Below are 142,936 nucleotides of genomic sequence, written 5' to 3' on the forward strand. Positions count from 1 at the left end.
CAAGCCAGATGATCGTAACGGTCTCTTCTGACCTCAGAAATCTATTAAATGTATTAGATAACAGCTGTTTCCATGCCAGGTGATGTCAAGACAACATCACTGCCCTGGGTCATTTGGATGGTGAAGAAAACTGCCTAAGGTCACCGTCTCTGCAGGAAGCCGCGCTCAGATGCTCGGCCACCTGAAGGCAGAAAAAAACATTTTCTCTTCCTCAGTTGGCACCGATGTTGTCTCAGAGCCCCAAGAAGTCTCCAGAATAGGTGTCTTCATCAGTGGTGTGTGCTTAAATATATAGTCATCCCTATATTCTATCCTATTCTCTATTCTATTCTATCTATTCCCTATATACATCGTTTACATGGCAGACTGAAATGAAGTTAGGGATAAATTCGACTACCTGAAAAATATTCTTACTGGTGGGTTATATTAATCTGTTCAGGCTACACAGAAGGAGGGGGCAGCGTCGTTAATCAAGTGCTTAAAATAGGTTCAGCACTGTACAAACATGCAGGGCTGAGCTAAAACTCCATCTGAGCCATTCTTACCAAAATGGGGTTGGGCTCAGCACAGCCTGCAAGGAAAAGTCTCAGAAAAGTGGCTTCAACAAAACCTGGTGGATTCGGGCTGAAAAATTAAAAGCTGCTTTTTTTTAAACACACACACACCCCCCCACACACCCCTTTTTAAGACAGAATTGTTCTGGAGATGGCTGAAACGTCATGGAAAAAGATATCTGTCTGTCCTCCTGACCCCCCTGTGCCCAGGCAGGCTACGTTAAGTGATGTGACTGTGGTTCTTTCACTTAAACACCAAATGCCCAGCCTGTGCATCTCCAGGACGTCAGTGGCCCAGCGACAAAAAACCTGCTTCTTTTCCTATCACGCCGAGGGTGAGAAAAGGAGAGCAAGGCATCGGAGCCCGCTGTCCCTGCAGAGAGCTGCCAGCCCGCGCGGCAGGGATGCAGGCAGTCATCACCCTGCGCTGCAGCAGCCTCCCATAGTCACCATAGTGCTGCTGCTTTCCTTTCTGGGCAATGGTTCACTTCAAAATATCTTTTTTATTCACCATTTTATGAGTGCTTGCAGGGATGCACATGTGTTTGCACATCTATCTGGAAAAGAGCTTTTTTTTTTTCACGGAAATACCTGCATTTGCAAACATTCAAACATGCTTATCACTTGCTACACCTTAATAAACCCTATAAAACCTTTAGCTGTCCAATACAGGAAAGGAAGCAATCCCAGGTGACAGAAATCACACCTACGTTGAATAATCAACCTTAATAATCCACACACTTCATCAACGGATATTAATCTGTATATAAATAGATCTTCAGGCAAAAAAATTAAGGACCCGCTGTTAATAAAAATATCAACCCTCTGCAGAGACACACGCACACAAAAACCTGGCAAAATTTTTCAACAGGTCCAAATGAGATGATGAGACTAAATGGTGCCAGCTGACTTACACAATATAAACATTTTATCCCTGTTTTTCCACTGAAATAAATTGCAGGCTCTGATGTTACACAATTTCTTTCCTTTTTATTTCTTTTATTGCTTGGCTCTTTTAATACAGTTTCAGTGCTACAGCCTTGCAGAAGCAAATCTGCAATCTGAAGAATATGAAGCTATTTCAGCTCTTTCTTTGCTACAAGAAACCATCTGCCTCCCAGGCATAATCCCAGTCTACACTTGGTAGGAAACCAGTTTGGTTGCTGGCCGTGTAACTGGATCCACACGGAGAGGTGTTTGGCCAAATGGTTTTCATGTTTACACCAACAGCCAGCCAGAATTACGCTTCTCTTTCCAGCGGAGCAGATCTGGCTTTCAACCAGGGTATTTTTAATCAGGTCACTCATTAGCATTTCCTAAGGTACCTGCTACCTGCAGCTTTGGTCTCAAGAATGCAGAAGCCACACTGAGTTTAAAGTCTTCCCAAATGCTCCAAAGAGCTCACCCCTCCTTGTACCCACATAAGGTCTCTGAGAAGGCAAAACCTCCCTGAAATTCTGCCTCTTTTCTGAAAGAAGTGAGTAGGAATAGTTTTATCACCCTACAGGCTTCACAGCTCCTTTAAGTTCATGCAGTCCATGAACCTTCATTGCCAAAAAGATGCTGGAAAAGGTCTGTAACCCTCATCCCTCCTCTGCTTTGCCCATAGGTACCAGGTAGAATCATTCAACCCCCAAATTTTCAGATGTGCTCCTTTGTGTTTCTTCCAATGCTGACTCCAAACAACTCCCTGGCTCCTCTGCACCACTATTCTGGGGTGCCTTGAAGGGGGGTGACGCTCAGAGCATCACGTGCTGGGGGCATCGCCTCTCACCCCAGAGGGCTCCCACTGACCCCCAGAGCTCCACCACCGTTCTGCGTATCCACATGGACAGAAACATGCACACACACAAAAAACAGCGCCAAGGGCCTCATCCTGTTCCCCTCTCTGGCTGAGCAAGATAAAGGCTCATTAGTGAGAAATATATACATGTATATACAATACAGGTATATCTTCACCGGCTAGGCTGGCTTCGTGTTTGCTAGTGATCCCACGCTGGCTGGTGTACCCACACTCACACCCCCGACCCATGGTCTCACTGCAGTCCTGGCACTCAGACCCCCGTACACACAGAAGAGAGTCCCTCACCCAGGAATAATTAGAAATGGATTTTAATGAGCACACAGGACAGACCGTGCTGCTTACGCACAGGGCACAGCCAACAGTACCAACCAGCAACCTGCTTACACACAACCAGCCCTTTTCATCCTATTTTTCCAGCCTTGTTCCCCCCCAAAACACCTTGATCCCTGCCTTTGTTTCCTCCTCTAAACATACTATAACAAGTCTCGTGCAATCCTAAAATGCTCTTCCCCCATGTGTCCCATACCCCTAGGCAGTGACACCCCCCTAGTCCAAAAGATGCTCTGGAGAGCAGTGTGCAGGGGAGGCTTTTATCCCATAACCCACCAGCAAGCCCCCGCGGGGCTATGGCTGCTGGGTGCGACAGTCACACCAAGTAGGAACTGCATTTTCATCCTGGATCTCCACACAATGGTGGCAGGAACAGCACAAGGTGACACCGGCTGTGACACCGGCTTTGTAGTCCTTCCAAGCCTTTGATGAGGATGTGATCAGCGTTGGGCTGCTCAAAGCACACCTGGCAGCCCTGAGCTGTTAGCTTCCCCTTCCTCTCCTGCGTCACAGAAATGTTTGTAGCCTCCGGCCATCTCCTCCTCCTGCTAGTGAGATCTTGCCCTTGGCAGCTGGTGGGACTGGGGCTTTCTAACCCGAGCGTCCTCCCGCTGCCGCCTGCCCGACATGCATGCTGCAGTGCTACCAAGAAAATAACCACCGGACTAGAGGAATGAAAGGGAAAAAATGGAGAAATCTGAAAAAAGCATCGAGAATTTGGGAGAAGGGAGCAGTGAACAGTTTGTGAAGAGCAGCTCCTGTCGCGACGTCAGGGCAGGAGGTAAGAAAGTTAATAAATCCAGTCGAAAAGCAAAGTTCAGCTACACAGACATGGGATGGATTTTGATGCTCCACAGAAATTGGAGAAGAAACCTCTTTTCCCCCAAGAGTCACTTCTTGGGTACCCTGAGCATTGGTTTCAGGGAGGCAAGTACAAGGTTAATGCTGAAAACAGCAAAATTCTTAGCAGGGCAAATAACATACCTCAGTAAGGAGATAAACGATATCTGGGCAGATGTCACCAAGGTTAACCTTTATCTTTGGGAAAGCAACATCCTGACTCAGGGGCTGGCACCAATGGATTTAGATCCAAGAGATTTTTTTGAAGTAAAAGCTTCGGGATGGGAATTAGTTTGGCGCTTGAAAAACTGGCAGGCCTTAATAGTGGAAGGGAAGGAAACGTTGCAGTGAGAGATCAAAGAGTACTTTGATGCCACTTCTACCTGGTGACTTAGGATGGACAGAAAGAAAATTACTACTTAGTAAACGGAAAGCAAACCATTGTGAAACAGCCTGACAGCCCAGCTCTAACATCTGGTACGCAATCTGGAAACAACACAAGAAAAACACTGTCTACAAGTCACCACGATATCCAGAGACATTTCCAGAGAACAGGAAATATGGCCACCCCAAAGCCTTCAGCCAGTCCAAAAAGCTCTAGGCAACACTAGTGCAAAGATTTGGCCAAAACACATGAGGGGCAGAGCGCAGAGGAGGGAAGGAGAGCAAGGAAATGGTCTGGAGAACATCCACTGCTGCGCAACCAATGCTCAGCCTAACAAGAGTCTTTGCTTATTCTTCGTCTGCTCCTCACTTGTTTCCCAACCAACAGCGATGGGCAGAACTGGATGAAATCGGAAAAAAGGACGTCAAATCTAATCGCAGAACTTCACTCAGTTACCACAGCTGTAACCTAGTAATTTGTGTACAAATATCTTATAGAGATCCATTATTCTTCATTTCAGGTCATCAAAAGTTGAAGACTCTACTGCTCGCCTTTAGTCTCATATTTAATTCTCTTCTCAATGTTTTTGCAAATGCTGCCAAAATAAATTTTCATCTATTTATCAGCTTTAGAGGGCTTCAAAAGCTATGACCGAATAGCAGAGGTTGTCTGCAGAAGACAACGTGACTGCCATTTACTCCACTTAAGAACAAGTCTTTAAAGTCACAAAGAAATACTATATATAATGTACAGTTACAGTCCAGTTTCACTTTTTCCAACACAAAAAAAGAGTTTCCTGCCTTGGAGGGGACTCACCGATGGATCAGAAGGAGGATGGGGAGAGTAGGGAGCAGGGGTGGGGGCTGAACAGGTTCCTCTGGCTCCCACCAAACCAGGGCACCCAGAGACACTCTCCAGCTCCTTGGCTTGGGTGAACACCCCAGCTGCCTTGTGATGTTATTTCGGAGCAAGACCTATGAATGCATCAACTACCTCTTTTTCCCTCCCCACTCCCCGCAGCGCTCCCCTTCCCACGGGAAGAAAACCTGGGGGAATAGGCCAAGGGGAGCTGCCGTGCACTGCAACGTGTCTGGACAACGCAGAAATCAGCACTGTCAGGCATATCATGGAAAAAACCCACCACGTAGAGGGAGCCTCTGGTTTCTCTTCCTCCCAGCCTCGTAAGGAAATTGTCCTGTCTTGCCCCACTTGTCCCCCCGCACTGTTGGACACCTCCCAAGCACCTGCAGGGAGTGTTTGAAAATGCAACGTGGAAACCCCAGAACCCTCCAGAAAAGGTCCCTGGCAGGTGTCCTTATTATCAGCGTGTTAATGCATGGGGCTGGAGGAAGAGGCATCCCTTTGATGCTCCGAGATCTGCAGCTCCAGGCAAGCTGAACTGCCGAGTTCTTCTGCTCACGTGTACCTGAAACCCCTGCCCTTCCCAGCCAGAGAAACATAAGAAAAACACATTTATTTCACCATCCCCATCCCCTTTCTTTCAGATTACCCCTCTGCTTCACAAATAATTTTTTGCAAAGCCACGCTGATTAAATCTGAAGCCACCTAGAGCAGACAACGCCAGGAACCGAGGATTTTACGTGGCACAGAAGAGGGGTTCTGGGTTCCATGCTCCAGCCACGAGGTCACCCTAGGACGGCAGGTCACCCAAGGCTGGGTGCACCCCAAACCCCACGCCTGTAAATACTTGTGCCTAAGTACAAGTGGGAGAGTTCCCACAGATCCTGACTTCAAATTTAAAAATGAATGCTACAGAACACCAAATTTAACCTATAATGAAATAGAAGAGGGAAGCATTTGAATTTGAGTGGGATTTATTAAGAAAAGCGTAAGTGGTGGCATTGCACAACATGTTCCACACAGTATAAAGGTCCAACTGAGCCTTTCTCTACATCTGATTTTATCAAGAAAGGGAAAATAAGCAGCGAGAACATAAAAGCCTGTGTGAGCCTTATCAACAGCCTGGGGAGGATTCATCCCTGCAGCAATCTCTTTATGCTCTCTCTTCCTCATCCCTACTTTCACCTCCCTCATAGCACAAGAACCCCTTCTTATCACAATTAACAATTTTAATGTATGGATTGTTTCAAGCCAATTACATCAGTCCGTTATAGGCGGTTTCACGAAGTTGCATCTATAATTCCAGTAATTTACGCTTGGAAACAAAGATATACAAAGGCAAAAGGTTACTGGAGGTTTTCAAAACAATTAAATGTTTTGGTTATTAGTGATGCTTTTGAAATACAACCTGAAGTCTAACAGTGGTGTTGGGAAAGTCTTTACTGAGTATTTGTGTAGGCTCATGGAGCAAATGTGAGCAGGGGGAGTAAAAGCCTCTCTCACTGCATCCAGGGGTTTTGGCTGTTACCTCCAACCCGAGATAGGAATGATGTTTTCAGCCCCCATTGCTCAAAAAATATTTCTGAGAACACTTTTTGTCTTGACTACGGGCTCCAGCAGGCAATCATCTAATTCCCATTTTTACCAGAATTTTCCACAAGTAGATATAGGGGCCATTGTGTTCATTTATCTATTTACTAGTTGAAAACGGGAAACGAAGGCCCCCGCTCGTCTGGAGCCCAGTGCGGGTGCTGTGCCCCCAGCACGGTGACCTAGAGAGCATCTCCACAAAGGTCCGGGAGCTCTGCTCGGCTCTGACCTGGAAAGAGGACCTCTGAGGACAAGTGTCGGCTCCCACTGATGGAGTGCTTGCAGCAAGGCAATTTGGACTTCGGCCTCGCTGCGAGCCAATTAACACCCCCGGTGATTGCAATGACGTGGACATCTGGCTGCTGAGAACAACGTGCACTGAGTCCAACTGCTGCTGTCTGGAGAGCTTTTCCTCTGGTTCAGACCTCGTTTCTTTTCAAAAGTCTTCCACCCCGGCACCCTACGGGCTTTGCCACGCTTGCCAGACCCATCCTCCTTCTCCTGGACCCATCAGCCGCCTGTGGCACAGTAAATCATGCTCCTTGCTTGGAAATCTCCCCTTCCCCTACCCACGGTGCACAGACTGATCCTTCTACTGCAGACCTCTGCCTTTCTACCCCAGCTGAAGATCTGCTGTCCCCCTCGCATCTCACGGTTGTCTGCCAGCTGACAGCTACAGGAGGAACACAGAACTTTTCATGTCTGCCAGCCCACGCTCCTACCCCGACATCTCCCTTTGCCAGCACTGGGAACGACGCTGGCATCTCTAACCTAGACTTGGACTTTTCCCCAGAACCTTTTCTCAGCATAACATCTTCAGGGAGCAGCTACACAACCCCAATTCTTGCTCTGACGTTCATATTTCAACCATTCGCACATGGCTCTCCTTGGCTACATCAAGAACAACCCTGCTCCACTCACACCGACCCTGAAGGCCGCTGTTGAAGACCATTTTCTTGTCTGTTTTTGTGGAGGACCACATCACCTTCTGCTTCCTGTTCCTCCCTGGGCTCTCCCCTCCAGCACGTGGAAGAGGAGCTAATGGTCTTCACCCCCTGCTCGTCATTTTACCTCAGAGACGAGAAGTCCTTTCTCGTTTCTGACTCTCCAGGGCAGCGTAATCACATTTTCAATGAAGTTTCTTCACGTTTTGCCTGAAAATTTTCACCTGTGACTTGAACGTACATACACTAAGGGGCTGACAGGAAAAATCGCACAGCGCTCGCTCGCGCCAGCTCCTGCATCAAAGAGCCTTCACCTCAGCGGGGAAGCAGGCGACAAAATAGGAGGGGAAGGAGGGCAAGCCATCAAAGGCTTCTGATTCTCTTTTTTTAATCTTTTTTTTGGCTCACGGCGTTTCAGCAGGCTGGGTGAATTTAAACCCGGCACAACCAGGCTGGCTTTTCCTCACAGCTCCCCTGCCAGGCCCAGGGGGCGGCGAGGCCCCGAGGCCGCAGGGCGGGAGGGCAGGGGAAGCGCTGCAGGCGGCTGCCCGCCCGCCCCCGCCTCGCTGCCGCCCAACACGCCCCGGCCCCACAGGCCCCGCCCACCCCCGGCCCCGCCCAGGAACCGGCTCCGCCGCCCAATGGCGCGGCGGCGAGCGCGGGGCGGGGCCCGCCGCCTCCTCCCCCCTCCTCCTCCTGGCCGCCCCCCCGCCTCCCCCCGCCGCCGCCGCCGCCGCCGCCGCCGCCGCCCGCGGCCGCCGCCGAGGGGAGCGCCATGGGACAAAAGGCGCGCTGAGGAGCGCGGCCCCAGCGCCCAGGCCGCGCCCGCCACGCTCGGTGCCCGCCGCGGCATGGCGGCCCCGCGCCGCTAGGCCCGGCCCGCAGCGCCTCCCCCGCCATGCCGAGCGGCAGCGCCGCCGCGGCCTCCCCCGCCGCCGAGCCCGCCGAGCCGCCGCGCCTCCCCCCGCACCCGCCGCCGCCGCTGCTGCTGCTCCAGCAGCGCCTCGCCGGCCTCGGCCTCCGCGACCGCGGCCTGCCCGCCGGCGGCGGAGGGGCGGGGGTGGCCCGCCGGCAAGCCCGGCGGCGGCGGGCGGGTTTGGCGCCGCCGCCCGACCCCCCCGGAGAGCCGGGGCCTGGCGGGGCGGAGGAGGAGGAGGCGGCGGCGGCGGGGGACGAGGGAGACCTGGAGCTGGAGGAGGAGGAGCTGCTGGCGGGGGAGGACGAGGAGGAGGAGGACGACCCGGCCGCGCTGCTGCTGCTCTCCTCGTCCTCCTCGCCCTCCCAGCCGCTCCCGCTGCTGCCGGCGCTGGGCTCCGTCCTGCTCTCGCCCTCCTTCGATGCGCAGGAGGCGGCGGCGGCGGGGGCGCTCTGCGGGGCGGACGATCCTCAGGGCATGATGGCGGCGATGCTGTCCCACGCCTACGGCGGCGGCCTGGGCGGCGGCGGCAGCGGCGGGGGGGCGGCGGGCCTCAACGGCGAGCAGGCGGCGCTGCTCCGCCGAAAGAGCGTCAACACCACCGAGTGCGTGCCCGTGCCCAGCTCCGAGCATGTGGCCGAGATCGTGGGCCGCCAGGGTGAGTGGGGGACGGGGGCGGGGGGGCACCCCCGGTCCCGGCGGGCGGAGGCGTGCCCGGGCCTGCTGCCCGTCCCGGGGGTTGGTGGCAGGCCTCTCCCCGCACCCCCCGGGACGAGCCCGTTCGGTGCCGGCTGGGGGAGCCCCGGGGTTGGTGGCAGGCCTCTCCCCGCACCCCCCGGGATGAGCCCGTTCGGTGCCGGCTGGAGGAGCCCCTCGCCTCGGTGGTAGCTTCGTGCCCCCGGGGCCTACCTCTCCTCTCCCGAAGCCCGGCCTCACCGGGGGGGACGGGGTGCCCCCGCTTGAGAAGCGGAGAGGTGGGACCGAGCACTGGCTTAGCGCAGGCTTTCGGTTACCGTTCCTGCGGGCTGTAACGCACAGTACGGGGTCTGGCCGGGTACCGGTAGGTGTTGGCACGGGCTTTGGTCCCCAGTGACACTCGGCCTGTGGTCTTCAGTACGAGGCTGCGTTTCACCGTAGGAGCTTTGGGCCATGTTCTACAAAGACCTTTGGGCGAAGGACCGTAACGTGCTTGCCTTGCAGAGCAGGGTGTGGGCTGACAGTGTGCCTCCAGCTTGCCACGGCGCTCACCGAGACAAAGTGGGGCCTCAGGAGCCAGCGAGATGGAGAAGGGAGCCACGTGCAGCCCTCTTCTGTGTGAAAGCCCTTGTCTTTCTGCTCGGGTTGTGGCTTCCTGTTGATCGCTGTTGCTACACTCCATGGGTCTCTATTACGCTGTTAGGATAAGGTCATATCGGTGATGTCACACTCGTTGTTGGCCTTTCATGTGGTCTCATGGGAGCAGCACTTGGAGGAGTTGGATGACGTTTCACTTCAGCTTCCTGGCGGTGAACCTGATTTTAAAGGTGCTTTTTATATATCAAGAGAAGCACTGAGCAGTGTCAGGTGTAGATGTGGAAATGCAGACAATGAAGTTGCCGCTCTCTTCCTCTTCCCTTTCTGTGTTATTCTTTATTGGTTTGGGGGTGGTGTGTCTCGTTTGCTGATGGGCTCTGATAATGAGCGGTTATGCTGTCTGGTCTCTACATCAATGTGGCTTTTGTTTCTTTATTTTTTCCTTGAGTACGGAAGAAATGGTAAAATCAGTCTAAACCAATGCGGTACTAAACAAATGCCCACTGAGCACCGATGCTTAGGCAGACTTTTGTTTTCTCTTTCTACATTTATTTTAGGCTTTTAGCAGTCAAGAGGGGGGTTTTTGCTGGGTGTGTCAAAGGAGAACCACAGGCCGTGCTGCAGAAATTGGCAGGTAGCTTCCTCTGATGCAGACAAGTCCGTTCTGTTTAAGCAGAAAATACCTTTTCCAAGAAATAGTGTTTGAATGTCTTAAGACTTTGCTCATGTGTCATTGGGGATGGCGGGCGGGGGGGGAGATGGAAAACAGAACTGAAAATGTTTGTTGCTACAGTCCTCTAAAAGAGAAATACAAACTGTTGGGCTTCAAAGACCAGTTAGGCTGCTGTGTTTGTTCTCCACCAGATCAGGATTGTTCTCTGTTGTATATTTTTCGGCACTTTGAGTCACTTAAAAACAAGATAATGGAGTTTGCCTAAAAACAGGATCATTGTTCCTGAAGAGTTCATCTTGCTGCTTCTGATTTTATTTCTTATCTGATGTCACACTGTTTGGCTTGTGATAAAATATTTAGCCTTGGTGGGGAGGGATTGTATCACGAAAACAATTAGGGCTACAAAAGAGGAAGGAGCAGAAGGAGTGGAGGGAGAGCTAAAAAAATTGTTACCAAATATACTTGCATGCAAGCTTTGCGTAAGGAGGTTCTTCACAATTCTCGTTCGAGGGAGACTTATGCTTAGGGACCAACTTACGTAAGTTGTATTAGTTCCACTAAATATTTGTCAAATTTCTTAGAAATACTGGCCCTTGCATCTCCTTTTATGGCCCAGAGCGGCTCATTGCATGGGCTGGAGGCTTTTGCTCTCTCATCCACCTGCTTTGCATGTGTCCGTGCTCTACCCCAAGCAAAGTGTCCTCAGCTGTAGTGCAGCTTGCTGTGCCTGGAGCAAGGCTGGCTGGAGCTGCATCCTTCGCCCGTCCTTCTGCTCTCTCTAGAAATAAAGATGCTGCATATTCTCTTCCTAGCACACACCATAACCAGCTGGTTGCATTATCTTGAACGAATTCAGCTTAAGTTTTATGCCAGACTCCTCTGTGCTGTAATACCTTAATTATGTAAGGGCGATGCAATTGGAATGTTACTTCCGATGGATTTTCACGAAGATTAAGTCTATATTCTTTCTATTGCTGTCTTCATGAGGTATAAAAAGAACTTGAAATGTCTGCAGCCCAAAAACATCAGCTCTGAAATACCAGGAATGCTGAGTTTGAGCTAGGCTTTGCTGGAGGCCTCGCTGCTGTGTCTGAAAGCATGTTTATTGTAAGTCCTAACTGTTCCCTAACTGAAAGAGTAATGATAACTGGAATTCCACGGTATTCTTTATCCAAATTTAATTTTTTGCACAGAGGAAGAGAATTTCCAGACGCTGTTTATCAGACCGAAGGAGCCCCTGATTCCTAAGAGAGCTGTAAACAAGCAAAAACCTTACGGTGCTTGAATTGAACATTTGTTTTTTCAAGTATGTGCAAGTTTCAGAAATAAATACAGCACTTTGGGCAGTGAAATGCGTTCCCACAGCCCCGCTCTCGGTCGTTGTATTGCAGGTTCCCACGTGGGTAGTTGCGCTTACCAAATCTGTGCTGGTGGCTGTGCACAGATGTGGGATGTCGCAGCTACGGAAGGTGTGGAGTGCCTGAAATGTACCTTGTGGTTGATGGTTTTCTTGTGAAACTACAGTGGAGGCTGTTGGGTTACTGTGACAGTAGTTTAATGTTTTGCTGCTGGAAGCATTTGCATCACTGGAAAAGGCTTAAGTAAGATTTTCTTTTAGTGAATAGTAGGTGTTCCGTCTTTAAAAAAAAAAGTCCTGTGTATTTCTGAAACCTGGCAGGTTCTTGTGCTTTTTGTTGTTGTTGTTGTTTTTTTAAATCTCAAACATTCTCAACCTTTTCTTATTCCCCTTGCCCCCCAAAAGTGAAGCTGGCAGACACTGGTTGGGGTAGTGTAATATTACTCTGTGTAGTCTTTGAAGTGGAAGAATCTCAAAGGTGAACAGCAGAGGAAAAGATACTTGTATCCTTTTATTCTTGTTAAGGCATGTGACTGGGAGCCAGGAAAACTAGATTCCATTCATGGCATTGTCCAGGCTTCCTGTATGAATTTGAACTAGCTGTTGAATCCAACCTTGGGTAAGTTGGCCAGTCATCATGCTGCTCAGAGAAGTGACTTCCTTTGCTGTCAGCAGCTAAAAATCCTGCGTGTGCAAAGTTGCACTGGTTTAAAAAAATAAAGTTGGAGAAAGTGCTCTTGAGAAGTGGTAGCAAGAGAGCTGCATTGCCAAGGAGGTGACCTTGTTTGCCTGAGAAAAGCTGGCATAGGGCGTATACCCAAAATTATATAAGCGTGTATCCAGACTTAAAAAAAAAACAACTTTTGGAGATGTAACTTGGAAGGTTTTGTTATAATCTCTAAATCGTGGGAAGGACTTGCAAAAGTCTGCTGTGGATCACCTGAAAACCATTGCCCATACGTAAAGTTGGCGATAGTGATTTTCTGTGGCAATCCTGCCATGACCTGGTGGGCCTTGAGAAGGATTTGACAGGTTTAACTGGAGTCTTCAGTGCCCCCCCCCCCCCACTGCTTTCTTTACACTAAAAAAAGATGTTTAAACGCTAAAAGCTCTTTTGAATAATGCAAAAAGAGGGGTGGTGTCTGAAGATGTGAACAGAGAACCTGAAAGATGCTGGAAGGGACAAAAGTCTGTGCTGTAGAGAGATGTTGCGTCCCTGAGCGTATTGACTGCCTTCAGATAGTGATTGCTGGACTATCTTTGCTAATGCATTCTGGTGTTGTGACTATCCAAGTAACATGATTTTCCAAGTGTTTATATCCTCGATAAAGCTGACAATAGTGTTTTTTCTCCCTAAGACATCACTTGAGCTGGAGATACTTAACTGTAAAGCCTGATGTGTCTTTCTTCAGTAAGAATAGTTCAGATGATGGCTGCAGAACTTGAAACGGGCAGGGCAGTCTCCAAACCCCAGATGAGTAAGAGGAGGAGGAATGATATCATCCCATTTCACTGATTAAATCGATAATGACAAATCTGCTTTGCATGAGACGGCCTTGCAACTAAAATAACATTATTATGCATATTTAATGAACTTGGGCTCCTTTTTGCTCTTTGCTTTTGACTGTGGGCTCTTGAGCAAAATAGTACTTTGCTTCAAATAATTCTGTAAGTTGAAACAAAAAATGAATTCTGATAAGTTGGTAGTTGATAACTATCTAGGGTAGCTGAACAGCCAAATAAAAACAAAAGCTATCGCTCTCAGAGAGTGGAAACAGTGCTAAAACAATCCTGGAGCAAATACTTGTGTTAACTGAGTACAGTATGTAGATGTCCTATGGTAGGATAATCAGAGTCCTTTCAAAAATAACTGTATGTCTGGTTTTATGTCTCGATGTGTTGTGATAATAAAGTTACTGAATTGCTGATGATACTTACGTAGCCTTGAGTGGTTATTAATTGCTGACCTGTAAGAAGTGGTCAGCATAAGCATAGTCTGAATTGCATATTGTTTTTTTTTTAAAAAAACTGGATGCTTAAGATTTCCACTCTCAAGAATAAGTTTAATTTGCATGACTGAAGTCATCCCCTATCTCTGTGTCAGTTGATTGCCACAGGCAACAAAGACCACAGGTTCAGGTAACTTATTTTAAGTGAAAGCTGGCAAGGCAGGTACACTCCAGATTTTTTTGTGTGTGTCTTCTATACCATGCAGGTTATTAAATGCTATATTAAATGGTTGGTTCTAAAGCCAGGAAGAAAACTTGAGCTATTTGTTGAAATCCAATATAAAAGCTATTTTTCTGAGAAGCTGAGGTCTCATCCTTTTTAGAGCCTGGAACTCCAGGAACTGAAACACGTGAGCATACCGTGGCCTGGCACAGTCTGAAGTGGCTGCTGAAGTTTCAGTGGCCTATTCCTCCAGTATTGTGTAACAAACATCATTTCAGTTCTGCTATTTGTCGTTTGCGCTACGCAAAGATCCAACTCAGGTTGCAGAGTGTCTCTGAAGGGTGCAGGTTCTCCAGCTGGGATCATAAATCCTCAGTCGTAAATGCGGCTCTTGTCTGGCTTGTTCGGTGGGAAGCACACCGAACACAGTGCACGCTCGAGAGATTTTTTCTCTTTGTGTAGTCTGCCAGAAATTCTGTAGATTTTAACGTGTGAATACCAGAAGTGAATACCTGCATAAATAAGATTTTTGGATGAAGCAGAAATTAAAATAATAAAAATCTTGCAACATAAAATGCTAATTTCTAATCCGCTGGTCCTTTTTTTCTTGTAAAATTGCTGTGTTCTTAAAGTGTAAGTTTTGTTAAGTTTATAACACACATACAAAAGAAATTCTGATTAGTGTGCTTCTGAACTGCACTGGATTAACCTGTCTGTGCTATGAGAAAACAGTGATGAATTTTTTTTTAAGCTGTTAGTGAAGTCAGCAGATGCCATGTGTTTCCCTGTCTTAGCCCCCGTTACCCTCTCTTCACACTGTGGTCTGAATTTCTGGAAGAGAAACTTTGTTCTAAACAAAGTGTTGGATGTCTCAAAGATCTTAAATTTGTTTTTGATGCAATACTTCTGCCACACAGGGCCAATTCCCCATTGCAGGCAAAAAATTTAACAGGGATAGGGTTGCAAACTTGCTGTAACAAAAAAAAAAAGGCTGCTGAGCACTAGGAACATTTTTATTTAATCAGAAGAAAAGGCCAAAAAGCTGTGAAACAAGCATTTGTTTCCAATTTCAGTTACTCCTTAAGAATGTCTTCCTTTTCTCTCTCTTTCAGGTATTCCTTTAAGTTCACGAGATCTTGCCAGTGTCTGAGATCTTGGTTTCCTTCACTGGTGTGAGTCAGTAGTTCTGCAGTCGGCACCAAGTTCTCTGCTGCTCCATTGAACAAAGACACAGTAGTATCTCTTACTTTTTACCTTCTAGTTCATTTAACGTTTGACAATAGGCTGTGGAATTCTGTCTTTAAAAACACAGCTCTAGCAGGATTTTTGAATCTGGGGTTTTGTGTAGGTGAAGATTTGCATATTATTTTGCAATCTTCCTTTTGTTGGCCGTCTTGGCATGCTGCATGCTTCTTGAATGGTGCTCCCTTTTAATATCCTCCTTGTGCAGGTCAGCTTTCCCACCACTGTTGTTCGCACCAATCTGTTTCATTCACTAGATCCATGTTCTTAATGAAAATCATCTTTTTCCTGTAGCTGTTTTATTTGTTGGACATAGTCCCTCTCTTAACTATTGCTTTTCTACTACTGTGTCTTTCTAACTTTGCTCAGCAGCTGGTACCTTAGTCCTGGTGTTGCAGTAGTGCGGGTAATTAGTAATACAAGTTGCTGGCCTCTGGCTCTTTTGCTGCATGTAACTTGTTTACTGAGTTGCCATCTGTCTTGGGAATTGGAGTATTCCTCTGCCTGTGAGATTGCTGATTTGATAGATTGTCCCAGCCTGATGTGTAGAAGGAAAGGGTGTGCAGGCTGACTGCTTCGTTCTGTACTGGATTGAGATACATCGATAGATAAATTGATAAGTACCTGAGAAATCTTTAACAAAGAGTTTGTACACGGTTCTTGAAGCAGGGCTTTTCTTTTCCCAAAGAGGGAAATGTCCCCGAGAGCCTGTGAACAGCCTTCTCTTGGGAAGCTTTCTCAGCATCGTCAGAGACTCTTAAAGCTCCCCTCTTTTCCCATCCGTTAGCTTGGCAGCAATAGGGCCAAACAAAGTCCTGCTGCCTGTGATCTGGCACAGCCGAGTGCTTGACCGTGATTCCTTGGCTCTTGGTTCAAGTACTTGAGATCTCCAGGTTGTCCTCCATCCTGGTGCCTCGACAAGGCTGAGCCCGTGCGGCTGCAGTGCCTGCTGCGCTCAGCTTGAAGTGCTGGTCTGGAAAGTATCTCGTCTAAAAACCCTTCTGCAGTTCCAGCTGGATGATGCCAAGTAGGAAAGTCATGTATCATCTTAGTGTTTGTACACGTAAAAAATACAAAGTGAAATAAGTGGTCGGTTGCTCCTCAGAAATGGGTAAGCATGATGGAATTATAATGGGAGCAGTCTCGGTCGCTATATATAGCGTGAGTCATATTGAAATGTTCCGCAGGCAGGCGCAGGGGTTTGGTAACTGCAGCGTAACTAAAAGCCTTTGATTGCAGTGGTAAGTTAATGAGGGGGTCAGGAGGCAGGGAAAAATGTCATTGGTAGAAAATGCTCTAATTTTTATTTTTCTTGAAAGACCTTGTATGTCACCTTTCCATCTCTTGAATAACTTTATCAGAGTGGCTGTCAGTTGAGGTTTTTCTTTCTCCTCTACGCTACTCACTAATTTACCTACTTGTAGCATTGCTTACTGTAGTGTCGTTACAGTTAGAAGTGAAAGATGGTTATTACCTGTGTACAGCACTTCTGAGGTACAGTTACTGTCTGAAACCATTAATACAGCCGCGCTGCGGAGCAGAGAGCCAGAACTTTGTTCCCGAGTTTTGGGTTGTAATGGTATCAGTATTGCATTTTGGATCGTAAATTTGAGAAGAAGCTCTGCTTGGTGGGTTCTCGTTATGAAGCATCCTTACTGTGATAAAAGGAAAATTTCATCTAAAAAATACAACGTGATAAAGGGCAGGAGCACATCCTAGCGCTTGGGTAGCCTGTGGGAAAAGCCTTTGCCCAGGGACATGAATCTTTCAACTCTACGTGTGTGTTTCAAGTGGCCGCCTCCAAGGAACCGCAGCTTGGGTACCACCAGGGAGGAGATTGCCTTGGTTTATGTGAAGGAAACAGCTGTTGCTTAAAATCTGTTTACATCCATGTCGCCGTTGAAGCAGTTAGCCTGCTCTCCTCTTCTTCGGGGACTGTCATCTTCTGCTTCCAAACCTGCCCGTGACCTGCCCCGTGAGCTTGAGCAAATCCCAGCTGTAAGCTGCGCACGGCTCTTGGTGTATTCATATTTGTTAGCTCCCTGGCATGTATCATGTTTAGTTGTCACACGGGAGCCCTAATCTTACCGGCTAATTAACCCAAATAGTGATCAGGCTATTATCTGTGCTATAGAATGCTAATGGGGAGCTGTTAAAGCTGTTGGTGGTTGGGCTAGTCCTGTGTTCAGGATGGATGCTGTGCTCTGTGGCGAGGTGTCTCTCAGCTTACCTCTGGCTGTAGAGAAGGCTGAATAACAGTAAGTGAAAACTTGCTTTCCAAAAATGCTATTTGATAATTATTATCCAAGTTTAAGCTGTCTCTTAAAATTGTTTAAAAATTTTAAAAGCAATATTTTTACAGTCTTCATTCCTGAAATCAGAATGCCGGAGGGGTGATAAATAGCTGCCTGAGTATGTGGATCTAGGGTTTTGTGCAGATCAGCATCTTTTGCAAGTGCAGAGAAATTACTTTCTTCATCTTCCTTGAATCAACTAACTCTATTCAACTGCCAGTTGAAAAAAAAAAAAAATAATTGTCAGGACTTGAAATTTTCCAGTCCATGAATTAAAACAGGGTGGGAGATGAATTAATTGATCTTAGGTGAAAGGTGATAGTAACCAGAGTCAGTCTATCAACTGACCAGACAACAGGTAGTATTTCATGACTTAATACCCCAGTGAAGTGCCAAAAATGTTTTGGTCTTAATTTTCTTGTGTAGCCAGCCTGCTTAAGGAGGTTTAACCATTAACCAATTTAGAATGGGATTTCATTTTCTGTCCCAATGCAGCTTCGTCTCTGCTTAATAAATGGGGCATGTATCAGTTTTCTACTGTATAATCACAAACTGGATAGATATTTTTAGCCATGTCACAACTGAGAGGAAGCATCCTTTGTTTAAGCAACAGAATGCAGCTTGTACCACCAGTGGGTATGAACAGCTCTTCTGAAAAATATGTAGAGCAGTCATTCTTAATGAAGTAGGTGAATTTTTCTTGGTTTATTAATCAGGTGGGCAGTGCTATGCTCTGCAGACCCAGCAGCCGTTGCCCTTACGGTACAGCCCGTGTTTCAGTCTCTGCAAATCCTTTGTTACCTTAGCTGAGGGAGTTCTCACTTTCTAATTAAAAGCTTATGGCAACCTAGTGATGAGGTAAGGGCTGTGGCAGCTTAACAGACTCTACCTTTAAGGCTGTGTCCACACATGATGGTTGCATGTTGATAGAAAACAAATCCCTGTGCAGTTCCCTCTCTCCCTGGCACGCGGGGTGATGCTGTGCCATCCCCCGGAGGTCTGCAGGGACTTCCCAGACCCTGCCCTTAATTTCTAGGCAAGGAATTAGCCATGGCTTTACTAGTATCTCATGGTTCCAGGTTGATGCCCCTAATTATTCTGTTGCTGCCTCCTTACTTGGTGTCAGCATATTACAAAATCAGTGGTCAGAGTGCTAGAGACCGCATTCAGAGTGGAGGCTGTACTACAGGATTGCCTTTCATCGGATAATGGCAAAGCTCCTGACAAACATATTCCTGTGAACTACAGCTTTCTCTTAGTGCTACCAAGCCGCGGAGGCCAACCTGCGAGATCTTTGCTTGCTCTGGGGCCGAGTTGGAGGATGCCGGCTACAGTCAGGGCTGCTCATCAGCCCTGCCTCCTGCGTAAGAGATGAGTTGGTGCTCGTGCAACTTCCCCCTGCTTGCTGCTCTTACAGCCCCGGCAGTACTGCTGTCTCCCCACACGATTTGTGTGTCTAAAGAGCTGCAGGAGGTTCTTGGTTTTTACCCCCTTAGCTAGGGACCCATCAGGAGCAGGGAAGGAGAACAAACTGGTATTGTCATTTGGTTGTGGCTCACAGGGGCTGTTCACTGAACTTTTGTCCACCATGACTTCCAGGCTTGTATTTAGATAATCTTCTTTTTTCAGGGTTTTTTTTCCCCAAAGTCCTATGTAATTGGGGAGGCAAGGTTAAACAGACATGATGGTAAGATGTAGGTTCCCATGTGTGCCTCAACCCCAGTTTCACAGCGCTTGGCGAGAGCTGCAGGAGGAACGCGGGTATGAGGTGCGTGACCCTGCTTTGACAGGCTGCATTTTGCTAACGTTGGTACTCGGAAGCGTGAAGGACTCCCTTCCCCTGCTGTAGCCGTTTGGAAGAGACTATGCAACGAAGGAATTCTCATCTGTAAATCCATCCGTGTTCCTTTCCAGTGTGTGGCTTTGAGGGGAATTCAGCAGCAGGAAGAAACCAGGGGGAAGGTTCTGTTTCTCCTGGGCTACCACCGTGGCTGTGCAGAGGAGTCGTCTGTGGGATGCTTTTTCGGGCGGTTCTTGGCTTACGGCAGCAGGTCGGCTGGCGCGGTGCGAGGCAGGCACACGCAGGGTTCCCGCTGTGGTCCCTTGGCTCTGCCAGCTCTGTTGGGGAGTTTCCCCTCCTGGAGTAAATGGCCTGAGACTGGGTTTGGTGTATCTCATCCTGTTAGTGATGATGAAAGGTGAAAGTCGGAGTGAAGGCTGAGCTGGCCGTCGCTGTGTGATGGGTGAGGACTGCGGGTGCTGTGGCTGCTATGTTTAACTCTCATTTCAAGGCGGGGGGAAGAAATCTGTCGTCCTGTCACCTTTTTTTAGTAAGGAATTATTTAAAATTGGTAGTGTATGAGGTAATCAATTCCTTCAGCGCTACCCTTAAGTTTCTTGGGGAGTATGACTTTCGTAGTGTGTTTAGGATGTTCGGTTAAATAATCCTCTTAAGGGAAGAACAGGGAGGAGGCTTGAAGAATGATGCAAATCAGCCAGCGCAGGATGAACACTGCCTGCAGGGCTTGGTACGGGCTCGGCTCCTTGTCCGGTGCCTGGGCAGGCAAGGACTAAATCTTTGCCTAAATGAAAGCAAAACTAAAGGGGTTTGCTTTAACTATGTCGGTATGTACGTATGGCTGAGTGTGCTGCTTAGGAATGCTTATACTGCTGAACCAAGTACGGTAACTTCTATTGAATAGACTTCCATTATCATACCAAAACTAAAATTTGGAAGTTTTGATTAAATTGAATTTCCAGTCTAGAAGTCCCCTCTTCAGGCTTTTTTCTCTTCTTCAAAATCTTGGATACATTGATCTGATGATTTATTGCGAAAGTGTGGGGCGGTGTATATTTGTTCTTTCCTTTGTCTTTCTGTGTCTAAGCTCAGGAGATTGGGAAACTTCTTGATTCATCCCTTGGCCACATGACTTCATAGCTGGCCGACCTCGTGTCATCGTGGCCGCAGCGCCTCTGGATGCCGTGAATTGTCGGAGAGGGGATAGGATCAGCCGTGCTTCCTGTCATCGCCTCTGTAGTGACTAATGGAGGAGGGTGGGAAACCAGAGCAGCTGAGTAAAAGCAAATAGAAAGATCATCCTGTTGGAGTGGTATAATGGGCTCCTGACCTTGTGTTTTGACATGACTGTCTGTTGTGGGGTTTTCCAGCATTCCTTGCAGACAAAACCCAGTGGGTATTGACTGACTCATTCCGAAATATCTGCTTTCGTCTAACTTTTCAGATAAAGTTTGAGAGTTGACCTTGGCGGTCTGCGGAGTCAGCTGTCCATTGAAGCCAGCTTTCCGATGTTTAAAAGTCTCGTTCTATCACTGCAGGGAGTTGAGGCAGTGTTTGGCTTCTGCTTTCTAGGTATGTGCCTCATACCTTAAAAGAAAAGCTCTGCCCACCTTGGTCGGTGCAGCCTGAGGAAGAAAGGCGAGAAGGCTTTTCTTCGCACCGGAGTGGTTTGGAAATGTGGCTCTGGCAAAGCAATCTCTGGGAGTTTGCAGCTGAAATGGGGAAGGAAGCTGAAGCTGCAGACTTCAAACTCGATTTGAGTTTCGAAAACATCAGGAAAATCTTGTCTAAAATGTAAACTATAAGAGTTGGTAAGGCACTTTGGAAACTAGAATTAAGTAGGCTCTGAATCATGGTATATAATAATGAATTGTATATATTTTTATATATATAAATCTTAAGCTAGATGCTCCTAGTATTCTCTTTTGAATGCTGCCTCTAATTTCTAGGAACTAAGAATATATACTTGGGTGCAACAGAGTAAATGAAAGTTATCTGTGTAAATTGGAGAATAATTGATACGCATCAGGAGGCTGACTTCAGTTTTAGGTGTTCCAGTGAAGAGGGCTCAATTGGTGTGAAAACTTCAGCGGCACCATTTTGGGGATCCTTGTGGGTTTAAGGTTTGGGCCCACCATCTTTTCTGAGTAACTGAAGGAATGGGAAGCAGAGCGGGCGAGCAGATTTACTTACAGGGAGACACGCAAACAGAGAGATGGAGGGAGTAAAGGCAAATTGCCAAAGTGAGGTGCTGCTGCCTGTTCCAAGCAGGGAAATGGCATGGCTTCAAAGGATGTGAGCTTTGCTACTTCCATAAGGCATCTCATGCCTGTGTTCTCCTAGTGTTTTTTATCTAGTAGGGCACTAGTGCCCTTCTCGGTGGGCGGTGGTGGGAGGTTGAGGCTTATGAGTTTGTTCTCTCCTGCAGATACTTGCTGCTCTTGCTGAACTGCTTGTTCAGCTCTCGGCTCTGCAGCCCCTCCTTTGTGCAGATCTGCCTGTCCCTCGCTCCTTCCCTTGCCGGAGCCCTCCCGTGCTCCTCCGTGCACGCGTTCTGGTGGAGGTAGGGCCTCCGAGAGCCCTCCCGACGAGCTGTTGAAGATAATGAACTTCCTCTCCAGCTGTGTCCTGGAAACAAAGGGCTGTTGTGTTCAGCTTTTGTCCTTACTGTGTGCAGGGGCCCTGCAAGAAGAGGCTCTTCCTTCCCTCTATTCCAACCAGCATCTCTGTATTTGCTGTTTTTTATATTAGTAGGTACTCCTGAATAGAGTGCATCTTTGAGTGGCTTTTGAACTATAAAATTGTTCTCGCTAGTGCTACCTCGGGTGCAAGGGACTGACAAAACACTATTTCGAGAGACCATTTTGTGTACCCAGACAGTTACGAGATACTTAAAATAAATGAGGAAAATGGGAGCAAATTTCACTCTGCAAGTGAAATGATGCTTAAAACACTTGGTCTGCAAATGTTGCTTATAGTTGTTTCAAGATGAGGTTCGCTATAAAATGATGTTGAGCATGACGTGCTTTTGAATTTGTTTTGATATAGGCTCAATTCAGTTAAGGCAGAATCCAGTAGACTGTTTAGCATGTCATGGACCTCCTTGTCTCTCTTAATTTTGCACCACCTGCTTTTCCGGCCCTGTGATGGGTGAAAGGTGCTTCTGTATGCACCATGCCAAAACGCCTTAAGCATCTTAGGAAAAAGAGCCTGCTGCCACTGTGACCTTTACAATTCAGTCCCCAAAAATCAGACAAATGTTCCATGAACTTTTTGCTTCTCTTTCAGACTGTATTTACCCAGTTAACGAGAGGAATTCCACGTAGGCACGTAATACTATATAGTAAGCCTTATTTGCATGCAACGAACTGCTTGAACTACTTGACAGTTCAAGGAGTGCCTCCTTCATCCCATAGGGAAGAGTAAGGTTTAAATAACACTTATTGATAACGGGAAACAAATGAAGAGTTCTCAGTAAATCAATGATCTTATCTGTATCCTACACAGGTTGTGATACGGAGCCTTCTCTCACTTGTAAATGTTTAATTTGCTTTTAGGTCATGCTTGTCGGTGAAAGGCTAGCGTATCAGCAGACTTACGTGCGTGTACGTGTGAGCCGTTGCTCCTTTTCCAGGATCTTGGAAATAACTGAAGGATACCAAACCAACGGAAAAAATACAAACCCAGCAGTATTTCTGGGATAACCATGAACGTGTCTGTCAGAGAAAAAAAGCCGTCCATGTTTATTCACCATCTAATAGCAATTGAGGAGATGGTGGGCTAAAACAGCCCAAGAAACGTTGCTAAAATAGTTTGTGGCTGTAAGTGCCAGAGGTCTGTTTGGAAATAATAGGTAGAAGTTGTTACCGCTTTCTCTAGTGTGGGTTGCAGAGATAAAAACAGCTGCTTCTGGTTTCACCCTACGGTTTCTTGAGATGCTGAAACAGCTTAAAATAGATGGCTTTCTTGTGGCTTTCTAAACTTAGATGTCTTGCTAAACTTGCATGTGTTTCCTTTAAACAGGTTGCAAAATAAAAGCACTAAGGGCCAAGACAAATACTTACATTAAGACCCCCGTTCGTGGAGAAGAACCCATCTTCGTTGTCACTGGACGAAAAGAGGACGTAGCCATGGCCAAAAGGGAAATTCTGTCAGCTGCTGAACACTTCTCCATGATCAGAGCGTCACGCAACAAGAACGGTCCTGCCCTGGGAGGCTTGCCATGTACCCCCAACCTGCCAGGTCAGACGACAGTCCAAGTCAGGGTGCCTTACCGGGTAGTTGGGCTAGTGGTTGGGCCGAAAGGAGCTACAATCAAAAGAATTCAGCAGCAGACCCATACCTACATAGTCACTCCCAGCAGAGACAAGGAGCCTGTCTTCGAAGTTACGGGAATGCCTGAAAACGTCGACCGCGCGCGCGAGGAGATCGAGATGCACATAGCCATGCGTACCGGGAACTACATTGAGCTGAACGAAGAGAACGATTTCCATTACAACGGTACGGATGTGAGCTTTGAAGGGGGCACTCTCGGATCTGCGTGGCTTGCTTCCAATCCTGTCCCTCCTAGCCGCACCAGAATGATTTCTAATTATAGAAATGACAGCTCCAGCTCCTTGGGAAGTGGCTCCACAGATTCCTATTTTGGAAGCAATAGATTGGCTGACTTCAGCCCAACGAGTCCGTTCAGCACAGGCAACTTCTGGTTTGGAGAAACGCTGCCTTCGGTGGGCACGGAAGACCTTGCGGTCGACTCTCCCGCGTATGACTCCTTACCAACGCCTTCCCAAACCATTTGGACTCCTTTTGAACCTGTAAACCCTCTCTCCGGCTTTGGTAGCGACCCTGCTAGTAATGCCAAGCCTCAGCGCCGAGGGAGCCAGCCATCTACGCCTCGCCTGTCGCCCACGTTTCCGGAAAGCCTGGATCACCCGCTGGCTAGGAGAGTGAGGAGCGACCCACCTAGCACCGGCCACCAAGCCGGCCTTCCCATCTACATCCCCGCTTTCTCCAACGGTACCAACAGCTATTCCTCTTCCAACGGCGGCTCCACGTCCAGCTCACCCCCCGAGTCGAGACGGAAGCACGACTGCGTGATCTGCTTCGAGAGCGAAGTCATTGCGGCCCTGGTCCCCTGCGGCCACAATCTCTTCTGCATGGAGTGTGCCAACAAAATCTGTGAAAAGGAAACGCCATCGTGTCCCGTTTGCCAGACAGCTGTTACTCAGGCAATCCAAATTCACTCTTAAATATATATAGATATTATTATATACGGACTTTTTAAAACTCTTAAAGGCATGGGTGTAATGGTACCCTCTAGTAAACTTCCTAATGAATTCTGACTGTTGGGCTTTCTTGGGATTAGGCTGAAGTTGTTAATAAATTTCTACTTTCTCAAAAGGCTGCTACGGTAACACTAAACCTAGGTGGTCTCTGTCCGGTTCAGTGTAAGCAGATGGCATGTTTAGCAGAGATACATCTGCTGTGATGTTGTGGCACAGCGAGGGGAAGTTTTCATCAATTACACAACTGAAAAAACAAATTTTACAGGCTTTCGAAAGGATCTCTGTTAAGCGTTTGACTTCTGTGTGATGGCAGCAAGGAACCTCGTCGCCGAAACGCAGAAGTACTCGTCTGCCATGGAGGGCTTGTGGCATTATCAATATATCAAACAACACTTCCAATGCTGCCTTCTTTACACTGCCAGTTCTGAAAAACAGGTTTGGGGAAATTATTTTTGCTTTGTGTGACAACTTATGCCTAATTCTTCAGCATTGCAGATACCTTTTTTTTTTAAAAGCATAGTTTGATTTATTGAAATGGATGATGTTATTGGCAGGTTCAAGGTAATAAATTACGGGGCGGGGGGGGTGGGGAGAGAAGCTGTCTGACGCACCTCCGTTTAGCCCGGCGTGTTACGGGCAGTATGTTCAGAGGATCAGGAACGTCTCGATTTGTGAATTCCTACCCACTGCTTTTCTTAATGTAATGTGGAAAAGTCTGGCTGGCTTCATCCCGTTTCAGTAAGGGCTTTGGGATGCACATACTTCGACTAATCGTGAGGATGCTGACATTCCGTTCATTAGTCCGATCAAGCTGTTCTTAAATTACATTTTTAGAGAGTATATAGTTCAAAATGTGAAGCATTTTTATGTTCAATCCATATTTGTCTTGCACATATATAAATATATATTTTATTTTTAGTAAGGAAAAGGAAAAAGGGGGGAGTTGCGTACGTGCCCTTGTATTATTCATGACAGCAGCTGTGACAGTGGCCCTGCAATCAGTTTACTTAATTTCAAAACTGTCTTTCCAATCAGAAGGAAAAAAAAACACCAACCCATCTTTTGAATGCGCTTCTTACATTTCAACCTGTGGATGTTTCTAGCTTTTTCATCCTCAGTACGTTCCCAAATCTGTGCTGGCATATGTTAAAACAACAAAAACAAAAAAAAAAGACACAAAGTGGAGTTCTGGTGGATTTTTCTATTTTTTTTGAAGCATTATTTTCCCAAGACAAGACAAAGCTTTTTTCTCAGTATAACAAAAAGAAATTATATGTGTATTGAACTAGTAAATATACAGAAAATTTTATTTTTTATTTCCACTTGAAGAGTTACATTTCGTATAAAAGTTTACAGATAACGGTTTTTATTTTATGATTTTCAGTATAAGAGTTGCCTTGACGGCATATTATGTACTGCATAACTTTAATGCTATAATTGCTTGTAGAATAGTTACATGTCAGTATTGAAACCTAATCTCTAGCTGCAGTCTTGTAGATACGAACAAACGTTCACCGAGCATGTATTTTGTATTTTATTGCATCGTACACCGCAACTAATAAGCCAAGGAATCGACAGACATTAGGTGCGTGTACCATTTCTATAAACCACAAACTAAGAATGATAAACTATCAATATAGTTTAGTATTTGCTAATTTTACTACACTTTTTGTTATGTATATGTAGGGAGGTCATAGGGATTATAAATTCAATTTGAGTAAAGTTTAAAAACCATATATTTTATGATAAAGGGCCTTTAACTTATGATGGCCAAAGCACTGATATTATATATTTGCTGTAAAGAGAATTATAAGAGTTTTATTTTTCTGATATTAAAAGTTACTTAATAAAGACTTGTTTCCATTAACTTGAATGTTTCACTGTCTTGATGGTTGTCACTTGGAGCAGCCCGTGGAGGCTGGGGCTGGCTGACACCCCCCTTCCCTCCCAGCCGCCCACCCAGGGGGTTTGTGAGCATCGACCGGCAGCGGAAACCCTAGAATCACCGAACGGTTTGGGCTGGAAGGGACCTTTAAAGGCCATCTAGTCCAACCCCCCTGCAATGAGCGGGGACATCTTCAACCAGATCAGGCTGCTCAGAGCCCCGTCCAACCTGACCTGGAAGGTTTCCAGGGATGGGGCATCTCCCACCTCTCTGGGCAACCTGTGCCAGTGTCTCACCACCTTCATCGTAAAGAATTCCTTCCTTCTATCTAGTCTGAATCTCCCCTCTTTTACTTTAAAACCATTCCCCCTTGTCCTATCACTACAGCCCTACTAAAAAGTCTGTCCCCATCTTCCTTCTAAGCCCCCTTTAAGTACTGAGAGGCTGCAAGAAGGTCTCCCCGGAGCCTTCTCTTCTCCCGGCTGAACAACCCCAACTCTCTCAGCCTGTCCTCACAGCAGAGGTGTTCCAGCCCTCGGATCATTTCTGTGGCCTCCTCTGGACCCGCTCCAAGGGTGTGTTGCAAAAGGACCTCTGGATGTCAACTTGCCTGGGTCTCCTGGTGCATCTCTTCACGGTCTGGTGGAGGTCTGCACCCCGTGCCTGGTGCAGAGAGCTTTAATGTTGCCTTCCAAAGTCATCGTGTCCTCTCTTTGCTGTGGGCCACCTTCTCTCTGCACCTCTTCCGACTGGGATTTTGCTGGTGGAAGGAGCCCTGCCGCGGTCTCCTTAGCCTGGCTAAGCGCCGGCTGGTGTCGCAGTGTGCCTGGATACTTCGGCGGCGTTCATACAGGTGTATCCTTGCTCCCTGTGGAAGCATCCGTCCCCATTTCTCACCAGCGGGGACCTGCGAGAGGGAGCAGTTCCCCTGCGGGAAGGAGGTTTGCAGCCAAGCAGAGCGCCTGGGCCGCGGGTGGGCTCTTCCCTGGGCTGAAGGAGAGCGACAGCAGTTCATAGAAAAAGGCATTTTAAGGCCATCGGGCTCCGAAGGTGTGTATTTATAAACACTGCTCGTACTGCTGCCCGGGGGCTGTTTCCCGCAGCCTGGTGTTGGAGGGGACCCTTGTTGGATCTCCAGGGATGCGATGGGGTGCTGCGAAGTTTTTTTTGCCAGAACCTATTTCTGATCATTCTTTGGGGGGGGGATAACAAATAGCTGCTCCTTCCTGGCAGTACACACAAATGCACCGACTTGGATTTCTCCTGCTTGGCCGAGGATTTGAGATGCCCGAGGGCCACTTTGCGGGGGGATGTTTCACCCCTCCTTCATCATCGGCTGTTCAAACATCCCTGGGGTGTGGGGAGGTGGTGGAGCCCGTGCATCTGCCCGCGGTCCTCAAAGCCGCCGCCCTGGAGCTCGTGTCCTCAAATCTAAACTTTCTGTTCGCTTTCTTCAGGAGGATGGAGAGGAGAATTATTTCTTTTTAACCACCTTCTTAACAGTAAGTCTGGGGGAGAGATCAAAGAGTATTGACATTTACTTCACTTGGGTCTTGGGGCGGTTTTAGTGTTGCAGCAAGAGACCTCAGACATAAAACCTCAGGCGGGGGGAGGTGGAACCTCGTTACGTCTAGATGTACATCAACCATCTGAAATCCCAACCCCTCCAACACGTTTCACTTAGCAGAGCAAGTAGCACCGCCGTTACTTCAGAGTTGCATAAGCCAGGCACGGGCTTAAAAAAAAACCACACAACCTTCCAGTTCTCAATTTGTTGTAGTGAATTTATTTTTCCATGCTCAGGAGCGCTTGTGATGGATGAGTAACCCGCCTGGAATTTTAACTCTTGGTCACGGTAAGGGAAGCACTCGCCACCGCGCATCGGCATGAGCCGGTCTGCCCCGCTGCCGGCCGGGCTGGGCAGGAGAGCGAAACAATTTTAATTTTATTTTATTTCGAGGTGAAGTTTTAAGGCAGCATTAAGCTTGAATTTTTCCTTTCAGCCCCTGAAGCTTTCCCAGCTGGGCTCTGTGCTGGCCCGGGAGCTCCTGCAGCGGCTCTCCCCAGGCACGGAGGGCTCCGGCGAGGCTGCTTCGGCATCGGTGGGCTGCTTCGGCACCAGGCAGAAGCCCCGCATGCCCTTCATCTGGCAGGGCATCTCCCAGCCCTGCCCTCCTGCAGCAGCATCTGGCTGGTCCGAAAGCCCAGTCCCTGGGGAAACCTCCTCTGGCTCCTTGTTGGGAAGCGAGGGGGAAACAGGGAAACCTTTCCCAGCTGCCGGGGAAGGAACTCGGGGTTGTTTTCTGCTTCATGTTGCAGATCCTGCTTGCTAGCAGTCGTATGAACCTCGGGGCGGGAAGCAGTGCCGGCTGTGCCGGGAACAGCACGTCCTCGTGCTCAGCATCTCCCGTTGAGTCCTGAAAATCAGCCAGGCTTAGGCTGTTCCTGCTCAGCTAGCCACCGGCTTCACACTTGCTGCTGGGGACGGTAGGTACGGCTCAGGAGGGGGCAACAAAATGCTTTAAGTTTAAAAAAAAAAAATTAAAAAAAAATCCCTTTTGTGCTTCTTGCCGTTCTTTCATCTCCGCAAGCAGTCCGGGTGGTGCACGGGGGCAGGGAGCCGCGCTCCTCTCCTTCCTTGGAACCAAAACTCCCTTCTCCATGTCAAGTGAGGATGCTTACGTCGCCTGCAGCCCTGGCAGAGGTAGAAGGGTGATGCTTCCCTCGGGATGAGGCTGCCAACGCATCAAGACTCAGGAGCCGAGCTGGTTTTTGGGGTTGGAATGGAGAGTTTGGGGAAAAAAACTTGTCTGGGGGTGAGTGAGCTCCTGCCTCGAGCTGCTCGGGTAAAATTTAAACTAAATAAACGTAAAAGGAGCTGACGGAGCTGGGGCCGGGGGGGCAGGTTGGTGCAAAGAAAACAAACGGGGTTTGGGCAAATGAGGTGCGCCAAGGGGCTGTCGGAGAGCCCACGCTCCGGGGCCGGCTGGCGACTGCTCCGTGGCATGAAATACAGCACAGGAGTGGGGGGGGCGAGGGGAGGAATGTGAAGCTGCAAAAGCAAAAGGCAAAGCTAAGGTGTGTTCCCTGAACGCAATGCTTTCCGGAGGAGCGATGGGCGGGTGGGGGCTGAGGCCGTGGTTCAGCGCAGCGGGGCGGGTCAGGCTGCCTGAAATCAGGGAAGGAGTGAAATCGGGTCATCAACCAACTGTGTGTCCATAATTCAAGGGAAAAAAATAAGTATATATGGATCAAGTTGATCGTGGTGGCTGCCCAGGAGCACGCAGGGATCATAGAATCATAGAATCGTTTAGGTTGGAAAAGACCTTTAAGATCATTGAGTCCAACCCTAAACCTAACCCTGCCCAGTCCACCACTAAACCATGTCCCTGAGCGCCTCATCCATGTGTCTTTTAAATACCTCCAGGGATGGTGACTCCACCACCTCCCTGGGCAGCCTCTTCCAACACTTCACCACTCTCTCAATAAAGAATTTTTTCCTAATCTCCAGCCTGAACCTCCCCTGGGGCAACTTGCAGCCATTTCCTCTTGTCCTATCACTTGTCACTTGGGATGCTCCACCACTCCGTGCTAACCCGAGGGTGGTGTTTGGGTGGCATGTCCCCTCCGCCTGCCGCTGCCACCAGCTGCCTGGGTGTCCCCACAGATCCCCACCCACAGCCGCTATTCCCACCTCTGCCACCGCCATGCCGGGTTGTCCTTGGTCACATCCCTGCGCCCGGGGGGGAGGGCAGCCTCACCCTGAGCGCTGCAGTGCCAGCTGCAGCACCCAAACCCATCACCTTGGGCCTGCTGTGCGGCTTGCCCGCCCCGAGCGGGGCTGTGCCACTTAATGCCGCTTTGTCTGCATTTACTGCGAGAAGGCGCTTCACCCTGGCTTTTCAAATCAACAAAAAACACCCCAAATCATCAGGCGCTGCCCTGGGGTGTCCCCTTGCCCTGCTAATGTCTGTGGCCGTGGAGAACATGACCGAAAGGGGATGTGGCCCTCACCGGCTGTGAGATGTCCCCTCTCTGGAAGCCATTAGGTCCCCATGCTGTCACCCCCCATGAGCCCCCTCGGCCGGAGCCTGAGGGGCTGCTGTGGCCCTGGGTGGGCTTGGGCCCCCTTCCCCGCACACGGCAGACGTTTCCCGTGGCGGCAGATGGAGCGCTACGGACATCTAGCGGCACCCGCCCCGGGGGGCCCCCGGGGGTCCGGCACCGCACAGCAGCCCCAGGACCCGCCCCGGGGCACGGCCGTGGCCCCGCAGCATCCCCCCGGCCTCGCTCCCCATGATGGCGGCCTTGTGCCCCTTGGGTCAGCCCAGGGCTCCCATGGGACTGCAAACGGCACTGGGGGGTCTGGCACGGGGACAGAGACATCCCCAGCCCCTCGGGGAGCACAGAGGACCTCTTGACCCAGAGGTGAGGCACAAATGTGAGGTGGGACAGTGCGGCGGCCTCGGGGACGTCACTGCGGAGCTGCCACGCTCAGGATGGCTTCGGTGGCTCCGGTCCCCCGCTCTTCCACAGCACCCCAGCCGCCACGGGACACACCAGCCCCACGTCCCTTAAAGGCTGCCGAGGGCACGCACGTGTGACACCGGCTCCGCTCACCCTTCTGCGGGAGCAGCTGTGGAGCAGCACACCCACAGCGCCGGCTCTGCTGCGTACAGCTGCCGGTGAAAAAGAAAAAAAACCACCAAAACCTCCAAACCCCCCCCCCAAACCCCCTGGGTTTTCAAGGCTTTTGAATTGCCGCAGCTCGGGGTGCCAGGCTGGCATCACCCTCCACCCCGGGGCGGGTTGGGGTCCCCACCGCCCGCAGCCGCGTAAGGACGAGGCCGGGTTGTGCTCGAGCGGCCGCTCAGGAGCTGTCGAACACCCCGGGAGGGCGCGGGGGCCTCGCAGCCGCCCCGGCCATCTGCTCCCTCCAATTGCCGGTGCAGCCGAGCACGAACATCACTAGGGTACAAGCCCATTTGGGAAGGGTCACAGTTCAAGCGCTGGTGACATCTGACAGTACAACCCCCCCCGTCCAGCTTTGCATGGCTCCGGGCTGCAGCTGGGGAGCGGGACCCGCAGGGCGTTAGCGGTGCCTCGCAACCGCATCGACCTACGACCTACGGACGAGGCTGAAAGAGGGATTTCGCCGTGGGCACACGCTGCACCAGCAGCTGGCAATGGGGCCGGGGCTCAGCCGGGAAAACCAGGATGCTTATCCCCCGTGCTGCGCCCCCCCCACCCTGTACAGCATCTCCCCCCACCCTGTACGGCGTCAGCGGGGGAAAAAACGCTGTGTTTCTACGATGTTTGTGTGTGCAGACCAAGGAAGGATGAAAAAATACAATCCAGACTCATGATCTTTTTCCCAAGGATGGGAAGCCCACACTTCACCTGCAGGATGATGGGTCTGGAGGAGCCGGTGCTCAGGCTAAGGCTTTTTTGGTCCTGTTTTAGCTTTGTGGCATGGATTTATCCTGAGCCTGCAGCCGCGCGGTCGTGTCAGGGCATTAAACATTCAGCATCATGTGCCGGCTCACAGAGGACAATACCAGTGTGAGATCCAATGGTTCTACATTGGCCACGACCAGCCAGCGGTTACAAAAGGGTTGCTAACAGTGCCAGGAGGGAGAGTCTGGAAAGCTTTCCGGAGAGGTAAGGAGGTAAAACTGGTTTAAGGTGGCGATTGATGAGCTTACGGGGGGACTGTGCAGCTGAACAGGAGAGTCTGGGCGACAGGAAAGTAATCTGTGGGGAGAACTTGAGTTATCTGATGTTTCTGTACATCCAGAAAGATGTTTTGGGGGGAAGTATCGCCGTTTGCATTACAGTTATTAGTCTGGCACCTCAGGACACGCGATGACTTGCGCATTGGTCCCCTCCATCCCGCGGCAGCTACCTGTGAAGCCCCAGCTGCCGACAGAGCGGCTGTGCACTGCAGTCGCTCCGCCGAACCCGTTCCTGCTCAGAGTTAAACAGGCCACCGGATCTGCGATTAAGGAGGAATATTCTCCCTGCCTCGTGCTCATGAATCATTGGGGTTCAGAGGGTTGTTTCGCCTTTTTTCTGTTTTTCTAACCTTGGGATGCGGCTGCTTACTGACATCAGCAGAGACCCAGAGCATTGCAAATGCAGCGCCTGTCTCCTGCTTTATTCCTAGATGCCATGACTTGTGGTGGTTGGTATTTTGCTCATGTATTGGGAGGAGTTTTGCAGCCTGGCGACTGCAGGGGTGGATGGAGTAGAGCTCCCGGGCCCCTTTTAGCACAGGATGGCAGTCACTCACCAGCATGTACGGCTGCGGAGACCCGGTACTTGCTCCGATCTCTGGTCCTTGCTCTGAGACCACGTTAATTCTCTCTCGCAACACACCAACACACACGGAAGGCTTGGCTGGAAGTTTTAAAGAAATAATTTCTATTAATATGAGCACCCACAAAACTGTTACGCCATACCAGCTTAAGACAGACGCCTTCAGGTGCACAGAGAGTCTACTGCACTGGATGCTGCACTTGGGTTTGGGTTCGATGCTGGTTGCACCCAAGTATCTGACACATGGGACTCCGAGAACAGGACCCTCCGAAACCGCAGTCCTGCCCCAGAGAGCTCTCCTAGCCCCACACAGTTCAAGACGGCAGCGAGCAGTTCTGACAGCCAGCCAGAAAGAGGGTTAAAGCTCTCCACTGAACGAAATAAAGAAGCCAAAGACTTGAATCTTTACCTTTTTTAATCAAAAACATACTCTGTTACAGAATTTCAGGAAAGTTTAACTACAGTATATTATCCACAAACTAGGTCTAATGAAAAACATACAGTAAGCTACAAAGGAACTACTGGGAATTCTGTTGACCGCTTATCAAAAGGCAATGGCTAAAAGAAGAAACGCTTAACTAGGCTTTCATGCTCAAAAAAACCCTCTCACGGTGAGTTTTGGGTTATGGATACTTCGCAGCCCTCAATCCAGCTGAATCACAACTTAGTAGTGCTACCAAGCTTCACCAAAAAGACACAGAAAAAGGTACCGGAGCAAGAAAGCACTAGGTGATTTTGGCGAGCTTGAAAGAATTAAGTCCTGTAAATTTAGGAGCGATGTATCACTCACAAGGCACAACAGCAGCCAGCAGTGTCAAAACCTCCGGAGATTTTGTCGACAGCAGTTCCACTTTCCACCAGGTCTCACCAAGTGAAACTTTCGCAGCGCTGAGAAGTCAAGTCAGTTCTTGGGGACCTCGGCAGCATCGTACACGGCAGCTTTGGCTCAGCACCGTCGCACCTCCCAGAGCGTTTTCAGAAACACACCATTGAGAATAGCGTTTTGAAGGTGGACGACACAACGATTCAGCACCCAGCTCCTGCATGACTGGCGGAGACGTGCTCTCCATTGGTTTCTTTTCGCTGTCCAGGACCAAAGTGCCGACTAGCCGCATGAGGGGTAGAAGCAATCAGCTTAGTGCTTGTGAGTAATACAAGTGCCCTATGACAGGCAAATCTCAGTCCCAAGAACAGCCCCGTGGTCCTCAAAAACCTGTTAGAAGTCATGGAAACACTCTTGTTCTCAGCAGGACCAGGCAAGACCATCGCTTTTAATGTTTAAGGCTTACTTTAAAAAACCAAAAAGAAAGTAACCTCTCAAAAACTGTGTCCTTAACAATACCTGACAACTAAGCATTTTGTAATTTTATAGAACAGATGTGAAGTAGCATGGGGCCTGACAAGGGAAGGGGGCGGAGGAAAGAGGATTTCTTAAACAAAGTCTGAATCCCACTTAGAGGAAGACCCATCTGGCTGTCTTTAACCGGTTGCATTAAAGAAGTGACCAGCGACCCCAGTCACTCTGTGTAGCAGCGTAAAAATGCAAAGCAAGGAGACAGTCCTTTCTAAAGCGCTTACTCTTCAAAGAAGAGATTAAAGATGTCTCAATAAAGACCACCATCAAGACGTAAACAACATTTGAAGGGTTCAGAGGCAGAAGCCCCCCCTATATACACTGGCATAGGAATTTTTTAATGGTTCCTAGTAAAATAACTGAGGCAGTCGTTCCTGAGCTACGCAGAGAGGACGCTGTCATCTTTAGAAGTGTCACAAGAAGTAAGATGGTCTCAAAGGTAAGGCACAGGAGTTGGACACAGGTTCAATGACTGCTGCTGCTACAGACCTGCTCCATGACTGGGGGAGACCCTTGTCTCCTTTCTACTTGAGGTTCCTCTCTGTAAAGCAGCCAGAGTACTTCCCAGCTCTTCAGCACGCTTGAGCTGTTAACGAAGTGATGTGTATCGCAGCCAGGGGCTCCAGGGCCCTGAACTCATCATTCTCATTAAGCCCCGAAAAGTGATGTAAGGAACAACTGTTTTTAGCCAGCACCACTTAGCAGTTATGGCTCCTTCCAAGGGATTCCTGTCGGAATTAAGTAATTTTTAAACCATTCCAGCGAAAAGGTTTCTTCTCCTACATCTCTGCCGTGTTAACTTTAAACACCCTCGCTTTCAAAACTAACACTAACACGGCTAAAGCCGTCAAAACCTTCCCGTGCTAATCCCAGCTCCCCAGTACATGAAGTGAAATTACAAAGTACTCCAGCACAATGCTTTTTTTCAGGAGCGTGTAATCGAGGGTGAGAAACACAGGGGTAATTACTTCATCGCAAGAACTAAGCAGAGCGGACACGCGAACAGGATCACAAGCAAGAGTGCACTAGCTGAAAAAATACTTGTTGAATTTACTGAATTTGAGACATTTGGAGCTGAAGACGATTCTGGCATTCTTGACATCCCTGCCTATAGTGCATGTGGGGATCGTCACGGCTGTCAAGCAGCTGTAGCTCTTTTTTGAATCTCAGAAAAAAAAGACATAAATGCAAGACTGTCAAAGATTCACTGTGCTGCTGCTGAAGGGTTTGCGATCCATTATGCACTGCCTTTTGTGCCTTGTCATTAAGATATGAAAGTACAAAAATTAAGTTAAAGGCATATTAAAAACTGAGAGTCTCTCATTTTACCCTTTTAACAGTTACGACTGCATCTTAGCAGTGACTGCCTGGTAGCTGAGTGCCATTTCAGTATTTTTACTGCCTCACACCGTGTTCAGATTTCTCCTGCTGTGGAGCCTGTGATTTCTTGGTTCTGATAAAACTCATCTGACATTATTTTGTTCTTCTATTCCGAACGTTTTTGGACATCTAAATACCATAGGTACCATTCACTGTAGGTAGAGACTTAAGGAGACTTGCAAAACATCTGCAGAAAAACCTAGTCTTAAGAGCTGAATTCTTGCAGACTGTGATACAGGCAAGAACACCGACAGGCAGAAGCAATCTTTCCCTATTTTATCAAAGCTCAGCACAACGAAAACGTAAGCAACTGGTACAGAGGGTTTTCTGTGAAGTAGCCATATACAGATCAGTCATCCACCACGATAAGCACCGTGCAAAAACGCGAAGTTAAATAGGGAGTAAGCTCACGGACTCCTAATCAAATGAACAGTCTGTTACAAGCAATTCATCGGTCAGAAGGCTAGACACTTCCCAAAAGCCAAGGCACCTCGAACCCAGCAGTAAAAGCAGGGCAGACAATTCAAAAGGGAGGCTGCAAGAAGAACATGTAGTCAGGCTTTTCATTTCTTCCCCCAAATCAAGTTTTCTGTTGTGGAGGAAGCGTAACCGAGCTGTTGGTTAATAAGCTTCTCTGAGGACGTAGTCAGAATCTTCTACCGAAAGCATTCCTCAAGAATCTGAAGCAGCTTGCTTTTCGGACAAACTAGATCATTAGGAGAGAAAAGAAAATGAAAAAGATTTTAAACTAAAGGCCTTGAGAAAAGCAAACGCTATTTTTCCAAACGTCAAGAAGTTGCCACGTAAGAGGGAAAAAAGTGATCTCGTTAGAAGTTAGTCTGAAGAGGGCAACGCTGTTAATGAAAACAGGGAGAAAACGCATCCGTTTCTGGCCATTGCTCCAAAGTCATCTGTCTTCTATGCTTCCACGCCTAAGACAGAAACAATGACTGCTGACTACTTCTGTAAGAATTTCAGTGCAGGGGGGAAGCAGTATCTAAACGCTGTGTGTCATAGCCCTCTACAGATCCCTGAAACTACGCCAGAAACTTGGCAAAAAGCTTCTGAATTATCTCTTCCAAGACTTCTACTTACGTTAACCACTACAACTGGGCTGCCAGGTGGGCTCAGTACACCACGGCAGGCAGACCGAACTGGCAGCGCTTGAAGGACTGAAGTTGCAGTCTACGTACTTCTAAGCCTGTTTAACTAAGCTCCAACTCCCTGCATGCATGCTGAAAAATAAGGAATTCCTGCTCCCTCTTCATACCCCATCAAATAGCCAAAAGAGATAGCGTCAGGACACGCTTTTATTGAGAAGCGGTGAAAGTAAGAAAAATTGGACTTGCTTCCTGGCAAGTTTAAACCAACAAGAATTCCTGCTACCGGTGGCTGCTGCTGCTGGTCTTGCAGAGGGAAGTAATCCATCACTCAAGGTCAATGGTTTCAAGGTGCAGAATTACATAATAGAAGCAAACTAAATTTATAAAAAAAAAAAAATCAGGGTTTTCATAATTTTATTTATACTATTAACTAGAGAGAAAGCATACATATTGTATCTGTGATACAGTAAATACATTTGCATTTTTTCTACTATAAATTCTCTATACAAAGTCATTGCCAATTGATACGGTCATTGATGGCATAGGGCTTAAAATAACCGAGAGGTATAAAAACAAGTTTGCCATCTTGCCCTGAGTGGAAATGGTGAACAGATACAAAAACTGGATCCTAAATATTGATGTAATATTATACATGATTTAATGGTAGATGCAAGTAAAAAGAGTCATGCAACTTTTTAAAATACCTGCCAAGTTTTACTTGAGTAAAATCATAGAAGTCAGTAGTAGTTATGAAAATATGTTCCTGCCATTAGGTACTCATTATGCAATTTCAGTGGCAACTTTGCAGACTGGGTATTTCATGTTATATTTAAATTGAGTGCCAGCACTGAAAGTATCCATTTCCTTTAGTGTTTTAAAACTCACATGTCTATATAAATAAAAATCTAAGATATCTTTTTTAAAAACTAGTGAAGGAAAAGCCACATTTCTTTTCCTCGCTATTTTTAATCAATGCCAACAATGTATGTCTCATCCCTCACTTTTTGGCAGCTTCTATGTTTTAATCTGGAAAAATCATAACAAGATAGTCAACAAAATAAAGGAGTCTTCCGTTAACTGTTGTTCCCTAAAAAGAACGTCACAAATCAGTTGGAATTTTAAAGTTGCTACAAGGTAAATGTTTATAACTATTAGAAGGAATTTTCAGATATAAATATATATATAATATATATTCTGCATACAAAAGGCTCCTGTGAGGCTTATCACCAAGATGCCACAATAGAGAAGGAAAGTTTCAAAGGGAACAAACCCAATACTGTAAAGTCTCTATAAGGCTTTTACCTTTCACTTTAAGCCCTGAGCCATGTATTACGACAATTAAGTTCTGAAAATAACTGAAATCCAAATTCTGCATGTTCAGTTTCTTTCTGCTAAGAGCAAGGCGGCAAACACATTTTTAAAACCTGGTTTTAGAAGATTAAGCAGAACAAAAGTAAAATATATCTTCAGGTTATAAACAGAATTGTATTTTACAATCCACCATCCTCACGATATAATGGCCCACAGCAGTGCAGCAGAGGGATCTCAGTCTAAAGGTTGTGGGTCTGCAATAGGCATGGTATGAAGTACTTCATCGAGAAGCTGGAGGGCACGGTGTAAGTGAATTTCAATCCAGCACGGTGTCTCTTTGATGCTCTGTCTTGGGTAATCAGGTCCCCAACCTTTTACAAAACTCATCCTGAGTATGCATAAGCGGCGAAGGTCATCTACACCAATTCCAGCAGCAGCTGACAAACCTAAACAGGAGAGGTTTCAAGTCAGTGTTTGCAGACACACTCTTATCATCTGTTCGTTCAGCCGTTCCTGTTTGCTTGGCTCTTTCTTCACGTACAATTCCCCCTTACCACAGCCAAGACCAAGCCATATTTCTACATCTTTGCTATAATGAACACAGCAATTATTTTGCATTTCTTCCAATTAAATTGGTTTTCATCACTCTGCAATCTTGAAAGGGTGTTGAAATCTAAAACTCCTTATAATAAAGCAGACATGATGAAACCTCATGTCTTATGTGATACAACGCATGTAAACCTTATTTAGGAAATACAGTTAAAAAAATACTTATTCTTGAGGTTTGCCAAATGCTGCGCTTTCAGCATAAGAACTCAAGACTGATCACCTGCAGGAAGCTGGTGAAAAATAAAAAGATGAATACAGCTGGCAAACTTCAAATCACAAGTATGGCTAAGACAGAAGTTAAATACATTCCCCAAAATGCCTTCAGCAATTTACAGGATAGCTGGAAAGAGCCGTTTGGCAACACAAGGAATCCAGAAAACACTATGGCACACAAAGCAGTCTGAGACATGTAAGTACTTGCACTTGTAAAAGTACTTAGGTATAATTTCAAGGATCTAGAATTTAGCAACTAAGAAAACTCTAGCCCAGAATAACTTAAGAAAAAAAAAGAAAGAAAAAACACCCTCACACTCTCTTCTTTCTCTTCAAGAATCTTTAGTTTCCCTCAACCTAGTCAAGGACTTTGTTGCTCCGTAACCCCCACTGTTTTGAGTAATGTTTCTATGAGGTTAGATCTCAAAGATCATTTTTCAAGCTTGGGTCTAAGCAGCCAAAAGTATCTCTGTTTAAAGTAATAGGATTATGCTATTTCACTTTGTATATACATGTTTTCTGTTGTACTACATATCCAACAGCCCCTGAAGATTACAGAGTGAAAACTGGTGTGTGGAGCAGGTACAAAGCGAATGAACACAGACCTACCACGAAGCCACCCCAGCCCTACCTCGCCCCAATCCTGCTACCTCATTCCAAGTTCATTTGTGCTTTTTCAGGGGCAGTGGGTGGATGGGTGGGAAGGGGGTGCTGTTATGAGGGAGAACAGTGTTATTTGTTTTCAGGTAAGGAAAAAAGGAGACCAAGCAGTTAATGTACTTACTAATGGCTGGGGCTATTCCACCTACTGATCCTGGTCCAGGGATGTTTCCGGCTACTGCTGCAGCTTGAGCAGCAGCAGCAGCTTGGGCAGTGGCCGCCTGCTGTTGCATCTGACGATGACATTGGCGTAAATCAAACACCTTTAAAAAAAAAAAAAAGATGTTGAACTATGTAGACTTACCAAAATCAATAAAGGAAAGAATTCCTCAACTCCCATCCCCAATAATCTGGACCTCTCTGCTCTCCCTACAGTTTCACAGAATCACTAAGGTTGGAAAAGACCTGTAAGATCATCAAGTCCACACACTTGGGTAAAAGCAAACCTTCCCTGACCAGTTTAATTTCTAACAGGAATAATCCATTAAAGCTGATTCTTAGAGACTCTTTCTCATAGGATGTTACCACCACTGGCAATACCAGAACCTGGCTGAGCTGAGCAGGCTAAAGCAGTACCCTGTGCGGACCTGACTGCAGGATGCTACAGGCTGACAAAAGCCCGACTTTTTCGTTAAATCCCAGGATTTCCAGAAAATAGGCACATAAATAAAAAAGGAAGCCAGCAAGTCCTGCTTAACTTTGTCAGACTTTATTCTTTTTCACTGCTTTACTGAAATGTGTTAGTCTATTTACAAGAAATACCAATAGCCTGATAGGCCTGAAGTTTCAGCAGCTAGGTTTCAAGTTGGTGGCATTTTTTATCTTTGTGATCAGGCTTGGCACTAATAGATACAGGAACTCTGTTCTCATACTAGAAAGCTTGTACATCGAGGCCGGTGGGGTTTCTTTCACCTTCATTACACAACCTGCCTGCAAAACTAAAACCAAAAATAAAAATCACTGCAAACTTCAAGCAGTTTATCTCTAATTCAAGAATGATTTTTTACAAGTGTGACTTGTCCTAAATAAAGTTTCAAGTCTGGCAGAGGCATGGCAAAGCAAGAATCTCCTGAAAATAACTTGTTTCCCTGCAACTTTCTGTGACCTCTGAATCACTTCACATTCATAACACTTTAACACACACTTTACACTTCTATGGCATTTATACGTACTTTCCCAACTTCTCTTGTTTTGGAGAGGAAAAAAGCAGATAACCTATGCTAAAAATTTTAGTAGCAGTTAATTTAAAACTCTAAGGGTAAAAATACACAAATCTGCTATCAAGATTGTTTGTGACAAAACACAAAATTAGTTACTTTCATAGTACCTAGATGATACTTTCAGTTTAGAGTCATTTAAAAAAAGTCATCTTAAGTGAATTGTCAGATGGAAAGTTCTAGGGTTTTTTAAAAGGATAATCAAAAGCAAAGTTACATTTATTTCAGTGTCTCGTAACTTCCCTTTCCAAGAAACAAACGCATGCTGTTTCCCCCACAATTTTCATCTAGGAACATCAAACCAACCTTTATATATGCACTTGGGTAAATCTTGTGAACAGCATCCCCTGGTGCACGCCCTGCTTCTCTGTCCAGGTAGTAACTCTGAACGAAGACCGCATGGTCACTGAGGCATCTAACCCACACGTCACCTTCTCCTTTGCACTCCAGCTGCACCCCTTTACCTATGTGCAACCTTGAAAAGAGAAACAGTTCCAATGCACCTGTGTATGCATACTATGTAAATCAGACCTTTACTAATTAAACCATAAATAATTCTCCAGCTCTCAGTCGTCTGGGATACCTTAATTTATACTCCACGCATACAAGGACTTGAAATCGTAGTTACTATCTTGGGTGTAAGTTAGTATACAGTTACACAAAATCTGTGAAGTAAAAAAACCATCTGTAATACCATGCAAAGATTTATGGGAAACACAAAATGTAGAAGCAATGATATTCGAGTAGCAACTACCACACTCGCTGACAATACAGAGCTGGGATACCAACGCATTCAGCTCTGTTCAGAAGTGCAAAATCGCACAAGTATTCTAGTATAGAAAGTCACTCAAGTACATACACAAAGCCACATTTTAATGCAGAACTGTATGTTCATTTGGATCACATTACAGCAATCTAGCATTTTGACTGTCATAATGCAACATTTCTGAAGACGCGGAATCATTTTATTCCTTTTCATTTCAAAGAAGAAAAAAAAAGTTGCAAGATTGCTTCGGTTCCCTATGCTTCCACATCAAAACCCTGTACATGCATGGTGAGAATGAATGAAAATCCAACTAGCTCTCTATCAACCTTCCTTTGCTCCTTTGACAAATCTATATATTGCAGTTATTCTCACATCACTCTGTGGTGTGAAGAGCTAATATTCAGCCTGCATACATAATGGCACGAGTTGCTAATTTTATCCCTGAAGGCACAGCCTTTGAAAGCAATGAAAAGCAACACGCTACTGCAAAGCACTGAAGGTCTTTGTCACACAGTTCACATTTTGAATGCGTTACAGTAGTGGCCTAGAAAGATAGACTCTGCTATAGTTAATTCAGTTAAAAGAAACATACCATACTTGTAATTTCAAAAGGGAGGCACACACTGAAAGCAAAACAAAATATTATCAAATACCACAGACAGCTGGAGCTTTTGGGATCTGCAGAATACCTTGCTCTCTCAATGGCTTCTGTTCTATGCACGTTGGAAAGCTGACCCAGGCAAAAACGGTCTCCTCCAGAAGGATCCACGTATCCATCAACAGTAACAATTGGACAGCTTGAAGGGACCTTAAACGTTTCCCCAACTTGCACATCCATTTCAAAATATGCGATTGAACACCAATATTCTGGAGCTGAAGGATACATACAATTAACTGACTGAAAGGCACAAAAACCCCCTTATAACCCCATTCCAGACAATCAGTTAAGCCTTCTGCAACTGCATTTGTCATTGAGTAAGAGCGCACATTCACAGAAATTCAGACTGACAAAGACATGTCTGCTAGAGCGCAGAGAAATACTACATACTACAACGAACACGGGCTTGTCATTTTTATTCGAGCACACAGCAATGCTAGCATTTTTTGTAGTTAAGAAGTTACAAGTCTTTGTAAGTTTATAATTCTAGTTAGATTTTTGTAAACTATGTGCATTCCTGCACCTTATGACTATAGCTTGATTTTGTCCTCCTTTGGCATAAAGTAGTAATACATATATGCCTATTCATGGCCAGGGGGATAGAAACTAACTCTCAAACAGATCTGGCTTAAGCTAGAAGAGTAACTACCTCGTAGGTGAAGTAAGTTTTCTCTATCCTCCCTGCAAAGCAAACCAGATTTGGAAAGCAGGGCAATGGGGGAAATACATCAAAGATCACGTACTGATCTTGTCTGCACACAAGAGTCAGGCATGGGCTAAAACAAGGAAGTATTAAGCAAGGGAGCAGAACAAAATGGCATGTTTTAACAGCAAAGAAGTGCCTTTTAACTCATACTATTTTAAAAAGAACAACTGGCTACAAAGGAAAGATGGTACTTGGAAGGAGCTGCCACATGAGGAAAGAAAACCCTGACTCCCTAGAGGATGCTACTGAAACCCAAACAACTCAAGTAAGCGAGGAAACCTGACAGCATACAAAGTCATTTGGTGTATGTGTATCTGCTGCTTGCGTGCTACCTGGGAGCAACTGGCTTGTTAAGTGTTCTGCAGCTTGTTGTGCGTGCTTTTAAGTGTTAAGAGTTTCTCTCTTCAGACACATTAAAACCTAAAGTTGCCATAAGCTTAAGTCACTGGGGATTTCAAGGACTCAGCACCTTTGCTGACTATAAGGGCCCATCTCCACAAAAGGGTGACGCAGCTGGCACTTGAGCAGCTTGTTGGGTAGGGCAAAGAAAATCAGCACTACAGTGCACTCAAAATAGGGGAAGCAGAAGAGCTAATGTGACAGGACCTAAGCACAGCAGCCTGATAAGCCAACAGGAATAAGAGCTCTCCCAGTGCCGTAAGTGGTACTTGTTCGTTACAAACCACAGCTCCCAACAGCACACCTACTCAAGAAACTGTTGTTCTGTTTTTAGTAGAAAAGAATAAACCAAGGTGCCTGAATTCCTTTAAATTTTTATTATCTTCAAATAAATACTCATGTCTCTGAGGACTGAATAGGGTGAAATCAATAGGTGAATCAATAGGGTGAAAAAGACATACTAAATAATATGAAATACAATTTAGCTACAGTTAAGTTCAGCCAGCAATTATCAACAGTTTTATTTCTGGTATTGATTTAGTCACTGGCCAATGAATAAATGAGTTAAACTTTTAGGCTTTTCAACTATGCAGCTCTCCCTGGGCAGGCAACAGCTTTGCTGCTGTTAAAAACAGAATACCACCTTGCACCTGCAACAGAGATAGCTTGTACAGCAAGATAAGACCTCTTTGGTTCCAAGAACTGCTACCATTAATGAAGACTCTTGGAAAGTGCAAGCTCGTATGCAAAGGTCCAAAGAGGAATTTCAGCACCAAAATGCTAAGAAGGGCAATACCTACCTTTCAGGGTATCTGGCTGTTATGATGGATCCATAGATCATGGATCCAAGAGAGCTTTGGCATGACCTAAACTCCATGATGTTTCTAAGCAGGCAAAAAGTACAACTTCAGGCACCCTGCAAAGTTTAGGATGGAGGACATTCCAAGTTCAGACACCTCCAGGGCAGGAATCAGCATAATGTGGGTTTGAGGACTGCAATTTTTGACTTGGGCATCTAAATTTAATTCAGTTCACAGAGTACATCCCTATTTCAAAACAAAGATCTGAATTCAAAAGAAGATTTGTCACAAAATGGTTCCTCTCCTTCTTTCCTCCCCTTTTGAATATGTATCTCACAAATTACAGAGTACTTGATTAAAAAAAAAAATCAGACTCAAACCAGAAAGTTATTAGCTTCCACAATACTTAGTATTACATGTTAGATTTTACTCACCAGGATGATTTGATATAGGAGGCTGGAATGCAAGTTCATTGTGAACTGGCCCTTTAAAAGAAAACATGCAATTTGTTTTACACGAGGAAAAATAAGGTTTTCTTTCTTAACTTGTTTTCCTATGAAAAAAGACTTGTAGGAATGCCAGATGTTATACATCCCAGTAATTTCTGAATCAATTGGACAAATCCGACAGGGGAGAAAAATGCCCACAGAAGAATTACACTCTTAGAGGTTTCCTAAAAATTCAGAGGTTGAGTTGAGCAAAGAGCTCCATTAGTAGGCCCCGGAGGAAAGGCTGCGTGTTGCTCAAGCCAGACCCAGCTCCAGGAGAGAGCAGAAACCAGATGTACCATGAAGATGTAATAAAAATAGGACTTGGGCTTCACATCTGACCCCAAGTTGGGCAAGGAGAGAATCACTATATAGAAGCATGTGATATAAATCTGTCAGAAACCACACTTCATTAGTTTCATCAATCACAGAACAAAGTTGCCTAGCATGCTGTGGACTTGACAGGAAGAAACATTCCCCTAAGATGGAAAAAAAGCCCTGGAGAACTCATTTGCTAAAGAAAAAAAATACTGAATACGGTCTTGCTATCAGTCAGTTTATTCTCTCCACTTTTATACACTAACTAGGTCCCTTACAAGCAGCAGAGAACAAGAAGGAAAGACTTAAACATCGTAGTATAAGTAACAGCAGCTTTTGCAACAAGATGTCAAAAGAGGCACAAGGTTGGTAGGTGTCAAACATGCAACTTTCTGAAGTAAGAAACAGCAGCAGCCAAGAAAAGCTCTATGTGGTATCACCAGCCAGTTACAAATACTAATTACGGAAAGATACATGCACTGAGAAACATTTATAGAGCATCTACACCACCATCTACACAGTTTTTACATTCTGGTATTTCTGACAGATAAGGTGATAAATGAAGTGGGATCCTAACAGAACAAAATAATGAAACTTAATAACCGTATCTAAACCACAATTTTCTTGATAGAGACAAGCTGAAAGTCATTCTAACATTAACTCACAGTAATATTCTCCCCTCCCCTAACAACAACTGCTGCAAACAGGTCATCTGGTTAAGTACTGTATTAGGAAATAAAGAACTTTTTGCCACAAAGTTTAGAAAAACTTTAGTTTGGGTGGGTTTTTTTTGCATTATACTCTTATACTGCATATACTGTGCTAAACACTTACACTAGAAGTTTGATCACTTTTTCTTTTCCTTCCCATCTCCTGTACCTTAAAACAAGAGGTTGTGGTCCTATTTCGTAGATGAAAAAGATTTTCAAGTTCGTGTACCAAATGTACTCATGAATCAGGCTGTGGCAACACCACTTTACGGACAAGTACTTTACTGCACGAGTTTTCACAAAGTTGTTCTTAGCTGGCTAGCGTACATGGACACACGTCTTCCAAAGCTTAATGCAGATTGTTACATCATTAAGACATGACTTCAAAATTTCTAGAAAATAAGAACAGCCAGGAACTTCCAACTTTTGAAAGAAAAATATCCAAACAACACATTCTGAATGAACTTCCTTTTCCGCAAAGGAAATACTTACTACAAGACTGCAAAGTTTTAAAAACAGAGGTTTAGAAAGGAAACACTAGTTTTGTTAGGTATAGTGAAACGTCTATAATATAGATGGTATCACTATAGCTATCCGAATTTCTAATCTGCTGCTTTAACGCAGGGAAGTCCATCAAGCTCTAATATTTAACTGTCAGAATATACTAAACACAGTAATGGTAGTTCTATAATGAAAAAAAAAGGACTTCAGGGTAAAGAATTATCACAAATGAGCCCCCACCATTCAACAAAATTTAAAACAAAGTCATTTGAAAATCTGCACTACTTACAGTAATGTCCAGGATGCATAGGTGGATGATGCTGAAGATGGCCATTCTGGTGGTGAGGTATGGTAGGTGTGTAGGCTGCTGTCCGACTTCCAGTCCAAGTTGTAGTACTGTCTAGAAAAAGAAAGGAGTGGTTGGTTTTTAAGGGAGTTTTTCTGCATCTCACTTCTAATCCTCTATTTCTCCTGAACATTTGGAAACCGGTTTAGAAAACTAAGAAGAGTGCACATATGTATATACTCACTGTGATGGTAAGTAGCTGGCTGAGCTGTAAACCCATTCTGCTGAGTTCCTGGCTGAGGCCCTGAAGCAATCTGTAAGAGTCCATCACTATGGCTACCTGTCAATATACTGGTAGGTTGACCTGGTAAAAGAACACACTACCTATTCATGAACGTTCCAAAATTTAATTAAGAAGAGCTCAGCACTACTGGGTAGGAAAATACACCCAACTAAGGGCACTGCAATACACAGTTCCTACAAGTTTGGTTTCAGTATTTTTTTCCACCCACCAGAGTGTCTTAGGAAACTTGAAGCAAGATGCTCTGCATCAGCTAATTTTGACTCTGACACCCTTAATATTTTAGGAGTAGAAGTATGCAGAGAACTCTGTTTATCAACCGCATCTTTGTTTTGCTCACATCTCATTTTTCAGTTTGAAAGGAAAGAAGAAGAGATGCCACAGGTTTTACTGAATAACATAGCTGGAGTAGATTTGGTATGCATCCAAACAGGCCAACAGTAGGTCCAATAAGTTGCTTATTTTCAGCATGTTATAACTACTGTTCCTAAGGAGGACACTCGCTTAAATTTACGTTCCTCCAAAACATACTGAACAGCATTGTATTCTTAAAAATAGTGCTTAAGTAGAACTGCATACATCACTGGACTCCTTCCTGAGAAAGCTGCTGGGTTTTTTTTCTCCCAAGTAAATATCTCAAGAATTGTCTAAGCTTTAAAGTAAAACTACAGATATTTCAGAACAGGTTAAGAGGATTTGATTTTAAAAGGCTTCAGCTCAGCTATTAACACTAAACTGATCAGCAGTTTCACAAGTACACTTGCACTCTCAAACTGGTGTGGCTAGCAGAATTTAACACGTTGAAAACTTGAACTAAAACCTAGAAGCTAGCTTTTTTTTCCTGTCCACTTGGCTCCAACATTTATAGCACTGATGAGAAAAAGTTATTGACTATAAACTGTTGTGCAAAGGCAATACAATTAAACTGCCTATCCTTTTTTCTCTGCTGGAGACAAATACAGACATTGTATCTCAGCTTGGCAAAACCATCATTAGTTTTAGCAAAAAAGTTGTCAGCTAAAATTAAAGAACATTATCAAAACACCATGCCAACAGAATTCAAATTTGGTAACATGAAATCCATTATATTCATACATCTTTGATATCAAAGCGACAAAGAGTATGTGAAACCCCTCCAAACTTCATGGTTTCCCTACATTAGGGCTGCAAGACACTGTGTACATAACTGCTTTACTGTCCCGCTGGAGAAAAGTGTGAGGTTTAATGTTGGTAAGCCAGACTCTTCCACTTGTAGCAAACACATGCAGAAAAGTAAGAAAAACTTCAACGCAGCACTCCAACGGACTCATGAAAATATTAATTAGGGCAGTCACTTTGGTAGTACAGTGGGCCATTATAAAAATAATCAAGTTAAAACAGGAAGAGTCATGTTGTCAGCTGTGGAACATTAGCGAAGTGTCTGAAAACCTCTCGATACTGCCACCTTACAGTATATCCGTTTGTTGTCCTGCTTGCTGTTGTAATAAAATGATAAAATTCTTCCATTCCTACAATAATTATTCCAATAACAGCCATAATGTTTTGTCAGTGGTCAACTGTTTTAACATTGTATCACTGAACCTCTGACATATCCAAAACAGTCTTGTAACACTCGTGTAGTGTCAGTCTCACTAAAAAAAGACTGGGTCACCTGGAAAAGTTACTCAAATTATGCTCCAAGTTAAAACCTTATGTTAACACTTACGAGACTGCCCAGATCGTACTGCCACATGCTTTATCAGAGTAGTGTGGCAGCAGCACAGTTCCAATCCAAGATCTACTTTGGCAAAAATCAGCGGTTATCTTTGCGCTTTCACATTTTCACAGTTTAGTATTTCATATAATCTCGATGATCTTACTTGTTGAAGCCACAGGAATGTTGGGAAAATTAGTGGTGCTGGTAGTGCTAGCCTCAGTAGGAGCTAACATGGCTGGGGTGCTATAAGGCTCTGTAGATGCCCTGTTACTTGGTGGATGCTGGATGGTTTGGACTGAATGGCCTTCGGCAGAAGACAATGATGGCTGCCCCTCGTAGTCATGAACGTATTCGTCCTTCACCAACATGCTCGATGGAGCTGTGAAGAAGCAAACAGTTAAACATGCAAAGCAAATCTCTTTTCAAGATTGAACTACAAATTGCACTACTACTTTCAAGCAATAACAATGCTATTAAAACTACTGGGGGGAGGATTTAACCTACATCAACATTGCCAAAGCACTCCTCTAAATTACAAATAAACACTTCAAGTCAACAACAGGAAATGTTGAAGCACAACTGGATGGAAAAGCAAACTGTTTAGTTTGCTCACTGCTATCAAACAAGCCGTTTAGTCCCACAGTAGCAGACCCCAATAGAATTTTGTTTTCTAGTCCATCATTGTGTGATTGGACATGGTTAATGAAAGGAAAAAACATGCTTTTTGTCAAGTACCTAAACACGTGTTAACGCAGTAGCTAACAAACCAATTCCTAGTATACAAGTAAGAACATACCTAAAGCTCCTATGAAAAACGTAATTCATGAACACAGCACATAAAAAGCTTCATGCGTCCCTTAAGAAATTTTAAGCAACTCCCATCCAAATTGACTAGAAGCATCAAATCCACATTCAAAGACAATATAACACTACTCTATATTTAACAATGTAGCCACTAATTCAGAATATTCCACATACAGCATAAGGAAATTACTGCCATCGCCACTACAGGAATTTATTTCTATATATCCTACCGAGCATGTTCAAGTGAAACTCTTACACCACATTAGCTCCCATGCTCATTTTTAAAGCAGCCTTAAATATATTAAAATCTGACAGTAATTTTCTGTTTCCTGCTGCAAAAACAGCAGCATGACAACGAAACACTTATTATGTATTTAACTGCTGGCTAGGAAGCTTTGATTCTGTACAAAAGGATCATTTTTCAGAAGACACAGATAATAATGCAAATTAGCAGAGATGAGTACACAAGTTAAAGCTTGTGAAGTTAATGGCTTGTTGGGTTGTTTGGGTTTTTTTAAGTCATTTTTGCTTGAATACTTCTAATAATGTGCTAAAAACACTGGATTACCCAAATTCCCTTCTCTATGAATTTCTTCTGGAAGGAAAAAAAAATATGGTTTGGAAATAAAGCAGTTACCAGCTGCACAGTCTCAGATTTCTGAATAATGTTCATTGGACTTGTAATGTCCCATTTCTCTCAAGTTTGAGGGAGAGCAAGAATATTAGACTGCTTCATTCAATTGCACATTAATTACAGAATTTCTATTATTTTCTTGTTAAACTACTTATTAAATCATAAGCATCTATTATGCTCAATTCAATTAATTAGTATATCATACAGGTGCACATGTTTTTGGGTGTTTGGTGTGTTTTTTTTTTTTAATTAGCAGCATTCAACAGTGAGGTTTTTGTTTTTCTTTTTTGTTGGGGTATATAAGTTGCAAGCAAAGAAAACACAACATACCTACAAGCTGAGCTGAAGCCTCAATTTAAAGAATTTATCAATACTTGCCTCTCATATACTACTTAGTCGGTTTTCCAAAATCGGAGAGACAAACGCATTTCCATCTGCTCTCTATACTCCCCCCAGGGAGATACACAGTAATAAACTGTGTCCCTACTGAAGAGTTTAACACAGTTTGTGCCCACAGGAATGCAACAGTAAACAGAACTACTTAACAGAACTACTTACCAGAACTCTGTAGTGTCAGTCCTGAGAGATCTTTAAAAAGAAGAAAAAGAAAAGGGGGTGTGGAGGATTATATACACAGAGGTCTTCAACAACGTTTGAACATTAAGTTTATAAGCCTTTACAAATTGGTACTAGAGACTCTACATATTATACCCCCTCCATCACAACACAAGTCTCAATGCTAAGTTATTCCTAGGATATGCATTAACTATAAGAACTGTGTGCAAAGCCAACAGAAAGGCTTAAACAAAAGCCACAAGCTGTTCTTTCAAATTTGGAATAAAGGTAAAAGAATAATTCCATTGAGAAGATGGACAGGAGCATATGAGAGTAATTTATAATTAGATCATTAAAAGTTAATGTTTCTAATTTAGGCCTGTATTTTCTGCACTCAAAAGGAAAAACATTTTACATTTTATTCCCACTGCTCCATTTTAAATCAAGAGTCTACTTACCGATGCCAGGCGATACTACACGCTCATAATGGTAAGGATTTACACAGACACTGTCACATTTTAAGTCAAAAGCATACTGACAATATTTAACATGCTTGAGTTCATTTTTATGAAGATCAGGCCACCTCCAAAGACGAGCGTAAATCACATGAGGGAATCCCTTGCGACCAGCCACCTAAAAAGTTAGACACAAAAGTTGATTGGGAAAGTAGCAAGACATTTCGCTTTACTTAGTGAGGAGCAAAGCTGGAAGAGGACAAACAACACCACAACCTCTCTCCATCATCAAAATATGAAAAAAAAAAAAAAAAGGTGGTGTACAGTTTACCCAAGTTCTGTACTCAACAGAAATAATTTTCTATTAGGGTTTTGCTACGGTTAAGTCAACGCTGTGATTCTTAAGAAAAAATACTAGATACAAAATGGCAGAAGCAGAATTTGTGCTTAATGTAGTATGTATGGTCACCTTCCCCACCATGGATGATGAAGGAGCTTTGCCCCAGAAGAAGAGGAACGAGGCACTAAGCTACACTATAAGGAATTTACAAGTAGAAGAATGCCAATCCATTATACTGAAAAAAAAAAAATGCTTCTAGGGTAGACAGAAAGCTAGCCAGCAAACATGACATCTGTCCTGGAACAAGGAAATCGCAACCCAAGCTATACAGGTACTGAGTACTGACAATATAAGGCTAACAAATCCTCAGTGCAGACTCCTTGGAGTACCTTAGCAAGGGATCATAGGTCTTTCTTACACTGCTGACCAACACACAGCTAACAGAAGCTTGTAGTGAAAATACCAGGATAAACAGCCGAATTTGTTACGTGACCCTGCTTTTTACTGCCACACACACACTCGTTTAGAACGGCTGATCCAACGCCTTCTGCTCCTTTTGAAAAAAAATAATCAACTACTGCAGCAGTCCAGAGCTCCAGCCACAAAACATGCCTACAAATGGGGGCGAGGGGGGATGCAAGAGAAGAGCTACTCTTCCTCAACACTCTAGGATCCTGCATCACTCACTTTTGCTCCAGCTTCACTAGGAGGAAAACATCTGATTTTCACTTGTACTAACCTGAAGCCTCCCATCCAGCGTTCTCTGTATTGTAACACACTTGCTAGGATGAGCTCCATTTGTGGTTATAGCTGTAATCAAAGAATCCAATTCATCTTTTTTCTCCTTTAGCTTTTTAACTAAACTTTCAATTGCGCGTTTTGCAAAAGTTTCACTCTCTCCACCTTGTCGATGGCACATCAAGCTGTGAACAATGCTCAGACAAGCATCATTACTTGTTGGCGTGTTAGTAATAGACATATTGTCCATTTGTCACAGCTTTTTCTTTCAGATCAAATGTCAGTTTTGGGGGCTGTTATGATTTTCAAGCTGATGAACAAGAGATGATCCAAGTTAAGTGTTAGATGTACTGTCTCTTGGTAAAACCTAGGAGGAAAAAATATCTACATTAGAATTGTTTTTAACAAATTGCAGATCATGTTTCTAAGGAAGTCTGTGGCTTTTTGCTTCTTTTATTTTCAAGCTAAGTGCAGGATATTAAAAGCACATGAAAAAACTGCATTGCTTGTCCCATGATAGCTAAAACATGCTTAAGACACTGCTTGCACAGTTTTAGATAGAAGATTTTTTTTCCCCTAGTAACAATATTTAAATAAAGATTATCGTTTATATACATGTACACATAGTATGTACATATAGAAAGGTAGGGATTATTACATGAACAGGCTCTAAATCAGGAAAAGGAGAACAGTGACAATGATTTCCTATGTCTTATACTGGTAGGATGAAACCAAGTGAAAATACTGACTGGGAATCAAGGGGCATTGATTTAAACAAAATTTGAATAGTGAAGAAGCATGAATGCACACCAGAATCGTCTGTCATCTTTATTTAATAATCCTGTTCAAATAGTTCAGCTACGTTCTGACCTCAGACTAACTCTATTTCTCTTTGCTAATCAGAAAGGCAAAAATTGTACCTGGCCATTAGCTTAATACACATTTATGTAAATTAGTATCGTGTGTATCTTTATGCATGAAAATCCCAACTGGCACATTTGTCTTTGCTTGTTTGGATCCAGCTTCTTCCGGATCAAGACGAATGAACTGAAGTCACTAAAAAAGCACTTCTAAATTCTCTCAAACAGAACTGCCTTAATGATACTAAATATAAGATAAGGAATAAGTCCGTCCTAACACATTTGGCCTTTCAACTCCATCTGTTAAGAACCTGCAGTGGTTTCTGGTAATGAAGTCATTCTTCTCAAAGCCAGCAGACCTCATCCTTTTAAAAAGTTTCCTTTAATTCACAAATTAGAAGAAGAGCTGGCCTGATTTTCTCAATTCTGAATGAGCTAATTACTACGCTTTATCTTGCTTTTTCCAGAAACATAGGACAGCAGGTTTTCTGCACTTACAGAAAAGGAGTCTACGGTTGTCAAAAAGCTGCTCTGGTTCTTCAAGCACCTCGGGCTTCAGGTAGTCATCCACTAAGACCATTCCACCAACTATGTGGTAGAATGTGATTTTACTACAGTTACATTTTCTGAGCAAGCTTAAAATACAAGCCTTTCTGAAACTAACGCGCTGTTCTCAGCAATGAAAATAAAATGTATTTGATTTCAATAGTTAAGGAAAAAAAGTTTCTTCACATTATCCAAGGAACACATCCAGTTAAAGACCTGTTACTGCACTAGAAGTTTCCACGTTATTAGAGGTATAGTAGTAGCAGCTATTTATTGGAAACAAATGCGTTGCGCAAAAGTAAGAGTGGGATGTTAATTTAGAAACTTAACGCACCACACAAATTACAGTGTGAATGCATGGCTTCCCTTCTTGTAAAAGGAAATTTGTAACACAAATCCAGCACAATTATAAAAGGAAACAAAGTCTTCCCTATTTAATATTTTCTCCAGTTTCAACTTGAATATAGCATGCTTTGGTATACTTGGAAAAAACACATCACAATTCCTTCCCCCCCCCCCCACGTTTTCAATAGTTTTCTTCTTTTGTAAGGATGCTTTTGGACCTAATTTCTCCCAAAGGAAAACAATTACCTAAAAGTTTGAGTAAGATCATTTTACCTAGCTATTAAAGTTTCTTCCTCAATGCTAGGTTTTTTTGTGCTTCAACTCAATAAGCCTCTTTTAAAAGTCAAGCTTAACCTGCCAGTCATTCTCCATGGCAACCCGCACTCGCATAAATCAGTAAAAGCTTGCCAGCTAAAACAGAACAGAACATCGTTTTCCTTAAATATAAACCAGCATCCCAGATAGATATGCATAAGCAATCATAAATAAGTGACTTTATAAAGCTATTAGCCAAAAGAGCTTTAAATAAGGAGATGTTTAAAATTAGACACGCAGCTCTACCTTCTACACCCCTAAAACTATGAATGAGAATTTTGCTTGCTGACTTTCAGAAGACTAAGATCAAGCAAATAAATCCTTATTTAAGTGGAATGATCTTCAGAAATGTTGAGTCACCCCTCAGCTGCCACTGTGCTCAATAGGAGCTTCTGACTATTCAGCACTTTTGAAAGCCGGGCCACTTGTATAGGATTTTGAATACTGCTGGTGCGTAATTGCATGGTAATTCAGGAGCCTTCCCTTAGAAGTCCCCTCCACAGAAATCCTGTATTTAATCTTGCAATTTTGATCCCCAGAAAAAAGGGTGAGGTCAGTAGCCATCAAACTGACACATATTGATATATGCTGTGACATATTTCTTCTGAAGCACCAGAAGCATTAGTGTATTTTGCTGGCAAGCCAAGTTTTTATGTTCCACAAATTAAGTTTCTCACGAAATAGCTCTACAAGCCTATCTTTGAGTCACACATTCAAGAGGTGCCTTAACACCTTCTTACTATATTACTTTCATGTGTGCAAATAAAAGCAAAACGCGATCTTAATGCGTTATATTTTTAGAAGATACCCTTTGAAGATAAGGTTCCAGCATGCCCTGAGACATGGAGTGCTAGATGTTCTGCAAAACAACAGTATGCTTGTGTGATTTAACGTTTATTTGATGCAAGCGTGAAACTTCAAAATCGTTCCTTAGCACTCCCCCTGCCCAAGTAGGTGATCCCACACTACAGCTCAAGCTTAGATTTACAGTGCAATAGGTAGGGCCAAATATGTTGAGCAAAGATCGCCTTGCTTCCCTCCACCCAGGAATTTCATGGAGAGTGTGTTTTGGGGGGAAAGTGGCAAAGAGAAGAGACAGGGAACACGAGAAAAGCAGCAGCAGGAGACAGCGCTTGTAGCGAAGCTCTCAGCTTCGCCTACCAAGGAACAAAAAGGTATTTCTCTCCCTTTCGCTACAGTGTGATAGGAGCAGAACACAGATAGAAGAAAAAAAAAATGGGACAAGCTAATGTAAAATGCTAACAAGTTACAAAGTTACAGAGAAGTACCTCATTACATTATAGAAAGTAATTTATTTCAACAATTAAGTATTAACAGGTATGTTACAAAACAAGTGAACAACAACTAGTGTTCTGCGATAGTCTAAGTATTGTAACAAGAATAAGATCCTTTGAATAGGAGCTAAATCTGAAAGACAAAAGAAGTTAAGATTGACAGGTAATTAAAACACCTTTGATGATCTGTCACAAACACATTACTATCTCAGAGAACTGGTAAGTAACCATTAACTGAAACTCTTCCTCCAAGACTGATGCAGACTTGAACAAATACCATAATTCTTCCGTACATCCTACCCTCCCACGGCTGCCTTGCTGAAGGGTGATGTATCTTTTTAGCCTGTGCAATGAAATTCAAAACATGGAGCAGCTGTCTAAAATTAAAAATGCAACACTGGTGCCACATGCCTCATTTTCACGTCTGTGGATAATTCTGCCAGAAATGGTTACCTGAACAATATAAATAGATTCTAAAAACATAGGCACCTATAATAGTATGCTACCTCATATAACTAAAATCAAATATATTATTGGACTTATCTACATGGAAGTAACATTACTGAGCATTCCTGTTTGTGGAAGCAAGGTATTCCCGATCAACTAGAATAAAACAGAGCAAAGTACAAAAAGCAGATGAGATCTCACCTAAGGGGATAATCAATGCATTTATGGAACAGAAAATTAATATTCCACCTTGTTTGCCAGTATCTCTTCAGCTGCACTAGCAAGATAATATTATAAGCTAGCACAGCTTAAGAACAAGTGCTTTTACATGCCAAAAACCAAGGGTAACAAAAACAGCGCGAGCCATGACTTCCAAATATTTGCAGCAACTCTTCAGGCAGCATACTAGGTATTTGAGAGATACGATCATTTGGAAGGCCTCAGGCGAGGTCCGAGAACTGCTGAGGTATATTTTAGTTTGATATTCTTCAAAGCGTGCAGACGCAGGCAGACACACACGCACAGTCTGAAGAAGGTACAAGGGTTTTAGAGAGAGAAAAAAAGTTTTTCTGCTTTTGACAGTTAGAAAAAACAGATGGACTTGATCGCCTTGCTTTTACAGAGGTATTAATACAGAAGCTAAACTGAGACATAAGGGCAGAGGCTGCTAAAAAATACAAAGACTTCACCTAAACACCTGTCAACGTGCCCCAGCCATTCAGCTAAGCAAATTTTGAAACTTATCTGAAAAACCCCTTCCTCCAAACAATTCCCATTTCCAATTCTCTAATGCGGTTGAAATTTGCTGAGAAGTTACAAATCCAGATTTCTTAAAGAGAACTCACATTCTTTTTGACATATTAACAACCTTAAATGAATACTCTTTTACACTTACAAGTAACTTATCTTCCCCCTCTCCTCCCACAAAAGCCACACTTTGCAATTTGGGGAGAACGATCAACCCCAAACAAGAAAAGGAAATCATATGCTTACGCAGACAAACCAGGCGGTTATGGATGGAGCTGGAAGTCAGGGACGTAACCCAAAGGAATACGATCCAGGCAATCAGCGATCCAACAGCTTGGGCAAGATGGTTAATCCAGGCCCGACGTTGATATGATACACTACCCTATTCATTTACAGTAGGGTTTAAGCCAATCGCAGCTGTGGGGGGATCAAATTCACCAAGAAACTCAGTCTAAAAATGTGACAGTCCAAATGCCACTGGATAATTACTTTAAGATATGGGCAAAAGGCCAAAACTCCCTCCGCATATATTTTATTTGTTAAGTTTCTACAGCAAACTAGGTATTTTCCAAACAAGAGACAACTTGAGACTCTTGGAGACTTCGTTGCTTGCAGGACAAATTACATGAGAAGTAGTGTGATTAGGAGTGATCAAGTAACACTTTGTTTTAAAAACTAAGATGCTAAGAATTATGAAGTGCTGTATTTAAAGAAAAAAAAGTTTAAAAATACAGCACAGCCTCGGCCCGGAAAAATAGTTCCTGCAGGTGTCAGGGCAGCAGTGGCCGTTTGAAAAGCTTTTGATGGAGAAAGGGAAGCAGTCTTGCACATCAGCTCAGAAAAGAGGTTCCGGATACAGACGCGGTGCTGAAGGACCAGAGACGCTAGCGGGGAAAGCTGATAAACATGGCAAACGGGGGAGGCAGGGGAACATGCAGCATACCCTGACAGATCAGAAGTGAAGGGAAAACACAAGATGGATATGAAACCGCATGGACAAGAAGCCTGAAATAAACAGTTGTGATGGAAATCCAACCAGTGTGCAAAGTTAAAATCAAAGAAAAAAAGATTTTACAGGTGCTAAGTATCAGGTGACACATTCAGGGCTCAAGAAGCCTTTGAACAGCAAGGCTGAGAGAGATTTGCCATCTTTTTGTACAAACTGATCAGACAAGAGTCCTGTGTCACCTCAAAGCATTTCAAATGATCATCAATAGATGATTGTTGTAGGTCCCTTCCAACTGAACTATTCTAGTCTAAATAATACGAACACAGATTTTCAGCAGCAGTTATGCAAAAATGTTCTATGATGCACATAAATATATAAGCCTGAGAATTTTTAGTACTGGTATATCCATGTAAGGGTTGGTGTTACAAACACGTACAGGTATGCTAAAGAGGATAACGTAAGGCAAGCAAGTGTGCCTAATGGCATTCACCAGGTACAATCCAGGATTTCTATCTACACTATGAATCTTAAGGTAACTTGGCTATTATTGTAAGGTATTGTAGAAGGGTCTAAGCAAGTCAGCAAATTTGCAGGCAGAATATCCTTTGAGATGAGCCTAGACTTAAATAAGTATTACTACTATGCTTTTTTAAAAAAAAAAAGCTCATACCATCTGAGCTTCCAAGGAGAAAAGAAAATAAAACGTGTATACTGCAGTAACAAAGAAAGACCCCAGCCAGATCAAGGCCTGTGGTGCCGTATGATATCGAAGGGAAAGATGTACTGCCTGCAATTCTGGGTAGTCATATACAGGGGGGAGGAGGGAAATTAATTAATGCAAAAAATATCTTAATGACCAAAAACGTATTTCCAAGTTGCAAATATGAAGGTAATTTTTGGAAAAAACATATCTAAGAAAAAATAAAAATTGTGTGCTTGAAGCTGCCACTGATGCTCTGGGAGCACGATTTACCAGTAACAGCCATCCCTGTCACAGATTTCCAGCATTTTGATACCAGGCAGCAATGCAATGCTAACAAACTGGCTAATTAGAATAGCGCACAAATTGACATCTTGCTAGAACATTTCACACGAATAAAGGACAAGAAAGGCTCTTGCATAAGCTGTTGCCTCCAAAATTAGACAAACACAAAAGATGTCAGAAAAGCAACATACACATTTGATAGCTTTTAACCACCAAAACATTACCACAGAGTTTTGCTGTTTAATAATGCAGTGGTAGAAGTTTTATGATAAACACGATAAAGAAAAAATCCATAAACCAATAAAACAAAAGGCAGCTCGTGATTTGATGAAGATATGAATAAGTGATTAAACTGCAGATACTTTCCAGCACATTAGACTATTATCTACTTGCCCAAAGGGTGAACAGGAACAAAATGTTTGTAGACATAAGAACAATTAGCATTAAAGAGCAAGAGAAAGAGTACTAAGAAGGTACTGCACTCGCACTGTTCTGTACAGTAAGAGCTAACATTCCCCAGAATACTATTTTTGTGCGTGTATCTGAATCATCAGTATCAATTCTGCTCATCTCACTGTCAGTAGCTACAAAAATTTAAGACACATGACAGCATAAAAGGAACTGGAGAAGAGTTTTAAGACAACTCTGAGTGGCAACTCTTCCATCTTGTCATAAATCCACGGTTAAAAAGTGCGAGCAGCCATTTCTTTGTGGAAGAAACGGATCTGATGCAGCTGCCCAACTGCAGCTCTCGGCATCTTTACTCCTCTCAGCTTCCACCTGTGCACTTCAACTGCTTTCAAAAGCACTTTACAAATGCAACAGACTGATCCTGTAAACGGAGCAAACGTTTCTGCTGCACAAGGTTCCAGGTTTTTTGATCTCATGCAAGAAACGAACACAACAGTAAAAAACACATCCAAATCCTTGTCTTCGAATGCATGGGGGACAGGACAGAATGAAAAAGGTAGCACTACTATGCTGACGTGACTACATACGCACACGTTTTAAATCCTAGAAAGTTGCATTTTTCATCTTGGTTCCCCTTCCCTCTCTCTACTTTTTATTTTTCAGAAAGCATACCGCTGAAAAAACTCCTCTTTTCAATACAGGCTTCTGTATGGTCAGAGAAGGAAGACCACCGCACATCACACCATGAGAGTGGGAAGGGCAGTAAACTCCTCTACAACTGGATTCATTTCTGCAACACAGACCTAGGCACCTCGCACCACCTCACCCCTGAGAGGGCACCCTTGGTGTCCCACCGAGCAAGAGGTGATCCTCTCCTCATCCTAGCACCCCTGGGTAAGGAAGAGATGAAAACCTGGGAACGGCAGGAGATACCACGTTCCGGAAGCAGAAGGTGGTGGAAGTCCTTGCCGCAGAATGACAGAACAAACCTGAACTAAACTCTTCCTCAGAGTATCCTGCAAGACCCATCTTCTTGCAGAACGCTTCCTTCAACAAGGACAAATAGCAATTTGTCAAAACCTCACAAACAGAGGAAACAATTGTCACTACACCAAGCAATAAAAGGAAGAGTCAAACCTTGCTCAGGCAGAAGTGGTGTGATTTTTCACTTGTACGTAATGTTTCGATGCCCTAGCAATAGGTGTATTAGATAACATCTGTTCTTTATTGTAATCTGCACAGGGATAATGTTCTCTGCATTTGTTCGAGCTTAAAAAAAAAAAAATCACCTCTGGGCAAAGCAAGCATGGAAAATTCCAGCCCCAACCAAAAGTAGAGTTTTTCACAAGGTTAACAACATAGAAAAACAGAGACCTAAAATTCCAGCAGGACCTTAACAACAGCACGGCAAAGGCTGCTCCTCACCAGGATCGACTGATCTGCTCTCAGCATGTTTGTTCTCCACTAAATCTGTTGATACCTCTCAAAACTCACATCCCTATTGTGCTAGCTGCGCTTGAATGCATTATGCAAAGAACCATCTACTTAAAAAAGGAATTCTAATCAGTTTGAGACACTTACTGCTTCTCTTTAGGCTTCAGCTCTTTGAAATAAAGTTTCTATATCAATATTAAACACATATGCTTATGCAACAAGCAAATCAAAAGAGGTTCATTAATGCAAAGTGAGAAGAAACTCCTTCCAGCAGCAATCTGGCCAAGATAAGAGGAGGGCCAGAAGGACAAGTTGCCTACTTACCATGATGTTGGAGTACGAAAACACGTTTAGTTTTATAGGGCAGTATTGCTATTTCAACAACCTAGCATGGAATTACCTACATTACTGAACGAAATAACAACATTGCGAGAGTCTTACAATTTAAAAGATGACAGCTATCGCAGAGTCCAAAATCACTCTCGCCTGTTGACAGTGGCACACCATTCTTAACCAAGATAATTTGAGAAGCGGTGGTAAAAGACACCACGATCTTACTCCGACCGTATGTTTGACAACGCTTGGTTTGCAGTAGTACAATTTGGGCTCTAAGTAATAACACATCTAACCCACAACTAGATTACCCCATAAATTAACCAGCCTTCCGTGGTAAAACCTATAAGACTCAACTCTGCAGTAAGTCACAAACCGCCCCAAAAACTGAACACCTCAGAAATAGGGATGGGAAGGAAAAACAATAAAGAAAGAATAATCTTTATTTAACACCCCTTGTGCTGAGCAGCCCCGCGCTGTCTGAAAATCAGCTAAAAGCACCGTTCGCTGCTACTGCAAATAAGATGGCAGATTTTTGAGAACTAAGCGCAAAGCGGCTCACACAAAACCATCCAGGGCATTTTCCAGCGTGCGGGAGAGAGCACGAAGAGAGCGGTCTGCACGAACGGCAGCGGAGGAAAGTTTAACTGGGGACAGGCCGGCTGGAGAGCCTTTACGAGAGGGCATCAAGATTTTAAAAAAATACTACTAAAAGTTTGGGGGCGAGGCAGGGGAGGGATCGTATTTTTTTCTCGCTCAGGGAAAGCGGGGGAAGTGGGGAAGGAGCCGGGGAGGGGAACCCAGCGCAGCGGGGCCGAGGAGAAGCCCCCGGGCGGCGGGTGAGGGGGGGGGACCGCTGCCCCGGCTCCCCGGAGCGGCAGCCGGCACGCCCCCGGCACGGCGCGGCCCGGCCCGGCCCGGCCCGAGGCGACGGGGGAGGCGGGAGGAGGGGGCGCGCTGCGGGCGGCCTCGGCGGGCGGGCGGGAGCCGAGAGCGGATGTTACCTGGGCCGCGGGCAGCGGCGGAGCGGCCGCTCTCCGGGCGCGGCCTGCGGCTGTGGTGAGGGGCGGCGGCGGTGGCGGGGAGGCGGGGGGGGCAGCCTTCCCTCGCCTCAGCCGGCCCCGGTGCGGCGGAGCGGGCCAGGCCTCCGCCCCCCCGCCCTCCCCTCCCCGGGCTGCGGCCGGGCCGGCGGGGCGGCGCTCACAGGCCCGCGGCGCGGGGGAGGGGGGGACCCGGCCGCCCTGTGACGGCCGCCCCCGTCGCCGCCGCCTTCTTCTTGTTGTTGTTGTTGTTGCCGCGGCTCCGGCCGCTCGCGCTCCGCGGCCGCCGCCGACACGTCCAGCCGCCACCGCGCATGCGCGACATCCGGGTAACACCCCCCCACCGTCGCCGCCGCCGCCACAGCCGAGCGCCTCCGCGCCGCCGCCACCCCCTCCCGCGCCGCCACCCGCCGCCACTGCGCCTGCGCGCCCGCCGCCCCGCGGTTGCCGCGCCGCCGGCAGCCGGAGAACAGAGCGGGCGGGCGCGTTCGGGGGTTTATTTGTGTGGTTGGCGTCCGGCGGCGGCGCGCCAGGCGGGGCAGGGCAGGCAGCGCTCCTGGGACCGCAAGCACGGCCCCAAAAAGGCACGGCTCCAGAAACGCAACCCCCCCAAATGCACAGGTCCGCGAACGCAACCCCTGTAAGTGCAAAAACCCGAAAATGCAATCGGGATAAAGGCAAAGCCCCGTAAATGCGACCCCCCTAAGTGTAAAACCCCATAGATGCGACCCCCGAAGTTGGAAGCCCTGCAGATGCAACCCCAACAAACGCACGGGGCCACAGATGCAACCCCCAGGAATGCACAGCCCCGCAACTGCCACCCCCATAAATGTATGGCCCCGGAAATCCAACCCCCGTAAGTGCAAAGCCCTGCAAACACAACCCCCACAAGTGCAAAGCCCTGCAAACAGAACCCCCACAAATGTACAGCCCCACAAATGCAACCCCCACAAGTGCAAAATGCCACAAATGCAACCCCCAGAAGCTGAAAGCCCTGCAGATGCAACCCCAGCAAACTCACAGCCCTGCAAATGCACAGCTCCACAAATGCAACCCCCGTAAATGCACAGCCCCACAAATGCAACCCCTGTAAATGCACAGCCCCACAAACGCAACCCCCAGAAGTGCACCGCCCCACAAATGCAACCCCCGTAAATGCACAGCTCCACAAACGCGACCCCCAGACATTGAAAGCCCCACGAATGCAACCCCCATAAATGCAAAGCCCCACAAACGCAACCTCCACAAATGCACAGCTCCATAAATGCAGCCCCCATAAACGCACAGCCCCACGAATGCAACCACCAGAAGTGCACAGCCCCGCAAATGCAACTCCCGTAAACGTACAGCCTCACAAATGCAACCCCCAGAAGTTGAAAGCCCCACAAATGCAACCTCCACAAATGCACAGCTCCACAAATGCAACCCCCATAAATGCACAGCCCCACAAACGCAAGCCCCAGAAGTGCAAAACCCCACAAATCCCACCCCAACAAATGCACAGGGCGGCAAATGCAACTGCTTTTCCCATTCCCGATCACCTCGTCCAGCAAAAGCAAACTCTCCAAAGGAATTCAGCCGAAAAAGGAAACGATTATTTTTTTTTAAACTATAAGGTTACATCTTGCTGCCTTTGTGGTGTTGGGCCACCCTTAGGGTACAAAACACAAGGGAAAAGGTGCACAAAATACCATATCCAGTGCAAAACGCAATGTATTTTTGCTAAGTAAGTTTGGCAAGGTGCTGGTGTGCTATCGCAGCTGCTCGGATAAGCACTAAGAATGATGGAAATTTTTAAAAATTGCTATATTGCCATACCAAAATTTCCTGCTCACGCTATTAAGTCATTTATAGTCACTTCCACACCCTTAAGAAGATCTTAGTGACGAAAAGCAACGTAAAATGCTGCTATATTTGTCAGCTTTTCCTGGGTAGATGTAATCGAAGCCTCTTCACACCAGGATTTGCTGAGCGCGTTGCAAATTATCTATTTCTAGAGTTTTTGAAGTGTTACGGATGGGAGATGAAAGCTCCAGTTCCAAGGGGGAGCACGTCCCGTGCAGGGCTCGTGGACCATGGCGCAGCAAATCCCTGTGCTCACAGGCTGCCTCCACCAGCCTCTGTGCTGGCAAGTTATGCACCAGCGCTTCCCCTCCCTCTCCAAGGTATATAATTAAAAAAAACCCCAAAAAATCATTAAATAATTTGCAATTTGTAAGCACGGTCTCTTCCCCCTTGCGCTTGCAGAACCAGCTGCAGCCTGCTCCTCCAGGGAGAGGGTTTGCTCAACTATGTGGATGAAAGCTGCAAAATGTTAACGCGGAGCACCAAGCAGTATAATTTTCCGATTTCACATTGGTTGTACGACAACAAATAACAAGTCTAAACGTAATACGTCAAATTTCCTTCCATCGGCAATAGCCCTGGTTTGCTTTCAAGGCATACCATGAACCAGAGCCCCATCGAGACGATTGGGATGCAGCGATTACTGACACGGTATATTAAACATCTTTTCAACAGGCAAAACTGTTGTTTTTAAGAGTGGAGATGAAAGGGTGTTGGGAAATTTGGTGCAATGTTTCACCATCTTTCAAAAGCAGGTGTGAACAAGCTGCAAATTCAACACGGAAATCCTCCGCGATGACACTGCAGCTGGGTTATGGGATAGTGTGATTAATTCACTTCTATAGCACGTACTAAATCTGAAAGGATCTGAATTAGGTATCTTAAAAGTACTGTGCACGGCGCGGTAACTCTGTGTGCTAATGCATACCTCTGTTTTGAGGTTCATAAAGCAATCGTCACGATGTCCTGCTCAACCGGATGGTGAAACGCGGAATTTGGGGGTGCACAAGCTGTTGAGTCAGTGCCACCGTCGGTCTCCGGTGTCCCAAGCTCGGCACGGTGTCCACGAGCACACGGCGGCTGTTGGGGACACGCGGTGAATCCCACCGCAGCCGGCACCGGCACACGAGGAAAGGACTGACCTGGAGCTGTAAAGGGACTGGGGTGACCACCAGGTAGGTGCTTCACCAGGGAAGGTGCTGAGCTGCTGCCCCGTATTTATCCAAACCCAAACAGCTCCAGCAACAGTTAGCCCTGGGAAGGACCTTCGTAGGCCACTAAGATGATTTTGAAAGGCTCCAGGGATACCGTGTCCAACAAAATGGTCCTTTTTCCAACCACCTAAACTCTTTTGAGCTCAAGCATTTTTCAAGTATCAAATGCTGGTACTAGCAGGATCGATTTAAAACGTTGTGGTTTAGCATCTGTCCCCGCCCCCCTCCCCAAAATGTTCCTTTAATGAAATTTCTGCGTCTTGTTCTACCTTAAGATCCCAATCAATATGTTTTTATTATTAATAAAAAAATACATTAAGTTGTTCTAGTGACTATGTGCCAAACCACCGATTTCAGTGAGACCTGGATCAGTCCTAGCACCTCGCCAGAAATTAGATTTCTAGAATGAAGCCATCCAAGGTAAATAATTAATACCCTTTTCCTTATAAATGAACATAATTCAGTAAAAGCAAATTATTTTAAAAGTCTGTTTAAAAAAAAAAAAATGCTCCCAAATGAAGATCGTGTTTCTTCTGCATGGACAGATGAAGAGTCCCACTGTGGGCCGTGGGGAGTGGTTGATACCAAAGGCTGAACAGCCGCTAGCATCAAGGATCCCTTTCCCAGCTGGATTTCGAGCCCAGACTCGGATCTCGAGCTCTCCATCCTCAACACAGCCCGCACCACACTCGGAGCAGCTAACCATTTGTGTGCTGTAGGTACCTTATTTCTCAACCCTTTTTGCAAGCTCATGCAGATCTCAGCAGAAGGAAGATTGACCCTTTGATCAGCGCTCTTCCATTCGGTTAGCAGCTGTACCTAAAATGCAGGAACATTTCTGCTGTTACAAAACTCTTCACATCTTATTTCCTTCCTCCTCCTCTTTCCCGTAACATAAAAAGCTTCTTTCGCAGTTTATCAAGTCCCTCTGCTAGTACCAGCTAAAAAAGGAACCAGACTTAGAGGAACTCTTCCAGGAAAGCAGAAGAATGTTCAAAATAAGTTATTCAAAGCTCAAAAAAATCTTAATTTACATACCCAGAACTTGTTAAAACACCCTCCCGGTCCCTACGGGACCAGACCAGAGTCCCTTACCTGCTGTCAGATGAAATGCTCTCAGGCAAATATATTTTAATGCAAAGGAATTTTGTTCTCTAGGAATTAACAAATGGTTAATGGAAAGATAAACTCATTGAGAAAATAGACAATTTAGGGTCCAAATTTTTCTGTCCTTACTGGCGCACATGTTCCCATTAATTTAATTCAAGTCTCACTAACAGTCAGATTTATGAAGTAATTTAGCGTCCAGACTTAGAGAACAGAGTAGACCATGGTAAGCAAAGACACGCGGGTCTGCTAAGAAAGAGACAACTATAACTTGATTACAAATACTAAACAATATTAAATTGAAAATATAGGAATTTCACATGACTCCAGCACTAAATGTACCCTCTTTCACCAACATACCAAAAAGAAACTGTTTTTAAAACTGACAGCCATATAGTTAATCCGGCCTTCAGTATAGACCAGGCAGCTTGCAGCTTTTCTTCTCAGCTTAGATGAAGCGAGCATTTCCCCCTTGATTGCCCATACCGAATAAATCGCCATCAAAAATGCACTAACACATCAACTCTGAGCAACAAAGTCCCCGGGACCTAATACTTGCGGAGGACCTGGCCTGCTGCTTCCATTTGATAACACTCTTCCCCTTGCTGTTCTTTATCCAAATTGACCCGTTTGTATTTAGGATTTAGATCTAAAACATATTTAGGGTGGAGCTATGTGGTAGGACTGATCCAATGTATCAGCTCACTGCTGCTAAAAGAGGGGGGTCCCAAGCAGCTCCCCATTTCTGGCCAAGCACTTCTGCACCTTCCTTCCTTCAGCCCTCGTACATGTCATGCAGCAAGACAGCTTCCCTCAGGAATTCAACTGAAAACTAGCCCAGCGGGCAGTTTTCTTCCGGGCTAGCAACAACCAGTGGTTGTTCAGCCAGGCAAGCACCGGACCGGCACGCTGCGCCAGACCGTGGGGGCACCGGGACCGCAGGGCACGGAGGAGCGAGGCTCCCTCCACGCTGGGAGCCTGCGCCATCGATTCATCTCACCCATCTACCCACGCCCTCCGTCATTTGAATGGGAACTGAGGCTATTCCTGAATTCACAGCCAATTAACTAACCACACGAATGCAAAAATGTATTTACCACTGGGACGGATAACCCGGCTCTGGAGCAGCACGATCCAGCACCGTGGGGAGATGAGCTGCAGCGGCAGGGGCACACATTTCAGGTTGCATAGGCTTTTGGATTGACCCTTGTTATTATTTCCATCCTTTGATATTGTCATTTGCAGGTGGTATCCAGTGAATTTCCACAGCCTCGAAATTGTTCCCTAAACTTCGTATCACAACCGTGAATGGCTTAGAAATAGGAATTTTTGGTTGTTCCAGTGTGGGAGCAGACGTAGGAGAGCAGGTCAGGACAACGACGAAAGTTATTCTTTCACGGTATGAAACATAGAATAGCTGGAGTCTGCTCAGCTTTTGACTACATAAAGCAGAGTGTGACATCAAGATCTCTGCGCCTGCCATTAATTTTTATCTTACAAAAGAAAAAACAATTCATGGGGCAAAGAGCGTGCCACTGGATGATCTGTAGCCTCTGCCCGCTTCACACCATTTTTAAGAGAGAAGTTGTAGAGATCAGTGAGTTTCTGCCCCAGAAGTCATGTTCTTCAAGTTTGCAACTCTTCCCAGTATTTTTTTTTTAAAGAAATCAAAGACTTCCTTTACATTTGAAGCATATTTGAAGCACTAAATATTACTGTTGGTGTAACTCAGTTCGGAGTAAAGAGTCTGTTTGAAGGGTGGGGATAAGACACTGAATTCAGTTCGATCCATTTAGTCAGACACTAGGAAATCACAGTTCTTTTTCTTTGAAGACTCGCTTAATTACAGCCAACTACGTTCTTAGTGAAGAAAACGTGAAAAGCATAGAAAAATTATCTGCAGGATTTACCTTCGTCATCTCACCAACTTAGTCTGGGTGAGGATTACCACTGTACACAAACCACCTTTGAGCGCTGCACCATTTACAAAGGAGAGATCTGTAATTAGCGACAGAACGAGAGGAAACGGCCTCAAGTTGTGCCAGGGGAGGTTCAGGCTGGATATTAGGAAAAATTTCTTAGCTGAGAGAGTGGTGAAGCACTGGAAGAGGCTGCCCAGGGAGGTGGTGGAGTCACCATCCCTGGAGGTGTTCAAGGAACGTGTGGATGTGGCACTGCGGGACATGGCTTAATGGGCATGGTGGGGTTGGGGTGATGGTTGGACTTGATGATCTTACAGGTCTTTTCCAACCATAGTGATTCTGTGATTCTACATTTAAAGCAGGGAGGAAAACGGTATATTAAAACCGATTCACTTTCCATCTGTATTACCATCAACTCAACCAAAGTACAAGCACCAACTCCAGCAGCTGTACTTAAACCTGCCAGAGTTTTCAGTGTTTATTAGAAAGCTACGAAGTGTTTCAGCTTTCAGGAAGCCATGCTAGGGGAAAGATATTTAGGGTCGATTTTTCAAAACCACTGATTTCACTTTTCACCAGAAAATTGAGCGAAAATTTGGGGAACTCCAACTTCTAGTTTGTTTTGAGGTGGGAAGAAAAGGAGATAAAGATGGTCTACACGTCCCTTAACTAAAAGAATAAAGTCATTGCAGAAACAGACTGAGCTATACATAGGTGAAGTTCCTCCCGTAGGGGTACTTCTACCGAGAGAAAAACGCTTTTATCAGGATAATTTGTCTTTGAAAATGCCCTTGGACAATCACTTTAGGAAAGACTACTTGTCATCTGCCTAAAGACTTCCAGAGCATACTTCTAAAACTTTACTGATGCAGGGAACAGGTATGCAAACTTAGGGCTCACGCTTCAGAGCTTTAAATGACTCAAATTGCTTCAGAGCTTTAAATGATTCAAATTGTTAAGAGGACAGGAAGCCTAAACTGTATTTATTTATGAGAAAACTTCATGTGCAAAGGGAGAATTACAAGAGCTCCTCAACGTAAGCACAGCAACACCCCCAGTTACAAACACTTGGCAGAGTTATAAATACTTTTATTAGTTTCAGTGTAATAGTCCTCTTACATAGAAATCGGATAACAGTTACAAAATACCGTACGCAAGTTTGAAATAGATGTTATTCTTGTAACAGGCAAGCTATCTTAAATTCTGGGCGAGAACCCAAACTTTCCTGAGGGTTGTATTAAGCCAAATGATCCAGCACTCTGCTCTAGGAATCTGTGGTCCAAGGAAAACCCCCGGGCTACGCAGGCTTGCGCCAGCCTACGCGCTCGGTCTCTGGGGAGGCTAAGTGTCCGAAACCATCACTTACAAATTTATTCCAAGTTCCAGATGTTTGCGTATCCTTTTTTCTTGCTTTACAAAAGCAACGCTAACTGTACCTGGTACTCTCTCCAGTTTGCAACAGTTTTCTGCGCGCCAGAGAAGAGAACTAATTTGGATACCAGAAACCCTACCATTATTTTTAAATGCTATCCAACACCATCCTACTTCATGTCTTCATACAGGGCTTGGTAACACTACTATTTCTATTTTTTCAGTGGAATTTCTATTGTCATAAAATCCTCAGCTAGTGTTACTTCTTGACCACCTAACACTGACTCTGCCTGTCTCTTCAGTTCGGTGACGTCCATATCTCCCTCACCTCCCTGAGCAGCTGGTTTATACCGCTGACTGAAGTGAGTCAAAACCAGTTTCTTAACTTTGCACAGTTTTGCAAAATCCGATGCCATTTTTGGAGTGCTATGACCATGCTCCCTGGCCTTTTCCTCTTGGGTATCGTCCAGCGTGGCTTCATGTATCAGTACATCCGCTTCGCAGCAAAGCTTCACGGCCGCGTCTCCAACCACCCCTGAACAATCCCCCAAAATGCAAATTTTTCTTCCAGGAATAGGGTCTTCTAAGACATCCGAAGGAGAAATTGTTACTCCGTTTTCTAGAACAATTGCTGTTCCATTCTTCAGTTTCCCATATAAAGGACCTGGTTGAACTCCTGGTAGATAAAGGCAAAAGAGTCCGTAAGTATTACGGGAGCGTCAGGTTTTAAAAACAAAAATCACTGAAGAAGAGGTAAGACTAGATAAAGAGCTGTCTCACTGAAAAAATACAACCTCAATATAAATAGCAATCGATATTTCACATACTTCATACAAATAGTGAGCTTGTAACGTTAGCAGGAAGTGTGTTTGAAGAAAAGCTGTATTCTTCATATTAAAGTCAATAAAGTCATGCAAATACCGTGGCCATATGTCTCCCTGAAAGCCACGTTGTGCTTTTTAAACTTTAACATCTGAACTTGTTTGCTCTTCCCAGTATGAGAACGGTCTGCAATATTAATTGGCACCAGTGTTACACACCAATTCAGACTGCTGCATTGGTATGAAGTATTAAAATGCCTTTAATAGAAAATGGAAAATTGAATTAAAATGGATTACGGAGAGATACAGCAGCTCTAATTTGCTAGAACCCCTAGAAAGGTGGTCATAAAAAGATTTCAGCTGCCTGTGAACCCAATTTTGTTACATTTGCTGAAAATCGGAGTTGCTACTCAGCTAGAACACAAGCATTTAGGCATTTGAAAAATTAAAAAGAGGAAAAATAAGTCAAAGTAGTTACCAAGGTCTTTCAGTTTCTGTACGTTGAGTTTTCCGGTCCGGGGCTTCTCTTCCACCATAAAGCCAAAGGAAGGAATGCGGTGAAATAGGCGAAATGCTTTCAGAACTAGCTGCTCATCCTCAACCAGCAAGTAAGAGTTTTCTACCGGATCCAGGTGGAGTATTCTCCCTCGTGCTCCCTGGGGAGATACCTCATCTCTGTCCAAGGAATAAAACTCTCTGAATTCTTCTGCGGGGCACTGGTCCCGTGTTGGTACCAGTTCATGAACAGTGTAGGGAAAGAGAAGCTGTGAGTGGGAGAGCTCCATACTCCTCCATATGAAGTTTCGCAGTCCTAATGGTCCATAAATATCAACAGGTGGTTTGTTTGAGTCAGGGCTGCTTTGGAGGCTAAGTGTACACAGCAGGCCAGGCAGTCCAAAAAAGTGGTCGCCGTGAAGGTGCGTTATGAAAATCTTGGTAATTCTGCCTATTGGTTATGATGACAGGAAAAGAAAAACCAACCAGGAAATGATAGGAAAATAAATGAACACCGTAACAACTCAGAAATAATCACTTTTTGGCAAGAAGTGGGAAATAAGGAAGGGGGGAAATTAAAATAAAACCAGTGTTTAAGAAATAAACCCCAAACCACAAAGTAATATTTTTTCCCACAGTAGCGATACGTTTCCACACAAGGTTTACTTTGGCTTGATTTGTCAAGACAAGACTGCCGAGACAGAAGTTTTAGTTGCTTCTAAGCAAAATGTGCTACAAGCCTGGCACAGAATCGACTAGTGACATCTGCCACATTAAAACACAAAGAAGTGCTGGAAAGTGGTTGCGCTTTGATAACGTTACATGGACACTGCAGACTCATGAGAAACATAAAGTGGGATTTGTGTTGTTCCTGGTTTTGAATCTAGCACATGAAATGATCATGATTAAAAAAAAAAAGAAGAAAAAGCAGCCAGTTTTGATTTCAAAGTGTTTTAAAAGGCAAGAACCCCATGGTTCCTGACTGGTTTGTTTTGAACAGATGAGAAATTGCACTTAAGATTTGAGCTTTGTTTCACGTCTTGAGTTTGTCTCACTCCGGCTCTCGGGCACTGGGCCCTGCCCTCGCTAGATTAAAAAAACACAAAATTTTCTCTCACTACAGACACGTGTACTTTCATCAGGCTGCCTCAGTCTCCTCTGCTAGCTGAGTTCCCACCTCCTCGCGGTAAGGCATTTTCTCCAGTATCTGTTAGGACCGAGCAACAGGAAGGACAGAATCTCTTTGTTCTGATTTAAGAACAATTTAGTAAAAATCAGTAAATTTAGTAAAAATGAGTCTATTCACTTGGTCATTAAATCCCCTGATAGCTTCAGATTTTGGAAGAGCAGGAGGTTGGTTTTCTGTTTACAATTGATAATTCCATCTTTACAACTTGAGAGTCAGAAGTCTGCTCTTGCCGCTGTAGACTGCAAAAGCACAGCGGCTGAAGGTAAGTCCGGTTTCTACTTTATTTGCCAACCTGTAAAAGTTACCACGAATACACGCAACTTTACTCGAGAACAAAAGCACGGTATTTATTGACAGGAAGACTCGCAGCAGGTATTGTCTAGAGCTGTCTTCAGACAAACTGTGCCTGTTTAAAACTGGTTCGTGGTCCACGTTTGAAATTACAAAGCCCAAGAAATTAATTCAGGAGAGTTTGGTTCTCGAACACAATTCTTTACCAAAGGGCAATCAAGGATTACCGCACAGCAGGTTCAGCAACTGCCACCCATACGCAGCACCTTCAGATGCTTATGCATGTTTAGTATGTATTCAAATACCATGAGCATGAGGACAAAGTGTTTTGTTTAGATCTCACGCAACTTTTCCCCTTCCCTCATCACAATACCTTTCAACAGCACAAACCTGCTTTGAGATGGCTCTTCATGAATTGTGTTTGAGTTCCCTCTCCGCAGTCGAAGAGCCAGCACTCTCCTTCCCTGCGAAGCACTAACGCCGATGCTCCTCTTGTCGGAGAGGGATATGCTGAGCCTGTGCCGAGGAAAGTTATATCCATCGACATTTTGAATATGACGGTATGCCACCTGAAAGAGAGATTTTGAGCCACTGAACATAGGCATTTATGCTGGGAAAGAAACATTTTTGCTTTAAATAAAGGCACATTCTGTACTTTAGTGTGAGGATCAAATTCCCTGTCCCTTAAAAAATAAAAATACCCTGCTCCCCGGAGTAGGGTATGACTTTCAGACAACACAGTATTTACAAGCAGCAGATTTCCTTTTTATGTCAGTGGAAGGTTGCAAACACGCAGCCCAAACGTAAGACCTTTGTTCATTACCTAAAGAAATAGCCCTAACCAGCTGGAAACGCTCTAATCTTTAAACCCACTATTATTTCTTTCTTCAATTTAAACTTTGAATTTTCCTGCATGCACTTTCCTCTAAAAGCCTTTTCAAAATGACTAACACCAAATTTACCAGATGTCAGGAGCAGGCAGCCCAGCACTGCAGAGGGGGAAGATTCCTTCCCCGCAGAACAACTTCAGAGATCACAAGAGGCAGGAGCGACCCGATTTACTTTGCCTTTGCAACGGCATCCTTGAAAGTGATTGAATTTTGACCTCTCCCCAGCATTAAGTGTTCCTTGAACACCTCCAGTGAGGGTGACTCCACCACCTCCCTGGGCAGCCTCTTCCAATGCTTCACCACTCTCTCAGTGAAGAAATTTTTCCTAATATCCAGCCTAAACCTCCTCTAGCGCAGCCTGAGGCCATTTCCTCTTGTCCTATCACTTGTCACTTGGGAGAAGAGGCCAACACCCACCTCACCACAACCCCCTTTCAGGCAGTTGTAGAGAGCGATGAGGTCTCCCCTCAGCCTCCTCTTCTCCAGACTGAACAACCCCAGCTCCCTCAGCCGCTCCTCATCAGACTTGTGCTCCAGACCCCTCACCAGCTCCGTCGCCCTTCTCTGGACACGCTCCAGCACCTCAATGTCCTTCTTGGAGCGAGGGGCCCAAAACTGAACACAGGATTCGAGGTGCGGCCTCACCAGGGCCGAGTACAGGGGCACAATCCCCTCCCTGCTCCTGCTGCCACACCATTTCTGATACAGGCCAGGATGGCGTTGGCCTTCTTGGCCACCTGGGCACACCACTGGCTCATATTCAGCCGGCTGTCGACCAACACCCCCAGGTCCTTTTCCGTGGGGCAGCTTTCCAGCCACTCGTCCCCAAGCCTGGAGCGTTGCATGGGGTTGTTGTGACCAAAGTGCAGGACCCGGTACTTGGCCTTGTTGAACCTAATAGAATGTTGATCTTATAGAAGGATGTATACAATCAGCTGCCATACCCGTTTATGTATCTGCTGTATGGTCCAGGTGAGGAGCCTGGCCGGTCTTGTAGGAGCAGGACAACCTTCGGAAAGCTGTGTTAGGAGCAGAACTTCCACGTGCACAACTCCGACGCTGTCTCGCCTTACGGGGTGTGCTTCCTCCAGCCTTCGTCTTCCCAGACTTAGCTCCTACCTCATTTTCAGATGTATTTCCACCTCATTGCAAACTCTAGGTGCCTCAACAGCTTCAGATACCTTTCAAGCAAAAGAATTACCATTTTCTCAGGTTTAGCTGCTTTTGGAGGAGCTGCCGCAGCTTTCCAAAGGAAAGCAGACCTCTTCCCTGCTGTGCTAGCGGGGCCCTCCCAAGCACACCAAGGTGCTACATGTAATTACCCGACCCTGGGGGGCAAGGAGGGGTATGATAAACGTCCGTCACACCCCCAAAAGGCAGAAATAAAAACGTTGCTTCCTTTTCCTCAGCGTAAAAGCAGATTTAACAGCTCCTCAGCTGAACCAGCCTCGGGCCTCACGCCGTGAACGTGTGTCCGTGGGCTGGGACCGGGACCCTCCCCGGGTCTAACCTCTCCCACAGCCACCTCACAACCGCCCGGCCACCCGCACCCACCGCGCGCTGGGCCTCGCCCGGCCGCCTCCCCCCCCTGGGCCGCGGCCCTCCGCCGCCCCCCGAGAGCGCTTGTGGGGAGCCGAGGCCGGGGGGGGTCGGCAGGACGAGGCCGCTACGCCGCGGCGAGGGGACGCGGTTCCCGGGAGGGCAGGGTTTAGTCAGAAAACGCGTAAGGCCCGGGCCCGGCCCGGCTCCCCGGCCTACCTCCCCCGGGCGGCGGCAGGCGGAGCCCGCGCTGCGCGGCCCGGCCCGGCCCCGCCGCCTCCGCGCCCTCCCAGGCGGCGCTGCGGGCCGCGAGGGGCGGGCGGCGGCCAACAGCGGGCCCGGCCCCCGCCCCGCCACCGCGGGGGAGCGGCGGCCGCAGCCTGGGCCTGTGGCGGGGCCGGGCCCTGCTCCGGGGGGGGGGTGAGCCCCACGCCGCCCTCAGCCGCCGGTGGTTTTGCTCTCCGTGAGGAGAGGGATGTGAATCCTCGAGTGCCTTTACAAACGGCCTCTTTAAAAGTGGCGGGGAACGAGCAGGTGGCCTAGAAACCCAGCGTTGAGATAAAAGTGCGATTGCTTCTACCGACAGCAGAAGCAGCCGTGGAGTTTGCCCATCGCTCGCAAGGGAACAAGGAAAAAAATAACGTGGGTGATTGAGGCAATTGCGTACCCATTCTGTACAGGTCGGGCGTTATTTTTTCCGAATGAACAAAAATCAGATGTAATTCAGGCAAAGGGAATGCATTTTACTAAGAAAATAGAAGACCAGAACACACATTTCAATAGCTACAACATTATAAAGGAGAAAAAAACCTCAGTCAGTTCACGTTTAAAGACGATTTTAGTTTCAGCTGAGCAATGACCCTCCCAGGTAACGTCAACCCGGGGGAGCTTAGGCTAGAACTGTTCTCACAAGCGCTCCAGTAGACTTACATTTATTTGTGTAAGGTAGATATGTTTAAGATAGAAAGAAATGTAAATGATTTTGACATTTTATTTCTCGTCAAACTGGCCATCTTACTTCATTGGTGTAGTCCTAAAAGTATTTTTATTTCCATTTTCATTAGAAAGCAACTACTTAAAGGCTGGGTAAGTCAAAATCAAAGGTACTCAGAGAGTTCAGTTCAACCCAGCGCCCACTTTGTGTGCGGGGAATATAAACGCACTCCACAGGGTTCCTGCACCGCAACCAAAACATCTGATGCGAGAGAGCTTTTTACGCGAGCCGTAGCCACGGTCCACCGTGCCACCAGGTACCGGCTTCCCCACGTACATGTTAGCGCGTTCCTGCGGAGAAGGCACAAGTAAGCTGCGTCCTCACCCAGCGCTGCGATGCGGGAAGCAATGGCAGGAAGCAGAGGTCTGAAGCGTGCTGAGATCTTCCTCGCGGTTCACCCAGAACATCTGCAGGCTTTCCGATACCATGGTAACGTGTATTTCGGGATTAGGTAGGTAGGTCAAGGTAGATCCGTACAGAATTAGATGTCCCTTCACCAGCGGCAAGTGAATTACGTGGCTCAAATTCAGCTGTCAAGTGGGTGCAATTAGAGCTTTGCTCTAGATTTTCTCCTTGCTCCAGTATTCAATGTAACACCAGTCCCTGCCTATTACGTATGGCTGTTATGAAATGGGATAGCAGTACGCATCATCTTATAAAGAGTCCAAAACCAGTGGTTTTCTTAAACTCAGGAATAGCACTTATAGCTGAGACAGAACGGGAGTCCAAACTGTTACTGTTCTTACAGTCCGATCTGAGAGTCTTGTAGATACCTTTATCCAAATGACACAAATCTAAACCTCTGAAGTTAAAAACACCCGGAGCAAATGAAAGACGACAACTTGGATTTACTTAGGCCCAGAGTCAGCTGAACTAAAATTCACAGTTGTAGCTGTACAATAGTGATCCCCACCCTCCTACAGGAGTAGTCACGAAATAGGGCCGCTAATGGAAAACTAAAAGGCGTATCACTTATCTTTACAGTTACCACCAGAGGAGTGTGACACAGGGTTACTTTACGCCCTCCTGCAAAACAGCGTGCTGGAAAAAAGCAGTACAAAGACACACACCTACCACAGGAAACCTGTTAAACACTGATCTGCATGTGAAGCGTCACTTCATTTTAGGCTTGGAAAACGAACACACCATCATGAAACATCACTGTTCACAAACATAACCGAGAACTTATGCGAGGAGTCACATTTGGGTTTTAAAATCTATCAGAGACAACATTTTGATAGTCTTCCTCTACATGCCAATTGTTGGCACATGGGCACACGCTTCAGGAACATACAAAGCTTTGTAACATCTTTGAACAAGAACACACATTTAATAAAAAAAGGCTGTGCTCCCTTAGCTACCTTTCTTCTCCTCCCCTAAACGTTTCTATACATTGCTGCCAAGAGGCTCAGTCCTGCTCCTGTTGATTTTAAGGAAGCAAGTCTTGGGCCAGTCCTGGAAAAAACTGAGCTACTGACCTTAGTGGGAGTTTCTGAGCCTCTCAGAAGTGTTCTGTACATCCAGAATACTATCCACACAGAAGAGACATGAAAGACAGACTTCTATACCATTCAGAGGGCAAAAGTCACCAGGGCTGTGTGAAGAGCTAGAACACTAGTCATCCTTTAGGCAATATATTTCTTTAAAGAACAGTATAAGCTTAACTTACACTATGTAGCATTACAAATGCATCCTGGTGACAACTTTTTCCCTTTGCATACTCTGTAAGAGAATTTTCTGTATAGATAAAGATCAGTAAATGCTTTTGAATAAGCCAGGAAACAGAGAAAAATCAGGTTAAGCAGAATATGAGAAAGGATACTGTGGTTCCTTACTCAGCAGCAAGAATAGCAGTTGTAATTAATTCAAAGATTAATTGGATCCGAAGAATACACAAAACAGAACATGAATCTATATATTTTATAAAAAAAACCCTGAAAAACATGAAAGTGAAATGCATTTAAAAGTTTGTGAGCTGACATGTTACCTGTTGCTAAGGGAGAACAATGGCTATACATTAAAGGTAAAATTCCGCCGTGTCTATATTGCAAGCTATAGATGATCCACAGAACGTGATTAAGCAATGTCCACAGGTGCATATGCACAGATGAAGTCTAACTGGTACCATTTAGCTGCCGTAACTGGGACACGTTAGAGTGACACAGTCAGGCATTCTCTACTCTAGAGCTCTGACACATCTGCAGCCCCATCAGGGCAGGGCTGTATTGTAACCGGAGCCTCCGAGTCAGTGAAAGACTGTTTTTTCCTCACCTGTGCAGTGGGATTTCCAGAAAAATTATGCAGGAACATTTGTACTTGGGGAAAATCCCACTGCTGACTACTTCTGAACAATCCCTCTTGGCATCTGCTTAAAGACAGCAGGGAGCCCATGCCAGGAAGGGAAAGGACTGCACTTCACGCAACAGGCGTGCTTGACAGCAGCCACTGCGAATTTCCCGTGCGGTAGCTCCCTTTGGGAACAGAGACCACTCTTGCCTAAAGCAAGAGTGCTGCACGCAGGTAATGCTATTTTCCCAAGCGCCAGGTTTTCCTGAGTACTATCAATGCCCACTGATTACATACCATGACTGCACTTCTTGCCTGAAAAAAAATATAATCAGACCGAACAGATGGATGCAGATCTTTATTTTGTAAGACAGAGTTATATTTACGGACCGATTGCCCTGCCTCTGTGATCATTCTCAGCCGGGACACAAGATCAGTGCATGGGATATTTTTGTAACTTGTCTGCCTAATTAGTGTGTTGGCAGAAGTGAGGAAGTGTGCGTTCCCAATATACTTGAATCCAATGATGCAGAACTCCACTGACACATTGCAACAGGCTTCAGCTAGAGTTGAGTTTTCAGAAGGTAAAAATAATTTGTACACTAAATAAATAATTTCTCAGTAAGATCACAAATTTAAATACAATAAAAACCAGGCATAGCAAAAATAGATGAAAAAAGCATTCTTTGTAAAAACATCATAGGTGTGTGTTGGTCTTTTTTGTACATATACTTACATATACAAGTTGCAAACCACATATGTCGCCCAACTTAGCAATGTAGCATTTCGAGCCCCACCAGACAGCACTTTACCACAGTTTGAATACACAGCCTTTTCCCTACATCACTATTTTCTGTGTTTATATAATCAGTCTTCTTTCCTCACTTAGGTATAGCCTTCCCAAAGTTTGCTGTTCTTTTTATCTAATACGGGAACATCATTTTGAAATCGGACACTAGGCAATAAGCGACAGAGACCATGTCCCAAGGGGGTACAGAGACTATTTTCCCTGTTCTATTTTGGACCTATTCTGTGGAGACTGCATTTTCCAATATAAATGAAGATATGAGTGAGGTGCTTGCCATGGGTAAATCCTAAGCAAGCTTTACTTCAACTCTTTGGATTCTGGCCTCAAGTTTGGCAGTATAGCCCTTTAACATCTATCTATTTACTTATTTTTGTCCTTTTTTGCCTTGATGCAGCGAACTATGGAACAGCACATTACCTTTATTTCTGTTCCTGACATACCATTGTTCTTGTTACAGAGACCAGATTTAGAGAAGTCACAGGCTGTAACTATCACTGTGTGTCCTCACCTGCTAATACAAAGTAACGGAGGGCACTCAAACCTGATATGAACAGAATGAAAAGGAATGCACATTGTGGTATCTGTGTCAAATGTGCAGTACTTCATTGCAAGTTAAAATTCAACTCGCAATTTTTGTTTTTACCTGACAAGTTAAACCTGTAAACGGAGTGAGGAAGATGAAGTGATCAACTTAGAGCTTCTAAGCATTAGATCTTTTGAGTCCTATATTCCAACAGAACTGGACATACTGGACTGAGACCACAGGAAACATTCGGTCAAACTTCTTTAAATGTGCGTGTCAGTAGCTGCCTGTAACACTTTCTGTTTCAGCTTCATCAGCTGCATGTGGGGGGTTTGTTCGAAGTGGCAAGTGAGTCCACTTAGGAGTTTTTGCATCAATGATGTCATGAAAACATCACACACAAGTCTTTTTGTGAGAACAAGGGTATGCAAAGGAGGAAACAATTTAGCTTAGAAGAAACAGAACCTTGAAAAAATTAACAGATGAAACAAAAATCCTTTGGTACATCACCTTGGGAGTCCACTGCAGAAAATCTCCTTGTAAAAATCTCTAAAAGATTTCTGTAGATTACTTCAGATCCTGCCTTTACATGATATAATTTATTATGCAACAGCGTAGCTTTGTTTTTAAAAGCTATTAAGTGATAAAAATATTATTTTCAGGCTTTCCAAAGATAATTTCAACTAGTTTACGTTTTTCCTGATAACAGATTTCACACAACGATGAAAACACGAAATACAAACATTGCTGCAGATTCCACACGTGCACACCATGCTGCTCCTCAAAGCACATTCAAAGAAACAGAGCAGCCAATGCCACAAGAAAGTCTGGACACGGGCATCTTTAAACATCGGACAAAACAGAAAGCCCATTAGACTGTTAAAATTGTCTTGTCTCTTTTTCGTTTTTTCGGACAAACGCTCGCTGGTGATGTCACAGATAATGCAGTGTGACAACACTAGGACGATTAGAAGACTGATTATTAAAAGCAGAAATAAATCATTCTGGAAATCAGCAGTGATGAGAGAGCTATAGTTCATCAAACACACATAGCTAAAATATCATTAATGGAATTCTTTAGTGAGGTGCGGGCTCTAAGCTGGAAATGCAATGTCATTATTTAAATTAATTTTGACGAGCTCTCTCATTCCTGTGACGGATGCCATCATCCATACACTTTATCAGTTACTTGGGAGAGATCAAAGTCAAGTGAAAAACAGGGTACAAGGGAAAAAAGACAACAAAATGAGCGAAAATAAATTACAGGACTCAAAGATCATGATTTAAATTGGTCTGAAAAAGGGATCCCTGCAGAGTAGAAGATACTGCCTGAGGAGTGAGATCTTCTGATGCATCAGTGAACCTTAGATTCAGGCCAGTCATACACATCTGGCATGAAGGATTCGTATTCGTAGGTCCAAACCTTTGATCGAATGTAACGGTTCTTGTCTGCGGGTTCAGGGTAATGGAAAGCCATGTTGTTTGCGTACAAAAATTCCATAACCTGCAAAGTTAAATCACCATGCAGTTTGTGCCTTTTACTACATTCACATAACATCCACGCTTCCACTGCAATACATTTAGGACTCACAAACCGGATAAAGGCAAACACCAAAGTCTTTTTACAGTTCCTGAATGCCTTACCAGGGATTTGAAAACTTAATTTCAGAAATCAAAGGAGCATAATTGTGGCCCGTCACCACTGCCAAACTGAAGCATCCAACAAGCACAAGATTTTTGTAAGTGTCTCTTATTAAAGGCACAAAGAACTGGGTATTTTGTGCCCAAGTACCCAGTGTTCAAGGGTCATACTGTGCAATTCAGCAAGTTAAGGTACACATAAAACACTTCTAGTACAGTCCATTTTTATGCTTCATACTCACCTTGACAGCAATATAGATAGAAACTTCCCTGATATTAGACAGTGGAGGATAAAGTCTTCCTTGTGCAAGTTCTTCATCAGTCAACTGTTCTGTCAATGCCTGAGTTAAAAAAACAAATGGGTTCTATTTACTGCATCCCAAATGGGATCAATAACATGCTAAAACACCTGAGAGAAACAAGTTGCTGTGTTCTTACTAGTAGCATGCTCCCAAAGCACTAGAATAAGGCAGCCAAAATCTCAACATTCTTAAAGATCAGCTCTGCAATCTGTGCCCATATCAGCAAAATTCTAGCAAAATAAGATCCTATTTTTTTGGAGGCTGAACTACCCATAACCATGGAAGTTATAGAAGTGCAACACGCCTGCAGGACTGCCCGTGTGTTTGGCCAGTTGATTCACTGGCTACTCCGATGTGGTAGGTGCTCCTGCTCCAGAGTGGAAAGGCAGGAGAGGATGGGAGCCCGGGCACCATGTGCATCCCTGACCACACAGCCAGCTGCAGAACCCAGAGCGGGGCGGGAGGAGGAGGCAGGCCTGCTGCCAGACCTGCGAGGCTGGGAGGCAATTTACACACGGACAGATTTCCTATTTGGGTGTTTGGTTTCTGGATGAAAATTAAAATTGCAATGGAAGCTGATATTTTTCACAATTTTGTTTGATCAAAACCCAGTTTTTCCCATTGGGGAGGGATAAAACCAACAGAAATCAAACAGGAAACCATAGAGTTTCAGCAAGATTTGAGAAATTGCCCGTCATGTCATCCACCATCATGTCAGAAGCCACGGCCTACTCTGCTTCCACACTTACCTTAGCAGCCTCTAGGAAAACCTTATCACTAATATGTCGAACACTGCTGAGGATCACAGCGAGAGCCACGCCTACAATAAAATTATTGCCAATTAGGGCCACATCATTTTAAGATATGCAGCCTGCTGCCGAGAAGCTGCGAGTCATCTAGAATGTTATTTCTAAAAATCTTCCCATAGCTTTCCACACACATTCGCAAAACTATTACCATGTGTGCTAGTCATTTACTGTAACAGGTGGCTTTTGACAAGGGGTTGGAGCTTAGCAGCTCAGGGAGGAAAGGGAGAGAAAGGGGAAGGCAGAGAAATATCCCTAGTGCTTCTTTTGTACCCTCGCTTGTGCAGACGTAACTTCAAGAGGAGCATATTGACACTTATTTTCTCCTTCCCCCCCAAAACAAGCAGAAGAACCCATAATGCAGCAGCTTTCAAAGCCTTTAATAACACCCTTTTGTTTTCTTAGAAGTATCCAGTTGGGTGAGCTCACCGTGTGCATGCCGCATATGTAGCTGCACATGTGTAACCTCCATCCTTAACTGATTTTCTTTCATTCATTCTTCTGATTGAGTTCTCAGCTTTAAATGCTGGTAACACCTCTTTCATGCTGCTTCACTAACTGTGTCTAGTGTAGCAAGGGAACCCAAGAAGAGGCGCCAATAGCCTAGTCTTAAAGATTAAAAGAAGACAATTTTATTTATTACCTGGAAAAATATAAGCATTGTTTCCTTGGCCTGGTTTGAAGGTTCTTCCATCTTTCAGAGTCACCAGCTCAAAGGGACTGCCACTGGCAAACAAGCAACGGCCCTGTTAAAACAGAGGAAAAATCACAGTCAGGCAGCTTCAAAAGAGCCAACAGTATGGAGCAATACAGTCATTATGAAATACAGGGACACCAGAGTCCTACAGCTCCCAGTCAGCTCTAGGGCTGAGTCAGGAAGGTACTCGAGCACACAGCCAAATGCAAAAAGGCAAACAGCTCTACTGAATGCAACTGGATTCAAGCACATACTTAAATCCCTTGCTGACTCAATTTCTACAATCCCAGAATGACAACAACCAAACCCACCCTTTCCAGTAGGGCCTGGAAGAGATACAAGAATCAGTAAGCATCTGCGTGCTTCTGCAGCTGCAGAACATGCAATGTTTCTGCAGCGAACATCTGGACAGCAGAAGAGGCGAGCATACACATTAAATTGTGCAGCTTTCTAAGGAATGGAAGCAATCTATTTGTTATATCATTCATTGTTCTTTAAGACAGCAATGACTTAGAGGAACTACTCACACACAAAATAAAGTACTGTCTGTTAACCGTTATTATAACCATAACCATAGATCAGGAACCATGGCCACAAGCCAGGACCCACCACTGTAGGGACTGTACAAAGACAGCTGAATAATGGCCACTTCCAAAAGCAAACTGAAATAGTACAGTAACAAAAGGTCACTTGTTTACTGATGGGTGGGAGGGTGAAGGGAGGGACTGCTGTATCGTACTTTTATTGCTGAGAGCTCTGAGAGGAGTCAAGAATCCAGTTTGCTTGTCCTTCCTTTGAAAAGGATTTTAATCAGCATGAAATATTAAAACAAATCCAGGGTTTGGAGTGTGAAATATACCCTCCAGATAAATGAGCCTTTCCTCAAGCAGTAAAACCCCTGTAAGCAAAAAATCTTGACTTTCTTTTGAGTAGCAGGTTTAATAACTTTACTTCAAAATATTTAAGCCTCCCCAGGACCACTACCTTTGAGAACAAATTACCAAAGAAGCTAAAGGCTCGGGAACTATGTTTGAACATGAGGGCATACCCATGACAATAGCCTTTTTGAGTAGGGAGCAAAACAGATGGATGCATTTGAGGACAGGACCAAAAGACAATGAAAATTAAAACACAACAAAAGCCCACACAATACATAGTGGCAGGGGTCAGGCTTTTACAGGTGCCATCTAGTGGAAAAAGAGTAAGGAATAAAAGGTTAGTGATGGTATCTTTGTTGCCTTCCTGACCTCCTAGGTTAGCCTAAGATTTCACACCAGCCAGGATTAGGCTATTCCTGAGGCCAGGAAACACATGGGGCTGACAGCTCTGATCCCTAACTGCCTGACAAACTTTGTAGTTAAAGAAAGAAAGTCAAGTCAGAGAGGATTTTCTAGGTAATTACTGTATCTTGAAGGGAAAAATATTACACATTTTGAAGGGCAAACTATGAGTAAACTGAGTATATTTCAGTGAACTAAAGAGCATTATGAAAACAAACACTAGATATGGAGAAAAGTCTAAAGAGCCAGAAACATTACAAAACCTATTCATAAGGACTGGACCAAAATGACACCTCTTCATTTACTGACTGGTAATATTTAATTGTCCAAATAACCCATGTCTAGAAATAATAACTTATGGAAAATAATGAATAAAAGGACATACGGATCCAATACAGGAAAAAACCAAAGATCCTCTCCCCCATTTGGCACAAACCTTTTAAATAGCACTATGCTCACACAGCTACTTCAGTGAGGATATGTTACCACACCTGAATCTAACCAGCACTGTCTTGCTTCTACATCCGACAGTGACAACTACCCTGAGGTCCAACTCCTTGGGACTCAACACACAGCCATGGGGAAAAAAGAGAGCCTCTTCCCTTAAAACATCTATTGCTCTGTTGATATTCTATAAAAAGTGCAAGAAAAAATTAGGCTGATTCTCCCTCTAATAGTGCTGCTGGCCTCCTTCAGCCGTCAGAGATGCTGGTTTCTACATTTATTTATGCTAGCTAAAGGCTTCACTGTGTAACTACCTCGTTTACTTTCTAGCCAAGATATTGGGATTTAATCTTATATACTGAAACACTGCTCAACTCACTATGCTGGTTTACACAAGATATCTGAGAGATATTAAACAATCTTCATTTAAAAGCATTCTCATTTACTGTTAAAAGCTAAGGTCTAGATTTTGTCCAGAGGCTGTTATTCCTGCCTTGGGCTCACTCTGGACCTGCAAATCTCTGTAGCAAGAGTTCCCTCTGAGCTGACGGGCCCAGTATCACAGAAGAGAATCTGGGTGCCAACTGGAGACCATGGAGTTCTACCTTTCCCGGCATGAAGCTAACACCACTGAGGTTGTAATGCTGGAAACTGAGCCACACTAACAGTGGAAGGAAGAAGTTCATAGTTCTGCATCAAGAAGCAAAGAAAGATCTCCACCCACTCATGTTCCCATGAGTCACTTGATTTGGGACTGTATTGAAAAAAAGAAAAGAAAAAAAAGTCTTTTCACGAGCCCCACCCCTGAAGTCTGCGGGCAGGCCCTGCAGATAGGGGAGAGATCACAGAGAGCTGGAGCCTACGATGCAAAGGCAAGGCATTACCAGCCAGTTCAAAGTGTTAAAGCTAGCGCTCTGTCTGCCTGATGCTGCTCCCTTACCCCACCTCCTTCCCCTCAGGCTCTCTTCCAAGATGATTAGTTTTATATAAATGTTGTGCAGAAGGATAAAAGACTTGCTTCATTAAAGGCAAAACCAAGGTCTGGATGCGCTGGTCATAGTGTTATTAAAAATCCACCCCAAAACCCCAACCTCCAAACCCCACAGTGTAATGGCTTTGAGGTAACGGTGCAGAACAAGGTGTGTTTATTCTTGGTTCACTCATTTCAACGTTTGGTGGTGCCAGTGTACGAGACACAGACGTTGGGAGAGGGGAACAGGAGGACAGAGGGCCACAACCAACTCCTGCACAAGTCCTCACGGGTCACTGTTAATGACATGAGTTCTAACCTGCAGGCACTAGGAAATGACTGAGCGCAAAGCAGAATTCCTGGATTGATGCAAGGACATCACCTGCTTTAAGGACTTTACTCAGCCATTACATTTTAAAGGTTTCACCGAGTCTCTATTACAATGTTAACATAAGATGTTTCTTTAAAACCCCAAATAATTAAAAAGTGTGGTGGGAAACAGTTAATTGATCAAAGCTATGAAAGAGTACCTAGAGGTCATTCTTTTAAAAAGTAGTAACAAGATTTAGGCTATTTTAAGCTTTGCAAAATGCTGTTATTTAAAAATCAAGACTTCTTTTCAAATCACCTCCATTTACTTTTGCCAGAAGGCAAGAAAGATCTGTATTATTATATCAGTAAGTCCAAGTAATAATAAAATAATTTGAGTTCTTGCATTCTCACACTCAGTGAACAGTTCTATCGCTAAGTGCCAACAGGTCAACATTTCTAAACATTACATACCTCTGTTAACGTATATGCTTCCTCTGCTGTGCATTCAGCTTTCACTGTAGGGTTACTTAGTGCAAATATTATAGGTCGCTCGTTGATAGAAGCCATTGCTTTGATCACATCCTGAGAGAAAAGCCGCCCAGCTCCTGCAACTCCTGAAGTAAATGGAAACACATATAAATAGAATCAATACTTAACTGCCTCAGGGCAGATGACAGTGACTGTAGATTAAGTTCATGTCACCCCTGAAGTCTCCCACTTGGAGCAAAGCATCACAGGCTTTTCTAGCAGCAGGAGACAGAAAACGGGCACTGCTCTGTTAGTGGCTGCTTAAAATCCACATTTTCACAGGAAAATCTAATTAATGTGTTCCAAAAGCCTGTTTTACATGCTTTTTTGTATTGATCTGTGTAAAGAACACTTATCACTGCCCTCGATAAGCAAGTGGGAGTTCTTCACAAACGATTCATCCCAGCTGGGTGTTAACTGTGCAATGCACATTCCCTTAATACTGGTATTTCTGACCACACCCAAACACATAAGTACAAATACATAAAAATGGTGGACATTTGTACACCAGCTACAAATGTCAGGGTAGCTACTCAGCCAAAAAACTTTTCTTTTCCAAATAAACCATGAGCAAAGGAAATTGCAGAGTTGTACCAGGAAACACCTGCAATCTCATCTGACCTCTGCAGCCAGCCACTATAAGAAATCAAAACCTACATATGTCAGTGACCTAACAGGTATTGGTGATCCGCAGTATGAAACAGCTCCTTCAAGCCATGCTGCTGGCAGATTCTAGCCAGAGGAGGTGACTGGGGGAAGGAAAGTCAGAAAAAAATAATTACTCAAATTAGGGAACTCCTGTAAAGCAGAAAATGTGGTGTTTGTGACTGCTCCCTCCCTTGCTGCTGGTGTAGGGAACGCGCCTGGGAAAAAGGTTACATTTTCGTCTTCCTGACTCTTAGTGCCCTTCATTACAGTTTCAGTTCATTGTGGCCATGCAGTCCCTGAGAACATGCTCAGAGTGTTCTAAGAAAGGTCCAACACCAGCTGGACAAGGACTAGAGGAAGCAGTTAGAAAAGGACACAAGATGGAGAAGGAGCACCACAGCTACAATGAAGGATGCACTGAGAGCTAACCTGCAGCTCAGTATATCTTCAAGCAGAAAACTGACCTCACGTTTTCATCTTATTTACACCAGCAGAAATGCAGATCACTGTCAGCAACCTCCTTGGAGCCACATTAGCAAATTAAATGCAGCAAATAACCAAATGATGGAAACACAGAAACAAAAATAAACTTACTTACCAATGATAGCTGAAGGCCGAAGTACATTCACTGCCTCTACAAATGTCTTTGGTATCTGCTCTGGAGCCTGATGCGTAAATGGTTCTTGATTGGAATCTACCTTTTGTTCTCGGCCCTACAGATAAAAAGTTGATTCTTTTTGTGAGAAGGACACGGGGAGCACTGGCCATCTGTACCGTGCTATTTCAAGGCATGGTGCACCCCTACCTGAACCAGTAAACCGTACTTGTCAAACATCCATATTCTCCTGTAGGCTTCCTCAGCAGAAACACCGCTTTCCATCATAGCCATAACAATGAGGTTTGCAATTCCCAGGGCGGCCTTGCAGATAAAAGGACTTTGATTTTTAACGAGTCACAAAAGAGGTCTGTCATCACAAACACCACCCTGTTCAAGATCCCCACAAAAATCATTTAGTAAGTCAACTCTGAAACACAAGCAACGTTTGCCTAGATGGGGGCAAACTCCTGGAATCAACAGCGTGCCGCCTTCAAGCAAAAGAGAGGCAGCTCTTCTGGGTACTGTGCCCCCGTGTCTGTACCAGTTCAGCAGCCACAATAAAGCAGCCCAACCAGACAGTAAGAACAAGTCAGTGCTGCAGCCCTCCTGCCAAGAAATCACAGCGTAGTGTTTCGTACCCAACTGCTTTCCAAACCTCTCTCTGCTCCTGCTGCCTGTGATAAAGGCCTTGCAGACAGAGGGAAGAAAGTAGATGCTGGCAGTGCTTCCCTCCACATCCCTTCTCTTGGCTCACTGCACATGCTGCTAAGTCTGGCAGGAGAAATAAGGTAGAGGGAAGTGCAGAGCAGGGCTCAGTGCTCAGGCAACAACACAACACTGGCCAATTACTCCAATTAGGACCTTCCCCAGCTGGAGAAATTTTCAGCTAATTAAGTTATTTTGTCAGCACCATAGAAGCAATTTTGCTGACATACCAAGAAGCATGGTGCTGGTCCTGACACTGCTGTCCCAGTAACTAACTAGTGTCTGCTGCAAACAGCCACTGATTTAACTTGCTAAGAAAACCACTGTGTACTTCTCTCCAATGCTATAAAAACATTACAAGATGGTCTTACCCTCTTTCTTACTAAATCATAATTTTATGGTAAATTCCCCTTCAACTATACACAAGTCCCGGATGCTTTTTTTCAAGTCCATGTAAGAAAGTGAAAAACTTGAGTCCTTGCAAATGTTAAACACCTTTCAAATAGTCATCTTTAAGCAGGTAGTCCCTTCTGTTAATGTATTTCAGCTGGCCTTATAGAAAAAGTTCTGCAATGGAATTCTGAGAATGTGAATCTCTACAAGTCCTATAGAACCAGAAAATATACAGTTAAGTCTCTTGTCGCTCTAAAGCCCTTAAGAGAACTCACCTCTCCTGCTCCAAGGAACAGCACTTTCTGCTCTGCAAGTGGTCTACCAGTGGCCTTCTGTGCTGCCAGCAGTCCTGCCAAGGCCACTGAAGCTGTCCCTGTAAAAGTGGTACAAACCTAAGGTGAGCTGAACAGATCTACATGGCAGATTACGGTTTTGGGCAAAGTTTCTGCATATACATTAAGGAACACAAACAAAGGGTATACCTTGAATATCGTCATTGAAGGTACAATATTTCTCTCTGTATTTTCTTAAAAACCGAAAAGCATTGTGGTTTCCAAAGTCTTCAAACTGGATAAGTGTGTTCTGGCCATACCTACAGAACATGGCAAATATTTCTATCACTGGACACGTAAAGAAATACAATCCTTTTAAAACAAATCCTGCACGTAATCAATTATCTTTGGAAAGAGGATGTCCTCAGGCCTTTCGCTGCTTAAAACAGTTCCATCTCCGTTCTCTGTGTATTTAACAGATAACTACAAGCAGCATGTTCCAGGTCACAGAGAAAATCACTACAGAGCCAGAAATACAGCCATGTCTCTTGACTTCTACTCCTGTCCTTATTCTTTAAATGACTGTTTCAAGGACAGTGTGTTATAGGGGGTTTTTTGCCAGCAGTTTTGGCCATACTTCCGTGCAGAATATTCAGTGTCATACCTGTCTGTAATGGCTTCCATAAATTCATCAATTAGGTCATCATAGACCTGTGAGCGATCCCTTTTTTGGTATAGGCCCATATAAAATGGATCTTTTAAGAGTGTCTGAAAAAGAATAAATCAAAGACAGCAGCAGGATGAATCACTTCCTCAATGTACACTTTCCAGAGTTCACAGTAACACATTTCACAGCAAAGATACTGCATTTACCTAGCCAGTCTATATCAACATTCAGTAATTTCAGCTGGCACTTGAGGTTGGTGATGGCTGCTTTTAAAATGGAACAAATCAATAGGGTGAACAATAAACTGCTTTAATAAATCTGATTCACATTTCCAGCTTCTTAAAGTCAGGTCAACTTGACTGCCTATTTTACAGCGTTCCGGCATTCAAATTACTTCCAAATGCACCATTTCACCAACAAATTAACTGGCATTTTTCAATCACTGATATGTAACTGTATAGTGAATTTCAAATCATTTACCCTTACATAAAATATTTGGGTTTATCTTAAATAAAAGTGCTCAAATAAAAATCTTCTCTTATAGTACTAAATACTCTGAAATAAATACTTTTCACAAGGATAACTTATGGCAGGCAAAGTTCAGTCAAACTCACTGTATTATCAGTTCCAACATCGATGCACACAGGCAAGCATTTATCTGGATGTATTCCTGCACAGGCTGTATACAAACACAGTTTTCCTACTGGAATTCCCATCCCATACACACCCAGGTCTCCAAGACCCAATATTCTTTCTCCATCAGTGACGACAACAGCCTGAAAACAAAAGCAGGTGAAATTATATATGACCACTGAAATTTATGAAGTTTAGAGCAATACCAGTTGTGTACTTTTCCAGGCAAACATTCAGGTATGTTTGCACAGCCAAACAAAGAATAAATTACAAGGAATATTTTACTTGAAACAGTAATGCTTAATGTTAGGATGTGCTATGCTCCTCGTTCTTTGCTGAAATCCACTGCCCAAATCCTTCAAAGCTAAGTGGGAAGGATCCAAGCTGCCGTGTGGAGATGCAGCTTGTAACTTGGGTTTATGATTTCCACCTGTAAATTCAGACTTCAAAAAGTTTGCATAAGTAGCATTCACCTCATCTCCCTTTGTGGTTCTCGACCCGACTGGGTCATACAGGATTTAATGGCAAAATCTGGGCCTCCCAACTACCAAGAGGACAAGATAACCTCTCCTACTGCTATGTAACTGTATTAGGTTTGCGTGGCAAGGTTTTGGTAGCAAGGGGGCTACAGGGGTGGCTTCTGTGAGAAGCTGCTAGAAGCTTCCCCTGTGTCCAATAACGCCATTGCCAGCCGGCTCCAAGACAGACCCGCCGCTGGCCAAGGCCGAGCCCATCAGCGACGGCGGTAGCGCCTCTGTGATAACATATTTAAGAAAGGGGAAAAACAACTGCGCAACGGCAGCTGGAGAAGAGAGGAGTGAGAATACGAGAGAGAAACAACCCTGCGGACACCAAGGTCAGTGAAGGAGGGGGAGGAGGTGCTCCAGGCTCCGGAGCAGAGACTCCCCGGCAGCCCGTGGTGAAGACCATGGTGAGGCAGGCTGTGCCCTGCAGCCCAGGGAGGTCCACAGTGGAGCAGATATCCACCTGCAGCCCATGGAAGATCCTACACCAGAGCAGGTGGATGCCTGAAGGAGGCTGTGACCCCGTGGGAAGCCCACACTGGAGCAGGCTCCTGGCAGGACCTGTGGCCCCGTGGAGAGAGGAGCCCACGCTGGAGCAGGTTTGCTGGCAGGACTTGCGACCCCGTGGGGGACCCACGCTGGAGCAGTCTGTTCCTGAAGGACTGCACCCCGTGGAAAGGACCCACCCTGGAGCAGTTCGTGAAGAACTCCAGCCCGTGGGAAGGACTCATGTTGAAGAAGTTCGTGAAGAACTGTCTCCCGTGGGAGGGACCCCACACTGGAGCAGGGGAAGAGTGTGAGGAGGAAGGAGCGGCAGAAACAACGTGTGATGAACTGACCGCAACCCCCATTCCCCGTCCCCCTGTGCTGCTCGGTGGGAGAAGGCAGAGGAAATCAGGAGTGAAGTTGAGCCTGGGAAGAAGGGAGGGGTGGGGGGAAGGCGTTTTTTTAAGATTTGGTTTTATTTCTCATTATCCTACCCTGATTTTGATGGTAATAAATTAAACTAATTTCCCCAAGTTGAGTCTGTTTTGCCCGTGACAGTAATAGTGAGTGATCTCCCTGCCCTTATCTCGACCCATGAGCCTTTCATTATATTTTCTCTCTCTGTCCAGCTGAGGAGGGGGAGTGATGGAGCAGCTTTGGTGGGCACCTGGTGTCCAGCCAGGGTCAACCCACCACAGTTACGCAGTAAGACCCAGAGGTGCATCCCCCAACACCTCCCCAAAAGGTGGAATAATGAAGTAAAATTAAAAAGTTTGGCTAGTCTAGTTCTTATCATCACTGTTTACTCAAAACCATAAACCTCATATTTAGGATAAAACACTGCTCTTCAACATACACATTATCTTCATTAGCTGTATTTTGCAATTATCGTCGAACAGCCACGGATGCATTATTTAGTATTTACATTTCCATCAAATACTAACAAATCTTAAGAAGCTCAACTAAGATTAAATAACAACTAGAAAAAAAATTATACAGTGGTAGTACCTTAACGTCATTCTCTGGCCAGTTGTTCACAATTGACCTTATATGGCCTCTGTCTGAGATAGAAATAAATAATCCTCTGAAAGAAAAAAACAAAGCAGAAATATTTTATAGGTGGCAATTAGAAAATTCACCTTGCTTTGTAAAACTAAATGTCAAACAGTACAATTTTCTTAAAATTGAAAGCGTTGCAATCACTGGCATAAATCACTCAAAGGACAGTTTCTAATACACAAGTCTATTCGGCTACTTTGACACTCTAAAATGAGAACACAGAGAAAATACTTTTCATGATACTACCGTGATTCACACTGCTACAGATATTCACCTTTAATACTCCTCTAGGGCAAAACACCTCTGGTGTTTTATTTGGAGGATCTACCCTCCCCCTGTCAGGATACGAGAAGGGAACATGATCCTCAGCCTGGCTTTACTTTAGTGAATCTCCATTCACGACATTATGCAAGGTGAGGGGAGGGAAAAGAAAGGAAAGACAGGGACTGAGCATACTGACCAAAACCTCCTGGTCTCCAAGACCAGGAGGAGAACAGTGCTTCCCACTGCTGAGTGGTCCTCCATGGGAATGTGAGAGGGGAGGCAAAGGAGCAGAGGTAAGGAGAAATGTCTGTATTTCTTCTGCTCAATCAAGCCCTTTGTGGTTAGGAGGAAAGGGGGTGTGAAAGGCTCAGCAGAGGTGGTAACAGATAAATTACCAACACTTGGAAAGTGCTGGATCTCGGAAAGAAAGGGGCACATCCTGAGTTCCAGTCCACACTGCTGTTTCTTGTACAGACAACTTCTAGAGCAGTACAGTTTTCAAACTGGTCTAAGACATACAGAGACGTGGAAGAGGAAAGGAAGTATGTGAGAACTAAGAGAACATCTTTCGCATCCCCTGCCCCAGATCAGGAGCAAAACCATGAGTTTCTTACTGTCTTTATCACAGCAGCTACACTATGCAGCCGAGTCCTCATGGCAGTGAAGGATTAGCCCTTCCTCCACACAGCACTAAAGCCCTCAAGCGAGAGGGCTCTAGAAATACACTTTGAATTGCAGTGAGAGTTATCATGGAAATGAGCTGAACGACTGCCAGTCTGAACTGGTTTCCTCAACACAGAGCTCATAACCTGAATGATTGTTTTGAAGTCACTGCTGAACCCAAATCAGATCCCAACCAAGCGTACCTACTGTGTCAGAATAACTGAAAGCTGACTCCTAGAAGCACAGCTTTAATACGGGGGACTATCTGCATCCAACAGAGTCTGCTGAGCTGCCGTGAGTTGAGCCTCTCCTTTCCTGCTTTGACAACATCTCTCCTCACACACTGCTCGCTGGCCTCTGCTCCTGCACCCAAGATGTCACGCTGTGCTGCTCTGCAGAGTGTTGTGAGAATCGCTCCAGCACTGAGACCCTTTGCCATCAGCAGCAACATGTTGGTCACGGCTTCGATTCTGCCAGAGCTGCTGTTAGCCTGAGCTTCCTCCAGCAAGTCTGCTGTACGGGTGTGTGTGCAGGGTTGCACAGGGGAATATATCTAATGAATCTACCTGAAGTTACCTCTCTTGAACAGAGGGTGAGACCGGATAACCTCCAGAAATCCCTTTCAATCTACACTTTCCTCTGAATGCTCTGTCCTGATACAGATCCTCAGACTCACAGATGTGATTTTGAGAGTTGGAGAAAGCCACAGCACTCTCCTCAGAATTAAACAGCTGTATGGCATCTAGGAAGAGCTGGAAATGGGGCTGAAGCCCTGCACTTGTGGTATTTACGTGACACATTACCACTTCTGTTTTCAAATGTTCTGTTTTCCAACGTGAACTGGGTCTTGAGTTATTATTTAATGAACTTTTACTGCCCTGAACTGGCACAAGTCTCGTGTAGCTGAACCCAAAAGAAGATGAAATACACGATTTCCAAACCTATAGACAAAATTATAACAGAAGTAGCAGCAATATTTATCTGTCATTCTTACTTTGGTCTCCTGAAGATGTGTCCATACTGGGAGCAGGCAAGGCCTACTGTTGGTGTGTATACAATTGGCATTAACCGCTCAATATCATCTTGTAATACCCTATAGAATAATTTTTCATTTCTCTCTTGGATTCCCATTATGTAGATATACCTGAAATTAAGCAAAAGAAAAAAACACTTACTGTGTTTCACATTTATGCTTCTTTAAAACAATGTGAAAAATGTCAAAGCAAAAACACAAACTTGCTTCATATTACTTCTTCATGGAATTCCTGCTTCCACTCAAGTCGGGCTTTGAGCACTAAATGAAAGTTGGAAAAGAGAGAGTAGGAGTACTAAAAAGCTGAAATAAACAAAAATACTGGATGTGACATACCATGCATGCTAACAACTTAGTGCACAAACATGCACTGCGATAAAAGATAACTCATGGATTTATTACAGGATGCAGCTGGGAGTCTCACTACTGTTAAAAAAAAATTATCAGTGAAAGAATTTTTCATCCAGAAAAATAAGGTCCTGACAGTAAGGTCTTGTTAATCCTAACATTAACACAGTTGTAAAACAAATTAACTCCTAACAAAAAGTTCATTTTGAAGGACTTACCTAGGTGTGTAAATCAAACCTGCATCTTTGCAAATTTACGTACCAGTCTACCATGTGTCAATTCATATTCAGTCTTGCTGACCCGACACCACAAAGATAATGAATTAGTGATTTGTCTCAGGCTACAGTAACCGGGCACTTCGCCAATACAGATGACACGACTGTTTCAGATCAGCAAGTGACATGATGTGGATTTAAAAGTAATCTTTTGGTTTTCATGAGAACAAAAGAGTTTTGATGTGGTCCAGTAAGCCTCAAAACATTCCAGTGCTCCTCTCGCCTTTAGGAGACTGCATATTTTTACATGCAGATACACAGAGGCTTATATGAAAACAGTAGCAGGATAATAAAAATATGCCATTTTAAAAATAAAAAATCAAAATCCTTCACATTTTTTTCACCAAACCAGTGGGTTAAACAAAAAAAAAAGATTGATATAAAAAAATTACACATTATGAGACCCCAAATTCTAGCCCTGTAATTCCTTTCTAGCAGTAACTACTGTGTATGATAAACACTGTTTTCCATAGCTAATTATCAAACCCTCAATTTACCTTCACTCTCACATATTTTTCTAGCATGCAGTAGCTGCCCCCTTCCCCCCCTCCAATAGTTCCGTGCTCTAACGACCTGCCACCCAAATCTTACATATTACAGAAATACATATTATGTATTACAGCAAGGTTTGCAGCTCTGTTACTGGCTAATTCGCGCACATTCTTTTTCGTTACCTTATGACTATGGAATATAAGAAAAAAGCTCCCCAACCTCATTTAGCCACATGATGAATGCATGATTGATGAAAGCAGTTTGCTGTGCAAAAGCGAAAATAGCCTCCAACAACTGAAAAACACAGTGGAGGCACAGAAACCTTATTTGGTTATCCCCATGCAATATTTTACAGCAATTTCCATTTATTTGCATGGGAAAACAAGGCCAGAGGAGTGCTTACTTTTCCAAGGGGTCAGTCATTTTTGCCAAATTCTTATGGAAGCGTAAGGCTTGAATGTCTTGTGTCTCTATTTTAGGAGGTAGAAGTCCTTGCAACCCAAGCATCTGTCGTTCATGTAATGTGAAGGCCATACCCTGAAAACAAGAAAGGTGAGAAATAATTAGCAGTTCTTCCTCTAGCATTTCTCTTTATAATGTCTTCCTATTTGCCATTTCAGACCATCCACGGCATCCTTTTGTCGTGACAGGTACCACACAAGGCAGCGTTTGGATATATTTGCCTCTGCTGGGGTTCTCCTCATCCTTTGTGGGTATCCCTTTAGACCACAGCTTTTCCACATCTGAGCTCTCACGCCCTTTGCCAGATTTCATTTTACTGTGTGAAACTGGAGAACAACTAAGAGATCCCACTGCAGACAGGCTGAGGTTTAAAAGTAAAGTAACAGCTGCTTCTTGAATTGTTTCATAGGAACGTAAGATTGACCAAAAACATGTGGGTCGCCCAGTCTGGTCCCTACAATGACAGGCAATAACGTTTAGTCCACAGAGGTTTATCTGAATTGCTCCGTTTGCTGCTTTTTTCTACATACTTATGGTAATCCAGCCAGATCCCAAAGTTACCAAATTGCCCTAATGCTTCTATTGAGATCACAATTCAACCCAAATCCTTCATTTTTACTTAGGGCTAGAACTTATCTCTTGTCTTCAACTGTAGTGGTCTACTTCCAAAAAGCCTCATTTGTAAGAAATTAAGTTTCAGAAGAGTTAAACCACAAAAATATCCCAGCTTTTCCATTCTTCTCCTTTTCAAGGGGCATGGGTTAATTTATTGTTATTTAAACACTAATTTGAATTATTTAACAATAACATTCAATAAACCTGGCTTTTCACTTAGTACACGTCACAGCCTGCTGTGAGCTACCTGCTAATGGAGACATCTTCACAGGGCAGTTAACTCAAGGTGTTAACGCTGTAGACGTTAACTGATCCGAGTCTGGATTCGCAGCCAACCTGGCTCAAAGTGCTGACCCCATTTCCGCCAACAACTGACCCCACTTTAAGTTTGCCGCTTCCAAAAGAGCAATGATAAACTTCCCTTATTTCAGTTTATCCAACTGGGTCAGTTCAGTGAATGATTAAATCAATACTCGTGAACACAGGAGCTGAAAACCCAGGAAAGCCTTTGCTGTGCCAAGGCTGTGCATCAATCTGTGAGCAAAAGCAGAATCTGAAAGGGAAAAGTCTGCTAGTTGCAATGTTTTGAAAGAGATGGAAACAAGAAACATCAGTTCTCCTCACAAACAACACTTCCTTTGTTTACTAAAGCAGCTAGATTAAAAAGAGCACATTTTCCCCACGCTAGAAGCAGATTCTTACTGCCAAGTTAAAAAAAAGGTTTAAAAAAAACTTTCTAAGGTTTGTTTTATCCCTTGTAATTACACTCCAAATTGCCCCTGCAATCAGAAAAATCACAAGAACAAAGTTACTACTGTCCCACTTTAGAATAAAAGACACAAATTCAGATTAGAATATAAGACACAAATTCAGATTAGAATATAAGACACAAATTCAGATTAGAATAAAAGACACAAATTCAGATTAGAATATATATGTTTTCATCTCTGCTTATATTTGAATAGACTTTCACAGGTATTTGTAGAAAGCATGTCCATTAACAAAAAACCTCTAATTTAGAGACTATACTTAGTGTAATTCAGCACACTTGAATGGTTTATAATCAATATACCTACTCCTTAGGAAAAAACATAATTAAAATAATATTTTTACGTAATTTTTCTCTTTGCTTATTTAAATCACATTTAATAAGAGTTGTTTTGACTACACTGATTTAAGCAGCCCACTTGCTTTTCTGTACTAATTCTGTACTATGTTCTAAAGGAATAAAATATTTGCAGTTAGAAAGCAAGAAAAAAAGAACAAAACCAAAAAACTTCAGTGTTTTGCAGAAAAACACTTGCAAATACTTTCTTGCAAAAACCTGTAAGCATTTAACCCTAAACTAGGTCAATGCTTTGTATTTCTGACAACCTTCCATGTAATACATTTGATATTAAATACTGAGCTCAATTTATCCTTTTTCTACTCTCTGCGAGTCATTCGCAAACCATTGTTTTCTTTCCTCATGTAATTGTTATTCTCAAGTATTCTTCCAGTATTGTCTGTAAATAAATTTCAGATGATGGCTTATTCCTGAACTTTTTACCCTTGCTGCTGGTCTTTTGCTGGGTTTAACAGTCACTTTAACCACAGGGTAATTTTTCTGAAAACCCATTTGAATAATCCAAAACTTGCACTGAGAACACAACCATGGAAGCAGCACCGGCATGAGAAAGGAACACACAGGGAATGCCCTATCTTTTTTTTCCTATATTGCAAAGGATCTACTTTAGTTTCACTTCTGCATACTTCACGAGAAATACTGATTCTCGGGGAATGTAAATGCATCTCCCAAAGCTGCATGGAAGCGAACCATGCAAACACACATCTCTGCTATCTTCCCCTTCTCCTTAACTACCCCCTAATTTGTTACCAGCAGCAGTTTATGCCTTTTTAGAACAACCCTTTCTCAACACAAACTGTACTTGCCACGCAAGTGATTTAGGATACAAAGCTGAGTACAGCTGGTAAACACCCGTAATATTTTGACTGTTACTTTAGGCACTACAAAAACAAAAATGATGCCAAAAGATTTACGATATTAAGAAAAAAAAAAGCTTAGTCTCTTTTCAGAAGATACGTAAAGACCGGTCAGGAAAGCCACTAATGCCACCAGTTTAAGGCATGTCAAAGGCCAGAACCCCTTCAGCGGTACCATACTGGCTACACTGACATTTTACTCTAAACTAGCTGAAGTATCTCACTAGCAAAACCTACGTCCTCCCCATCAGAAACTCTCAAGTCCCTTAAAATAAAGTCTACCTAATTTCTAATTTCCACTATTAGCATGACACTGGGACATGGCTTTTCCTTTATTTCCCTGTACAGTGAAACCAGTGACCTTAAACTACCTGGGTCCTTAATAATATCAAATGAGCCCTGAGGTTAGTACTAAGCAGAGCAGTTACCCATCTTTATTCAGTTTATTCCCATTTTTTCCAGTCTATAGGCAACCTGGTTTTTCAGTGTGTCTGGAGTTACAATAACATTAAACACAGCGACTCCTTTAAGTGGTATCAAGTCCTTCCAGCTGTTTATTTATGTGACAATTAGATCTTACCACATTAAAAGATGCTTTAATTTTTGCCCAGGCCTAACTCAGGAACCTGAATGCCATCACCCTCCATACAGAAATTCAATCCTCGTTCAACTATGACAGAACAAGTTTAGTCCAGAGCAGCACTGTAAAAAACCCAGAGCCCTTCCAGCACTTGCTGTATTCTCATTCATTATCTTCGCCCATGACCATCAGCTGCCTCTTATTTTGGATTTGGGATTGCGGCTTGTTCCCCATACAGCACCACGCAGGATGGAGATCTTCCTTCAGCTAGTGTGCCTAGAAGCTGCAGTATTACAGATTTCCTATCCTTTTCCCTCATTTTATAAACCCCAGTACAGTTTGACAGAAACAGCGATCAGTTCCCAGTAAATCAGGAGGCACTCAGCAATTGGCAGCACCGGGACTGATGTTCTCAAAGGCAATTAAGACCCCAGCACCTACTTAAGGGCCAAATTCCCTCTGGTTTCCACTAGGATCAAATGCCTAAATACTGTAATGATTTGAGCTTAAGTCACAGGAACCACTTTTTGGTTTCCTTTGACCCACAGTGCTAAGTGTCCTTTCTCCGAGTGTTACGCACTGACTTTCACTTAGATTAGTTTCCTTAATCCTCTTTACAGCTCAGAAAAAAAAAGGTGTCCTTTCTAAGATAGTACAGACAAAGCAGGGAGCGCATCTAGGAGAAAACCCAGCACACTTCAAAGACCATAAACTAATTAATTAATACACATGGACAAATTTATTGCGGCAAAATCAACGTACGGCCATGGGGCGGGGGGGAAGGCAAGTAAAATGAAGTGTTGACAGTTTTTTAGTTAAGACAAGCTCACACTGAATCACCATGTACTGTGCCTTTAACACACAAACTATCTGGCACTGGGACCTCACTTTAGCCCTAACAACTGGGCCCTACTACACAAAGCGCTATAAATATCAGCATACAAAAATTCTAGTTGCCTACTTTGCATGAAAGTGAACAGGAGACCTGAATCTTGCAAGATTTTTATAGCACTACTGAGTAAGTAATACTGAGAGGTTTCTAAGCAGAGAAGTACTAGTGGTGATTTTTTTTTTTCCCCTACCTGCAAGGTCCTGCAGGCATATATGTAGGAGGGGATACTTTCACCTCATACCATAAATCTCTCAAGCATTCTGAAAACCTGTACAGTTTATAACAAATAACCCATTCAAAGCCCCTGATAAAGATATAAATGCAGAATATAACCAAACATGCCACTGTTGGGAAAATGAGTTAGCCTACTTCACAGGGAAGATTTAATCAAGTGGTTTTCATGTAACTTCTAATCATTGTTATATTCAGCAGTGTCTCGTAGGCTTTGAAGTAGCATCATAAACATCTTTATTTTAAAGTAGATTTCACATTGGATTGTGGGCTGCTTCTTCTCTTAACTCTGCTTTTGTTAAATCACAAAGTTCACTATTGCACAACATGTCTCCACTGCAAATTAATAAAATTCACTCATACAAATCAAAGGTGTATTTGCTATCTCAGCCATAGATTCAAAGTCTCTCTGTGTTTATGAGAACAGGGTAGAATATGAAAAACTCCTTTCGTTTCTTTCCTCCTTCATTTTTTAAACTCAATTTCATATCTTTATTCTTCCAGAAACAGCATAGTATATATACTGGAGGGTACAGCTGACACAGCACAGCAGTTTCCTCCGTGCTGAACTGTGAAATGACCCAGACCTTCCCCAGGTTATTAAGCCTTTAAAGACCTTAGTCTCTCTGCAGGCAAAGATGCCACCAGTTCTTGTATCGCCTCTGTACGGGTGGAACCAGATGTAAATCACTTTGGCTGCTGAACCGGATTTAGCTAACCAGCAGTAGCTCTCATTTACTAATGATGTGGCTTCAACTAAAAGCATTCCCCTGCAGAAAATGGGAAAAAGTCAGAAGCAGAAAGCCTTTACACACCAGCAAGAAGGTCACCCAGCCTCTCTAGGGTTTGTTTCCAAGCACCAACGGTTATGGTAAAGCTGTACATTGCAAATCATGAGCATGATGACTGAAATGGTTCATCTACACCATATAGCATCACTGAACACCTCAGAGACATTTCATTAAACTGCTATTTTTCTAACTGAGCAGATGCCATTGCTTTTGTTCTCCTTTAATGGCACTAATCCTACAATCAAAAAAAAAGAAACTGAAAAAATGAAAAAACAAGACAGCTTCCTTCCTTCCTCCACCCACCATCCCAACAGCCCACGAGTCCTGAGCAGAATGGCTGATCTAAGTTAAATAAGGTGCAATACTATCTACCACCTTTGGCACTTATAGCACCTTTTCAGATGGACGATAAAAGCTGGTTACAGATTAAACCAGTTCCAATTAAAAAGTTCCATCTTTCCACATTTAATTCCCTTTAAGAGCATGCAGATCTCAAGGAAGCTGATAAAAGCTGCAGAAGCACGGCCACGCAACCTCCACCCAACAATCCCTCCATCTCCAAACCAGCTGGGCAGGACACAAAACTTGTGGTGGGATTTTTCGGCTGGGGGTGCGCGCGCGCACGGAAACAAGCAGTTTCTATCAGCTTCCTGCCTTCTAGGATCCTTCTCCGTGACTGATGAGAAACTGCTGGTAGTATCTCAAGCACTGTATTTCTTAAGCGACACGACAATTACCATTTGCAGTACATCTCCACATCCTGTTTATCCTGGTTTCCCCAGGAAGGCAGACGGGCACTGCGTATTCTACACCCCAGCTGCTCATCCCAACTGACACAGTCTAAAAAGTATTAAAACAAAAGAAATCAAATGTGTCAAAACACAGCATGGCGAGAAAGGGCAGGGGAAGGACAAAGGGAACATCTGCTTTTACATCTTCAAGTTCATACAATCTTTCTTCACATTCTCTTTTCCTATCCTATTTATTTTGTCCAACTAGCTTTAACTTTGGGTTGGGTTTTTTTTGTTTGTTTGTTTTTTATTCTGAATTGGAAACACACTGTTGGGGTATTTATGGGAAGCCAGTGAGGTCACATACATCTTTGTTAAGAAAACAGATTCTTTAAACAAAGGTAATCTATCAGAGTTTCTGGAAGTATTCAGTAAGGTACAGATGAAAATAAATTGGGCTGAAAAAGCTGGGAATGAATACAGATGAAACTGTGATTAATGGTCTAGCTAAATACAAAATAGGAGAAGATGACCACCCATATGGAAGACAGACACTGGGACAGTTCCTCAGGAATCAGTCTGAACTCTTTTGTTAAAATTTATCACGTATTCTGATGCACATGTGCCCAGGCATATACATACATACGAATATGTGTGCATGCATATGTGTGTGTTTAATGCAATGTCCTAAAGGTATTTGCTGAAGCTAAAAATTTGAGAGGCATTGCCAGTACAGGAGAATGATATTAAAGAATGAAATAACCAAACAATACTGAGGAACAGAGTAACAGAAAAAAGGGTAATGGAATCAACTGTACAAAATACAGTCACGCACTTAGAGAATAACAAGAAGAATTGATGCCACAAGGTAGAAAAATCAGCAACTAAAATACAGAAAGTGTCACAAATTATTCAGAGTCACAAATTTGCTGCAAGCACTCAGAAAGCAAACATACGAATAAAGTTACAGGTCACATATTTCCAGTGACGATAAAGACGGACTGATGCCACTCTACATGGCAGAATGGACATCACCAAGGTCAGGGATCATCTACTCATGCATCATCTCTTCTGTGCTGGAAGAAGAAATCCTGGCCCTTGAGTGAGAATCCGAAGCATTACCACAATATAAATAACAATTTAATTACCAGTACTAAACAAACAAGATTGTCCTAACAGCATTCTAAGCACCCAACAAGCTTAAAATGCTGCGTTGGCACAGCAGGGATCTCCAGCAGAATAAAAGGTCCTGAAGCCAATTAACTGTAATTTGAATCCCTGTCACAGAGCAGAAATCAAACATCGTGGAAGATCGTAAATATACACGGATGCCAGCAATGCAGTTACAGTATGTTCTGCAATTGTTTGGCTGCAACAGCAAGGGCATTACTGATATAGCTCATGACCTTTTCTGAGCCACCCTGACAGTAAACACTTGAAAGCTGGGCTTCAAACATAAAAACCCAAACCAGTTGATGTAGGTGTATGATGTACCTGCAAAAGACAGGTAAGGATGGGAAAGAAAAGAAAAAAACCAAACGGTAAGAGAAAAACCTACTCCAATAGCAAAGAGAGGAGCAGATTAATTTGCACAAGGGAAGGGGTGGTTTTCTTTTAGTGATGCTGCCATCTTGCAGTTCTTATTTTAGGGCCCACATACATTAGAGGGGACCAAATGTTCTGTAGAGTTGATAGGAACTATAAAAACTAAACACAAGCAACTAAAACACAAGTCATAAAATGACGAGCTCAACAAGCTGCTAGCAAGAGATAAAGGCCTTTATCTGTGCCTGTATGTACATGATATATATATATGCACATGAGGCACTGTGGGCAAGAAAAGCACAAAGGGTAAAGTACTTTGCATATTTAGTCAATCATTTATTTCTCTGCTGAATTTCAAAAATACATTTCTATACAGATACTGCATGCAATATCAAGCAGTATCACTCAACTAGCCTACAGATCCATGCAAACAGGTGTCAGCCTTAACGACAGACTGATACAACAGAGCCAAACAAATGTGGAAAGTTTTTTTCCTCTCACAAGTATCATTTGTTGGAGACATTAAAATATTTTTTAAAAATCAACTGCTATTAATAAGCAGGTCTCCATTCTTCCCACCTCCTCAAAAAAACCCATTAAAAAATACTGCTTTGTGCTCAGTCCACCAGAGAATTCCAGGCTTTAAAAAAAAAGTTAGCAAGGTATTACCTCTACAACAACAAGAAGAAATGACCTATTGTTTTTATTTCTGAATACTGTTGCATAATCAGGACTTGGAAAAGCTTACAGGGCTTGAAATAATTTCCACTGGCATGTCAAAGTGTTTATAGCTCAGAAAAGTCTCGAGATAATCTGATCTTGACAAATCACACCAATCTATTCTTTTCTCCTTCCCCAACACAGCAATCCCAATTTTATTTTTGCAGTCAGCCAGTCTCTTAACTTCTACAGCCCTCTCTCTATATATGCAACCTGCATTCATGCAGCACCAAGGCATTTCACGCTACACTATACTGTACAAGAAACAGGCAGAAACATGACTACAGGTCTACACTGTGGCTTCTTCCTGTCAAGACACTCAGGAAGCACTTTTGCCAAAAGAAACATGAGCAATTCTCCCTGTAGTTATGGGCAGGACACAAGGAGATGCAGCTTGCAGTTCCTAGCTTGATATCCTCCCCAGGTATTTTGAGCCCACTGGCCAACTTCTAGAAAAAAAAAGAAAAACATTTTGCTGTGCAGAGGAAAGAGCCAGCCTAGCCCTTCTGCTAAGAGAAAGGCTCGAGGTTATGTGTCTGGCTTGCCAGCTGGCCAATTTATAGCAGCATGTGCTTCTTTGCGTCTAGGCAAAGGGGACATGGGAAGGAACTAAGAATACAGGGGTAAAGGAGTCAGGGCCATGGGCAGAAAAGGAAGGGAAGGAAATTTACAGTGAAGGGGAAATAGAAGGCATTACAGAAGGGGAAAAAAATAAGACAATTGGGAAGAGGAGAAAAGCCAGACATTAAAAACATAGGATAAAACTATGGAAGTCCAGCTTCCGTAGCACAATTGCTCAAGAAATACCCTGTCAGAGGCAGCTAGATTTGTCACCTTTCTTGGCCACTTTAGATATCTTGGATCAGCTACCTAAAGCTCTTATCTCATTTCTTACTAGTTTTAGTTTACACATTAATTGTTTCAATATTCCTGAAGGCTACCACTACTCCTACTGAGGGGAAAAAAAGAGATTGGGGATGGGGTTGTGGAAATAGGAAAATTTCTGTGAAGAAAAAAAGCTACTTTCTTAGGAGAAGTTCCTCCCAATGCATGGAATTAAAATAATGCCTCTACCTCCCAGCTGGCTCCATTCAAGGCTTATTTTTAGATGCTCTCTGTCCGACTCTCTGCAGAGGGATGTTTCTTACTGATATGGCTTGGTCCCAATTCACAGCCTTGCAGGAAAAAGCCAGGACTAGGTCAGAGAGGCTAATGCTTTCTTTCACTGGCAAGACTGAATTCAGAATTAACTTTTGCAAATGATGAAATAAGACTATCTGCTGAAGCTTTACTTCAATTCAACCAGTCCAAAAACTAAGCCAGTAGTCAGCAAGAATCAGCGACTCTTCATTTGGCACAAGGAAGCAGCAGTATTGATTGTGTAAACCACAGCAAACAAGGGGAAGCGCAGGCTGACAGAAGCAGAAGGTGTTATTGGAAGTCCTTGTACTGAAGGTGTCCATGTAGTAAACTTGAAACGATCACTGACTCCTCCATCTCCTGTACCCTTTTTTGGCTGTGGCCCAGTACACCTCCTGGAGGTGGTTTAACCCTGGAACAAGGTCCTTTGGACGATTACCGGATGAAGATAAGATATTTGATAATCACACACTACCAACCTTGTTCGTTCGTGGGTTTAACATCAGTGGCTTGCCTTTTTCTTTCGTATGTGCGCTGCGACGTGCCATCGCACAGGGAGTGGCAGCTACTCTTAGTCGGGAGAACATTTTCTTTATACTGCACCTGCGAAAAAGAAAAGAACATCATTCAGATGCAGAGGCAGTGGAACTAATGTTCGTATTTGTAGGCCATCTTTTGTAAAAGAAATACGTACGTGCTAGATAAGACTCGTTGCTTTAACACTGTGATAATAACCCAAAATTGCCTTGCAGCAGCCAGGAGTAAGAAAAAGAAAGAAGGCTTTACAACAACGGGAGTGCATGAATGAGTGGAGAGAGCATCCAGGGACACCAGTGTAAGCCAGTATTGTACTGTGGGCTGCAGTCAGTCAGCATTCACTAGGTATGGTCTTCTAGCTGCACCATAAACCCCGAGCAGAATTGCCATTAGCAAATATTAACCTTCTGTGGTGACCCGTGCAACTGGCACCAGTGCAAATACCAGGGAGGACAGAGTGACTTGGGCTAGTGCAGCAAGAAAATTTAAGCTGAGTTTCTCCAATAGCTTTCTGACAATGAAATCTTGTGGCGCAGACAACAGAAAGGAAAGAAACTACTAGCATATTAAAACTAGATTAGAACAAAATGTAGAATTAAAATGGTCAAAAATTCACTGAACTCTGGATTCCATGCTTAGATTTTTAAAATTCCAAACCTAAAAAAGGTTATTTTCAGAGAGAATATGTCCTTTTCAATGAAAGATATGTTTCCCTAACAGAATAAAAAATTCGTTAGTACCACTCAAAAGCTTAGTTGTTAATCTCACCAGGTGATAACCACTCTCAAACCCATTTTATTCAACTATTAAGTGCAAGCTCTTTAGAGCAGAAATTATCATTTATTACATGCTTGTATAACACAGTGCCAGCAAGGGATGCGTACCAGACTCATCTCTAAACATTCTTTCACCAACACAGAGAGACAACAGCAATCGCAGCGAGACCTTACACAGGCCCACAGCCTGTATGAAGGCACATTAAGTTTGGCCAGAAAGGACAGACGTACACAGCTCAGATGCAATATTGTGCAGAATCCTGACATGGGGAGAGGGAAAAAAATAAATCCCTTTAGCAATAGACCTATGCAGTCACTGGAGGAAGGCAGAGACCCAGGGTCGGTATGGCAGGGAACCCCTCTCCCTCTCCCTTGCAGCTGGTGCGGGTGGGGGACCCCTGCAGCGGGTGCTCCATCAACGCCTGGCCCAGCTCTATGTTCACATCCAAGACACATGCGAGGACAGTAAAGCAGGTATGAGGCATTTTTAAAGCATGAAATGATGCATGGTTTGGATTTTTAATTTCTTCCAGATGGAAGCCAGAATTAGATTAAGGAACAAAACTTCATTATCTTAAAGATAGCCTGAATACTTTAGAAGACCTTTCTATAACCAAATTTACACATAATCAACTTTTAAGATGGCAGACTGATCTTACAAGTTACAATCTGAGGATTTTCTTCAAAATCTTTCCAAGCATTAAAAGAACATGCAAACATTTAATATTTTTCATCATAAGTTATATCCGAGTTTCTCTTCTACCCATTATAAAGTGTAGAGGAAAGCAGCACTGACATTCAGCGGGATCCTTTTCTCTCATCCTTTGTTTGTTTGTTTAAGCCTTGGAATTGAAAAGAGTTCCACTCAAAACCCATGTGTTTAGTTGTTTTGTGGTAAAGAACATAAATTTACTGCGTGGAGACAGGACGAATGGAAGCCTCGCCAGCACTACAAACAAATGTTGCTTTTACCATGATAATTCCTCCCTAAACCAGCTAGCGGTGGACTAAACACAGCTGGTCTGCCAGCACTCAGGGCAACTGAAAATCAGGATCAGATAAGCAAAATTAAATTTGTGCTGCAAAACAACCAGCCTTTAGGAATGGCAAATTCAGCCTTAACTGGTTTTAATTCTGATTGCTCATTTGCCATCGTTACACAATTGCGAGTCCACGTCCTCATGCACGTGAGGCTAAAAATGATCTGTGATTACAGTGTCGCAGCAAACCTCTGCCCGTATCCCATCAGTCTGGTGTGAGGGTGGCTTCAATCTGTCATGAGCAAATACCTTAAGCAAGGAATTAAAAACTAGGCCAAACACCACACCTTATCTTACTCTAATTAAATTTAAATTGCTTCATTGCAATTAATGATCATTTAAGAACCAAACAAGATAGTGGCCCAGATTTCTCCTAACTTCATCAATTAACTCTCTAATCAACGAGAGACAGACTTTTCAGGGGTGTGATTCAAATCTTACAAATCTTACTTTCTTCTCTCCTGTGTGAGAGGAGACTTGGTCCCTTCCTCTGAGGTGCCATACAGGCACCTAAAATCATTCTCTTGGCAGAGGCATCTCAGAGGCATACAGCAAGTGGGAGAATCAGGCTTCATTTTCCACCCAGTCCCTCTGTTTAGATCCAAGAGATACGATCCCAGTTAATTTATATCCAGCATAAAACTTGACTGGTTACTTAATCCTGAGCTCTCCTTCCCCTGCTCTTCCAATGGTTTCCTATTTCTGTTTCATCTCCTATCTTGCACATCTGTAACTCCTTTTGTGACAGACTTTTAAACCCTTTTTAGCAAGAATCTGCCTCCAGAACTCGGCATAACTTACGCTGAAACCACAAAGCAAGCATCCTTCCCCATCCCCTGTCCATACTCCTCTGTAGGAGGGCCAAGAGCTCTCTGCTTTGCCCACGTGGCCATGGCCCTCCGTGACTCGCCTCCCCTCTCCTCCTGGCTCTGCTGGCCACCAACCCGGCAAGAACAAGCCACCCATCTGCCCAAGTCCTTCTGCTTTAAAAGTCCTACTTCCTCCTCAAGAATACATGCACAGGACAATCCAGTAACCCTTACAAGTAAAAATCAAGGCCACATCTACACACACCACTTAGTAGTTGAACAATTTTTAAAACAGAGCTCCCAGGCTGACACCGCTCCCCCCCAGCCGAGGCTCACAGGATGGCTTGAGGCACATGCAGCACTGGGGTAGCCATAAAAACAGCTCACACCAGGAGTTTGGGACTACAGCTAACAGCTTCTCAGATGAAGGATACCACCAGACAATAAAAATACTTTAGATACAGCATGGTCCGACTGACAACAAATAAGCTTGCCCTGGGCAGCGCCGCTTCTCCTCTGGCCTCGTGGGAAAGGAAGAAGGGACACAAAGCCTCGTGCCCAGTGGCTTGTATTTGCCAGCCCTGTTTCTGGGAAGCACTCAGGGTGGGCAGCAAGCTGCAAGGACAGGTCTGTATTAGGAAAAATTTCTTTACCGAGAGAGTGGTGGAACACTGGAAGAGGCTGCCCAGGGAGGTGGTGGAGTCACCATCCCTGGAGGTGTTCAAGGAACATGTGGACGTGGCACTGCGGGACATGGTTTAGTGGGCATGGTGGGGCTGGGGTGATGGTTGGACCTGATGATCTTACAGGTCTTTTCCAACCTTAGTGATTCTGTGAAAAAAGGTTCCCCAAACCGATACCTGGTTTCAAGGGGATGAAAGGGTTGGGTCTTGCTGCTTTGTGGGAAGGTCTTTAAATCGTTTATGATGGGTTCTCTAGAAGAGACAGGAGGCTTGAGATGGCGGTACTTTAACCATAAGAAAAAGCAGAGACGGTTTTGACAGTAAAGGCTGATCGAGAAGGGAGAAGGATGTCAACTGAGGGAAAGACAGGGCGTTGCAATGATGTGAAAACATACACAGAGGACTGAGGTTGTGCAACGTCTTGTGAGGAGCAATTAGGAAAAAAGCAGAGGAATTGAAAGAGGAATAAAATTGCTGCTAAAACATGTGTCAGCATAACCAGAACAAGGATTTCTTTTCTTCTTTCAGTACCTGACAATGGTAAGGACTAAACAAGACTGCGGTGCGCCACCAGACTTAATCCAATGCAACTGGTAATTTTTGACTTACTACCACATACATGCTGTGTCACAATTTAAGAGAATTAAATTCTTCAGCATACCAGATGACAGCTCTCTGCTGCGCCTTATCAGGAGGCATCTGGCCAGGTCAAAGTAATTACCAATACTGCACAAGTGCCCTTATCTAGGAGCAAATGTTTTGCTGCTGCAATTATGGATTTGTTAAATTGCAAAAGCTACTTTTAAGGGAAAGGTTCATCATACTTTTAAAAGGTACAATTACATTGCTCAGAGAGTCAGGAAGCTCAGTGGCAATTAAAGCAAGGTCTGCTTCAATTACTGCACCAGCTGCCTGACTTGGGGATTATACCTTAATACAAAGGACTACCTCTCCGTGGCCAGCAACTTGGCGCTCGATGACTTTGCAGTCTTCCTTCAGTTTGAAGGATGGCTAAACATAAATATATTTCAAGTATTCCCGAAATCCTGCATAAATGAAGAGTTCCAGTCTTTCTTTCATGTACAGAAATTACCAAGACCTGTGTGTTAACAGAAACTTGGTTTTGATAACACAAGCTGGAATTATTAATTCAAGACTATAGAGGCCTCACAGAGTTTCCAATTTTTCTGATCTCAATTGGTTTTGGCTTTTTAAGCACCGCTGCTCTAGGGCCAGCAAACATTTTCTCTTCTGCACCCACAGCAATCTATCCTGTGAGTCTGCACTATCCCGAATCTGGTGTGGATGCACCACTGCATTCTATTCTTTTTTTTTTTTTTTTTTTTTTTAAATAAACAGACAAGCCTTGCCTACCCAAGCATGACACAAACCAGGTACATGCTAGCTGGCTTCATCACTTCAGTAATGATAAAGCAGTCTAAAATTATTACATTAGGCAAGTACCAACTATAAATGTGTCTCCCAGTGAGACTTTTGCTTAAAGAAAGCAAGCTTTCCCTGCAGCACTGTAGCGGGTGCTTTGGGGAGCAAAGGGGAATGGGGGCACTTCCATTTTACATCGGGAGCACCCCAGTGCGCACGTGTGTGGAGGAAGGAGCAGAGAGACGAGGCTGGGTGACGCAGTTCTGCACAGCAACTCCACACCTCCGACTCCCCGAGCTGATCAGATGCTGTTGGGGGAAGTTAGCAGAAAATGGTGGTAATAGTATTTCAGGTTCCTTCCAGCAAAGTCCTGAGCCGTCATTTTAAATTACATTTCTAAGGTACCTTGAGATCTGCAAATTAAAAGGTACAGTCATATGGGAGGGGGGGGTGTTACTAATAAAATGTTCAGCAGTGGTGAGATGGTCATTCTGGAAGCAGATCTTGAGAGTACTTTTCTTCCCTCTTATTCTGAGGCAACCAATTCAACAAGAAGAAAAGTTAGATGCAGAGTAAGTAAGTTCACAATTTGAGGCTTGAAACGTTCAGCAAATAAAGCACACTTAGCCAAATTCAAATGAGAATAATTTCAGAACACCTTTGTAAAAAGAGCATATGTTCTCCACATTACTTTAACTTAGAATACCAGCAAACTTATCGCAGCACAACTAGAAAGTAGGACTAAATTGTTTGGTGTTGGAGTCTTGGTTCACTACCACGCAACAGAGAGATATTTTTTTTATACGTTAATGGATCTGACCTAAATATTTTTCTTAAGCATCAGAAAGTCCATTATCTTGTACTGTGAAAACTGCAGCAGCAGTACTTTTGGCCTACTCTGACAAGATGTATTCACATTCTTGATTTTATTCCATTTGTCTCACTGGGAGGGCTCCCAGTAGTAAAGGTAAATGCATCTACATGTGCAGGACAAAGGCCTTATCCTGCAGAATCCTCAGAAAGATTGCAGAATAGTAAATTCCTCCAAATAAACGGACAGCCACTGTTGCTTTATTCTGAAGAACTGGTACACAGCTGTATTAGAGCTGTTTTCTTCAGTTCAAAGATACAGATTTTTTTTGGATATAAGTTGAGAGAGAAACAAGGATGTTCTCAACAACTGCGGCACACTCACAAAAGGGAATTCTTCCCGGGAGAATAACTCAGCAATAAGCACGGAGAAACCCAGCTCCTGGCTAATTCAGAATTACCTTTAGTGGAGATCGTGCAAAGTATAAGCCTGTCAACCACTTATAAACCTTGGTGTGCGCTAAAATTTGTACCTCTAAAAAAAAAATAAATCCTACCTAAACCACAGAAAGAATCTGAAAAACTATTCATACACAATTAGTTACCAGCCCAAGTAACAGCGAAGCATTCCTTCTGTTGCAATAAAGGTGCTGCCACCAGTAGTAAAGATGAACATTCAATTAGTAGTCACTCAAGCACGGCACACTACCACGCATTTTGACAGCTTCTTCCTTAGTTTGCAGAAGAAAAAGCTTCAAATCCTGTCTGCACTCACGCCGCTGACTCACAACGCTACTGCGGAGGATTATCAGAAGTTTTATCCTGGGACTGTAACACACACTTTCTCTTAAAATACACGCTCAGGCTAACTTTCTATAGACCTGACCATGTCTAACCACGTTAGACGCTGCTGGCTGCGCACACACACGGATTACTTGCAGTTTCATATTCTGCCTACCTCTTTGTATTCCCATGTGTACGTACACATATACAGAAAACTTCCCTTTGCTGTTCACTACTAACTTTTTGGAAATAAGAACACAAAGATACCAAATAATTAATAGCTTGCTTGGCTGCAAGATTGTCCCTTTTTATCAGCCCTTTATCAACATTGCTGTATGTTTTTGGGTTTCTTCAAGTAGTTAGAGATTCGTGCCGTGACAGAACACAGCACGTTGCTCAGAGTCTTATCTAGCACCATTTAACGTTACGGTGCGGCGAAGCCAAGAGGAACGCAGGACCTGTGACGGTGGTATTTCAAACGAGAGGCAAAACCCAAGGACCAGAGAGACTAGCTCTAAAAATACCAGGCAGCCTGACGGCGTTTCCTCTTCCAACGCCGCACCAGCAGCTCTGCTACTTCCCAACTTTTAATCTCTCGCTTTTAGGGCCGCGCCATAAAAGTTCACCTCAGGTTGAGAGTGGGCACGGGAACCACCCGCCAAGGCTGAGGAGCTGCAGAAGCAGCTGCACCCTAAATCTGGGGAGTTTGGGGGAGCGTCCTCCCAGGCTTGACCCGAGGAGCCGCTACAAACGAGGGGGGTTGTTCTCGGTGGGTGGCAGCTGAATTTGTCACCCGTTTTGACAGCTGGTAAACACGCACCCCTGCACGGCTCAGGCAGCTCACGTCCTGTTTCCTCCGCAGCAAAACAGCCGCCTTCAGCCTTCTCCACCTGCCGCCGGGGCCGGCCGGGCCCAGGGCAGCGGGCCGCGGCGGGCGGGCGGGCGGCCCGCGCTGCCCCGAGGGGGGTCCCCGCAGCAGGCCGAGCCTCGGGGCCTCCCAACAACCGCGGAGGCGGGACGAGCTGCTGCTTCGGCGCGACTTCAGTCGGCCCCAGGGGACCGGACCGAGGGACACGGAGCTCCCTCCATCCCCCTCCCCGCTCCCGGGTGGGCCTCGTGCCCCCTCACGGCGGGAGGGGGCTGGACCCCGCCCCGGCCCTCCCGGCCCCGGTCCTGCCCACCGCACACCTCCGGCCACAGCTCGGCGGCACACGCGGCCAGGGCACGAAGCGAACGCCCTCTCCTCACCCTGGCAACAGGCAGGCGGCAGGGCCGGGGGAGAGGATTTAAGGGGGGAGGCACTAGAGGAGGAAAGGGTCGGGGGTCTGGAGAAAGCGCCCCCAAGACACGGGTTTGTAAAAAGACAGAGGCCTTTCGTACGCCATTGCAATTGTAAAATTGTTACCAGAACGGGATCTACCTCCTCCTGCGGCTGCTGCCCTCTGAGTGATGCTGGCCGAGGACCTGTTTCTATTGTGCAACAGCAGCTCCCATCCGCCAGAGCTCCGTCCGCCTCGGAACCCGCCACCGAATGGAGCAAACAAGGAGGCACCAGGGAGGGACACCCCGGAGGGCGGGGCGTTCCCCATGACTGACAACCCGACGCAGCCAATGAGAAGGAAGCCGGCTCGCCGGCCGACGGCAGCGCTCGGCCAATGAGCCTTCCTCCCCACAGCTCCCCGCCCTGACAGAGGAGTAACCGGGCTGGGCGCGGCAGGGCGAGGTCTGTTATATGTTAATTGGGGCCAGGCGTGACAGCGAATCAGCGTGGAGGGGCGGGGCGCGGCTCCCGGCGCTGAGCGGCGGTGCTCCGAAAGGGGGCGGGGCGAAGGGTTGTGCGCGGGGACGGGGACTTGTGAGGGGACGCGGGCCCTGAGGGGACCGGGAGCGCGAGGGGACGGGAGCCGTGAGGGCTGCCGGCGGGCACCCGGGGTGGCGGCGGACCGCGGCTCCTGAGGGGCGGCACGCTGGGGAGGAGGGCGAGGCAGGAAAGGCAAAGCAGGAGGAAGGTGGCAGAGAGCGGGTCTCAGTGGCGGGGGGACGGGGTCCTCCCCCGGGTATAGGTACTTGAAGCAAGATGGACGCCGCTTCCCAGCGGTTGGGGCCACAGTCCTGGATCCCCTGCACCGATTAGGGCTCCTCAAAACACGCCGAGTGACAGCACTGAGGAGTTAACCTCTGTCTCGTGTGTTGCCGTACAGAGCCTGAAGGGCTGGAACACCCATGATGTACAGCACCTGGGATGAACACAGGGCAGAAGGTGGCGAGGCAGCTAATGCTGCGGGTCAGCGCTAAAATTGCTAGGCCCAGAAAAGAGTCATGGTCTGAAAAAGCATCGCTTTTCATAATAACATAGGGCTTAATGTCCTAATGCTCTTCTTGCCTTGAAATGAAAACTCTTCCCCAGATAAGCCTTCACAGTGTTTGGAGAGGGAAGGTACGACGGTATGAAACGTGACGGCTCATCTCACCTGAGGCTTCGTCCGTCTCCTCTCCAGCCCAAACTCCGAGGTGTTTTCCACCTGCAGGTTATGAGGCTGTTACTCCTCTGCTGGCACTTAACGTGATTTAAATTGTGAGATGTACAAATGAGCACTGTGCAGTTAAAAGAAGCAGAGTTGCTATAGTAACTGTAACAATAACTATATAAACCCACTTAATCAAAACCTCCTCTTCTAATCATGATTTTGAGGCCTGTCACGAAGTGCAAATTCTGCTGCTTTCCCCCGCCCCTGTCAGCATGACTGAGATGGCTTTGAAACATTTCTGAGTAATGTGGTGCTGCACCTATAAACAAAGGAGATCGCTAAAATAACATGCAAGGTCATGACTTTGTGGCTGGCTAAAAATAGCTCAAATTAAAGGCATTTAAAAACGCCGGGCCTCATACCCGAACAGTATAAATCAGTATTGCTGTAAACCCACGTCATTTTAGACTGGTTGAGGATCTTCCCCAAGAGTTCTAATGAACAGTTAACGCCTTGCTGAAATATACTGCATAACACTTCCTTGCGAGAGAATGACTGTCTTGAAAGCTGTGTTGTAATTAGTCCCAGAAGAGAAAAACCTCCACCCCAGGGAATGGGATTTGGCAGGGCTGCAGGGTCTGAAACTCCCAGCAACAGTTTTTAATGGGAGGGAGAGCTTTCATTTCTCGACAGCACACCTGCTACTTTCTCACCAGCGTTTTCTCCCAGCAGCTCTTTGGTATCAGTTAAATTCATTCTCCAATCCAGACTCCAACCCACCAAAGCTTTTTCAAGTGATAGGTCGTTGCGGAGATGAGGTCTGGATCATGCTTCATGCCTGAACACAGCCCCAGTCTTGTACAGGTGGGCAGCATCATCCTGGAGCGATGCCTGCTACCTGATAACCCAAACTTGGCTTGTCCTGAGATAACGGGGGTGCTTTACGTCTGATCTGTATGGAGAGCAATCCTATGCAGCATGGGACCCTGCTTTCTCAAGCCTGTTCTTCGTCTCATGCTTCTACATAGCCACCGAGTGACTGTTACATTTATAGGTAATTCATGCAACCGCCCGTGCTATAGGACAAGAAAAGCAGTTGTTTCTTCTTCCTCTTGAGGACTTTTATCACCATATTTGGTCCTCAACACAGAAGAGTTTCTTTTGGCGCACATGATGTTGTTGCTTTGCTGTTGCCAAGAGAACAACTGGGAGCCCTTGGCATTCCTCAATCCCTTAAAGCCAACTGTCACGTCTCTGCTATCCCTCTTGGCTGTACGGGACCAGCCTCGGGCAGTTTCACAGCTCACTCGCTACAGGGCGTGAATTCATTCAGAAATTTTTAATACAACAGGAGACTATTCGATTATCATTAGCAGATTTCCCAGACATACCGGCCATCGTGTTTTACTGGGGTTCCCTTTCGGGGGAAGCCAGCAGGTTGTGCTGAAGTAAAATAAGCCATCCAGTCGCAGTTTGAAGGTATACATCAAGGTGCTTAAATCACTTCCACTCTCTTAAAACTCTGCTGTATTTCCCATTTGAGTTTTACTGGGCTTTGGATCATTTGCTGCTTCTTCTGTCTCCCTTTGCTAAATCACCAAGTCGGATACTTCCTGTTTCATTTTTCTCATGATAAACCTTACTGATTGTAACTGAGTCTGTCTGATAAATCAAACAGAAGACTTTTATTTCCCATCCTTGAGATAATTTTGTCTCTCCTTTCTGTAACATTCCCAGTTTTTCAAATATCCTATTTAAAGCAACATCACCAGAGCTGGACCCAGTGGTCTTGGTTTTTATATCGCTGATTCTTAACGTGAATTTAAAAAAAAAAAAAATCACTTCTCTGTTCTACTCACCTAGATCCAGGGCTCTTTTCCTTCCCTCCACAGTGCTGCCTCAACACCTACACTGTTACTCCCATAAACACACTGATAATGTAGCTATATATATACAGCTATTGAACAAATAATTATTTAAGCAGTCATGTTAATGTTTATCTACCTCCAATCTCAGAAATTTTTACCGTACAGACTGGCAGACAAGCCATCTCTCAGGAAGAAATTTTCTGCACTTGATAAAAACTGGCATCTTCACCTTTTACTCTTCATTTCTGTTTAAAAAGTGCTGGGGGTTAACTCTAAGGTTAGACTAATCCTCACATAGAGAGATGACCCTAATGACTCCTCTCATTTACATTATGAGGCTATAGCAGGAACTAGGCAGTAAAGATGATCATTACCTCAAGGCAAGGTTTGTGAAGAAAAATAGTATCTTTTATTAGACCAATTCCACTAAAAGATATTACTTCTCTCCACAAACCTTGCCTCTTTTAGATCTTTAGAGCAACAACACTGCTAATTGCCTTTACATGGTTTCCATTATTTTGATTCTACTTCTGCCTAGTAATTTTTTTCTATATTTTAAGGTTATTCTGCTTAAAATTTCTCATGTAGCTCTTTTGCAATCACATGAGTCCAGAGTATTCCCTGGTTCTGAGACCAGCTCACATGGGAACAGCCCACATCCATGCTATTAAAGTGTTTTAGCATCCAACCCAACATTCACAGGCAGACTGTATTTTGGGAATAGTGTCTCCCATGCTAATTCCCACACAGTCTCCAGCAATTGTTTGGGAAAATGCTAGCTGGCCTGATCCAGAACTATGCCTGGGATTGCGCTAACGATTTAACAGCGTAGATGATAAAGCTGCAGCTCCTGGGGACATTTTGTGGCACTGTTAAATCTGTCTTGATTAGGGATGACGTTGCTTAAACATATATCCATACATGTCTGTAAGTCTGCCCAGTTAGGGAGCTTTGGTGTGCATGGATACAGGTCCCTCCCCTCCCTAGTTCTGATGAATTCCTTTGTCAGTGACTCATAAAACTGTTATTGTACGTTAACAGGTCTGGCATTTGCTGCTTTTTAATTGACGTTTTACTTTCTCTGCTTTTGATCTGGAGCCTCTTTTTAGGCTGGTGATCTGTTTGACCTCAGGTCGTTGGATGCTTCTACTCTGCTGAGCTCCTGAACAGCTGGGGACATGGTGACACAATCTGAGATGGTCTAACCAGGTCATATTTCATCTTGCTTTTCTGGTTCTTCCTCCGCTTCCTTCAATTTTCAGCTTCATCAGTTCACCTTCAACACTGCCCCACGCTACTTTACTTATCCTGACCAATGACCATTTCCTCCCTCCTCGTTTTTGCTCCATGAATACAGCGACATGGCTTGCACAGACTTACCTGTACTGGAGCTAATCTGGACACCATGGTGGGGGCAGAAGCAAGCACTGCCCAGCTCCTGCCTTACCTCTTGGGGCAGAGACTACAGGTACCACACAGAGCGGCCTTCGCAGGGGGAGGTGACAGCCTTTTTGGTGCCTTCATCCCCTAATAAATCTACTTTTCTGCTGGGAATCGGAGTAAACCCCATCCTCTCCTCCACTGCTGTTAGCTGTATCAGCTGCGTTAAAATCAGGTAGATTTGTATGTGCTGTGGTCACAGCTCTCTGCTCTGGTACAGATACACAGTGACCTTTTCCTACACCATCCTCATAACTGGGAGCTTTCTTCCAGAGATGATCTGCAGCACCCTACCTCTGCCCTTCTGAATCATCTTCCTTGACATCATCTTTCTTATATTTCTTCTCAAGTGGCTGAGCTCCTTAACTCTCTTGATGGAAGGACAGAAGGACACAGGGCCTGAACTGAGGCTGGCAATTTAAGCTCAGAAGAGAAACCTTGTGTCTTTAATGTGCCTCCTTTAAGCGCAGAAGTGACCAATTAATTTTCATCATGAGGCTCGAATGGTTTATCGCTCTGTCTCCCTTTTGTGTGATTATCCAGGAGGGGGCTGAGGACTAACATAATCCTCCCAGATATTCCATACTTCCAGCTCCGGAGTGAAAACAGCAAGTAAGGTGAAAGTGCAGCTTTGTTGATAGAATTGTCTTGGCGGTGAGCCCTACGCCAGCGCAGCGGTATCATTCAGGGGTTGCATCTATCCACATCCCCAACCAGTGTAACCGTATCAGCACAAGTCTGCAGCATCAACTTGTGGTTTTGAGACCGTTAATTCAAGCATAAAGTAGAGCAAGTACAGAGGGGAAGGACTGCCCTCTTCTGAGCGCTCAGTATATATCAAGTTGGGATTGTCCTGCCTTTATTTGACCAAACTGGGTATAAAAAGCACCAAAAACTTGACACTAAAATCACAATGAGTTTAGAAGTCCTAAAGTCCCCCTGATTTCCGTTAAACTGGAGAGAGGTGTTACTCAGACACCTCAGGGGAGAGTCTAACCCCACCAGTAAGGGTTTGGTGACATTGCGTCTGAGTTTAAGATCTCAAAATCAGCATACAGCGCTTTTCTGTCTCTCTCTTATCTAATACAGGGGGTGTGTGTACTGCAGAATGAGAATGGACCTCACAGGGAGTGATCAGAGCCAGTGTTGAGACTTGAAAGTTGAAGGATGAATCCCATCAGCATGTGCACACTCCATGATTCTTGCTTCTGCTTTAAACTGATGGACACCACGCTCTCAGCCTGGGCTCCCAGGCGATCACACTGGTGTCTCAGGCTTGAAACTCTCATTAATGAGAACAGTGTGCTTTTGTCTCCGTATGGCAGTGACAGACAAAAAAAATAGAGAAACCTGCCAAAAAAGATCCACTAACCTTCACAGGTCTCCAAATTGTACTGGCTTGAGAGGCCAAAGAGTGAATTTTCTGTACTTGTTAGCACAGAACCATCATCTCCGCCCTGACTTCTCTGTAAGGTGTGGTGGTGCATTCCTTCCCCTCCTCTCCCCTAGACCGCTCTGCGATCTCAGAAATTCCAGCTAGCCCCTGGCCTTTGTGTAACGAGTTGGGCAGTTAAGCATCCCTTGACAGTACGAGGAACCCCAGCATGGCTAAGGCAGGGAACAGAATCACAGAATCACAGAATCACTACGGTTGGAAAAGACCTGTAAGATCATCGAGTCCAACCTGAAAAAAAAGAAAAAAAAAAACCACCCCCCCCCCCAAAAAAAAAAAACCACAAAAAGAAAAACCACAAAACCCACGCCACACAACAACAACAAGAAGCCACAACCCACCCAACTCCACACAGCACCATGTCCATCAAGCAACATCCCACAATGCCACATCCACACGCTCCTTGAATACCTCCAGGGAGGGTGACTCTACCACCTCCCTGGGCAGCCTATTCCAATGTTTCACTGACTGTACCAGCGAGAATAATGGAATAATCAGTCATCCCCCAACAGCCCTGGGACATTCCTTATCTGGATCGTAGCTCGAGAAGAATGACACCGTTGTTACTGAAACTCCATCATTTTTGCTAATGACTAAAGCCAATCATCTTGCGAACCTTTAAACAGCGGTCCCAAGTAAGACCCTTTGAGCTCTCCCGGACCACAGTGGGCTGCGACCAGCATCTCCCTCTGAGTGGGACGCCTCTCAGAGTTTCACAAACTCTCCAGTTTGTGAAATTTTGGAGGACCGTTACCTGGTCTAAACTGTCTCCTCCCCGAGACTCAACCCTGGCCCGCTGAGGAATGCTGAGACATCTGAAGTGAATATTTTCACAGAACTCGAGCAGAATTCTTAACAGGTGTACCTTCGCATGTATCTATATCTTTATGTCTGTGTGTGCGTGTAAATCAACATGTAATCAAGCTATTCTTGTGATTAGCTTGCTCTGTAAATCTTAAAACTAATCCATGATTAAGTGCTGCTAAAATATTATGATTTACCTCAAACCGTGAATGAACCTTAAATTGCTGCTAAATACATATAATCCTTTAAATAAAACCCGTTGACTAAGTCTGAGACTAGGATTGGACCTGGCCGCACCTAGACTCCTCTCTGAGAAGGAGTTTAGAAAGCCCGGGGGTCTACTCTGAACCTCGTGACTCAGGGGGAGGGCCTCCCTACCCTCTGTGTTCCTTTCAGTAGATATAAACTGTTGCCCAAGTCTGGGACTAGGATTAGACCTAACCACACCTGGACTCCTCTCTGAGAAGGAGTTTAGAAAGCAAGGGGGTCTATTCCGAACGTCGTGACTCAATGGGAGGATTTCTTTATTCCTTGTACCCTCTCTTTTCCCTTAGACATAAACTGACCAAGTCTGAGACTAAGTCTGGATTCAGCCACATCTAAACTCCTCTTTGAGAAGTTTAGAAAGCAAGGGAGTCCATTCTGAACCTCGTGACTCAATGGGAGGGTCTTCCTTATTCTTTACCCCTTTTGCTTCTCCACGCTCTCTCTCTCTCTGTGTAACTCATTCTGAGTTGATTCTAATTTGATTTTCTTTTGTATGTTTCAGTAAGTAGTAGAGTGAACCTTGCCCTCGAATTCTGTTAAGTCGCATTTTTATAAACTTCTATTAAAATCACTTTTGCCAATACCCTTGATGGTCATTCTTTAAGCAACCTAAACCACTCATTCGTGACATAAGGCTAGCAAAGGACAGCATCCTAAACGGTGCAAATCAGCTTAGTTTCCTACAAAAGAAGTGCGAAAAGAGACTATGCAGATAAGCGTAGATAAGCAGAGATAATAGATAAGCAGAGCACCATCTTGGCACTAGAGAGAAACGGCTTTTGCTTTTGGAGCTACCATTTGCCTGCTGAACGTTGCTGAAGGCAAAGCAATCCCTGGGACTCTGCTAAAGCAGTGTTACAGCTGCTGACCCATGCTCCATCCATGTCCTGCTTGGAGACCTTTGCCTTTCAAGTCATTCGACATGTACTCTCCCTGGCCACATATTGCTAGCCGAATCATAAAATCTAACTCCTCCTGCAGGAGAAGGTTGATATCAAAACAGGATCAAGGAGAAACAGTTACATGATGAGTTTTTACATCTCATGCATACAATAAAAGCCATAAATCCTTTACATCGATTGTGCATCATATCACTTTCCAGAATGTACAGGCATCTGGGTTTGGAACAGTGTCAGAGGTCTTAGTTAGGAGATATCTGGATAGAGAGTTATGAGCCAGCTACAAAAGCTCTGCTATAAAGCGAGCTTTGGCACTTACTCAGAAGCTTTTCTGCAGTTTAAATTACAGAGAACCTGACTCCATCAAGATTTCATCAGCACTGCTGTGAATGGAAGTCTCCGATTCTTGACAGCTTCCACAAACAAGATTTTTTCTGAGAGTGAGGGAACTTGAGTCTCTTGAAAATTCAGACCTATTTAGCTAGCAAGGTTTTTTCCAGTTCAGGCTTATTTTCCTCAATCGGAGGATCAGGTGGGCTGAGGCTGAATGAAGCCACTGCCGAAAGGCACTTGAGGATAAAAGATGGCATGACACAGAGCTGCAGAAGCCACAGATCTTACCTCTGCTCTGGGCCGGCTGGTCAGAGGTCTAAAGGCAGCGTGCTGAAAGAAGAAAGCCATCAGGCAGCCATCACAGAAAGCTGTTAGGAACAATTTACCTTTGGTAAATCTATGCTAGTTTTTCCCAACCGCCTTTATCCTCTTCAAGTGCTTAGAAATGGCTTCCAGGAGGATTTGCTCCCTTTTCTTTGCAGGACCTGAGCTTAGGCTGTCTGACCTGCAGGCTTGAGCAGTCCCTTCTGTCCTGAGGAGGGTTTTGGGGTCCCTTTGCACCCCTGCTGTTATTTAATGCCCTCATTTAACGCACTCCTGGGGCTGCTCCTCCACCGCTCCCGGAGTCAGTTGAAGACGAAAGGCGCCGTCCATCCCTAGTCGGAAAACTGCCAGCAGAAGCTGTTAGACGCTGTCAGAAACAAAAGCCTCCAGATGCCAACCCTCACCGCAGCGGTCCCCCGAGTCCCCAGGGCAAGCGCGCGGCCAGGCCTGGAAGCAGGCGCGTGGGACTGCAGTCAGTGTGTATTTTCTGCATGATTGAGCCCAGGAGAGTCAGTTCATTACTCTCCCTCAGTCTCAGTCGTTCCCCAGAGCTCCTGCAGACTGCAAATTGCAGCCACCGGAGGACACTCACAGGAATAGCAGCTGTACGTGTTGCTTTTTGGATACTTTACTTTCCAGCGGTGCATACAAAGGCCTGAACAACAAGTCATTGTACTTTTTCAACTGCTGATAAACTCATGTGAACGTGAGCTGCCCCAAATCACATTTGGGATGTTATCCCCATCCCAAATATCTGGGTGGGGGGTGCAGAGTTAACAAGCAAACTGGTGGCAGCACCAGGTTCAGAAAGATTTGGACTTCTTATTTTAAGCTCCCCCCAATAGATCACATGTTTCTCTCTATGAGAGAAAAAGCAGTCTCCAACATAGTTTTTAAAATATTGCTACAAAGCATGAGCCTCTTAGGGTTTTAAAAGCCACCTAATTTAGCTGGTACACCTGTCAGTTCAGTCCCACATGGGAGGAGGTTCCTCCCTTCTGCCGCCTTTGTCAGAGGGTGCAGTGAATGTCCTGTCAAAGCTGAAGATGGGAATTTATATTTTTTAGACACATGGATACAATCCAGGTGGCCTCAGCGCCTGTGCAGTGTTGGCTCAGGTCACCAGAAACAGTATAATTTCCTTTTCTGTTCTAACCTCTGTTACTTAAACACCAACCGAGGCGAACAAAGCACTTAGCCACATGCGTGCACGCAACAAAGTGCAGGAGTAATCCCCATTGACTTAAAAGACTCTGCTGACCTGCTTGATGATGACATGCTTAAATACTTTGCTGGAGAAAGCCTACCAGATGCGATTCAGCAAGACAAAGCACCTCCTGGCTTCATTCACAGGAGCGGGGAACACTCACCACGCTGCAAGCCCAGACCTACAGCCGCTCCTCACTGCTCACACATATGCCAAATAGGAGTGATCCCATTATTTCTCCCTGCAGGATGAAAAGCTTGATGTCAAATCACCAACCGCTGGTACACCCTTGCCCTGCAGCTCCTCTGCACATCGCAGGTGACTAAAAATTGAAGGCTGCTGGAGGACGTAAGGTCATGGCGGGGCTCTCGCCCTGGCTGGTGTCATCAGTTGGAGTCCCCTGTGGGGTTGATCTGTAGGGTTTATTTAATCCAGAAAGGATTAGAAAGGTCAGGAACCCCACTTTTATCGGCTCCCCTGCAGAGGGCGGTCCGTCCTCGCCTAAGACAGCTCACAGCTCCAAGAGCTGCACAACTCTGAAGTCAAACAGACTTTTAACCAGGAAACACGATTCTTCCCACCTGCCCAGTGGCTGGGAAAGAGCTGCCCTCCGGAGCGACAGCTTTGGCTTGGGGACATCCTCCCAAAGGAGACCTTTGTCTGGCTGCGGTTCTGCACCCCGGACACCCGAGATGCAAACAGGCCTCCAGTACCCGGTGGGAGTCCCTGAAGTCACCACTCAGCTCCACTTCTTCCATGTGCCTGCTCAGCTCCCTACTCCCTTGGCTTCTTCTCTCCCAGGTTTCTCCCTCCACCCCTTCTTTTCTCTATCCATCTCCTCAATGAGCAGATCCTGGCTCTTTTATGGATACTACTGAGCAAACAGCCAGAACCTCAGCCAGAAACGGAGTCACAGTAGCTGGGGTGTGTGGGCTCCATGTCTGCCCTTCCCTGGATGAGCTGGTGCAGGAGGTTGTCTTGCAAGCTGCCGTCAGCCCATTCGTGATAACTTCACTGCCCTAAACTAGATGATCTTTAAAGATCCCTTCCAACCCAACCCATTCTATGATTCTATAAAAGCTTAGTGATTGGAGAAGAAAACCAGAGGAGACCTCACTCTTTTCATCAATTGATCTAAAAGCATTTTTTTGCATCCCCCCATTTTACAGATGAGGTTAAGGACACGCACGCAGAGCTGGGGTGATTTTAGCCCCGGTCACTCAGCAGACCAGGGAGGAGCAGGCTGCAGAGTGAGCCCCAGAGCAGCGCTCTGCCTCGCTTCCAACCACCGAGTCGGGAAATAAGAGTTGGCTAATGGAAACCGAGTATGTGCACAGTGATGCTCACCTGAAGACGCAGCAGCACAGAGACCGCACAGCTGCTGGGGGTACAGCTTAAAGTGGCAGGCGAGAGGATGGAAGATCTTAGCATTTACTGGCAACTGCTGTTTGTGGGTTTAAGGAATGCCATTTAGAGCAACGAAGTACCTGCTGGGGGAGCGGACCCTCACTCAGTGGAGAGATGACAAACAGGTCTTGCCCGTGTCTGGTTTATAATGAGCCAATTCAGTCCATGCAAAATGTCAGTCGGTGTCTCTGGAGACAGAGAAGTCACAGCCAAAAGAAGAAACTAAGGCTCCTGCTGTTCAGCCCCTCTGTAAATGTCTCTGTGATTAAATATTTCAGTTTGTTGCTCAGCAGTTCATGGGCTGACATTTTTGCCACCATTTCCTTCGGTTTCCCATTAGTTTTCTCATCGGAGACTGAGTGAAGGCACAGCCTGGCTGAGGATTAAGGGGTGACACGCAAATAAACTACCACTGCCAGCTCTCTGCAGATGCACAACTCCGTGTGCCAGCACTGTCTCTGTTCCCAGCCAAGCCTGTCCCTCTGCCATGGGAGGATGAAGAAGCTCACCCAGACCAGGCAAAGCCCATCCGGCTCCGGTGGCACTCAGGAAGGCGGTGGGGTGCAGCTCCAGAAGCAGATAGCGGGATGAGATGCTCAGCAGCCACGTCCAAGAGACGGTGTGGACCATGCACAGGCAGTGTGAGCCCTTGATTTGCTGCTAATTTTGGCCAGAAAAGCTGATTTCTCTGCATCCTTTTGTAGGAAGAGAATAATGAGCTATCTCTGTTGGTGGGACCACAGAGGGCTCCAGCTGCTCAGCACGCCGAATTAGCAGCAGAGGCACTCAAATGTAAGGCCTTGTTTTGCTGCAGTGACAGTCTTTTCAGCCTGCGATGAATAACCGTCATATACCATCTTCTCTGGAGAGAGAGGCTTTTCTTCTTCCTTCCTTTCGCAGCTGACAGTTGCATGGGATTACACAAGGAAAATCTGGAGGCCGCTCCAAATCGTTTTTAACTGTTTCCAGGAGGGTTGTCTCTTGTTTCTAGACCTCCCTGGAGACTGCTTATCTACACCGGACAGACGGCAGGAGTCCGCACGTCCCTCTTGCCTTGCCTAGCCTTCCTCACACCCGGCTCTGCCAAACCATTGACTCTTTAGCCTGAGGAGACCTTCAACTGAGAAGGTCTCCTCCTCCCCAGCAGCAACTGCTTTGGGGATGGATGAGTCTTCCTTGGTAGGATGCGAATGCTGCCCATCCACAAATGTGGTTAGGCTCCTCAAACTCCTAAAAATATGGGCTACTCACTCAGGGATGGAATAATTCAAGTATCAACTGCCTCCAGCAAGCTGAAAAAGCAGATGATTTGTATGTGGACAGCTCGGATCCTCTGTGCATTTGCTTTGCGGTATCCCGGGCTCCTGGTGTTTTTATTCCTACAAGAGTGCCAAGAAGCTCTCATCATGGAGAAGGAATTCACATCTCCAGAGGCAAAGGAGGCTGAAGAGATGTGGCTGAGCTGTGTGATGGGAGCGAAAGGTGGAACTATAAGGATGGAAACAAACCTTTCCAATCCAGAGGCCTGATCCAGAGGCTCCCCCAGGCATTCAGCACATGGAACACATGCATTTCTGTATGTACACACGAGCACAGCAGATCTGCTGTGCCTGGCTGAGCCCAGTTCACGCACATGTCATGTTTCCTTTCACCTTCCACCTCCTGTAACGCTGTTGAGTGTTTTAGAGAAGGACTTAGGATGATTGGCAACTTCCCGGCACCCAGCCGCTCATGAGCACAGGTCCCTTGCAGAACAGAGCAAAAATGCTTCGGGCTGAAACCATTTTCTTCCCTTACTGCACGTTATTGCTCGACAGGGGAATTTCATCACTTCTGCATGCTCACGTGCTCTCTTTCCCATCCCATCTCCCATCAGCAGTGTGTTTTTACTGTTCTTCTCACATGGGGAGATGCAGCGCTAAACTTTTGTAGGGCAAGAGGCTTTTTACTGTGGCTCTGTTCTGCGCACTCTTGCTGGCACTGAAGCAGTTAGCAGTGGCCAGCAGGATTTGGGGGCATGTATTTTTAAAGGGATTTTTTCTTTATTAAATTGTCATTCCACCACCTACTTCACCCCATCCATCTGACATCGACCCACCCTATTCTTGCTCCAAGAGCAGCGGGGTGACTGCACGGAAACACGACGGTGCTGCCTGTCCCATCACCCAGACAGATGGTTACTCATCCTGGAGCTCAACCTCCCTTTATAATTGGACCTGGCTGAGTTCAAGTTGTTCCATTGATGTTCACTTCCCTCCTCAAGCGCCAGCAGGACTAACAGAAGTGCTCCAGGATTTTGAAATAGTTACTGCAATAACCACAGAGAAGCAGCCAGCCCGGCGCTACCGGCTTGGTCCCGGAGCCGCACAGCTCACTGCCAGAGGCACGGCGTTCCCAGGGCGCTCGCTAACCCAGCATTGCCCTTCTTGCACCAAAATGTCAACATGCAGCAGAGGAGAAATGGCAGGGGAAAAAAAAAATGTGAACACCGTTGGCATTGCACCCACGTTTGTTGAGTCAAAAACCAAACCGGTTTGCGTACGGTTAGAAAGGTAGACCAGCTCCTTTTAAAGAGTTGTAAGAATTGCCTGGCAGTGCCTCGCTGGTTTTTGGTGGCAGTTATGGAAGGAATTGCCATAACAGGCAGCGAGGGATGGAAAAGCACGGGCCATGGCGGTGAGACAGGGCATCACCACCAGCTCATTCCCTCCTGCTCCCTGTGCACCCCTGGCAGGACTGGCAGGCGCTGATGGGTGTCTACAGTGCTACAGACGAGGCGGAGGCAGCCCCAGGTGCCCAAGCAGCCCGTGCTAACGGGGGATGCAAGACGGGGGTGAAGGCTCTGCAGAGTTTGAAGATTTTGCATTTTTAGCAGCTGTTTTGTGACGGTTGTTTTAGCCAAGCTGCGAGGTTCGGGCTGCTCCGCTGTGGGCTGTTTTCATTAGACTTGGCACTAGACTTTTAGGCTGTTCAAATCGGTTTTATAAAGTGTCCTTCTAGTGCAGAGCTGTATAAAAATACAGTATCATGAGAAATTCCTTATTCTTCAAAAAAATCCCCAAATAAATCACAGTTCTTCCCTCTGCTATCCCTGATCACAGGGCCAATCCCCCCCACTGGATATTCTACCCTGCTCCGTTCTGCAGACTGGACCGTCAAAGTTTTGTTTAATGACCCCAGATTTTGCCCCAGGTATTTATACCACCACCAGTATGACCTAGGTGGGATTCCCATGAACACAAGGATAGAGCTAGTGCCCAAGCACTAAGCGGTCATCAGACGTGCCCTGAGTGGTTCTCACCCACGGGCACCAAAGCACAGAGAGTAAGCAGCGAGTTCGACTCACACCTTGCAGCACCTTTACCTACATCTATTGCCATTTTCTGGGCAGAGTATTATCTATTGCTTAAGCTTAAAACAATATACTGTCTGTGTGCACACACAAACACTTCTTGCAACAGTGACATATCACAGGAATTAATTATATTTTTAGGTATAGTCTCTCCTGTCAAAGATGTACTTGGGTATATTCTCTCTAAAGCTTAATAAAAATTTATACAGACTTCCTAAAACACCTTGCCTGCACTGCAAGATTCATCAAAGCACCCCTTTTGAGGTCCTTTTGTTGCACTCTATTCTGCCGGAACCCAAGAGCCGGTGGAATAAGCCCCGGTGAGAAAAGGTCATCTTTTTAAGACAGATTCTCCTTTTTTTTTGGTAAATAAAATCTTACTCTTCGAATTTAGCAATGTGATTGTTATAAACCAGCTCTGACAGCGGCCAGATGGCAGTTCAAAATGAGCATGGTCTTGGAAAATGAAGATGCACTTTGAGAGGACTACATTCACCCGGGTATTGTACTACTTCAAAATCAAACTCTGCCTTTGAAAATGTCAAAGGCAACTATTCACGAGCAAACACCGTATGGTGTATTTGTCCTCTTCAATTCCTCTTCGAATCCGTGGGGGGAAAAAAAAGAACATTTCAGACCTGAAATGACTGCATGCCACATTATACAGTGTTCTCACCACAAGCTCTCCGAAATGTTAGATGGTGGCATGAATTTGCTCAAATATGTGTTTGTCTTGGGTCAAAAGGGACAGAAATGATCATTAGCAGTCCCGTCTCCAATAGCTCCGCTTGTAATATACATTGACACTTACATTGTGGTTTTACCCTGGTGTCCGGGTGTGATTTGCATAGGAAGCACTTCCCAGGATGTCCCTAAAACCATATTTAAAAGTAAGCTGAAGTTGATTTTTTCATGACTCTCATGGTAAAGCTCTGAAGACCTGGGTAATGCAGCTCTGTGATGGTGTAACAGCTGCTGAATCACAACACGATTAAAAATAAACTGCAGTGAAAATAGTCACGTATTTGTGACTGGGGAAGAACAATCACCAGGCCAGCAACTGAAGCGTCAGAGGCATCATTTTCACATTTAAAGGTGTTTTTAAGAGCAGCTGAGCAGGCAGCTGCACCCTAGTCTCCCTGATGGATTCCCAGTCCCCAACTTGTGGCCGGCCGGTGGGTGGCTGTGGTGGAGGGACAAATCTTTGCACGGAGGCCACCACGAGCAGCTCCCACAGGTTCAGGGAGGGAGGATGCAGCTCTCTCTGCTCTTCTTCAAATAAAACCAAGTAAAAGGCTGGCCACAACAGCTGGGACCCACAAGGGCACTTACATACCTGATCACTGGCTTAAATGCCAGCCTCTGAACTTGAGGTCCTCCTCAGCTTGGAGACATCTGCGGTCCCTCTGCTTCTGCCAGTGAAGCCCCCTGCGTTGTCATTGTGGTGCCTCCTCACGTCACCACACAGGACCGCATTGCTCACTCCTGAGTCTTGGAGATGAAAACGAGCACCCTCCGTCCCTCCTGCCTCTGCTCAGCACACCCACACCGGCACATCTCTAATTCCAGGGCGTCCACCCACCCCGGTGCCACGTGGCCTCAGTGGCCCGTCACACCATCTATATTATTACCGACAGCAGTGCTCCTTTTTTTCTCTTTTGCAAATAACTTACATCTGCAAATTTATTGAAATACCTGATGGTTTACCTTGCACTGAAATGATTCTTCAAACAACTGCAAGAAGCAGCAGTTTGCAGAAGTCACCGTGTTGGTGACGAGGTCTAAATTCCCTCCCCGTGACCCTGAGCACTCAGACAGACTGCACTAGCCAAAGCAAAGCTCGATGAAAAGCCACCCAACACCAAATAACCCCAGAATGCAAATGTTCATGCGATGCATATGCTAATTCGAGTGTTCGTGATCATTTGCAGAAGAAACCTAGATGCGAGTACTGGAGTAAACATTTCAAGTCTTGTAAGCAGCAAAATAATTACACGCTACCAAGTAAGGAAGGCTCAGGCCTTAAATTTTATTGTTGTAGATGAGAAATAAATCTGGCTTGTGATCAGCTGAGCACACTCAGGTAACAAATGAAAGCCACCCCTCTCGTTCCCCCCCTTTCCCAGCACGTGACGCCGAGGTTTTGGAACAACGTTAAATCACAGCTCACCAACTGAGATGGAAAATCCGGAGCAGCAGCAATAAGCTCCATTTGCTTCTTGTGAAGTTAATATTAGACTTTTAACTGTGGGGCCCCAAGCTCCCACTCCTCCTTAGAAGACAATATTCAAAAGCAAAACTGTTACTTTCATGGCTGTACTGAATAGTCCCGTACGCCTCTGGTGAAGACGTTCAGGCCGAATGTAACAACCTACAGAAAATGGCTTCTGGTTTTCAGAGGACGTGGCAACTGATGTCTGCCGAGGAAAACGCTGGCAATTTCACATGTCAGCACCTCTCCGTGTTTAACTCAACGGTAGCAAATAATTGCTGAATCTGTCAGAAGAGAGTTTTAAAAGTCAGCTCTCACAGTGCTGATTTTATCCTTCAGGTTTAAACTCCATCGGCTCCCAAACATCTGATTTTCAGTTGATAACTCCGGCTGCTGTGTTTGTGCATCTCCCATCCGAGGCTGGGCGTTACCTGCTCCTCTTCTCCAGGGTGGCACCAGAGAGCGATGGGGCACAACTGTGGCTGCTGCCGCCTCCTCCCCTCTGGGCATGCACTCAACTCATGTGCCGACAATCCCCTTCCCAGCCTTTGCTGGCTGCTGCCGGGCGCATGGCGAAGATGAGTGGGACCATGGGCAGTGAGTTGTGGGCTGCCGGGGCCGGATTCAGATCCACTCCACTGCAGGGGCGGCCACTTCTTCGGCGTCTGAATTTCTCCCATCACGAGTAAAAGTGCTGAGCTTTAGTTGAGGTATATCAATAATCTGCAACACACTGGAAACCAACCCTGTTTCTCCCTTGTTTCCCGTTTCTAAACCACCGTAGGGTACGTCCAAACACTCGAAGCAAAGACCAGAGCCCAGCGGCTTTGCCTTCCAGATGCCTTCTGCACCCCTGCCCCAGGACTTCCACCCCATCCCATCCATGCAGCCGGCAGCCTTCACACCTATACTGCTAATCAGCTGGAGTAACGGCATTTCAATCAGCCTAAGGAGAGATCTGCACAATAAGAACAAGTTTTGGGGCTTGTCAATGCCTTGCACAAGCTCTCCTACAGCTAAACCTGTACCTGATCCCACCAAGAACAGAAACCAGGGTTAATACAGTAAATGCTGCTGTTAGTTATCATCTGAGTCTCACATGAGTTTTCTTCACATCTCAGAACATTTAGTAGATTGTTTGTTAAAAGGGTAGAAATAATTCATATAGGAACAAGAGTTAAATATGGACCTTAGAGTTACTAAGTACAGTAGTTTCTCTTTTACAAATGGAAGTAGTGCTGCCGTGCTGGAGAGCACAGAGACACGATGGCAAGGAAAGCAAAGATTGGCTTTTATGACACTATTTACAGGTTTTCCATTTAAAAAACTGCCGAGATTGATTAAATATAAGTATAGAACATTTCTTCCATATACAAACTCTTGTTAGCTGATTAATTATTAAGGTGCTCAGAAGTGTGGATGAAAACAGAAGTTACAGTAGATCAGTTGTGTTTGTGTCTATTTACAAGCCGCGCTTGGTTGCCTGCTGACACCACCATCTTCCAAAGAAGCTGGAAGCAAAGTGGCCAGTTACGAATCTAATGCCACAGGAACTGTTGTTTTCTTCGCAACCTCTTTGTCAGAAGGTAAAATAGTAGTACTTTGATTCCGTTTTTTGTTAGCAAAGGTGGATGCCCTTGCTGAGTCTGTGTGGCTGGTGGTGCCAGGCAGCATCGTACCGTGAGAGACCCTGTTTCTAGCTCTCGACTCCTGTCCAGCCCTTACCACCAGAATTGGGTGGTCTGCTGGGCAGCTGCCCGAGACAGGACTCGCAGCACCAGGCTGTTACACTGAAATGCATCTTATGAGGCCTCCTAAGTTATCGGAGAGCTCAGATCTACCCTGTGCAACAGAAAGGAAAATTCATGTAAGCGAAACCGAACAAGGAGAATGCGCTTCGCAAAAATTTTGTCTTCCAATCAGGAAAAATAAAATAAAATCCCAAGAGGCCCATATTTTGTAGGTCAAATTCCTTCTCCATTAACATTCTCGAAGAGTTATTTTCTGTCTGATGGCCAAACTCTACCTCTAGTTCCATTCTCTGCTGACTGACGGCTGACCATGGACACTGCCTGGCATCGCTTCTCTCCGTACCGCCTGTACTCACACGAGTGCCTCAGAGGAGCTCAAAGTTTGGCGTTTTGGGAACCCGTCAAACAGGAGGGTATCTGACCATAATGAAAATGCTGATATTGTCCTCATCATTTTAAGATGCTATAGAAAAAGAAAGGAAAAGAAGTTGATTTGACTTCTGTTTGTAAACTTATGTACTGTCATCTTTCCCTCGTACATTTAAGTTTCAAACAGGTCCCAGAGATTGCAAGGCAAGAGTGTTAAGGCAGTGTAAGAAACTCAGTATTTTATTCACACCTCTTGATTACCTTAAAGGTTATTTTTAAGGCATCAAAAGGGGCATGTGGTTTGTGCTTGCCTTTTCAGAAAAAGGCATTCGGTATAGTGTAAAAAACGGATGCTCAATGACAGACGGAAGCCACTCAGCCTCGGGCAATGGCCACACCATCAAAGGGGAACGGGGAGATACAGCGGGGTTTCCCGGGTGTGGGTTCCTCACCATCGCTCTTTCTGGTACACCTCTGTTTGTACAATCTCACTGGGGTGCTCAGATATGCAGGCCCCGTTGATGTCATTGAGCTTGTTGTCTGGAAGATCCTCAGGTTTTGTGCAAAGTTTCAGTGCCCTGGAAATGAAGACGTCCAAGTCAAACTCAGGGTCTGTTTCACTGTTCACCTCCGTGGGTTCTTTGTGGAGATGGTGAGGAGAAGATGGCAGGCTCCGTTCCTGAATCTCCGGAAGAGGGCTGGGACACTCGAGACCCACCTGCGTGCTCTTCACCCACTGAGCAATCTCCAGAAAGAGGTTGGATGGTTCTTCTTCCAGCGACAGCTCAGCTGCGGGTGCTATGGTTGTTCTTTTCCAGTGGGATAAATCTAATATCAGCTTGGGCTCTGAGTAATGATGAGGCTTATTGTCTCTCCACAGCAATTTGTCCAAGTAGGAAGGTGACCCCACCTTGTAATCACACGATTTCCCACAATCAGCATCAAATACTCGGTCCATGGATGAGTGGGATAGCTCCAAGAACCTCTCTGAGCTGCTTTGTGAGTATTTCCGTGGATCAACTTGTGCTTCTTCAGCGATGGATTCAGACCCTGCCCGGGGGTCCCGCTGAACCTCATCCATGTCGTGGTATTTATCATGTCTCCACTCCAAATCAGAAGACAGGCTTACGTGATACCTGCAAAAGACATGCTGCTGTTAGACATGCAGATGATGGCTTCATCAGCAACAGCCATGCTCAAACAGATATGCATGTTGCTGCTGCTGCTATTTTTACCTTTTTCGTGCTAATACGCTGCTCACCAACAGATCTTTAAGTTCTTATTAATATTAGAGACCTTTTTCTTGTGTTTTAAAAAAGGCAAGGGGGGCTGAGTAATTTATGAGTTTGAGGCTTGCCCAGGCTGCATGGACAGGACCAGTAGTGGGAATAAAAGCTCGACAACCAAACCATACGCCCCTTCATTTAGCCATTCATCACCTTCCCCCCACTTTGGATTAAAGCATAACTAACAATATTAATAATCAAACTGTCCCTCAGCCCAGACACAAGCAGCCACAGTGTGAGTGCTCCTTGTTTGTTGCCATGAAAGTAAAAAAGATGAGCTTAAATCCCCACTGAGATTGGATATCACCAGTTTACTCGTACGTTGTGGACCAAGAGCATCCCTGAAGGGTCACCTTGCTAAGCGATAACTTGTCAAGCCAGTCAAACTCTCTTGATTGCAATTACTTGACAACACCCATTCTTGGACGCGGTTTTCAAAGTGACATCTAATTTACTGGCTCCTAACCAAGCTGCCTTTAAAAGATGTGTTATCCCAGGTATTGGGACTCTACGTCCCGGCAGTGAAATGCTCTTCAGGTGTCCCACAACACACAGGCAAAACCGTTTCCCATCTCTAAAACACTCGGCTTGTGTTGCAAAATTTACGGCCCTATACCAGATGTCCCCAGCTGGGTGGCAGGACCGACATCCTAGGTCCCAGCTTCTTGTGTCACACCAAGCAAGCCAAGAGATAAAAGAGAGACAAGGTGACCTCCAGCAGCTGATTTGCTGCTTTGGGGACTATAACTGGCAGGGATCCCGGAGCTGTGGGGATACACTGAAGACAGGTAACCTAAGGAAAGCTTCCAGCTTTCCTCTTTACCTAATTTACCTGGTTGTCCCCCCCAGCCTCCATCCTGATACTTGTTCAGTCAGGCAAAGAGATTAATCATAGTGAAGGCAAGGGATTTCTTTAGACTACTTTTTCAATGCTGGCGAAATATAGTGGATTAAGAAGGCGAGGAGATTTAACTGATGTGCAGAGAGGAACAATGCTGCAGACATCCTCAGCCAGCTCACCCCGATCAGCTGGAAGGAGCTCTATAGGAAAGCGAACGTGGTTAATTCTTAGCTGCTTATTTCATCCTACCTGCTTCGGTACTGGGACTGGCCTAGTAACTGAGGTAATCATTTAGGACATGAGAGACCTCAGCTCAAGGCTTTGATCTGCTCTAAACTTCCTGTATGACTTTCAGCAAACCATTTAAAAGTCAACACAATTGACATTTAAAAGTCAACACAATTGGCCTCTGGGGCTTATGCACCTTGAAAAGTGATAAATATAGAGTTCCAAATCAGTCCCTGTCCCCAAAAGGTACAAGGATTACATTATTTTATAACTGCTATTCTAGGGACAGGACGGAGGGAAGAACCGTAGCGTCATTTAAACAGATGCAACTCAAATGAAGACAATATAGGCTGTTAATAAAACCAAGAGTGGAAGGATACTCAGTAACTGGAACGTGCAGACTCAACATCTGCTCCCTATGGAAATCAATGATGAACCTCTCACTGGCTTCAGCAAGGTGCCAGCTTGAGCTAGAATTACAATATCGTATGAAGAAGGAAAAGCCGTGTCCTTCATGGGCCTGGAGCATGTGTGACTGAACCCAGCCAAGAGCAGGTCAGAGACTCACCAGACAAGTTCTGCCTAAAGAATTTATGCCAGTATCTGGTCTCTGGCCCAGCCCTGGGTACCGTACCTGTCCCAGTTAGACATCTGGCTCTGGTTGGCTTCCATCAGTAAAATATCATCAATCTCATCCTCAATCCGGAATGGATGCTGAGACACCGGTTCATCCTCAGGGCAGGAATACGGACTCATGTAAGGATGCTGCAGACCCATCTCAGCCGTTAATCGATCCATGGGGTTAAATGTCAGTATTTTCTCCAGAAAATCAATAGCTGTGAAGCAGAGAGTAACAAGCTCACTAATTCCTCAAAAGCAATACCAGCTTCCTTTCCAGGATGAACCTCATGAATCCCCCATAACAAATCCCCTCGTAGTAAGGAAAGAATTAAAGGTCACATCCCATGTGCATCTAGCAAGGCAGAAGAAATAACTGTGAGAGCATCACATCTCCACAGGACAGCATATACATGTTACACCCACTGCTGTGATCCCGGGCCAGAATGCTAAGCTCCTACCCCAAAAAGACCTTTGGACGGCGTTGGGATTTAATTCCATGCTCGCAGATCCATTCGACAAGCCCACCGCGTTTCAGACAACTGATTGCAAATCTTTATGTGCAACTGAAGTGGGATTAGTTTAAAGTGCAATTTTTAAAAGTCTTTGGTGTGAGCAACACTGTGAAATTATTTTGCCCATTAATATTTAAAGAATCCTGAGTGCCTAAAATTATTTTAGAAAGACCGTGGAGCGTGAACTTTTTCTACGATGATGAAGGAAGAAACTAAGTGCAATTAAAGTGACTTGAATTAACTCTAAATGTATACGGTTTATTGTGATTTCTTTGATGATTCCTTTTACTGAGGTTATGTGAAAAGATCAAATCCTGTCATTAAAGATGTTGCTTATTCAGTTGATTCTTGGTGCATGAAAGCGTCCCTTACAGTTCAGATAACACAAACAGGAATACGCCTTTCTTCAGTTACAACTTCTGCATTGTACCTTCAGAAATATCCCCATTAAAGACTTAATCGTGTGAATGGGACCATTTCTTTAGGGGCAAAATCACTCAGCAGAAAGGGCGGGCCATACCTATTGCCTCAGTGCTTAAACATTAACCAATATCCAATTGTCTCCCACGGGATTATTTCATTGCTTGGACTAATTAAGTAGGAAGGAATCAATAGCTTCATAAGGTCACTGACTGTGGGCAAGAAGCATGGTGGAACGATACATTACGAGTTATATATTACGATATATTACGGGTCAGAGAGGCAGGAAAACGGCGATGAATTATGTACGGGAGGTAGGTGACCTTTCTTCCCGCAGTAACAACAGGGAATAAATCCATTCCTGCTTGCCGGAGGCTGATGCGGTCCCTGGGTAACCTGGGCCGACGGGAATCGCATTACCAAGCCCATATAGCGGAAGTCTTATAATGAAGAGTTACGCCAGTGAACATAAGCCGGGCTTGGTCTTGACGTCTTCCCAAAAGCAGGCAGCCATGTCCACCAGCCCAGCCCGGTTTAAGCCTTGGAAAGAGCTCAGAAGAGCTGACGTGCCCTGGTCCACACTGCTCAATTCTGGCTGCCACCCTGCAAGCTGTCACTGCCTACAAAGCTGCTCCAGGCAGAAGTTCAGGTCCAAAAGCCTGTGGTTTGCAGCCCCCTCGCAACAGCACACTGCTGATTTTCTTTTTAAGCTTTAACCGAAGGAGGGAAGTGGCTGAAGTGGTATTCAAGCATCGCAGGCTGCGACAGCCCGACGTGAGTGATGTCCAAGCCTTGGAGCACTTGGACAACGTTTCTGCCTGTAGCAACCATCTCATGGAGTTCAGATATTTGTGAAGTAAAAACATTTATTTTCTTGCACTGTACAACTGCATTCATGCAAAAAGCACAGCAAGAAAATTAACAGGGCTTCAAAACAACCTCCGGGCTGGACCCTCCCTTACAGCTCAAGAAGAGGCACAGGAAGGCAGAGATACACCTTGAAAGTGTCTTGAATAGTCTTGGAAGACTATTTCCCCCTTACTTCTGTATGACCTACCTGCGAGAAAGCTACTGCATCATGAGTGCTCTCCTGCAGCCCACGCCTCCCCCGCTGGGATGGCGAGCAGGAGCTGGGGGGACAGCAGTGGGGACGCGTGAGCTCCAGGTGGGAGCAGGCATTGCAGACCCTCAGATATCTGAACTCTCATTCACCAGCATTCATGCACTTGGCCTTACAGGACGATGCCTGTGACCCCCTGGGGAAATCGGTCTGAAAACACGGCAGCTGGGGGAAGAGCCAGGGGAAGGACATTGCCAAAGCCAGCATGTGCTACGGTACCTTCACTGTCCACTTCGGGGAGCAGCTTGCGCAGTGGCTTCTTCACTTCCCAGGTGCTGTTGATGAATGTGGGCATCACTTTGAGCAGCTCCTCTTTGTCTTCCTCATGGATAACAGGGATCGTCTCCAGAATAAGCTGCATCTGCTCCAGCTCGTGACCCCCTAAATGGGTACAAAACAGGCAGTGAGTTGAGAATAAGAAGTTAAATCGGGGGGGTGGGGGTGGTATTATCAGCCAGCCTCCTACATGGCCACCCCTCTGAAATGAGCCATGTCACTGCAGCACCGCATCTCCCGCCAGCCCCTCCACGCTGATGCATCCCTGCATTAACCACCGCTCTTTGCTCCAAGGAAAACATGGTGGGACTCCCAGCCGGGTCACCTCTTTTTCAGGGTGAAAGAGTTAACCTAGACAATTTGCCCTCCTGCTGTAATCAGGCTGAGGCTGTCTGCGCAGCTTTTCGACTAACCTAGCCATCTATTTAAAATGGCTAAGAAGCAGGAACCGTACGCGACTGAAGTCACTGGGCATGGAAGCTATTATCCATCAGTGGGGTCCATCCTGCATGATGGAAGAAGACAGATATTGGCTCTAACAGCCTCAAAACTGAAGACCCTCTTCAAGCAATACTACGGCTAGGCTCGTTCGTAACCCCAAAGGAAGCACCCTGGCTGCGACCAGGCAGGGCAGTGCCCGACACCATCACCACGTGTCCCTGCCATGCACTGTGCTACACTGAGAAGCAAAACCCCTCCATGCAATGGCGACAAATAGTGCTGCGGCAATCCCAACGATAACAAGAAGATCGTGAACCCAGCTCCAGGAGTCCCAAAGCTTCATCTTTAAATGCATGGAAGTGCCCAACCTCTGCACTCTCCTGATGGGAAAGGGGTTTTCTGACCGGGTCCGCCCTGGCTGCTGGGCACCAAGTTAAGGCTCTGATGGTGACGATCCGCACAACTGCTAGGAGTAATCATACATTTTTAAATCCTTTTCCTTCAGGACATATTTATCCACGCACCCCTAAGCCCCCACTCAGGACTGGCTACCAGTCAGTGAGAGGAGAGAAGCGGCAGCGCCAGCGGAGCGGAGCCAACCGCCTCATTAATGAATGTTAATCCCATTCTTTAGCACACTATTGAACACGACCAAGAGCTCCGCGGCTGATTTCCAGCTTCCTACATGTACAGAGAAGCAGCCTGGCAGAAATACTGAGTTGCACTATTGATTTTCTGTCTGCCAGAAATGCCGGTTATAAATATTCTGTCATTAGAGGCAGGACTATCCATTAAGACAGCGAGCTGGCTGGGGCGGACAAACCAACGGGGATTTTTAAGCTACCAAGCCCCTTGCTGTCCCACTGATGGATTTTAGGCTGCTTCACCGGCAAGCAGCACCTGGCTGATCCACAGCAAAAGCAGTGAACCTCATTTATGGCACAGCACTTCTGTTAAGTCTGCAAAGGAGCGTGGAGAGACCAACTTGTAGGGGATGGTGGAGACCACTGCTGGCTCCACGCCCTCAGGCAACCCTGTCCCTTTGGAGGTCCCTGGCACCTCACAGGGGCTGCCCTCCCCAGCCCAGAGCTCCCTGTGGGTCTGCAGGAGGTTTCCAGACTCACACCCATGGAGCTGACCTCAAACACATCCCTCCCGGGCAAGGGTAGGTCCAAACGTCAAGGTTGGGAAAGGGTCTCCACCCATCATGGCCTCATCACTCCAACAAGGTTTGGTTCAATGCAGTCATGGCCACTTTCACCCCGAATGGCAGAGCTCCGAGCCAGGACATGGCAACCCCAAACCAACACTGACATTAGCACAGCTGGTCACCATCACACCACATGTCCACTCAGAACAAGCCTCAGGAGAAGACAGAGCAACAGGAAAAGCAAAAAAGACAGAGGGACATGCTCCTAGTATCAATCCTGGGCAAATTAATTCACTTTACTATAGAAAAACTAATTTTAGGTCATTTAGAGGTTCGCAGCACGGCTCCAGGAGAAACTAAAGATGACCATCAGGAAACAAGCACCTTGTTAGTCAGACTAATTCCCAAACTGTGATCAAAATTACAGGGTATTAAAAGTCACAAAGGCTTCATGGCTGTTCTCCTCTCAGTGCAGCTCCAGCCACTGCTCACTGAAGGTAACTGGCAGCCGAAAGGCACCGTGTTTAGTCTCACAAAAAGCTGCTAATGCAACGCTGGAAGCGTTGAATTATAGCTCTCAGGAACCCAATTCTCCACCATTATCCTCTATTTATTTAATTCCTAGGGACCTTCTGGAGGCATTAATTCCTGAAGAGAAAAACATGAACTACAGACAGAATAAACGCAATGTGGTGTCGTTATCCGAGGAGAGAATGAGGAACTCTGCATCATGTCTTGGAAAAGGGAACCCTTCCCCGGCCTTCCAGCCAAGTCCCAGGTGACCACCCAAGCCCTGCTAGCGAATCCTCTGGGAGCAAGCACCGATCCCATGGGAAAAGCCACCGCGCCACCTCCTAGCTCTTGGTCACGGGCACAGCCCCCCTGGTGAACCCCACGGAGATCTGTGAGGACCCGCAGCTTTTCTTCTCCTATTTTCTCTTCCTTCCAACTGGCGATGCTTTCGGATACGCTTCGGCAGCAGAGGGTGGAAAAGTCACTGGAGGGAGCTGTAGCTGCTGAGTTACAGATGCTCTTCCCTGTTTTCCACACTGCATGTGGTGGGGAGCTCTCTAAAGGTCTGCGCACCAGATTTTAGCTGTTGGAGCTGTGCTACGCTCCTGTGAGCTTTGGGTTAGCCAAACTTCTTGTGCCCTCCTGGGGCTCTGCCAAACCTGAAGCTGCTCCTGCCACGGCACCACCCAGAGAAGGGGCTGCAGGGAGGACAAGGGGGCTGGGCGTGCCTGTCTGCTGGGTGTTCATTAACTTGTGTAGGAGAATGAAAGCAGCGGGTGACATCTATTCCTAATAACCGATCACCTTAATTTAACTGCGTTGCTTAAGCACCCCAGATAGACCACTGAGTTAATTATATTGACTTATGCTAAGCACTCAATTTAAATTGTGCCTCTGACGCATACTCAAAAAACAATTTATCCAGTGTAAGGCAATTACTGGAGGTATGCAACTTTCTGGGAACTAAATCACTCTTATTTCCCATGCGGTGTTTGCTGGTGACCCAGGACTCTCCAAAAGTCTCGTCTTGCAGTGATGGAGGCTGCAGCTGGCCAGGGGCAAACTCCTTCTCCCAGGAAAGAGAAAAGCAAAAGCGAAGATGAACCCTCGCTGTCATGGAATTGTTTGCCAGTTTTAGCTGTTCTGAGTGCTTGGGTTTTATTGTCCTTCTCTTTGGACACCAGCAGATGAAAGATGGTACATGGCATGCAACACCACAGGCACCCTGCCCCACTGCCATGCTCCCACCCTGGCTCTTCTTTACTTATGGGTGTAGGAGGAGGCCAGGAAAATGGGACACGGGGCCAGGACCTTCCCGTAACAACTCTACAGACTATTTTTAAAGCAACCCAAAAGGAGTATGTATTTTGAGCTTCAGTTTTGATCCCCACCCATTAACTAAGTATCTTGCCATCATCTGGGGGCTCATTAAGCAATTGCACAGGGCTGGAAAGCAGAGAAGCAGGAATGCTTGCAGCACGTGTCCAGCTGAGCCCAGTCTGTCATCTGCCAAATCCCATCTCCTGATTTCTAACCTGCTGCGGACTCTCAGGAACCAACATGCAAAGTAGGTTCCCATATGGCTGCTCTGGGGCATCTCACCCGGGCAGACAGGACAGGATTGATCTCACCTATAGCCATGTGTAACACCAGCATGGGCACTTCAGCTTGTTCTCCAGATGCTCTTTATGAGCAGTAGTGGAAAAATAAATATTTCTAAGGCACAGTCACTCTCATCTAAGGCAGACAGCTAACAGAGGCCAGATGAATCACATCCTGGAGCTGCCTTTGCCTCCACCTTGACCACGAAGGGAGAATGAAGGACCAGCTCGGACACCCAGGTGGTAGATAACTAGTGTCAGCCAATGTAACTTCTACTGTGGGGTCCACAAACAGCACAAAAACCAAGCTGGGGCTGAGAGAGAGGTCAAGCACAGTTTGGAAAACCAGGATAAAGATGAGTGCTTGGGTGCTACAGTGGGGATGGCCAGAGAAGGGCCTGGACAAGCCAGTCTTGTTTTGCTGTTTGACATGAGGAACAAGTACAGGAGAACATAGATTGACTTAAGAGTGCAAAAGGATTTCCCTGGGGCTCCAGCTACACCCAGTTTAATAGGAGGGGGCGTATTGCTCTGGGCTCGTGCAACTCCTGCAGGACCAGGACCCTGCCATCTGTGCTGGGGTTTGCTTCTGCTGCTCTGGTTCACCTGGAGCTAGTTCTGGTCTGGTGCCTTGGACTGGCAGAGCCTTAGCTCTGCCCTGGAAAGGCATTATCCAGTTTGCTTCCAGCCAAAAAGGTTGGAGACTCTTCCATGGTGCAAACCACAGCTTGGCAAGGGGAGGCAGCTGGCAGAGCTGCCTCGGGAGCTCACTCATGTGCAGCATCGCCCAGCGAGACCAGAAAATGCCCTGTGCCTGCAGGGACAAGAGGCACGTGGAGACGTCCCCGCTCCTGAAATATATCCCGAGGAAGCAGCAGGAGCAGGCAGGTCTGATGCATAATTTTCAGAGCTGAAGTCCCTGGACTTGAAATTTTTGGGGAGGGGAGACCAAGGACAAGAGGAAGGAAGGAAAGGGAGGCAGTTTTAATGATCTCTGTGAAATGACACCGACTGCTTAATTTTTAGCTTTCACAAAAGAAATATGGAAGCTGCATGCGGGAGGGGGGAGGGAGCAACAGAGCAGCTGCAATCAAGCAGCGGCTGCGGAGCTCTATTGTGCACTGAAATATTTGTGAAGAAAATGCCCCTCTCCGTTATTAATGGGTTTATTTATTTACACAACTCTGCAAACAGCTGCTCACAAAATGTGTTAAACCTTGTCATTCAAAACACTAATGGGCAATGGTAGAGACAACCAAGGAGGAGCATTGCTACAGACCTTGGGGCAGGAAGGCAGCTTCTTCAATAGCCAGAGAGCAGCTGCTTCATTCCTGAATGAACAACTCCGCGCCCCAGCTTGGGAAGCACAGCTTTGCACCCGACAGTAGCATTTTTGGAATTGTATTAAATAAAGATTTGCTTCTCCAAAACATCAGAATTGAACTTCAAATGCTGCACTGATAATTACTCACTCCTTGCCGGTGCTTTTTATGTCTCCTTTTTCTTGCGCTGTGCCTTTATAACTCCAATACCTGCTTATAGGAAAATCCTGAGAATGGCTAAAAATGGGTAGTGGCATTCAAATGTTTTCCCTCAAAGAAAAGAAATACCTTGAAGACACCAATCACAATTAAAATCCATGGCACAGAGCACAAACCTCTTGGGACAGGACCACATTATCTCCTGTCCTTATACTCTACCCTAGGATATTTTTCAGCATCCTTCCTCCCAACAAGAAGCTCTTATTTTCTGTTGGAAACCCAGAAACAGAAAAAGGTTTTGTTGCTTCATCAGAATTGTTCTTTGTTTGGGGTTTTGCTTTTGGCAGCAGACCGTCCCTGCCCGGCAAGGCTTGGCACAGAGGCATCGTCGACCCCAGCCAGCCTCGGGCACCCCACCGGCCGGTGGCTTCCCACTGGGTGCCATCACACCCATACCACCCTGCGTCCATCCCAGGCATGCACAATAAGGCTGAGTGAAAATCAAGACAGTAACTATTCTCCAGCCCCAAGGGCCTGCCTGTACTGGGGAAGTTTGCACCAACCAAGGGACCCTCTAATAGCAGAGGTTGTGCAAGTGAAGTTTGCTCTGGAGACAGCTCTTATGTCTAATAACCAACCGTAGGATCCCTGCAGCAATGCTGCAAGTGTTGCCTTGGCTGGCAAGGAGAGGGGAATTTCCTCTGCCATGCTAAAAAGCGTTTGAATTGGGTAGCAAGGAAGGAGAGAAAAAATTAATCAACAGGAGCCAGAAACCTACCAGCAAAGAGCATCCTTCCCGTCAGCATCTCGGCGAGGATGCAGCCGGCTGCCCACATATCGATGGCTTTGGTGTAGTTGTTCGGTGAGAGGAGGAGACGAGGGGAGCGATACCATTTTGTTACTAAGCCTTCGGAAAGGTAACCCTGAAAAAGCAGAGACAGAGATGTCAACAACCTTGCAAGAGAGCTCCTCCGCTCCTCCCCAGTCAGCCCTCACTGCCTGCTGTGGCCCCACCATCAGATTCTGCAGGGAAACCTGCCCCCCACACTTTTGCTGCATCTACGGCAGGCTGAGGTTGTGTATCTTGCAGGAAGAAAAGAGGTGAGAGATACACCACTGGAAACAGAGATGCTTCGGTGCTCCAGGAGGCAAAGCACTTGCTGCTCCCCAAAAACTTATTTGCTGTTTGTCACTGT

General features: G+C 45.2%; 5 protein-coding genes across 10 annotated transcripts in view; 1 reads left to right on the top strand and 4 right to left on the bottom strand.

The window, feature by feature from the left end:
- The first annotated feature begins 8,206 nt into the window (after nt 1-8,206).
- Nucleotides 8,207-24,897, top strand: MEX3C (mex-3 RNA binding family member C). Its single transcript, XM_059833385.1, has 2 exons — nt 8,207-8,882; nt 23,077-24,897. The coding sequence occupies exons 1-2, from the start codon at nt 8,207-8,209 to the stop codon at nt 24,300-24,302; spliced, it is 1,902 nt and encodes a 633-aa protein (XP_059689368.1). The 3' UTR covers nt 24,303-24,897.
- An 11,878-nt stretch (nt 24,898-36,775) lies between these two features.
- On the bottom strand, nt 36,776-71,905 carry SMAD4 (SMAD family member 4). Of its 4 annotated transcripts, none has more exons than XM_059833221.1 (12): nt 71,896-71,905; nt 51,545-51,910; nt 50,469-50,643; nt 50,014-50,043; nt 48,181-48,396; nt 46,265-46,384; nt 46,024-46,134; nt 44,152-44,202; nt 41,844-42,027; nt 40,695-40,863; nt 39,296-39,434; nt 36,776-38,135 (listed from the first exon to the last, which is right to left on the bottom strand). In XM_059833221.1, the coding sequence occupies exons 2-12, from the start codon at nt 51,791-51,793 to the stop codon at nt 37,924-37,926; spliced, it is 1,656 nt and encodes a 551-aa protein (XP_059689204.1). In that variant the 5' UTR covers nt 51,794-51,910; nt 71,896-71,905; the 3' UTR covers nt 36,776-37,923. The 4 variants fall into 4 exon arrangements, with proteins under 4 accessions (XP_059689204.1, XP_059689202.1, XP_059689205.1 ...); XM_059833219.1 differs by lacking the exon at nt 71,896-71,905 and adding an exon at nt 61,215-61,250; XM_059833222.1 differs by lacking the exons at nt 46,265-46,384; nt 71,896-71,905 and adding an exon at nt 61,215-61,250.
- ELAC1 (elaC ribonuclease Z 1) lies at nt 68,431-73,413 on the bottom strand. Its single transcript, XM_059833224.1, has 4 exons — nt 73,340-73,413; nt 71,896-72,074; nt 70,009-70,476; nt 68,431-69,385 (listed from the first exon to the last, which is right to left on the bottom strand). The coding sequence occupies exons 2-4, from the start codon at nt 72,050-72,052 to the stop codon at nt 68,922-68,924; spliced, it is 1,089 nt and encodes a 362-aa protein (XP_059689207.1). The 5' UTR covers nt 72,053-72,074; nt 73,340-73,413; the 3' UTR covers nt 68,431-68,921.
- A 1,268-nt stretch (nt 73,414-74,681) lies between these two features.
- Nucleotides 74,682-112,598, bottom strand: ME2 (malic enzyme 2). 3 transcript variants are annotated; one of them, XM_059833324.1, is made up of 16 exons: nt 112,517-112,598; nt 104,755-104,878; nt 94,989-95,122; nt 93,432-93,581; nt 91,460-91,535; nt 89,423-89,584; nt 88,806-88,909; nt 88,352-88,461; nt 88,145-88,242; nt 86,979-87,092; nt 86,772-86,886; nt 85,469-85,611; nt 81,938-82,040; nt 81,238-81,308; nt 80,429-80,527; nt 74,682-80,049 (listed from the first exon to the last, which is right to left on the bottom strand). In XM_059833324.1, the coding sequence occupies exons 2-16, from the start codon at nt 104,860-104,862 to the stop codon at nt 79,900-79,902; spliced, it is 1,737 nt and encodes a 578-aa protein (XP_059689307.1). In that variant the 5' UTR covers nt 104,863-104,878; nt 112,517-112,598; the 3' UTR covers nt 74,682-79,899. The 3 variants fall into 3 exon arrangements, with proteins under 3 accessions (XP_059689307.1, XP_059689308.1, XP_059689309.1); XM_059833325.1 differs by lacking the exons at nt 104,755-104,878; nt 112,517-112,598 and adding an exon at nt 100,877-100,895; XM_059833326.1 differs by lacking the exons at nt 74,682-80,049; nt 81,238-81,308 and having other exon boundaries at nt 80,475-80,527.
- Nucleotides 112,599-131,698: 19,100 nt separating this feature from the next.
- Nucleotides 131,699-142,936, bottom strand: part of MAPK4 (mitogen-activated protein kinase 4) — a 21,688-nt gene continuing 10,450 nt past the window's right edge. The window contains exons 2-5 of the mRNA XM_009821637.2: nt 142,519-142,663; nt 136,498-136,659; nt 134,240-134,441; nt 131,699-132,386 (exon numbers count right to left, since the gene is read on the bottom strand). Coding sequence (XP_009819939.2) covers nt 131,699-132,386; nt 134,240-134,441; nt 136,498-136,659; nt 142,519-142,663 — 1,197 coding nt within the window. The remainder of the gene's footprint in view (nt 132,387-134,239; nt 134,442-136,497; nt 136,660-142,518; nt 142,664-142,936) is intronic.

Source organism: Gavia stellata, chromosome Z, assembly GCF_030936135.1.
Source record: "Gavia stellata isolate bGavSte3 chromosome Z, bGavSte3.hap2, whole genome shotgun sequence".
NCBI lineage: Eukaryota > Metazoa > Chordata > Aves > Gaviiformes > Gaviidae > Gavia > Gavia stellata.

Bases quoted from the DNA above. Each gene is read 5' to 3' on its own strand.
- ME2 (XM_059833324.1), bottom strand. From the start codon at position 104,862: ATGTTCTCCCGACTAAGAGTAGCTGCCACTCCCTGTGCGATGGCACGT. The intron at 89,585-91,459 runs GTACTACCACTG...TTTTGTTTTCAG, and splicing joins GGCCAGAGAATGACGTTAAG to GCTGTTGTCGTCACTGATGG. The intron at 82,041-85,468 runs GTATGTAATGTT...CTGTTTTAACAG, and splicing joins AAGCATATACGTTAACAGAG to GGCCGTTGCTTGTTTGCCAG.
- SMAD4 (XM_059833221.1), bottom strand. From the start codon at position 51,793: ATGGACAATATGTCTATTACTAACACGCCAACAAGTAATGATGCTTGT. The intron at 50,044-50,468 runs GTAAGTAGACTC...TTCTTTTTAAAG, and splicing joins TGTAGTATCGCCTGGCATCG to ATCTCTCAGGACTGACACTA. The intron at 39,435-40,694 runs GTTGGTTTGATG...TTTTTTTTAAAG, and splicing joins ACCCAAGTGCATATATAAAG to GTGTTTGATTTACGCCAATG.
- ELAC1 (XM_059833224.1), bottom strand. From the start codon at position 72,052: ATGTCGATGGATATAACTTTCCTCGGCACAGGCTCAGCATATCCCTCT. The intron at 70,477-71,895 runs GTTTGTGCTGTT...CATAACCAATAG, and splicing joins GAAGAGCCATCTCAAAGCAG to GCAGAATTACCAAGATTTTC. The intron at 69,386-70,008 runs GTAACTACTTTG...TTTATCTACCAG, and splicing joins ACAGAAACTGAAAGACCTTG to GAGTTCAACCAGGTCCTTTA.
- MEX3C (XM_059833385.1), top strand. From the start codon at position 8,207: ATGCCGAGCGGCAGCGCCGCCGCGGCCTCCCCCGCCGCCGAGCCCGCC. The intron at 8,883-23,076 runs GTGAGTGGGGGA...TCCTTTAAACAG, and splicing joins CGAGATCGTGGGCCGCCAGG to GTTGCAAAATAAAAGCACTA.